This window comes from Lolium rigidum, chromosome 7, assembly GCF_022539505.1.
Source record: "Lolium rigidum isolate FL_2022 chromosome 7, APGP_CSIRO_Lrig_0.1, whole genome shotgun sequence".
NCBI lineage: Eukaryota > Viridiplantae > Streptophyta > Magnoliopsida > Poales > Poaceae > Lolium > Lolium rigidum.
In genome coordinates this window covers 98,532,796-98,676,974 of record NC_061514.1, presented here as the reverse complement: position 1 = coordinate 98,676,974, position 144,179 = coordinate 98,532,796, and the positions used below count along the sequence as shown (strand labels likewise).

Sequence of the window (144,179 nt, the reverse complement as noted above, 5' to 3'; positions counted from 1 at the left end):
AGCGATGATAGCACTTAAATTTTATCAACTTAGAGACAAATGATTACTGACTTTATTTGCAAGGCTTATAGAAGCAAGTTTTTTTTGTTGGCGGGCTATCCACAACTTTTCTAGGTGTTCTTTCTTCTTATCTGCAGATAATCGACTATACCAATTCATTTGATTTATTCCATTTGGGGCACTTGCACCTGTGTTGGTTAGAACAGACAACAGGGTACGCTGCCCCGGCGGAGATTCATTGGAATTATGTCTCATCTGTTAGAAAAGATAGAAATGTTAGATGGGCCACATTTCACCGTGATTTGGAGAGTAAATTAACCATTTATATAGAGGAGACATGCTTGTATTCATCACTTTGATTATCCTGGAACAACCAAAATTTACATGATAATCATACAAGATGTAATATGGGAAACAGTAGAGGCTCAATATGGGAAACAGCAGGGGCTTTTGAATTGGTCCATGGTAAACTTTTTGTACTGATTATATTTTTTCCTATTCCTTGCAGGTTAATTTGTTTCAGTTCATTTGAATTTCATTCTACCAATTTCATTGGGCATATGGTATTCTTTGACCGCTGGTAAGAGAAAAATGAAAGAGTACCAGAACTGTACCAGGAAATTTATTAAACTTTTTTCTTATTCTTCATCTTTGGTTGTTTCAGGATAATCCGAGGTATATAAATCAGCGACAACATAGAGCTGGATTACCACCGGAAGAATACGAATGGAGCGCGCAGTCGACGCTGAAGAGGAGATCGACAACGTTGCGGTGCCGAAGAAATTTGTTGAAGAGGAGATCGACAAGGCTGCGACGGTTCCAAATTTTGCCAACGCTGCAGTGTGAAGTGTGCGCTGCTGATTGATTGGTCCGTTGTAAATTTTGTTGTATGGCAAATTCCGTTGTAAATTTTGGTGTATGGCAAATTCCGTTGTAAATTTTGTTGTATGCCAATTTCTGATTGATTGGTTTCCCAAAATCCGGTTGTATGGCAAATTCCGTTGTGTGGGAAATTCTGATTGATTGGTTTCCCAAAATCCATGATTGTTTCCCGTTAAATGGATTACCGTGATTGATTCCGTTAAATGGATTCCCGAGATTGATTCCCGTTAAATGGATTTCCATTATTTCCAATCTGATTTCTGGGAAAGCATATTTCTGGAAGTAAATGGATTCCCATGAGGATTTCCGATCTGATTTTATCGTTTGTTTTGGTAACTTTATGCCGGATGGCTGGATAGCAAGCGGGAGATGTTTAGTAAGATTAGATGATCAAGATGTCTCCAATCTTTAACATCAAACATTTTTGATGACGTACGGACTCAAATATAATACTCCCTCTGTTCCATTCTATAATGCCTATTGTTTTTTGGCACGGAAATTAGCGCAAGAGTATTTTTTACACAGGACCCCTAGCTAAACGATTTGAGATCAACGTAAAATTTGGGAAATCCATATCTTACTAACTTACCATAACAAATTTGGGACCTGAAGGATTTGGGAGCTGAACGGGGAGGGGGTAATTGAAAAAAAGCTAAGCTACAACCTTATATTTTGAAACAAATTCCAAAAATCTATAGGCACTATAGAAAGGAACGGAGGGAGTAGTAAAAATACCGGTCATGAGCCATTTTTTTAAGCCACCACTACAAGTTTATTATAATTAGTAGGAGTATTAAATGGATTTACATCGTCCCTTAAAAGGCCAATTAAAAAATCATGAGGATCCTAATGCTAAGCATAGGCCCCTCTGCGTTGTAAGAGCATATCTAGCAAATACCACATCCGAATCACAATCGAAAATTAACCAGACGGTACGTGTTGACAAAGAGTCTCGCGCAAAAAAATTCCACCCCGATTTTTTCAGCAAACCTCCCTCCATCGCGCCTCCATATGCTGGATATACTTAGATGCGCGGCTGAAATTTGGTGTTTTCCCCCATCGCGTTGAAACTCAACCGCGCGTTGAACATTCAGCCAGGAACCCTCGTAGCTACATGCATCCCCCGTCCGGGGTCTCTGCCCGCGCTCCCGTCGTCGGTAGCCCCCATCTGCTCTCTCTGCCCGCGCTCGCCCCTCTGCCCACGTCGCCGCTACTCGAAGATAGGATTCTTCCTTGCGTTCGATTGTGTTTACATTTTAACAATGATTTGTCAAACTACATCGTGGAGAGAATCGTGGAATTTTGTGTAGAGCGCGTTCGTGGATGTGTATTTCGATTCGTCTTCGTCAGATGATTCCGATTGGGAATCCGACGACGACGAGATAAAAGACATGTTGCTGCTGGTGGCAGTGCAAAGCCTCCACGACGAAGAGAACATGAAGAGGAAGAGGCGAGGATTAACTGCCAGGCACCTCGCCACCTCTGCATCCAGCGCAACCGAGAGATGGGATCAGAGATGTTGATGTGGGACTACTCCGTCAAGGTACCTACCTAACCTAAACATCTCTTCCGTAGACGGCATCGGATGAGGCGAGAGCTACTCGTCAAGATAGTGAAGGCATGCGAGGCGAGATCTCGTTATTTCACATGCCGGAGAAATGCCGACGACATCGTAGGGTTTATCCCCTAATAGCACTAGTAGAAAAAGGGGCTTCCATCCAGGCCTTTAGTACCGGTTTCCTTACGAATCGGTACTAAAGGGTGCATTAGTACCGGTTGCACTGCCCAGGCCGCCGACAACCTTTAGTACCGGTTCGTGTCACGAACCGGTGTTAAAGGGTTGGTGTCAGCCGGAAAACCTTTAGTACCGGTTCGTGACACGAACCGGTACTAAAGGTTTTCCTGCTCCCCACGCACCTCCACACCCCCCCCCCCTGGATAGCCTTTTTTGATTTGTAAAATACAAATGAAAATGATAGAAAATTCAAAAAATAAAATGTTTTCAGATTCTTGTATGTTATGCAACCTACAATTCAGTGAAATTAAGAAATTTGATTTTTGATTTTTTTGCAAAAAAAAGTTTGAAAAATGGTAAAACCGCATTAACTTTTGCATACGATGTCGGAAAAAAGCGTATAATATATCAAACTCATCGTGGGAAAAAGTTACATCAGAATTCACCGGGGTTTACCCGGTTAGCCAATTTTTAGATTCTCAAAATTCCAAATGAAAATATGAAAGCAGGAAGATTTTAGTTTTTTCCAGAAATTTAGAATTTTATATTTTTTTAGTTTTTAAAAATTAAAATTAATAATTATAAGATTTTTTGAATCCCAGAATATTACTATTAATTTTAGCAAATTATAATATTTTCAAATTTTCAGGTTTTAGGTTTGGCAAAAAAAAATTTAAATATAATTAAAAATAAGACAAATTAAAAAAGTTAATTTTATTTATTTATTCAACTTTATTATTACATCATTACTTTTGTTTATTAAAAGAATTATTTGGAATTTAAACAATAAAGAAGTGTGACATCGACCAACATGTTAATAGGATACTACTATCAACAACATGCGCGCGAAGCACTTGGAAGTTGGACGGGAAGGAACTCGGAAGTTAAGCATGCTAGTGCTGGAATAGTGTGAGGATTGGTGACCGACCGAGAAGTTTGACCATGGATAAGTAATTTGACTAGAGATTAAGTGTAGTTAGAGACTAACGGAAATACTAGAAATTCTGGGGAAAAAAAAGAGGGAGTGAAAAATAATTAGAAAAAAATGGATAATTTTTTTAACGAAATAGCCTTTAGTACCGATTCGTGTTACGAACCGGTACCAAAGGTCTCCAGCCCCGCGGGCTCCTTCGTGCCCACGTGGAGGCACCTTTAGTACCGGTTCGTAAGGAACCAATACTAACGGGGGGGGGGGCTTTAGTACCGAATCTTTAGTACCAGTTTCAAAACCGGTACTAAAGGCCTCTAGAACCGGTACTAAAGGGGGTTTCTCTACTAGTAGATAATCTTGGCGGCAATGAGGATTATCGCCCTTGAAATTTCAGCCGATTACACAAACCTGTATCTTTGAATTGGTGAAAGTACGTCAATCAAATTTGTTCGCCTGTTTGCAAAGACAATGATCCATGTCTTCGGACAAAAGTATCTCCGAACTTCGAATGAGGAGGACACCAAAAGGTTGATGGCTATGAATAAGGCAAGAGGCTGGCTAGGGATACTTGAAAGCATCGGCTACATGCACTGAACTTGAAAGAACATGGCACGATCAGCACATTGGTCATTATCGTGAGGATCTCTGACCATTGTGCTTGACGAAGTGGCATGGGAGGATCTATGAATTTAGCATGTTTTCTTTGGCCCCAACTTATGCTTCGCGCCGGACCTGTCCACGTCTGGCGACGAGCAGCCGCGCACCTCGTCGTGACTATATAGAGTAGCCGCGATTTAGGCGAGGAGAGTGACGACCTCGTCGCATTTTGTGATGAACTAGCAACGTCGTTATAGAGGATACGTGTTTACTCAAAAGCGTGGGCCAAAAAACTGGATTTAAAAGGCCAAAAAAATTAGGGACGCGGCTGGAATAGGTACATTTCCCTTATTAGAAATCTTATCGCTAGTGTCCCAAATGGCCGCAGAATGAGAGGACCGGTGAAGATGTTATAAAGTTGTGTTCACTTCTCTCTAGACTCTGGCGAGAAGAGGCATGTCCTTTTCGAAACTCGGATGGATAAAAGGCACGAGGGTTGTTGAGGTGGATGAGGAATTCCGATTTTGTTTTTTCCTTTTCTGTCTGCGGTGGGGATACACCGTACACACCTGTTGCTATCGTGTTCTCATCCACAGTGCACATAAGTTTTTTTTTTGAACACAAAAGATTTTATTATATTAAGAACATTTTACAGATAGGAGCGTGAATGGAGTCACGCTAGATACAGAGAGAACATCCCTGCTTGGACAGTTCCTTGTGTCATCACTTAAGCAACGGACAGCCAAGGACGTAGTCTGGATTCTCAAAGCTAAACGAGCATGATGATGAGCTTTGATGTTTCTGCTCCTGTTGATATGAGAAATATTGTTGCACCGAAAAGAAGGAGAGGATCGTATTGCTGCTAGCTCTGGCCTGATCTCCCAATGTCCTTGAGTTGCAAACACCGATGATGTCGTAGCTGCTGAAACTAAGACCGCACAATCAGTATAGAAGCAAGGGTCTTGGACCTGCAGTAGATCTGCTAGCTTTGTAGCTAGAAGTAGACCATAAGTCTCCGCATGTAGTGGAGAAGATACTGGAGGTGAGAGAGCCGAAACTTGCAGCTGACGGAGATGTTGATTCTCCCGGAAGTGGATGATTACTCCTAACCCTGCTTGACTCGTTGTTGAATCTCCTTGCTTCTCCCATGCGGCGTCGCCGAAAATGACATTCCTCGCTGGAAATTCGGTGTCCCGGACCTGAGTAGCCGATGGAGGTTGTTGTGGGCTATTTGGAGACTGCTCTTTGATGTGGTGATCAGTGTGGCTAAAAATCTCTGTTTTGGTTGCCTTGATAATGGCATCAGCTGCTGCAAACACCTGCATAGGCATGTTGGTTTTCTTGCAAAACAGAGTATCGTTTCGAGCTTTCCATAGACACCATAAAAAAGTATATAGTGTAGTTGTATTTATTTGAGGATGTCCAGATGCTAGCAAAGCATGTATCATATCAGGAACTGTACGATGATGTTCGCCTAGGATTTCAGTTTTAATGAACCACGGAAAGCAGAACCAAGCTGCTCTAGAAAATGGGCATAAAAAAGCATATGCATTTCATCTTCCTGATTACCACATCTAGAGCAATTATTTTTTATGTGTTTAGAATACCTGCTTGCCCTCTTACCTGTTGGGAGTGCTTTCCTGAGAAGCCTCCAAGCAAACGTTTGAATTCTTGGTGCCATTTCTTTATCGTCCCAAACCTGGTTAAGAAGGGAGATGACCTGTTGGGGGACAATTTTTGGACGTTGCCTCGGAGGAAGTTGGAGATTGTTGTAGCAGTGCTTGTATGCGCTTTTTGGGGAGTGAAGACCTGTAGGGGTTAGTTTCCAAACAAGTATGTCTTGTCCATCTGCATCAATTATAGGCGTTTGAAGAATTGCATTGGCTGTTTCTTGGCTGAAAAGAGAAGTAATTAAATTTTCATTCCATCTCTTTTGGCCCGGAACCCAAAGATCTCTAACAATAGCAGGATAAACAAAAGGGTGTTGTTGTATTATGAGGTGATCATAAATAGTTTCCCAACCCATAAACCAAGGAGAGCTCCAAACGGAACTGCTACCATCAACAATCTGGCAAATTGAAGCTGAAATCAAAAGAGGCTTCACCTTGAGAACCGCCGACCAGAAGGCTGATTTTGGCATGTTTGACTTGGCCCTCCATATGGATGTGTCATGGTGATACTTTGCTCTAAGTATTTGAGCAACCTGATTGTGCGGCTCCTTTGCCAATCTCCAAGCTGCTGATAGGATTAAACCTTGATTGATAGCCTGCATATTTCTAACACCAAGTCCCCCAATATTTTTTGCAGTACACACATCAGCCCAGGCTCTAAGGCACAAGCTTTTAGTTGTCCGATCATCTTGAACACCTGTCCACCAGAAATTCCTAATGATGGCTGTCAGTTTAGCGAGGAACTTTTTGGAGAACAGAATGTTTGACATGTAGTAGATAGGTATAGAAGAGAAAACAGATTTTATGAGAGTTAATCGGGCTGCATGTGAGAGTCTATTGGCTTTGTATGCACTAAGCTTGGATTTGAATTTGTCGTAAACAAAATTGTAAGCTGCTGATCTATCTTTGCATGGCATAACAAGTGGGTGACCTAGATGAACAAAAGACTCATCAATGTTTGGCACCGGAAAGATTGTTTTGATATCTTGTTTGACCTGCAAGGGAACATTTTTGCTAAATAAAATTCCAGATTTGCTCCAGTTAGGAGTTTGCCCTGATTCCTGACAGAAATGGTCTATGATATTGAAAATAGCACTAGCTTCTTCCACATTTGCTTTGCCACAAACAATCAAGTCGTCGGCAAACATCAAAGAGTGAATTGGAGGGCAATTCGGTCCAAGGGAAATACCTGTGAGGATGTTGGATTGCAGAGCATCCTGTAGCGTCAAAGATAATTCATGCACTGCAAGGACAAAGAGATATGGCAACAAAGGACAACCCTGCCTTATTCCTCTACTACTTTTAAACCTCGCAAAAGATTGTCCATTAATGATAACAGAGAAATTCGGTGAAGAAATGCAAGCATGCACTAATTTTATGAAATGACCAGGAAGTCCTTTGCGAGCAAGAGCTGAGAGTATGAAACGCCACTCTATTCTATCAAAAGCCTTTGCAAGATCAATTTTTAGCATAAAGTCAAAGCTATCCCAAGAAGACAACGAGAAAGAGTGAGCAATTTCTTGGGCGACTATAATATTGTTGCTAATGCGTCCGCCTTGTATAAAAGCTTGTTGAGAAGGGTGAATGTAATCCGGCAGGTGCTCTTTCAATCTGTTAGCTAAAGATTTCGCAATAATTTTATAAATGACATTACACAAGCTTATGGGCCTAAAATCAGAAGGCATATGACAAGCAAATTTCTTTGGAATGAGGGCAATTTGAGTATCATTGAGATGAGGTGGCAAAATACCTGTAGTATAGAAGTTCCTTACCACATTGGTGACATCATCTCCTATCCAACTCCAAACCGAAAGGTAGAAGCCAACATTGAATCCATCAGGTCCTGGAGAGGCATTCTTCTTCATGGCTTTGAGAATTTCCCAGATCTCCTGCTTATCGGGTATCGAATTGGTGAAGTCATTTGCATCTTGTGGCATTGTTGTTTCTAAGTTGGGCATGTCATTGTTAGTGGAAGAGGAGCGAAAAATAGTCTTGAAATAATTAACAAACTCCCTTGCAATATCATCTGGATCAAACAGATTATTGCCATTGGTGTCTTTAATGGAAATAATACGATTTCGACGCTTACGCTTTTGGACAGCATTGTGAAAGAAGGATGTGTTTCTATCACCTTGGGTTGCCCAGTGTTTTTTTGCACGTTGCCTATAAAATTCAGTGAGCTTGCTCAAATTATCTTCATACTGGGAAACTAAACTTGCCTGAAGGTGGAGATCTTGGAGATGCACCGACTTCATCTGTATCTCATTAATATGATTTTGAATACAATGAAGTTGCTGTTGCAAAGGTTTTTTCTTCTTGCACCACCTTTTTAGACTTCCTGCAAGATTAGCAGTTCTAGCATGGAAAGGTTTGTTAACCGAAGAGACCCAAGCTTTTTTTGCAATACCTTGAAAGTCATCCTCAAACGTCCACCAGTTCTCAAATTTAAAATGAAGCTTAGGTCTACTAGATTGGGAATGGGTAGAAAGCAGAATTGGTGCATGATCACTTAGAGAGTGAATGATTGGTAAATTGAACACATTAGTATTTGGATACACGTGACACCATTCTGCATTAGCAATACAACGATCAAGCCTTTCAAAGATAGGTTTAGAATTAAAACGCATATTTGTCCAGGTATAAGCAGGTCCACTAAACCCCAAATCAAATAGACCACATTGCTTGACATAAGAGTTGAAAGCGCGCATGCGATACTTATTTACATTAATAGAAGTGGTGTCCACATCACACATGATGTTATTCAGATCACCTAGACAAAGAACTGGCTTCCCAAGGTTATCATTAACAAAATTGGAAACATGATCCCAAATCTCCCTAGTGTCCCGATGATGGGGATCTCCATAAATGCAAGCCAGGGCAAAATCTACATTAGTAGTTCTATTGCTAACTAGAGCTAATATCATATAATGGTTAGAGAGTTTGACAGAGACACACACATCATCGGACCAAAGCAACCAGAGCCCGCCCGAACGACCATTGGACGGAACCACAAAGCTATCAGCAGTATTAAAACGAGAATTAAGATGTGAAGAATTGTACCTCGATGTTCTTATTTCTGAAACAAAAGTGATCTGCGCACCCGTGGAGTTCATCAACCTTGCAAGGTACTCCATCTTAGTGGAGCTGTCGAGGTCCTTACCAACACCCCGGCAGTTCCAGCCTATGAGTTTCATAGCTGCTGCCAGTGCCGCATTTTTAGCTTCTCCGGTTGTGGCAGCCATGGTGCAAGCGTCTCCAATGGAGACAGCCATGGTGCTAGGGCCTCCAACATCAACTTCCAGACTGGCACCTGGAACTCGGCCTCCTTTAGTGGTGGCTCTATCGGGTGGCTCTCCGAGTGGTGGTGACATGAAATTCAGCTGCAGGTTCAGAGTTGGCTTTGGTATATCTGAACCTTGAATCTCCAATCAGGTATGTGCTTGACTGTACTTTTCTCCAGTATAGTTATGAGCGACAGTTGGTCTTGCCTCAGAAGAAAGAATCAATTGGTGCTAAATCTCCTTCAGAAATCAGTGGGCTGCTCTTCAAGAGATGGGGAACATAACCAATTGCTCCAAAAAAAATCTTGCGGAAGACAGAGATCTGGCAACGGCTAAGCGAGTTCGTCTCGTACAGACGTTGGGAGATAAACAGGATAAAGAACGGGATGAAATAGATCCGATCACAATAGATCGAGGTCACCGGCGTTGATGTAAAGCGGTAGAGCACCAACAAGATTGCGTAGCAAAATCTTCTTTTCTCTCTCTCTTCTTTTGGGGGATTTTGGAGGAGAACGTGGTGGAGACTACAGGGAACTGAGAAAATTGATTAGAAGAGATAGATCAAGGGGTGGAGAGATAGGAACGGAGGTGGATCAGAGAAGATATCGGATTTTGGGATGGATCAGAAGAGAAGCATCAGGAGGAAGGAAACGGCATATCGCCAGTCGCCACACGGGACCAAACTCTCTTTCCACAGTGCACCTAAGTGGAAAACTCTTCACGCCCTATGTAGCCAGCCAAGTGACGCAATCACAATTACTACGCCGATAGAGTAATAGTGAGACGCTGGCTTTCCCAGTCTTGTTGGTATCATAGGCGACCTGTATGAGATCTCAAACATGGTGTGACTGTTAATGCTGTCCAGAGTCCATCGTTCAGCGTCACCGGCCATGTTAGGATCGACATATCTATAATACTTGTCCCTAAATCGCACATATGTACCTATCTTTTAGTGTGTCTATTTACTTATTTCAGCGACAATTTTAAACCAAAGGGGACACATAAAGAAGAAAAATAGGTGGCGAGCGTTTAGAATCCGTCGTCGGTGCGCTATAGCCTCTTAACCAGAGATCCAAAACTCAGACGGCATCAGTATTTTTCCAAAACAAAAAATAAAAAATCAAGGTTGCCAAGGGCCAAGGCCCACGTGAAATTTACGCTGGCAATTCTTTTCTTCGGATGATTTCGGATTGGGCGATGATGACGCTTGTGCACTGTTTTCCTTTTAAAAAACGCCGCTTCAACGTGTTGTGGTTAATTTGGTGACGGTTTATTGGGAGGCTGCTGCGAGGATTTGATCACCGTGACGGTTTTTTGTCCCTTTTTTGCATTTTACGAGTCATTCGTGATATTTTTTTGGTGCAAATGCTATATGTAACTGGTATCTTTATGATAAACATCTTCCTTTCATTAAAAAAAAAAGTAAAACAGCCACGATTTTTCTCCGACGAGCAATGTGTTGACGTGTACAAGTAGATTGTCTAGCCTTTTCCATCAGTTCGGACTTTTGGTACAAGTGGCTAGTGCATGAAGCTTAACATGGTATCAGAGCCCCAAGTTTCGAGTTCAAATCCTGGCTTTCTCAATTTATTTTAAAAATCCCCGCAGCCTCCTGTCGTGTGGTCCCGGCCTCCCGCTGCCTCTTTGCCTCTCTACACGTGTTGACTTGTCTTCTCGTCTTCCCGTCACACGTGAGAGAGGGTGTTGACGTGTATAAGTAGATTGCCTAGCCCTTTCCATCAGTTCGGACTTTTGATTCAAGTGGCTAGTGCATGAAGCTTAACATGGTATCAGAGCCCCAGGTTTCGAGTTTAAATTTTTCTTAATTTATTCTAAAAAAATCCCCGCAGCCTCTGTCGTGTGGTCCCGGCTTCCCGCTGACTCTTTGCCTCTCTACACGTGTTGACTTGTCTTCTCGTCTTCCCATCACACGTGAGAGGGAGTATTGACGTGTACAAGTAGATTCCCTAGCCCTTTCTATCAGTTCGGGCTTTTAGTTCAAGTGGCTAGTGCATGAACCTTAACACAATGCACCAACAGTTGAGTGAAAGACTCGGCTCTCTCTTTGATTCTCTGGATACTTATAAATTTTGCAAAAAAACCTTCAAAGTAGGCTTTATCATCTCAAGTTCTCAACACGTTTGAGGTATAGGGAATAAACTACACCAGCGAGAAAGAAACGGAAAGGCATAATTTCGAGGCATGCGAGAAGATCCAATACCCTCCTGCAGAATATGCCTCGCTTTGACTAGCACGAAAATAAGTTGCTTAACAAATCACTATACCATTCGCAAAAAAAAAAAAAAAAAAAAAAAAAACATTATACGGTAGTACTGCTACACTCATTGTCTCCATGTCTCCTCTTTGATGGGACATGCCTCAATTATTCGTACGTGGGCCGCACCTGGAAGTTGTAATGATAAGCTGATGTATGTATACACGAGGTCCAGTCGTAGAGTCACAGACGTATTTAGGAGCTAGTTGAGTGGTATTATGTTTTTTTTAAATATATTTTGAGTCTGGAGTGGTATTATAGGTAGGTAGGCTGAGACCCCGCATGGTCGACCTGCTCAACGCTCTACCATTCATGCGAGATGCATCATTGTCGAAATTATAGACTGCTAGGGATCGACTTCCTCTTAGGCTGGTCATAGTGAAGAGTAACTTAGACTAGTAACATATGGCATGTACTAGTGTAGGTTACTACCTTCATAGTAGTGGGTAGTACTAACTTATATATGGTGTCATGCATTTATCATTTATTATGTTGTGGACTCATCTTGCCTTGAGGTGTGTGATGTTATGATAACATAGCTAGTAGTTACCACCCCACTCTCTTTCTTCATTTATTAGCATGCCATGTCACCAAAATGCCTTGAGATGTGTGACGTTACTAGCTATGTTAGACTAGCCACAATGAGAGTATCATAGGTAGTATCATGCATGCCATGTAGGCAAAAATCTGATGTGGCACATCAATTAATGAGGAGAGAGGTGAGAGTAGTATCATAGGTAGATACTGTATCATAGCACGTAAAACTAAAAAATTTAGTGGCAAACACATCATGTACACATATTTGCATTGAGATTCTACAAAACATTAAATATGATACAACTATGATACTAATTCATGATACTATGCATTGTAGGTGTTGTATCATAAACTAGTATCATATGCATGATACTAGTCTATGATACTTCCCATTGATACTAGTCTATGATACTTCCCACTATGACCAGTCTTGATCAGGAGCCACGATTTCGCACTGGCCTCTATGTATGGCACGTTGATTGGTGGATAAATATCGTGGTCTAAGCGGACGGCTGGTGGACGAGGAGAAGAGGCGGGAAAGTTCAATGTACCTTACGATTCTTAATTTGGAGTCTATCATCATTGTTGTAAGTTATCATCAGATTTGAGCTGTCACTGTCAGCAGGGACGGGGCTAAGAAATAGGAAAAGAGGGGTCAACGAAGTTCTACTACTCCAACGACGGAGCGCAAGGGATCTTTGATGATATATGTTATGTAATATATACCCTGTATTATGTATTACGTTGATTGGATTGTTAACGTTTGGAGGCCCATAGTCAATTATACGAGAATAAGCAATCACAGTAAGTGACACCGAGATTTAATAACGTAGTTCCGCGATCAATACCTACATCTTCGAGGCCTGATTTACCAACGATCCTCCCCAAATACTATCAAAATGTCATCGATGACAAGTCCACCGAGATGATATCATATCTACAACGCACGTTTGTCCAGCACTCCTGCCACGGACGCTGGGAAAATCAATTTTGTGTCTTCTTTTTTGCAAGGAAAATTAATTTTGTGTCAGACCTAGCTTGCGTCTAGTCTATTTTATCTACTCTCGGTGCTTTTTTATATTAGGTCGAGTTCGACTCTAACACGTACGTAACCTCTCGCTAATTAATTACAAGTTCAATTGTAGCACTATTCGTGCATATATTTGACACATATCTAAACATCGATTATTTAGGACACTGGAACGGAGAGAGTAGCACATAATCTACTCGATGAGAGGGGCCATGCATGGCCCCTGCTTGCCCACCCCTAGTGCTGCCGCTGCGTCCAGTGGTCATGCATTTTGTCATCTGAGGAGAGTATAGAATAGCGCTATATAAGCTGACACAAGTTGCAGCTAACAATCCAATCAAGAGCAGGGGTAATTAGCCATGGAAGGCGATGGAAGCAGGCCGTCTTGGATCCCAAAACGATCTTGTTTCGATACGATGCCGACTTGCCGGGGTAACTCTCGACTCCTGGGCTCGACCACGGCCATCTGAGCGAGTAAACAAACATAGGAGACAGCCACATTCTCTGTATGTTGTTCCAAATGGAGATGTAGATGAGAACAATCTAGGACTGACGTCTCCTGCGGACAGATGAGGATAAGTTCCCGCAAGCAGCCAGGGAACTGCCCGATTATGATACACGCGCGCCCACCTACACGTCTGGATCATGTACGTAGAGCTGTCGTCGCTTTCATCGGCTTTTGCGAACCCGAAGCAGCAAGGAGAAAACAAAGGAGGGTGTCAGTTATGTACTCCCTCTTATCCTAGGCTAGTTACATGCGAGGAGTGACGATGATTGCATTGCATGTCTGTATATCGGCTCAGGTTCGTCTCCTTGCTGATATGATACGGGGACGCGGACGCGGCGCGCGAACAAATCCCAACGCGATGTAGACAGACGCGGCGCTCGACGCGAATAAGTCCCTGCGCACGCGATCGGATCAGATCAGATCAGATGGGAGATGGAACAAACGGCCCTTCCGGCCCCGAGGGCTCAAAGGCCGTTTTCGAGTTGCCCCGCCGCTGGCGATGGTTCCAGATGAGCGGCGCGACAGCCGACAGGAGAGCACGGCACGGCACGGGGTCGAGTATGCAATCGTAATCATGTCAGGCGCGCTCCTAGTCCCAGTCGTGCGTATCTGGCGGAGACGGACGGACGGACTGCGGGAAACGTGGCTGATAACTGATTCGAGAGGGACGTGCGGATGCTCACCCCGACCCCATACGATCGGTCGATCATGGCATCGGCATCGGCATCGGCAGTCAACCGGCGGCGGCGTAGCGGCCAAGTGTCTTCCTCTTGGCACGCCGCGCACAGACACATGTGGCAACAGCTAGCCAGCATAGCTGCACCGGAGGGAGAGACGCGGCGAGCCCTGACTATGCGAGCCGCCTTTCGTTTTCGTTCTTGCTGTTCAGGATTATATCCTGCCGCATATCCTCCGGTCGCGCCAAAACCGGTCGCTGCTCTACCCTTCCGTTCCTTGGGTACGTAACTAATTCAGATTAAAAATATAATAATTCAAGGTGTGTCTATGTCTCAGTCATCTCAGAAAAGTGCAGCTTAAAGAAAAGTACAACTCGGTCCAGTTGCACATTTCTGGCAGAAAAATGCAATTGCATTTTTTAACAGAAAAGTGCAGCTCAATTTTTTTTTTGTAAATGACTTAGACGTAAAGAAAATACCAGTTGACTGCTATATAGCAAAACCGATAATTCAAATAGCAACCATGACCTTACCAGAAACTCTTCTTCTTTTTTCTCCCTTCATCATACAGTAGCATACCGCAGAAATTTGGATACCAAAATGCGGAGGAAAATACCTGATCTGGGCCTTTCCAGTTCTTCAACCATGGGGCCAAATGGTCTACAGCTTAGCTCAAAGATGCACATATTATGACAATTCCATTTTAAATGCACTCTAAATTTTTCCGAAAACAATTCTGGGCATACATCAACATTCTATGTCTGCAAACAAAGTTTTTCAGAAAAAAGACATTACATTACATCATGTCGGGGGGGGGGGGTGCCAACTCTTGTACACGCCACAACTATAACCGGTGGTGCAGCATATTTACGTACCAATGGCGTGAAATAGTTGCCCCGCCTCCGGTGTGTGGGGCCCTCCTGCTCACACAGTGGCAAAAGGTTAGTGTTGTGGCATTTAATTTTAACACGACTAAGTTTTTCACGTGGTGTGGGATTTTATTGAAGCGCCTCTCTCCCTCTAGACTCGCAGCCGCCTCCTATTGTCCTCTCCGTGTCCCTATCGGTGTCTTGTTGTCCATCTCGTCACCACCCCATCGTCCTCTCAGCATCCTATCGCCGCCTCGCTCTTCGTCGCTGTCGTTGGAGTTGTTGTCGACCTGCCACCGCAGCTTCACCAATTGTAAGCTCTCTTTGCGTCACTTCCTTTCCTTGTTAGTTAGTGTTAGAAATCATTGGAAATTGTTAGTGTTAGAAATCATTGGAAATTGTTAGTGTTAGAAATCATTGGAAATTGTTAGTGTTAGAAATTGTATACAATTTTGTTGGTGTAAAATTATTCGTTCATGATTGTTAGTGTTAGAAATTGTGTAATGTAGTGTATTAGTAGTAGAAAAAAAAAGTGTACTACTAGTGTTGTAAATTGTTGGTGACATATTGTAAATATGTATGTGACATATTTGTTACATGAAATGCATTGTTTTTTTTTATATTAACACGATATGGCGTTCTACCGTGTATGCCGCACTAGATGTGCATTGGGTTTGTAGACGGGTGACTCATCGAGTGTGTTTCTTTTTTATGAATTTGCAAATGATGTGGTAAATAACAACCATTTCGAAAAAAATGGTAAATGACAAACTATTGTGCATGTCCTTCCCCGCTAGATAAAATGTATGTTGTTTTTTCTTTATGTAATGTTTTTTTTTTTTTTGTGATTGGTGCTTAGATTGTTTCTTGCAATGTAAGGCCACAATTCAATGATCTTGTTGGAGGGGTTGTACCCTTCCATGCTGATGGGAACACATACAACTCAAAGCGAAGAACGATTCTTCAACTTTAACTTGACAGTTCAAGTGCCTGAGATTCTCACTTGACATTGGTGGTGATGATGATGGAGATGAGGAGAGAGAAATAGTGAGAGGGGGGATTGATGACGCATTGGAAGGTACCATGTTTGCTCAAAGATACAATCTTACCGAACCTGAGCAATACGACATCTTTAAAATTCTACCGCCACTTAATACTTTCATCGGGCTGCCATTTTGTGACCAGACTAAAAAAGCACAAATGTCAGCAGCAACCCTATGGTACATTCTTTCAAATTTTATCCTTTTCTTTCTTTGTTTTTGTTTTTGTGTCCATGCATATCTTGTGGTGGCGGTACTCTCGTTTGACATTGCTTTTTTTATTGGCATACTAGAAATTACCATTAAAGTTGGTATCCTCCCTTGGCACCCATGTTGAAGGTGTAGTTGGAGTACATGTTGGAGCAAGTATCATCACCAACATTGGTTACCAAACGGAGAAATATGGCCGCGTGATGTTCCTCACCGAGGGGTGGAGGACTTTCATCCGGGGCATAGATCTACATGAACATGCATGTGGTGTTTATCATCCACGTCATCAATGATTATTAGTTGTTTGTGTGATGGTGATCAACTAATAAGTCATCTAGATGGGTGGTAGACTATGTTAAGTCCTCTATTCAAGATGACAACGGGGATGGGGATCTCCGGGGGGCACTCCTCCATCCCCGCTCTGATCCCCGCCTATCCCCATCCCCTCCAAGCTTGGAGGGGGCAATCTCCAAATTCACGGATACCTAATCCCCATGGGGACTCCATGGAAACCTTGCGACGAAGAAGAAGCGGATGAACATGTGTCCCGCTACTGGTCGCCTCCCGCGGAGACAACCTGATATGCTCATGCTCATCACCTCCGACAAACCTTCCTTCTCATAGCATTCTCTTCTTCTTGGATGCGAAAGGGCGGCCACAACGATGTGCACGTGCACCATAGCTGCTCAAGGCGGTGGATCCTTTCTTCTCCCGGTGGACGGGATGGGATATCCTGATGGAGCTACGTCAGCGACAACCATTTGTGACCTATGCAACTTGTGTGGAGGAAAAGAGAAAGGGAGAGAGTCGAGAGATTTGGTGTGGGTGGGTAAGAGTGGAGAGCCATGGCTTCGTGGGCTTTTGGCGGTACTCGTTTGTCATTGCTTTTTATTGGAATATTAGAAATTACCATCAAAGTTGGTATCCTCCCTTGGCACGCATGTTGAAGGTGTAGTTGGAGTACATGATGGAGCAAGTGTCATCACAAATATGGTAGCCCGATGTTCCTCATCGAGGGGTGGAGGGTTTCATCTGGGGCGTAGATCTACAGGAACTTGAATGTAGTGTTTATCATCCATGTCGTCAAAGATTAGTAGTTGTTTTGTATGATGACGATCAACTAATAAGTCATCTAGATGGGGGGTAAACTATGTTAAATCCTCTATTCAAGATGGCGGCGGGGATGGGGATCTCTAGGAGGGCACTCCCCCATTCCCGCCCCGATCCCCACCAAGCCTCGTGGGGGGGGGGGGATCCCTGAAATTCACGGATACCTAATCCCCATGGGGATTCCACAGGGACCTCACGAGGAAGAAGAAGCGGACGAGCAGGTGGCCCATTGTTGGTCGCCTCCCATGGAGTGAACCTAATATGCTCATCACCTTCGAAAACCCTCCCTTCTCCTGGCGATCTCGTTTCCTTGGATGCGAAAGGGCGACCACAGCGATGTGCACGTGCACCACGGCTGCTCAAGGCTGTGGATCCCTTGCTCCTCCCGGTGGACGGGATGGGATGGCCTGATGGAGCTGCGTCGGCGGCGGCCATTTGTGACCTGTGCAACTTGTGTGGAGGAAAACAAAAAAGGGGAGAGTCGAGAGATTTGGTGAGGGTGAGCAAGAGTGGGGACTCGTGGCTTCGTGTGCTTGTGGCGGCTTACATGCAAGGGATAAGTGAAGCGGTTGGGGATAAGTTAGGATTTTGTGATACACTAACATGTAGGGACCCGGTTACCCGTGAAGTATTGGTGGGTATAATTTGATACCCATCCCCGTCCGGCCGTCCTTAAGCTACCGGGTACCTGCCCGCTATCTCCAAGGGGCGAATTCAACCCCCTCCTTGGTTCTTAGCGGGTAAATTAATACCCGTGGGTACCCGCCCCCCACGAGAAAATTGCCAACTTTATATTCTATGCATGTGAGAACTATATACGGTGAACTATGTTGAGATTTAGATGGTTGGTAAACTATATATTAAGTCATCTATGTGAACTACTCCGGAGTATATGTTAGTAAAGTTTTTGACTGTTTTTGAATTGAGTTTTTGTTCTCAATTTTAATAGTAGCAGCGTATTTTTTAGTTCATAAATCACATTAGTGGTGTAGCTTATTAACGAAACACGCCACTAGTGTTAAGTAACTTGTGGCATGTCTCTTGCACCCCACTATAGCAAATACCACTGACACGACACCCATGATTTGCCGCATGCATGCCACTATGTGTGATTTTGCCGGCCGCTCGTAGCATTCTACACTAGTGCTATCTAGAGAACTAGATATTATTGTTTTTATACATGTCACAAAAGATATTTGTTTTCGCGAAACTTTGTGTGCAAAGACGAAATGTCTATATGTACACGAGGATATATATTTTAGATTGTTTGGATTGAGATATGTTCCCGATATTCAGTAAGAAATCATGTCATATTCACTTATGAGTCTGATGGGTCTTATTACAATGACAGATGTTGGTAGTTTACTCATTTACATGCTCTAAAGTAATGTGTTTCCTCATATAGTAACCTATATACGCATTTGATGGTAAAAAAAATATATAATACCTGCCATGCATAGGACGCTTAAGCAGTGGCTAAGTGCTAGGCGAAGGCCAACCGCCTCGGTTACATCTAATGATTTTTCCAACCTTGATCACTGTTGGTCTATTTTACTCCTTTATTCTGAAATTTTGACCCAACATTCTGAACCGGGTAGAGGGATTACATGGACCATTATCCATAATTTAGAAAGGTTTAGTGAGCCAAGTAAAGTTCAGAGGGAAAAGCGGACTTTGTTCAATTCATAAAAAATGAGGTTATCTGAACTAGACCATGCTTCAGCCACCTCAAACAACCGAACAAAACAATATGCAACAGATAGGAGTACCATGCCGACTGTTTTTAACATGTCTTGTGGCGCGTACATGATGCTGTCGGGCAAAAAATATTGAGCTCTTTTGGATGATTCGATACGCCCGCACGGTGGCTAACTTTTGAATGATTCTCGCTGTCAAGCTTTGGTGTCAAAGTTTGGAAGTGGGAGGCAAGCAACGCAACGTGGAAGACACCTGGGAGGCTGGGATCGCAAAAGTGGACGCTTTAAATCGTGCACAACCTTTTCTTTGTGCTAAAGAATCTTGTCGACACATCAAGATTCTTGTTTTGACCGTGATAAAGCAAGATTCTCAATCTGGCAAAAAGTAAATGAACGGGGACGGGTTCGAAGGACCCAGAAACTGCTTCATTCATCAGCATCAGGCATACATTTTACCAAGAGGTCCAGCAAAAATAGGAAATTATAATAATGACTTGTACGTTTACAACTAGAACCTTGAAAAGAATTTAGAAAACACGATTAGGTCCTTAAGGTCCTTCTCCACCATGGTAATTTGACAAGCTCTGCAGCCACGCAAGGGATGTCGGCAGCGGGGACTAGCCACTTGGCTAGAACCTCTGCTTGGTGGCCAGCTGGAGCTGAAGATCCTCCTCATTGGTCTATAGCCAGGAGGAGGTGCGACCACTGAATTGTGGTCGAGGAGGGTCTCCGTTCGACCATAAGAAGTAGAGTCAAGACGGACTTATCCGTCATCACTGGTCCTCTGCTGGTGAACTCCAAGAGAAAGAGTATCAGAGCATCTCCAGCCGCGTCCCCCAAAGCGTCCCCCAGACGGCGCCGGATCGAGCGTTTGGGGACGTGTTTATTCGTTCAGCGTTTGGGGGACGTCACTCTCCAGCCGCGTTTCCCAAACAAAATTTCAAATATTTAAAACTTAAGCAAGTTTATTCAAACTTGATATATATTACATAGATTCGAACCAAATTCGATGAAATTTAAACTAAACCTAATCTAGTAGTACTTGCGGCGGCTAGAGACGTCATAGTACTGGTGGAAGTTATACATGTCGTCGGTGATGACCTCCTGCTTGCCGCGCTCGTCCGGCTCGTCGACTGGCTCGTCCTTCACCGCGCCGCTTGGTCCAGCCTCGCCGTCGTCGGTGAGGTCGACGAGCGGCTTCCCGGTGTTGCGGATGGACATGGCGATCGCCGCATCGAGGTCGCCCCTCTAGGCGTCCTTGTCGTTCAACGACGCCGCGAACTCCACGTGCAGCCCTAGGCAGTCCTCGGGGTCGTCCCAGCTCGCGATGAGACGTTGTTGCCGCTCGTACTCCGCCAGCAGCGCTGCCTCGCCGTCTGCCTCGTCGTCCTACTCCTCCTTCACCTCCAGCTTCGGGATGAGGAGGGCGCCGCCGTCGTGCCTTTGTTGCTGCCGCTGCCGCCGCGCCTCGGATTGACTGGCGGCGTCGCGAACTCCGGCTCCTCCTCCTTCACCTCGCACTTGGGGACGGTGTAGGGCGTGGCGCGGTGCGACGAGGACGACGCCGATCGCACCGGCCCTGATGAGGAAGAGTTGGAGGAGGACGAGTACGTCCTCCTCGGCTGCCAGCGCGCTGCGGGAGATGGTGACGGCGGCAATGTCGTCTCCAACCTTGGAACGCCATTGTGGATGCCGTCGACTGATGGGATACGTTGCATAGAAAACAAAAAAATTCCTACCGCGAGAACGCAAACCAAGCCAAGATGCAATCTAGAAGATGGGAGCAACGAGGAGATGATCGAGACTCACCCTTGAAGATTTCCAAAGCCTACAAGATGAGGCTCTTGTTGCTGCGGTAGACGATCACTTGCCGCTTGCAAAAGCGCGTAGAAGATCTTGATCACGGTGCCACGATCGGGCGGCACCTCCGTACTCGGTCACACGTTCGGTGTTGATGAAGACGACGTCCTTCTCCCCGTTCCGGCGGGCAGCGGAAGTAGTAGCTCCTCCTTGACTCCGGCAGCACGACTCGCGTGGTGGCGGTGGCGGTGGAGATCTCCGGCGGAGCTTCGCTAAGCGTGCGGGAGAGGTGGAGGAGAGAGGGCGGCTAGGGTTTGGGAGAGGGGTGGCCGGCCTCAAGGGGTGCGGCCAGCTTGGTGGCTTGTGGTGGCCGGCCCTCCCCTATGCCCCTCATTATATAGGTGGAACCCCAAGTGTTGGACTACAAGTCTTCGAATAAGACCCCAACACAAGAACCTTCCATGTAGTAGGGAAACCTACCCAAGATGGGACTCCCACCCAAGTGGGATTCCCACCCTTCCATGAAGGGGGGTGGCCGGCCCCCTTGGTGGAGTCCACCTTGGACTCCCCTCTCTAGGGTTGGCCGACCATGGGGAGGTGGAGTCCCTCCGGGACTCCTCCTTCCTTAGTGATTTCTTCCGGACTTTTCTAGAACCTTCTAGAACCTTCCATAAATGCACCGGATCATTTCCAAACTTGGAATATGACTTCCTATATATGAATCTTATTCTCCGGACCATTCTGGAACTCCTCGTGATGTCCGGGATCCCATCCGAGACTTCGAACAATACTTCGAACTCCATTCCATATTCAAGTTCTACTATTACAACATCAAACCTTAAGTGTGTCACTCTACGGTTCGTGAACTATGTGGACATGGGTGAGAACTCTCTCTGACCAATAACCAATAGCGGGATCTGGAGATCCATAATGGCTCCCACACATTCAACGATGACTTAGTGATCGAATGAACCATTCACATACGATACCAATTCCCTTTGTCACGCGATATTTTACTTGTCCAAGGTTTGATCATCGGTATCACTTTTATACCTTATTCAACCTCGTCTCCTGACAAGTACTCTTTACTCGTACCGTGGTATGTGGTCTCTTATGAACCATTCATATGCTTGCAAGCTATTAGACGACATTCCACCGAGAGGGCCCAGAGTATATCTATCCGTCATCAGGATGGACAAATCCCACTGTTGATCCATATGCCTCAACTCATACTTTCCGAATACCTAATCCCATCTTTATAACCACCCATTTACGCAGTGGCGTTTGATGTAATCAAAGTACCCTTCCGGCATAAGTGATTTACATGATCTCATGGTTGAAAGGACTAGGTAACTATGTATTGAAAGCTTATAGCAAATAGAACTTAATGACGTGATCATATGCTACGCTTAATTGGGTGTGTCCATTACATCATTCATATAATGACATAACCTTGTTATTAATAACATCCAATGTTCATGATCACGAAACCATGATCATCTATTAATCAACAAGCTAGTTATACAAGAGGCTTACTAGGGACTCCTTGTTGTTCACATAACACACATGTATCAATGTTTCGGTTAATACAATTATAGCATGGTATGTAAACATTATCATAAACACAAAGATATATTATAATAACCATTTTATTATTGCCTCTTGGGTATATCTCCAACAGTCTCCCACTTGCACTAGAGTCAATAATCTAGTTTACATATGTAAAGATATAACACCTTGGCCTTCCGGTGCTTTATCATGTTTTGCTCACGGGAGAAGTTTTAGTCAACGGATCTGACATGCTCAGAAACGTATGTATTTTGCAATTCATTTGCGTCTCAACGCATCACTCATTTTCTAAATGAGTTGGCATTATATATGTTTGGTCTTCTGGTGGAACCTTAATTCCGCGGTCTGAAATATGTCACTAATATTGTCACACACAATATAGCTTCAAAGTTCTGACTCTGTCGGAACTACACCAAGTTCTCAAAGAACCTCTTGACTTAACATCCTCTGTCATTGTCAAAACAATTGACATACTCTGACTTCTTTTGTAGAATCCTTCACAATATTTTGAACTCTTGTAAATCTAGCATAGACAACTTCTAGCTCATTGTGCTACCTTTTAAACAACACTTAGTCTAATTTGAGATTGAAATTTTATTTTCATATGTGACAAAACAAATATCGGTGCAACACCTTACAACGATTTGTTTGTCATTACTCATAAAAAACAATATATCCTTGGTTCTTCTAAAGCACTCAGGGGTATTCTTACTGTTTATCCAATGATCATCACATGAATCATTCTGGTATATGCTCCTAACCATTTATAGCACATGACATCTGATATTGTACATATCATTCGTGATATAAAATCACTCATGTGTTTTTACTCATTGAGTGTCAGATACACTCAAGTCTTGTAAAGTCTTCACATGAAAAGAACACCTTCTTTATATTGAACTACTTCAATATGTACTTTTAACTTAAACTTTTTATGTGTTTCAATCTATCTTCATAGATCTTGACACTAAATATGTTTCAGTTCATATCCTTTCATTGAAGTTAATTTTCAATGAAACCTTTTTAAATCAATTATATAATTACATTATTTATAATCAACGATATGTCATCTACATAAAGTATTACAAATATGTCTCAGTGCTCCCACTTAATTTCTTGCAAAAGCAAGCTTCTTCATCGTCTCTGATGAAATCATAACTCTTTGATCATTTCATCCGGTGAAGATTCCAACTCCGCGATACTCACTTCATCCAATTGAAGTTTGTATACCTATCTTAGTATTCCACGGACCAGCAAAACTCTTGGTTGTATCTTGTATACACCTTTAATACGCACTTCTGATAAGTAATGTATTTTGCCATCCTACTAGCATATCTCATAAAAGAAATATGTAGTGATTACTAGAATAATCCACATAGACTATAAGCATTGCTACGGAAGATCTAATCTTATTGTAGTCAACTCTTTGGACTTTGTCGTAAACAACTTTTCGACAAGTCGAGCTTCTTCAAGGATATTTCATCCAAGTCCATCAATTTTATAGATCCATTTACTTTCAAAAAGTATTCATCTATCTTGGATTTCATGGCGTATAGCCATTTTAACGGAGTTAGGGCCCATCATAACTTCTTTGTTTGTAGTTGGTTTATCATTGTTAAAAATCAATCCTTTGTCCACAAATCATTTATTTGATCACAAAGTAAACCATACCTACAAGGTTCAATGTGTACTTTGATCTCCATGGCTAAAACACTTTGTAGTCATGAGAGCCATGATTGTCGTGGCCGCTTCCGGAACCAATTCCGATGCTGCGCTACTCTGATCATTATGCTCAGGTTCATAAACCTTTATCAAGTTCTATTATCCTCCCACTCAAATACTTCGCTAGAAACAATTTCTTGGAAATAAATAAGAAACATTGACAAACACTTTTGTCTTTGTATCCATAGTGGAAAGAATTCCCAATCAATACTTTGGGATAACCAACAAAGACATTCATCCGATTTTGGTTGTAAACTCTTAGACCAAAATTTAAAGAAAGGACTATTAGGGTTTATACCCATGCCATAACTTGTATGGTATCATTTCAACGGATCATGATGATGCTTTATTTAGTGTAAAAGCGGTAGTCTCTAAAGCATAATTCACAAAAATATAATGGCGTCATAATATTTTATCTCATCATTAATCCAACAAGGTTTGGATACATCTCTCAGATACTATATCATCATTATGATACTCCAAGAAATGTGAGTTGTAGAACAATTTCATGACTCTCTTAGATGTTTGATACGTCTCCGACGTATCGATAATTTCTTATGTTCTATGCCATATTATTGATGATACCTACATGTTTTATGCACACTTTATGACATATTCGTGCATTTTCTGGAACTAACCTATTAACAAGATGCCGAAGTGCCGGTTCACGTTTTCTCGCTGTTTTTGGTTTCAGAAATCCTAGTAACGAAATATTCTCGGAATTGGACGAAACGAAGACCCGGGGCCTATTTTTCCACGGAGCTTCCGGAAGACCGAAGAGCATACGAAGTGGGGCCACGAGGTGGCGACACCACATGGCGGCGCGGCCAAGGGGGGCCCGCGCCGCCCTGTGGTGTGGGCCCCTCGTCGGGCCCCGACTCGCCCTTCCGCCTACTTAAAGCCTCCGTCGCGAAACCCACGATGCGAAAAACCACGATACGGAAAACCTTGCGAGACGCCGCCGCCGCCGATCCCATCTCGGGGGATTACGGAGATCTCCTCCGGCACCTGCCGGAGAGGGGATTCATCTCCTGGGAGGACTCTACACCGCCATGGTCGCCTCCGGAGTGATGAGTGAGTAGTTCACCCTTGGACTATGGGTCCATAGCTGTAGCTAGATGGTTGTCTTCTCCTCATTGTGCTTCATTGTTGGATCTTGTGAGCTGCCTAACATGATCAAGATCATCTATCTGTAATACTCTATGTTGTGTTTGTCGGGATCCGATGGATAGAGAATACCATGTCATGTTAATTATCAAGTTATTACATATGTGTTGTTTATGATCTTGCATGCTCTCCGTTACTAGTAGAGGCTCTGGCCAAGTTTTTACTCTTAACTCCAAGAGGGAGTATTTATGCTCGATAGTGGGTTCATGCCTGCATTGACACACGGGACGATGATGAGAAAGTTCTAAGGTTGTGTTGTGCTTGTTGCCACTAGGGATAAAACATTGGCGCTATGTCCGAGGATGTAGTTGTTGATTACATTACGCACCATACTTAATGCAATTGTCCGTTGCTTTGCAACTTAATACTTGGAGGGGTTCGGATGATAACCCGAAGGTGGACTTTTTAGGCATAGATGCGGTTGGATGGCGGTCTATGTACTTTGTCGTAATGCCCAATTAAATCTCACTATACTTATCATGTCATGTATGTGCATTGTTATGCCCTCTCTATTTGTCAATTGCCCGATTGTAATTTGTTCACCCAACATGCTTTTATCTTATGGGAGAGACACCTCTAGTGAGCTGTGGACCCCGGTCCAATCTTTTAATACTCGAAATACAAATCTGCTGCAATACTTGTTTTACTGTTTTCTCTGCAAACAATCATCTTCCACACAATACGGTTAATCCTTTGTTACAGCAAGCCGGTGAGATTGACAACCTCACTTTTTCGTTGGGGCAAAGTACTTTGGTTGTGTTGTGCAGGTTCCACGTTGGCGCCGGAATCTCCGGTGTTGCGCCGCACTACATCCCGCCGCCATCAACCTTCAACGTGCTTCTTGACTCCTACTGGTTCGATTAAACCTTGGTTTCTTACTGAGGGAAACTTGCCGCTGTGCGCATCACACCTTCCTCTTGGGGTTCCCAACGGACGTGTCAACTACACGCATCAACACGTTGCAAGGGGAGTCTCCACTTCTCAATCTCTTTACTTTGTTTTTGTCTTGCTTTATTTTATTTACTACTTTGTTTGCTGCATTATATCAAAACACACAAAAAATAGTTGCTAGCTTTACTTTATTCCTGTCTTGTTTGCCATATCAAAAACACAAAAAAATTAGTTTACTTGCATTTACTTTATCTAGTTTGCTTTATTCACTATTGCTAAAATGGCCAACCCTGAAAATACTAAGTTGTGTGACTTCACTAGCACAAATAATAATGATTTCTTATGCACACCTATTGCTCCACCTGCTACTACAGCAGAATTCTTTGAAATTAAACCTGCTTTACTTAATCTTGTCATGAGAGAGCAATTTTCAGGTGTTAGTTCGATGATGCTCGCTGCCCATCTCAATAATTTTGTTGAACTATGTGAAATGCAAAAATATAAAGATGTAGATGGTGACATTATAAAATTAAAATTGTTTCCTTTCTCATTAAGAGGAAGAGCTAAAGATTGGTTGCTATCTCTGCCTAAGAATAGTATTGATTCCTGGACTAAATGCAAGGATGCTTTTATTGGTAGATATTATCCCCCTGCTAAAATTATATCTTTGAGGAGTAGCATAATGAATTTTAAACAATTGAATAATGAACATGTTGCTCAAGCTTGGGAAAGAATGAAATCTTTGGTTAAAAATTGCCCAACCCATGGACTGACTACTTGGATGATCATCCAAACCTTCTATGCAGGACTAAATTTTTCTTCGCGGAATTTATTGGATTCAGCTGCTGGAGGTACCTTTATGTCCATCACTCTTGGTGAAGCAACAAAGCTTCTTGATAATATGATGGTTAATTACTCTGAATGGCACACGGAAAGAGCTCCACAAGGTAAGAAGGTAAATTCGTTGAAGAAACCTCTTCCTTGAGTGATAAGGTTGATGCTATTATGTCTATGCTTGCGAATGATAGGACTAATGTTGATCCTAATAATGTTCCATTAGCTTCATTGGTTGCCCAAGAAGAACATGTTGATGTAAACTTCATTAAAAATAATAATTTCAACAACAATGCTTATCGGAACAATTCTAGTAATAACTATAGGCCATATCCTTATAATAATGGTGACGGTTATGCTAATTCTTATGGGGATTCTTACAACAATAATAGGAATACACCCCCTGGACTTGAAGCTATGCTTAAAGAATTTATTAGTACACAAACTGCCTTTAACAAATCTGTTGAGGAAAAGCTCAATAAAATTGATATTCTTGTTTCTAGAGTTGATAGTCTTGCCTCTGATGTTGATCTTTTGAAATCGAAAGTTATGCCTAATAGGGATATTGAAATAAAATTGTTACTACAGCAAATGCCATCCAAGTTAGAATTAATGAGAATATAAGATTAATGGCTGAACTCACGTGCTAGGTGGGATAGAGAAGAAAATGAAAAACTAGCTAAAAAGGAAAATGTAGCTAAAGTTTGGACTATTACCACCACTAGCAAAGCTAATGATTCATATGTTGCTGCACCTCCTACTATCAATGGTAAAATAATTGGTGTTGGCAATGCTTCTACTCCTAGTGCAAAGCGCGCAAAATTACCTGAAACTGCTAAAACTGCTGAAACCGCTTGTGATAAAACTGCTGAAATTTTTTCCAACCTTGGGGATGATAATCCCATTGCTTTAGATTGTAATGATTTAGATTTTGATGATTGCCACATCTCTGAAGTTATAAAGTTCTTGCAAAAACTTGCTAAGAGTCCCAATGCTAGCGCTATAAATTTGGCTTTCACAAAACATATTACAAATGCTCTCATAAAAGCTAGAGAAGAGAAACTAAAACTTGAAACTTCTATTCCTAGAAAGCTAGAGGATGGTTGGGAGCCCATCATTAAAATGAGGGTCAAAGATTTTGATTGTAATGCTTTATGTGATCTTGGTGCAAGTATTTATGTTATGCCTAAAAAAGTCTATGATATGCTTGACTTGCCACCATTGAAAAATTGTTATCTGGATGTTAACCTCGCTGATAATGCTAAAAAGAAACCTTTGGGGAGAGTTGAAAATGTTCATATTATGGTTAACAATAACCTTGTCCCCGTTGATTTTGTTGTCTTGGATATTGAATGCAATGCATCTTGCCACATTATATTGGGAAGACCTTTTCTTCGAACCGTTGGTGCTACTATTGATATGAAGGAAGGTAATATTAAATATCAATTTCCTCTCAAGAAAGGTATGGAACACTTCCCTAGAAAAAGAATGAAGTTACCTTATGATTCTATCATTAGAACAAATTATGATGTTGATGCTTCGTCTCTCGATGTTACTTGATATACACTTTCTGCGCCTAGCTGAAAGGCGTTAAAGAAAAGCGCTTATGGGAGACAACCCATGTTTTTACTCCAGTATTTTTTATATTTGTGTCTTGGAAGTTGTTTACTACTGTAGCAACATCTCCTTATCTTAGTTTTATGTTTTGTTGTGCCAAGTAAAGTCTTTGATAGAAAAGTAAGTACTAGATTTGGATTACTGCGCAGTTCCAGATTTCTTTGCTGTCACGAATCTGGGTCTATCTCCCTGTAGGTAGCTCAGAAAATTAAGCCAATTTACGAGCATGATCCTCGGATATGTACGCAACTTTCATTCAATTTGAGCATTTTCGTTTGAGCAAGTCCGGTGGCCTAATAAAATCCATTTTTACGGATCGTTCTGTTTTGACAGATTCTGTCTTTTATTTCGCATTGCCTCTTTTGCTATGTTGGATGAATTTCTTTGATCCACTAATGTCCAGTAGCTTTATGCAATGTCCGGAAGTGTTAAGAATGATTTTGTCACCTCTGAACATGTGAATTTTTATTATGCACTAACCCTCTAATGAGTTGTTTCGAGTTTGGTGTGGAGAAAGTTTTCAAGGATCAAGAGAGGAGTATGATGCAATATGATCAAGGAGAGTGAAAGCTCTAAGCTTGGGGATGCCCGGTGGTTCACCCCTGCATATTCTAAGAAGACTCAAGCGTCTAAGCTTGGGGATGCCCAAGGCATCCCCTTCTTCATCGACAACATTATCGAGTTCCTCCCTCGAAACTATATTTTTATTCCGTCACATCTTATGTACTTTGCTTGGAGCGTCGGTTTGTTTTTGTTTTTTTGTTTTGTTTGAATAAAATGGATCCTAGCATTCACTTTATGGGAGAGAGACACGCTCCGCTGTAGCATATGGACAAATATGTCCTTAGGCTCTACTCATAGTATTCATGGCGAAGTTTCATCTTCGTTAAATTGTTATATGGTTGGAATTGGAAAATGCTACATGTAGTAACTCTAAAATGTCTTGGATAATTTGATACTTGGCAATTGTTGTGCTCATGTTTAACCTCTTGCACCATATACTTTGCACCCATTAATGAAGAAATACTTAGAGCTTGCTAATTTGGTTTGCATATTTGGTTTCTCTAGAGTCTAGATAACATCTAGTATTGAGTTTTGAACAACAAGGAAGACGGTATGGAGTCTTATAATGTTTACCATATGTCTTTTATGTGAGTTTTGTTGTACCGTTCATCCTTGTGTTTGTTTCAAATAACCTTGCTAGCCTAAACCTTGTATCGAGAGGGAATACTTCTCATGCATCCAAAATACTTGAGCCAACCACTATACCATTTGTGTCCACCATACCTACCTACTACATGGTATTTATCCGCCATTCCAAAGTAAATTGCTTGAGTGCTACCTTTAAAATTCCATCATTTACCTTTGCAATATATATCTCATGGGACAAATAGCTTAAAAACTATTGTGGTATTGAATATGTACTTATGCACTTTATCTCTTATTAAGTTGCTTGTTGTGCGATAACCATGTTTCTGGGGACGCCATACACTATTCTTTGTTGGATATCATGTGAGTTGCTATGCATGTCCGTCTTGTCTGAAGCAAGAGAGATCTACCACCTTCATGGTTGGAGCATGCATATTGTTAGAGAAGAACTTTGGGCCGCTAACTAAAGCCATGATTCGTGGTGGAAGTTTCAGTTTGGACATATATCCTCAATCTCATATGAGAATAATAATTGTTGCCACATGCTTATGCATTAAAGAGGAGTCCATTATCTGTTGTCCATGTTGTCCCGGTATGGATGTCTAAGTTGAGAATAATCAAAAGCGAGAAATCCAAAATGCGAGCTTTCTCCTTAGACCTTTGTACGAGGCGGCATGGAGGTACCCCATTGTGACACTTGGTCAAAACATGTGCATTGCAAAGATCCGGTAGTCCAAGTTAATTAGGACAAGGTGCGGGCACTATTAGTATACTATGCATGAGACTTGCAACTTGTAAGATATAATGTACATAACTCATATGCTTTATTACTACCGTTGACAAAATTGTTTCATGTTTTCAAAATAAAAGCTCTAGCACAAATATAGCAATCGATGCTTTCCTCTTTGAAGGACCATTCTCTTTACTTTTATGTTGAGTCAGTTCACCTATATCTCTCCACCTCAAGAAGCAAACACTTGTGATTAATCGTGCATTGATTCTTACATATTTGCATATTGTACTTGTTATATTACTCTATGTTGACAATTATCCATGAGATATACATGTTACAAGTTGAAAGCAACCGCTGAAACTTAATCTTCCTTTGTGTTGCTTCAATACCTTTACTTTGATTTATTGCTTTATGAGTTAACTCTTATGCAAGACTTATTAATACTTGTCTTGAAGTACTATTCATGAAAAGTCTTTGCTTTATGATTCACTTGTTTACTCATGTCATTACCATTGTTTTGATCGCTGCATTCACTACATATGTTTACAAATAGTATGATCAAGGTTATGATGGCATATCACTTCAGAAATTATCTTTGTTATCGTTTTACTGCTCGGGACGAGCAGAACTAAGCTTGGGGATGCTTGATACGTCTCCGACGTATCGATAATTTCTTATGTTCTATGCCATATTATTGATGATACCTACATGTTTTATGCACACTTTATGACATATTCGTGCATTTTACGGAACTAACCTATTAACAAGATGCCGAAGTGCCCGTTCCTGTTTTCTGCTGTTTTTGGTTTCGGAAATCCTAGTAACGAAATATTCTCGGAATTGGACGAAACGAAGACCCAGGGGCCTATTTTTCCACGGAGCTTCCAGAAGACCGAAGAGCATACGAAGTGGGGCCACGAGGTGGTGACGCCACATGGCGGCGCGGCCAAGGGGGGGCCCGCGCCGCCCTGTGGTGTGGTCCCCTCGTCAGGCCCCCGACTCTGCCCTTCCGCCTACTTAAAGCCTCCGTCGCGAAACCCCCGATGCGAAAAACCACGATACGGAAAACCTTACTGAGACGCCGCCGCCGCCGATCCCATCTCGGGGGATTCTGGAGATCTCCTCCGGCACCCTGCCGGAGAGGGGATTCATCTCCCGGAGGACTCTACACCGCCATGGTCGCCTCCGGAGTGATGAGTGAGTAGTTCACCCCTGGACTATGGGTCCATAGCAGTAGCTAGATGGTTGTCTTCTCCTCATTGTGCTTCATTGTTGGATCTTGTGAGCTGCCTAACATGATCAAGATCATCTATCCGTAATACTCTATGTTGTGTTTGTCGGGATCCGATGGATAGAGAATACCATGTCATGTTAATTATCAAGTTATTACATATGTGTTGTTTATGATCTTGCATGCTCTCCGTTACTAGTAGAGGCTCCGGCCAAGTTTTTACTCTTAACTCCAAGAGGGAGTATTTATGCTCGATAGTGGGTTCATGCCTGCATTGACACCGGGACGATGATGAGAAAGTTCTAAGGTTGTGTTGTCGTTGTTGCCACTAGGGATAAAACATTGGCGCTATGTCCGAGGATGTAGTTGTTGATTACATTACGCACCATACTTAATGCAATTGTACTGTTGCTTTGCAACTTAATACTGGAGGGGTTCGGATGATAACCTCGAAGGTGGACTTTTTAGGCATAGATGCGGTTGGATGGCGGTCTATGTACTTTGTCGTAATGCCCAATTAAATCTCACTATACTTATCATGTCATGTATGTGCATTGTTATGCCCTCTCTATTTGTCAATTGCTCGACTGTAATTTGTTCACCCAACATGCTTTTATCTTATGGGAGAGACACCTCTAGTGAACTGTGGACCCCGGTCCATTCTTTTAATACTGAAATACAAATCTGTCTGCAATACTTGTTTTACTTGTTTTCTCTCGCAAACAATCATCTTCCACACAATACGGTTAATCCTTTGTTACAGCAAGCCGGTGAGATTGACAACCTCACTCGTTTCGTTGGGGCAAAGTACTTTGGTTGTGTTGTGCAGGTTCCACGTTGGCGCCGGAATCTCCGGTGTTGCGCCGCACTACATCCCGCCGCCATCAACCTTCAACGTGCTTCTTGACTCCTACTGGTTCGATTAAACCTTGGTTTCTTACTGAGGGAAACTTGCCGCTGTGCGCATCACACCTTCCTCTTGGGGTTCCCAACGGACGTGTCAACTACACGCATCAATGTTCGCTAAAACTCGTAATTCAAATATTTCCACCATGATCTAATCATAGATATTTGACTTTTCTATTACGATGATATCCACTTCATGCTGAAATTTAATTGAATCCATTCAAATGTTTCAAACTTCTTCCTTATCGAATATATCCACGTATATATACTCAATTCATTGTTTGAAGTTTTCATGAAGTAGAAGAATCTCCCGCACACAACTATGCCAAGTGAACCATATACATCATCATGTATGTTTCCACTAAGTTAGTTGCCCGTTCAAATCTTGGCCTATGAACGGTACTTCAGTCATTCTTTTAGAAGAGATTTGCAAGCGCCAAATGATTCAAAAATCAAATGACTCCAATAATCCATTTGCATGGAGTTTCTTCATGCGTTCCTTTCCAACATGACCTAAATGGCGGTTCCACAAATAAGTGGAATTCAAATCATTTGCCTTATGGCATTTTAGTGTCAGTATTATGTGTGTGTGTTTCACCATTAAGATTTATAATAACTTATCCATCGTACATGGAGTAATGTCATAATTTGAATAACTCATTGTTTTCATTTGACCAGAGCAAAATAACAATTATTAAGTTCTTTATTATAAATTCTAAGGGCTAGATAAAATGCCAATGATGAACATAATAACACTTTATTTTTGTTCCAGACGTGCATTCCTATCATATTCCTTGTCAGTCACTTAGGCCATTGTATTCTTGTATTGCGTTGTTTTGTATGACACTTCATACCAACCAATATGGTACAAATACCCAAGAATTTCATTGTGTGACCAAACGAGGAATACATCCATAACATGTATATCATTTATATACACCTGAGCTAGACTTTCTAGTCTTTTCTTTCTTTCTGCCAAAATATCTTTTGTAGTTTCTCTTTTAGCTTTCCTCATTCTCAGAAAAACACTTCATCTTTAACAACTTCTAAGTTTGTTGGTCAAATACCAATAACCTTGAGGTTCTTAAGTTGATCATCATATGACAAGTGTTCTAGATTTCACTATTAGTAACTTTGTAATATGATGATTAATTTCACTCATAATTTTATCCATCAAATCATGATGACTTTCTGAGACCATGTCTGTACATGCTAGGCTCATAAAGTTTAACCTTAGTATTCGCATGTGCAAATCTAGCTTGCACCCGTTGTATGCACACGTAGAATCTATAACACCCGATCATCACGTGATGCTACGAAACTACGAGTCTTACCAACGGTGCATACTAAGGACGATCACTTCATGGATATGCGAATATCGTTAGTGCCCCAATGGTTGGAGGATTGGGACGCCTTGCGTCTTCAACCTTCGTACATTCTCATAAAACTTATGAGTTTATGTAGTCTCACCAAATTATATTCTATCATCTTGCAATAAGGTCTTAGATATCACATATATCTCATACCTTGATTATTTCTGAAAACTAAATTTTCAGCTCCTTACTTTTCAAATAGATTTGAACTTCAAGTTTCATGGAGACAAGATGATTTCATGTAGTAATTGAAACCATCACTCTTTGAATCAACAATGTGAGGTTTACTAAAAGTTTGCAATAGGACTTAATCATTTCTTGATTCATTAACAATACGGTACCAGTCCGTAAAGTTACTTATCAGATATTAACAATATTTCTATCTCAATTATAAGACTAGCGCATGGTAGAAAAATGGATGCCAATACTACAAAATTAATTCAAAATACTACTCAGACTATGTTTATGATAATTAGTTCATGTTTTAATCTAATTACTAATGAACTCCCACTTAATACAACATCCCTCATAGTTGTTAAGTGGTACAAGATCCATATCCACTACACCAAAACCGATCATCACGTGAGATGATGTAGCTTCAATGGTGAACATCAACATGTTGATCATATCATCCATATGACTCTTGTTCAACCTTTCGGTTTCCGTTGTCCCGAGGCCATGTCTGTACATGCTAGGCTCGTCAAGCAAACCCAAGTATTCCGCGTGTGCAACATGGCTTACACCCGTAGTATGTGAACGTTGAGTCTATCACATCCGATCATCACGAGATGCTTCGAAACGACGAACTGTGCAACGCTGCATACGAGGGGAGAACACTTTATTATCTTGATATTAATGTGAGGGATCATCTTATAATGCTACCGTCGCGTTCTAAGAAAAATAAGATGCATAAAGGATTAACATCACATGCAATTCATATGTGATATGATATGGCCCTTTAGTCTTTGCGCCTTCGATCTTCATCGCCAAAGCACGGACATGGTCTCCATCATCAACGGGCATGATCTCCATCATCGTCGGCGTAGCGTCAAGGTCCATGGCGCCGTCTTCATGGTTGTTCACCTCATGTAGCAACTATTACAACTACTTTGAAATACTACTCAACATGAAATTTAAAGACAACCATAAGGCTCCTGCCGGTTGCCACAATACAATAATGATCATCTCATACATATTCATCATCACATTATGGCCATATCACATCACCAAACCCTGCAAAAACAAGTTAGACGTCTCTAATTTGGTTTGCATATTTTACGTGGTTTAGGGTTTTCGAGTAAGATCTAATCTACCTACGAACATGAACCACAACGGTGATACTAGTGTTGTCAATAGAAGAGTAAATTGAATCTTCACTATAGTAGGAGAGACAGACACCCGCAAAGCCAGTTATGCAATACAAGTTGCATATCGAGCGTGGAGCAAATCTCATGAACGCGGTCATGTAAAGTTAGCCCGAGCCGCTTCATCCCACTATGCCACAAAGATGCAAAGTACTCAAACTAAAGACAACATAAGCATCAACGCCCACAAAACCATTGTGTTCTACTCGTGCAACCATCTATGCATAGACACGACTCTGATACCACTGATGGGATACGTTGCATAGAAAACAGAAATTTTCCTACCGCGAGAACGCAAACCAAGCCAAGATGCAATCTAGAAGATGGGAGCAACGAGGAGATGATCGAGACTCACCCTTGAAGATTTCCAAAGCCTACAAGATGAGGCTCTTGTTGCTGCGGTAGACGATCACTTGCCGCTTGCAAAAGCGCGTAGAAGATCTTGATCACGGTGCCACGATCGGGCGAGCACCTCCGTACTCGGTCACACGTTCGGTGTTGATGAAGACGACGTCCTTCTCCCGTTCCGGCGGGCAGCGGAAGTAGTAGCTCCTCCTTGACTCCGGCAGCACGGCTGCGTGGTGGCGGTGGCGGTGGAGATCTCCGGCGGAGCTTCGCTAAGCGTGCGGGAGAGGTGGAGGAGAGAGGGGCGGCTAGGGTTTGGGAGAGGGGTGGCCGGCCTCAAGGGGTGCGGCCAGCTTGGTGGCTTGTGGTGGCCGACCCCTCCCCTATGCCCCTCATTATATAGGTGGAACCCCAAGTGTTGGACTACAAGTCTTCGAATAAGACCCCAACACAAGAACCTTCCATGTAGTAGGGAAACCTACCCAAGGTGGGACTCCCACCCAAGTGGGATTCCCACCCTTCCACATCAAACCTTAAGTGTGTCACCCTACGGTTCGTGAACTATGTGGACATGGGTGAGAACTCTCTCCGACCAATAACCAATAGCGGGATCTGGAGATCCATAATGGCTCCCACACATTCAACGATGACTTAGTGATCGAATGAACCATTCACATACGATACCAATTCCCTTTGTCACGCGATATTTTACTTGTCCAAGGTTTGATCATCGGTATCACTTTTATACCTTGTTCAACCTTGTCTCCTGACAAGTACTCTTTACTCGTACCGTGGTATGTGGTCTCTTATGAACCATTCATATGCTTGCAAGCTATTAGACGACATTCCACCGAGAGGGCCCAGAGTATATCTATCCGTCATCGGGATGGACAAATCCCACTGTTGATCCATATGCCTCAACTCATACTTTCCGAATACCTAATCCCATCTTTATAACCACCCATTTACGCAGTGGCGTTTGATGTAATCAAAGTACTCTTCCGGCATAAGTGATTTACATGATCTCATGGTTGAAAGGACTAGGTAACTATGTATCGAAAGCTTATAGCAAATAGAACTTAATGACGTGATCATATGCTACGCTTAATTGGGTGTGTCCATTACATCATTCATATAATGACATAACCTTGTTATTAATAACATCCAATGTTCATGATCACGAAACCATGATCATCTATTAATCAACAAGCTAGTTATACAAGAGGCTTACTAGGGACTCCTTGTTGTTCACATAACACACATGTACCAATGTTTCGGTTAATACAATTATAGCATGGTATGTAAACATTATCATAAACTAAAAGATATATTATAATAACCATTTTATTATTGCCTCTTGGGCATATCTCCAACATCGACGACGTTCTCCAGGGTGCGCCCCGGAACGCCCCAGAAGAGGACGCGCCCCTCCCTGCTCGAGGTGTTCCACCGGCCGACGAGGCCGGCGGTGCTGTTCATCTTGATGTCGTACTGCGCCTGGAAGTAGGCGACCCACCAGGCATCGTTGTTGGTGGCCGCTCAGGTCGGATCGGCCCGGTCGTTGGCGTTGAGGCAAGACCACCGGGCTCTGATCGCGTCCCTCCAGCTATCCGTGCCCGGCGACGGTGGCGGCGGGACGCCTACGCCGTTGACGGCCATCCTCCACCCGCCACTGCTTGGAAGACGCATGTCCGGCGGGACGGGATATCTGTTGGAGATATGCCCAAGAGACAATAATAAAAGTGTTTATTGTTATATCTTAGTGTTCATGATAAATGTTTACATCCCATTCTATAATTGTATTAACCAGAAACAGTAATACATGTGTGTTGTGTAAACAACCAGAGTCCCTAGTAACCCTCTTGTTAAGCTAGCTTGTTGATTAGTAGATGATCATGGTTTCCTGATCATGAACATTGGATGTTATTAATAACAAGATCATATTATTAGGTGAATGGTGTGATGGACACACACTCACAGTAAGCATAGCATAATATCAAGTCATTAAGTTCAACTTGCTATAAGCTTTCGATACATAGTAACCTAGTCCTTCGACCATGAGATCATGTAAATCACTTACACCGGATGTATACTTTGATTACATAAATCGCCACATCGTAAATGTGCGGTTATAAAGATGGGATTAAGTATTCGGAAAGTATGAGTTCAAGCGCATGGATCAAGAGTGGGATTTGTCCATCCTGATGACGGATGGATTTGCTCTGGGCCCTCTCGGTGGAATGTCATCTAATTAGCTTGCAAGCATGTGACAAGGTCACAAGGGATGATATACCACGGTATGAGTAAAGAGTACTTATCGGTAACGAGGTTGAACTAGGTATAGAGATACCGATGATCGAACCTCGGATAAGTAAAATATCGCGCTACAAAGGGAATCGGTATCGTATGTTAATGGTTCATTCGATCACGAAGTCATCGTTCAATATGTGGAAACCATTATGGATCTCCAGGTCCCGCTATTGGTTATTGACCGGAGAGGAGTCTCGATCATGTCTGCATAGTTCACGAACCGTAGGGTGACACACTTAAGGTTCAATGTTGTATACTCCCTCCGTTCACTTTTGTAAGTCCGCGAATGAAACCACGGCCACGTTCGGTAATGCTAGCGAAATATCCTCCTTTTCCAATTTTGCCCTTGTTTGGACAGCTCGCATGTCTCTCGCGACTAACTCCGCTCGCCCGCACGCTGGCGCCGCCTCCCTCTCCCGCTTCGCCGTCGCCCTGCACTGGTGGCGCGTCTGCCGACCTCTCCCTCGCGCGCTTTGCCGCCTCCCTCTTCTTCTCACGCATTGTTGCCTCTTCCTCCTCGAGTTCAAGATGAGGGATTTTCCCTCCGGCCGCCTGATACGTCTCCAACGTATCTATAATTTCTTATGTTCCATGCTAGTTTTATGACAATACCTACATGTTTTGCTCATACTTTATATCATTTTTATGCATTTTCCGGGACTAACCTATTAACAATATGCCGAAGCGCCGGTTCTCGTTTTCTCGTTGTTTTTGGTTTCAGAAATTCTACACAGGAAATATTCTCGGAATTGGACCCCACGAAGACAGAAGTCAATATTTTGCCGAGGCGGACCCAGAGAGCCAGAGAAGGGCCATAGGGGGGCCAAGGGGCCCCCACACCATAGGGGGGCGCGGCCCACCCCTCTGCCGCGCCGACATATGGGGAGGGAGCCCCCTGGCTCCCTCGACGCCGCCCTTCCGCCTATATATTCTCCCAAAAGTAAAAACCCTAGGAGCATCGGTCTTCCTCCACGAAAAGTTACGTAGCCGCCGCCATCGCGAAGACAAGTTTCGGGGGACAGAAGTCTCTGTTCCGGCACGCCGTCGGGACGGGGAAGTGCCCCCGGAATCCATCTCCATCGACTCCATCGCCATCTTCATCGCCGTTGCTGTCTCCCATGATGAGGAGGGAGTAGTTCTCCCCCGAGGCTAAGGGCTCTACCGGTAGCTATGTGGTTCATCTCTCTTTCCCATGGTGTGATCTTTATGTGATCATGAGCATTGTAATCTAGTTGAATATGTAGCTGTTACTCTTGTCTATTATGCACTCTAGAGGTTACTTTAATATGAACTCCAGAGTCACTCTCCACGGTGTGATGGTGATAGTGTGCGCATCGTGTGTGATTCCTTTATGACGTTGTGGAGCTTGTTTACACCGGTTTGAGGTGTGCTTTTGCAGCCCTACACAATGAATGGTGTTTGTTATCCAACAAGAGAGTGTTTGAGAGTAGCATTTATTTATTCAATTATGTGATCATTGTTGAGAGTGTCCACTAGTGAAAGTATGATCCCTAGGCCTTGTTTCTAAGAATTGAAACACCGTTTCCAACAAGTTCTGCTACATGTTCGCTTGCTGCCATTTTTATTTCAGATTGCAATTACTACTTATAATCATCCATATTACTTGTATTTCACTATCTCTTCGCCGAACTAGTGCACCTATACATCCGACAAGTGTATTAGGTGTGTTGGGGACACAAGAGACTTCTTGTATCTTAATTGCGAGGTTACTTCGAGAGGGATATCTTTGACCTCTACCTCCCTGAGTTCGATAAACCTTGGGTGATTCACTTAAGGGAAACTTGCTGCTGTTCTACAAACCTCTGCTCTTGGAGGCCCAACACTGTCTACAGGAATAGAAGCGTGCGTATACATCACCGTCGGACCGGATCTGAAGCGGAGGGATCTGGAGTTCGGCGAGCTCGGCGGCGCGATGAAGTATCCGACGGTGAGGGGTAGCCCGGTAGTTCCGGTGTCTACGGGGTCGGCAGCCACGGTGGTGGCGTCTGCGAGCCCGTTGAAGCAGTCACGCCTGGGCGCCGGCGGAGGTGGCGCGGGGCACTGCCCTTCAAGGACGGTGGACGGCTGCAAGGCCGGCCTCAACATGTGCGGCGGCTACCACAATGTCTGCTAGACGCACTCCAAGACGCCTCTCGTCGTTGTTGCCAGACGGGAGATGCTAGGGGCTGAGGATCTGCTGCTATTGGGGGAGAAATTGAGCGAGGAAGGAGCACGGGGGCTGGGCGGAGTGCTGGGCGGCGAGGTGGGGGAGCATCTGGCGGAGGTGCTGGGAAGAAGCGGCGCTGCAGGGCGGCCGATTGGGGAAGAAGCAGGCGGAGCAAGCGATGTGCTGGGACTTGGGACGATCCCCATCGGCCAGGGTCCAGGGGTATAATTGACCTCAAGCGGTATCTTAGGCCTGTCGGAAATTTGCTTCCCGACCTTATAAAAGTGAATAGAGGGAGTAGTAGATATGGAATATGAGATGGAGACCAAATATTGTTCGGAGTCTCGGATGGGATCCAGGACATCACGAGGAGGTCTGAAATAGTCCGGAGAATAAGATTCATATATGGAAAGTCATTTTCAGGGTTACCGGAGAAGTTCGGGATTTTTCGGTATTGCACCGGAGGTTCTAGATGGTTCCGGAGGGTACCATAGTGGGGCCACCTATCCCAGACGACCAACATGGACCGGAGGGGGTCAGATAGGCATGGTCCAGGCACACCAGCCCCCCAAGGCCCATGCGGCTGGATCAAGTGGATAAGATCAAATCCCTTGAAAATGTGGACTTAACTTGGGGGGGGAAAGTTGCCCCCCCTTTTTTGACCGGCCCTAGGGCTTGGAGGAGGGGCCAAGGTAGCCCCCCACGCCTATATAAGAGGGAGGGGAGGGTTGGGGCGCAACAGATCATCCTCCCAAACCCTAGCCACCCCTCTCTCCCTCCTTCTTCCTGCGCAGGCTTGGCGAATCCCTGCAGGAATTTCTCCTCCACCACCACCACCACGCCATCGTGCTGCTGGGATTCCGAGGGGATCTACTACCTCCGCTGCCCGCTGGAACAGGGAGAGGAAGGACGTCATCGACACCGTACGTGTGACCGAGTATGGAAGTGCTGCCGGATTGCAGCACTAGAAGGATCGTCTACATCAACCACGAGATCTGATCTCGTTAAGGTTTTGGATCTACGAGGGTTAGTTTCTCATCTATCTCGTTGCTCCGATCTCGTATATTAGATCTTGGTTTTTCCATAGATTGGACCTTGCATTTATTCGTCTTTGCAGTAGAATTTTTTTATTTTCCATGCATCGAACCCTTCAATATCCCGTGCGGTACAGCGTCCACGCCTCCGCCACGGTGAGGCTGCCGCGGCCGAAGCCATTCGCCGCGGCGATCTTGCGGGAGGACGACGACATTGGCTAGAGGTTGGAGCGGCGAGGAGAAGATTTGGGAGCGACGAGAGATTATGATGAACAAGAACCGCTGGGGCGCTTTTAATGTACAACGGCGGCGGGCGAAGCGGCAACGAGACGTTAGTCGCAATAAACACCGGCGCGGATGGTCACGCGGCCATGCACGACGAGACGCGTCCCTGCTTCGCCTGAAAAATTTGGGACACCATTAACGTTGCTTGACCAAAGATAGGCGACGGAGTTTTAGGCTTCCGAACCGCTGACGCGTGGAGCCCGCGTCTTTTCGTCTCACATTTCGTTCTCTTTGCCCTTCTTGCATCTGTCACATCGCCTGCAGCACTTCTGGCGTGCTTAATTGTTGCTTGGCGGCGCGCCGACGACTACTGCCCAACCTTTCCCCCTATTATTCCGGGGGAGACTTGTATAGGATCTATCTATTAGGTGAGATCATAGGATCAACTCACATAAAACATGTTTTTATCATGCGAAAAAATCTGAAAATAATATACAACATACCTATGGATTGTATCTACAACTCCAAAAAAATTCAGCTCAAAATTTGATCTACACTTGAAGAAACAAAAAAGACAAATCTGACTATGAATAGTGTCATACCTGATTGAATTCTAGTTCACACTATTCACACCTAAATTTGTCTTTTTTGGTTCTCTAAGTATATGTCGAATTTGAAGCTGCAATTTTTTGGTCTTGCATATGTAACATATATGTGCGTTGTCATTTTTTTTCATAATATTTTGAACATGTTTTGTGCTTCAAAAAAATTGTTCTCATAGATCCTATCTAAAGGGTGATCCTACCTAATTCTTCCCCCTATTATTCCTGGCCGTGATGGCTCGATGGCTAGGTCTAGCGCCTGGACTGTCCGACAGCAGGAAAGCACCGTCGATTTAGATTCTGGCGAGCCTGCCTACTGCTCGGCGGCATGGAACGAGTACAGCGCACTGTGAAAATGCAACAGACAAGAAGAAGGATGGATCCTATTTGCCATCCAGTGCGGCCCTAATCATCCGTGCCGCCTGAAGGGAAAAAGAGTTGGGCCAGGCCCATCAGCACGAGTGGGGTTTTCGGATTTTCCAGTTTTCGATGTTTCTTTTGGATTCTGCTGCTTTTCTTCGTTTTTCTACTGGTTTTCGTTGGTTTTTTCGTTCAACTTTTGTCTGAACTTTTTTCGGTGTTGAACTTTTTTCAAGTTTAAACTTTTTAAATTTCATCATTTTATAAACCTGAACATTTTTTTATCTAAAATTTTTCAGGTTTGAACTTTTTAAATTTTTAAATTTTTTCCAAATTTAAAGATATTATTATTTTACTTCGTTTTTTCTGCTGCTTTCTTTGGCTTCTATTGGGTTTCTTGGTTTTTCCGTTAAACTTCTCCAATTTTGAACTACGATTTTATTTTTACATTTGAACATTTTTCCAAATTCGAACATTTTATAAGTATAAACATATTTTAATCTGAACATTTTCATATTCGAAATTTTCAAAATTTATATATTTTTTTAAATTTCAATAGAAAGTTAGAAAAAATGTGGAACATGGGCCGAGCCCATCTTGGCTCAGGGCAAAGGATCCCTAGCACACACCCAGTGTGTCCCGGCGATTTTCCCCACATAAGGTGGGGAATAGGAGCCCCTCAAGAAAAGTAAGGATGCAAAAAACAAGTTAACACAACCGAATAAACTCAAAGCCCAATCTATTGGGCTGGCCCATATTGTCGGCCTTGCATCTAAGGGCACCAACTCCTGATTTAAAGTCTTTAAAAAGTGATTTCACTTCCGCTAAATAAAACATATTAATCGATTGATGGCTGAGAGGACATGGAACAACAACACTAAGAGCATGTGCAACAGACCCCTAAATTTCTGCCCTGTATAACACGAGCAGGCCCGGGCCGACGGGAGTGCGGCCCGTGCGGCCGCACAGGGCCCCGAAATTTTGGGGGCCCAGAATTTCGAAACGGGCCTTCTACATACACTATCTAATTTTACTTCGAATGGAGATCACGGAAGTAGCTTAGTTCAGCTGGCTGCGCGCTATCCAATTGTTATCCACGAGGTTGCAAGTTCGAATCATGAACCAGCGCGCTTGCTGTTAGTATCTTTTCTTTTTCTTTTTTCTGTTCTGCATTTATAAATCATACTATACCTGCTAAAAGGTTGCACGATCAAAACCCACTAGCAGCGCCTCTTTTTACTTTTTTCCTTTTGTTTTTTCTATTCTAATTGATGCCTATGATACAAATACTTAACTATTTATTTTATTAGCAATTGAATATTAGAAAATCTGCATTTATTTATATTCTCATTGATGATTGATGCCTATGATACAAATACTACTTTTGAAAAGCCGCATTTATAAATCAAACTATACCTACTTTTGAAATAAATTTGTAGTTCAAGTCAAAGATGTCAGAAACTTTGTGCTGCGATATCTTGACTTCTCATATTCAAATTAAACAATTAACTATCATGCAAAAAATATTGCGGTTTTAATTTATAGAGAGTGACGTAAATTTGACATATGGCTATTCTATTCCTCTTCGTGGGGATAGTTTTTAATAGGCTTATCTATATACATATACTTTTTTGGGATGGTTTTACATGCATCAAAACCATTAGATATAGGTCTTTTTTAGGACCATCAGCCTGGTCGGGTTTTTAAACAATATATGCTTCCTTTTAAAACTATTTTTAAGATAGTATTATCAGGAGTTTAGAATCTACGGGCGTTGAGAGTAGTTTTTCAGCTTGAACGTCCACTTAAGACATATAATTGTTTATTAGTTATATTTTTCTAGTGAGATTGGGGCCCATTTTAAATTTTCGCACAGGCCCCAGATTTTGCCGGCCCGGCCCTGAACACGAGTAGAGGGCCCTGTATTCGATTTCGATCAGCCAAAAACCCGTCCGAGCTAGCAGACCCCGTATCCCTAAACTGTAAAAAGGCATATTCCTAGAATATGCTAAATCATTTTTTTTCCTTTTTTTCTCTTCCTCCTCTCCTTCTTCCTCCTCCAGCCACATTTTTGCATACTGAATCAAGCCAGTCCAGACACAACAAAATAAATTCACGATTGTTCTACTTTGAGGATTGTTCTAGGCAGAGATTTGTTTGCTCCCAGAGACGTGTACACGTTCAAGTCAGGCGACAGAGACGAGCTGAATCCCAAGCCAATACACGAAGCAATGGAGCATGCCAATACACGAATCGACAGAGACGAGCGGATGATGACTCGCCCGCCACAGAAAGCGGGCCGCTCCCTGGCTTCTGCGCCGCGCTCAACGACCCCTACGCCGCCATGTCCGGCTGGGGCGTCGCCTCCCGCTCCGCGCCCTGCTCCTGGCGCGGCGTCGCCTGCTCGCCCACTGGCGCCACCGGCCGCGTTGTCGAGCTGCAGCTCCCGGGCCTCCGCCTCGCGGGCCCCATCTCCCCGGCGCTCGCAGGATCTCGATCTGGCGCGATTGGGTGCGTGCAGGAGAGTCAACGAGCGAAAGCGGTTACGAGTGGGGGGTTGGCTCTGTATTCAGCCTCCCATCCTGTACTTGTAAGGGGCGAGAAGCCGCCCCGTAGCCAAAACTGTAAAAATTCGAAACGGGGGGCTGATTTACGGGGTCTGCTAGACGGCCGGGTAGAGCTCTACCACGTATATCGGCGGTTATTTTACGGAGTTGAGCCTTTTAAGGGGTCTGTTAGACATGCTCCAACAATCTTACTAACCTACTTTACTATTATTAATACAGTTTGTATGTTTTCTTTATAGCTTCTGCGTGACATTAACCGGTGTTATCAAATTTGCTTAGTGGAATTTTGCTATGCTTTACCGTTCAAACGGGCGCGGCGTTATGTTATCACAGACAAGCGCCAACGAGGCAACGACACCCATCAGTAGTGTGTAGAGCGCTGCGCATTGTCAGTGGCGACTATTACAGCGGGATTCTCTGAACGAGGCCGTGGGGCAGGTCTAGGGCCACATCAGCAGCGGTGACACGAAGACGATGCGGCCCTCGTTGCCGTAGTGCGGCCGCTCGGAGTCGAAGTGGACGGCATCGTGGACGACGATTACGAGGCCGGCGTACAGCACCGTGGCTTTCAGCGACCTGTGGAATACAGAGAAGACCAAGCCTGATTAATCATTAATTCGGGAGACGGTAAGATGATAAGTTGGAGCTATGGAATGCTGCTCTACTGCTTATAGCAATCAGGAAAAGGGAGCCGTTCGGGAGGAGGGAGCAACGATCGCCACCATCAGCATGAGGAGGACGCGGAGAAGCTCCGTGATGTGTATGTGGTCTTTGATGGTAGAGCAAAAAATTATGCAAATGCTTTCATTGAGAGTTGAACTCAAGACCTCCCGCTTACTAAACGGGTGCTCTAACCAACTGAGCTATGAAAGCTTTTGTTGATTTTTTCGTTGCGATATTTTATGAAAACCATAACTAGGACCAAATAAATGGCAACGGAAACACAGCTGCTTAATTTGTGGCTTTGTATGTGAAAAAAGTGTTCGATGCTTGAGTGAGAGATTGAAACGTTGATGTAGTTATGCAATGAATTCAGTGCCAGTGTGATTAGATGTGACGAGTTAAACAAGCGGTGTGAAAAGTGTTATACGGGCTCGATCCCAACCATATACATTTCTGGTCTAGAAAATAGGAAAAAAAAGGATCAACTAAATATCCCAATGTATGGCTAGTGTAGCTTTTCAGCCGCGTTGATGTATCTTGAGAATTGGTATTCCTTGGTAGTTGTTACAACACTCCTGATTTTCAAAGATAAATTACAACTGAGAGGTGAATTTAATCGAGAAAACGAAAAATAAGAATACTCCTTTGTGGCTATTTTGCATGGATTGTTCACCTGGTGTTTCTTACAATTAATCGTTCGATGGTTATGAGAATTATGTAGTACGTGTACAATCATCCAGGTCTTGAATTATGCCGTTCAACTATCAATGAACTTTTTTGGTTGGCGATAAATATAGTTCTGAATTATAGTTGAGAGGTGAATTAGACTCAGAGAAAGAAACAAAAAATAAGAATACTTCTGCCATGCGTTTTACATGAATAAATCCTACATGTGCATACTTACTGGTAATTTCATAAATACGACATCACTCAAGAGATCATAGCTATCTCTTCTCTATCCAACGGTGAAGAGGCTCGGAACAATAGGTGCCTAGATTTGGCCACCGTATCCTGTACTCATGGAGTACTCCTATTGCACAATCCACAGTGTACAGCCGTTGGACACGAGAATTATGTACGGGATAAAACCTCACATCACTTTGACTCAAAATTTGCAAAGACACCCCCATCAAGTACAAAACAACTCTATTGTCCTTCCTTGCCCGGCATGGGCCAGCTGCGTGGCCGCCCGGCATGAGCCGAATGCGTGGCTGCCACCCGCAAGGAGGCTGGCTGCCGGCTGTCGCCCGAAAGCCGGTTGTTGGAGGCCAACGCTTCTATCGCATCCCTTCAGCTATGGAATGTGGCAATGTGCATGATCGCTCCGCACGTCGCCAGTACGGTGGAGCTGACCATACTGATGACCCCCAGGCTACGAGGCTACAGTGGTACTACCTTCCTATAGCCTCAACACCATGTCTCGTCGCTAATGACTAGGGGACAAGACGGAGCAGCGAGCGAGCCCGCCAGAGGGGACCCAGAAGGACTAAAGGACCGAGGTAAGAGGGGTTTTCCCTCTTCCCCTTAGCTTTCCGTGTGCAACATGGACGCCAAATATTAGGCACTCCAGGAGCCCCTTTGTGGGAGATCGACTCATTTTTCCACTGAGAAACACCATAGGGAGAGAGGAATAGTAGCATCAGCGACCATCTTCTACCCTAGTTTTCCCCTCTCTCCCATCGAACAAAACTCAAGCAGCAATATTGTAGCTCGTGTATACCACCAGAGGGCCCTGAACTTGGGTACGTCGCCATATCGCTCGTGCCTGATCTCGCATCTGTATTCTACCGTAGCTGGCCAAGGCCCCACACCTCAAAAGCCACCTCATGGCATCTGATGTGACGTTACCAGGAGAATTGAGATGTTCAACAACAATTGAGACAAAACTGATCCATCTCGAACAATAACGTGCATATCTCAACCAAAATTAGCATGCTCACCGAACTAAAGTTTGCTCTAGTCAAACCACTTCAACTAGGATCCCCAAAACGGAAAAAAGAAAACCCAACTAACATCGAGCCTAAAGAAAGCGGCGGCACTGGCTAGGTCTCTCGTTGATAGTTTGGGCATGACCTTAAATTTTCAGCAAAGATTTTGACGGAGGATGATGTAGAGATGACCTCGTCGATGGAGATCCCTGTGTCGCACAACCAAATTTAGACACCTTAGATAAATGGTTTTTGCTTCGATGTCCCTCCTCTTCAAACTTTGGGTCAAGCAAGTGAGACAAGGGGAGGGCAAAAGTTTGCTCCGGTGGTGATGTGTGACAGTGAGACGAGATGGTTGGTGAAGAAGGCAGTAGGGCGTTTTTGCAAAAAAAATCAATGGAGTGACATCCTGTCCCTTGCTGGCCCATCGCGCGGCTGTAATAACTCCGGTGCCGCTGGAGTAGTACTCAACGACCTGGACGTTCTCGTCTCGTTTTGTCAGCCGTCTCCTCCCCGACCGAACCACATCCCGATGCCGCCCAAATCGAAGGCCGCGGCGGCGGCGGCCGCCGCGGAGCCGGTCTCCGTGGAGGACCTCTTCTCGGCGCTCCACCGTCACATCGAGGCCGGCCAGTTTCCCCAGGCCGTCAAGGTCGCCGACCAAGGTCAAGCACCGCACATTCTCCCTCCCCCTCACGCGCTTCCGGTGCCACGCCATGACTCTACGCGACACTGACCCCCGCGGCTAATCCTGCAGTTCTCGCGGTGGCGCCGGGCGACGAGGACGCGGTGCGATGCAAGGTGGTGGCGCACATCAAGTCCGACAACACGGACAAGGCGCTCGCGGCCATCCGCGCCGCCGACCGCCTCCCCATCGATCTCAGCTACTACAAGGTGAGCCGCACCTTGATCCTTCTACAGCCTTGGCGGTGCGCTGGATCCGTCCGTGTTCGCTTGCTGCCGTGACTGCGTGGATCAGTAGGCCGCGGTTTTTAGGATCTAGCAGTAGTCAGATCCGAGTACTTGTGGTGAACCATTTTTTTATTGTGCTTGTGGAACTTAACTTTAGAATTCTGACGCTCCAGTGAGTTCCATCGTTGCATGAAATTTTGTACTACAGTTTCCTCTTACGTTTCTTTGCCTGTCCTGATACTGAGTAGATGTAACTTTCCTTTAGATCAGACTTGTTATACGTGAAGATGGGATTTTTACTCCGTAGTTGATAAATGACATCCTGTTAAAATTTCTCAATATGAAGTCTTTTGGTGCTTTCTTTGTCTGTATGATCTACTGTGCTGATATGAAGCGTTATGTGACAAGGTTTTGTTCAGCAATGCAGGCAGCCTAGTTGATAGCTAATACAGAAACATGGCCAGAATTCACTATCATGCCAGATAGCAGCATAATGGGAGATGAACTAAGATTGAATTCCGATCTCACTTAAATATTGATCACTTGATCTTTGACATTTCTTTAGGATCTCTACTTTCCCATATAGACCGACAGTTTTCCTCTTTTTTTTAATACCTGAAGTTAAATGTTTGGCGATCTGGGTAATGACGAGACGGAAAGTTTACCTTTGAATATCAAAAATAGTTTGATGTCCAACATATTGCTAGGCACGATGCTGGCAACACTGCATATAAAGTTTTATTTTAGAGAACAGCATTGTGTAACAAAGCTTGCTACTGGGATTTGTAATGCACACTGATGAAATCCATGTGCAATCATAAACTTTCAATGCACACTGATGAAATCCATGTGCAATCATAAACTTTCAATTCACACTGAAGAGTTGTTGTGGCCTGGCAAGAAGCTGTGTCCCTGCAAGCTAAATACTTGTGATGGCATTTTTTATTATTATGCTTGTCTAACTTAAATTTAAAATTTGAGTTTCCAGCGAGTGCAAAGAGTCCATAATTGCATGAGATTTGTACATTTTCATTTTACGTTTCTTTGTCTGTTATGGTATTGAGCAGCTGTAACTGTGTTTTTTTAAGATCAGACTGTTTTTGTTTAAACATGGCCTTTTTACTCCTTAATTGACAATTAGCATCCAGATAAAAATATCAATATGTTGATCTCTTTTGATCTTTTGTATGCCTGTATGATCTACTTTTACTTATATGTAGGTGGCAAGGTTTTTCTCAGCAATGCCGTCAGCCTGGTTGATAGCTAATACTAAAACATAGCCAGGATTCACTATCATGTTGGATAGCAGTATAACGGCTGATGAACTAAGATTGGATTCCATTGTCACTTAAGTGTTGATATTTTTGACATTTCTTTAGGGTCTCTACTTTCCTATAGACTAATAGTTTTCTTTGAATTTTTTATAAATCTTGAACACTAGGACAATTATTTGCTGATAATAAAAGAATAATATGTACACATGCGCTGAATAGTATTTTTTTTTATCTATATTCAGGCATACTGCTACTACAGGCAGAACAAATTGCAAGAAGCTCTGGAGATATTGAATGGCCAAGAAGAAACAGCTGCTGTTCTCCAGTTAGAATCCCAGATCTATTACCGACTAGCAAGAATGACTGATTGCTTGAATAGCTATGAGAAGCTTCAAAAATATAAGATTGACTCAGTGGATCTAAATGTAAATACCATTGCTGCTCTGGTTGCAGCTGGAAGGGCTTCTGAAGTACATGCAGCCATGAAGGCGCAAAAGGTTGATCTTACCACTAGAGCGCTCAGAGATGCTAGGAGCTTTGAGCTTGCATATAATTCTGCTTGCACCTTGATAGAAAATAAGAAGTATTCAGAAGCTAAAGAGCAGCTGGACTTGGCGAAAAGGTTATTTTGCTGGCAAACTTATATCTCAAATGAATGCAACTCCCGGCTTAATGAACTGATAATCGAACCAATACCTTTTCTCTTGTAAGATTAGAGGCTTGGTAACCAGTAAAAGTTTGATTAGTTCATTGGTCCAGTAGTACTTCCACTCTTTCCCATAATTCTATGTATCTAATTCTGGATAAGTCACGCCATTGGCAAGTCTATTAAGCTCCTGTGGTTAGCTAGATTTCAATTTCTTATTTTGCCTGTAGAATTGGGAAGGAGGAGCTTATGGTGGAAGATTATGCAGAAGAGGAGATTGAATACGAATTAGCTCCTGTATCTGCTCAGCTTGCTTATGTACAGCAGGTACCTAAATTTGGTCGATTCTCTTGTAGCCAATCTTTATTGGGCCCTGTTACCTATTTTTGGCTACAAACGATTAAATTTTCTATCTGCATTTTCAGTTACAAGGACAGACTCAAGAAGCTATGGAAACCTATGTTAATATGACAAACAAGAAATCAGGAGATCCCTCATCACTTGCTGTGGCAACAACTAACCTTATATCATTGAAAGGTACAAAGGATGCTGCTGATAGCTTGAGGAAGCTTGACCAGCTTGTTGAGAAGTCTACAGCTCCAAACCAGTTGCAACTTATTGAGAGCCTTGAATTCAAGTTACCCCCAAGGAAAAAAGAAGCCCTGTATTCTGCTCGCGTTCTCTTACTCCTCCATGCAAATAAAATTGACCAGGTTTGCCTTGCATTATTGATCTATCTCCCATTTACCTGTTTATATAATTTGTTTTTATCTATTACTCATCTGGGATCATACTGCTGCTGAACTTTTGTTTGTTGTACTTGTGACACTTTTGTATCTTTTTTTATAGTAAGCTTATGTTGAATTTTAGCTAGCATGAGTCAAGAGTCACATCTGTTGGATGTTGGTCACTCAATGAGTAATAACCATTTGATTGAAAACTGATATAAAGTATCTGCTTGATTGGTTACATAGGCACCTAGCTCTCATTAACTGTTTGCAATAATATGGCGTACATCGTTTCAGTGTTCTTGTATTTCATATGTTCTGGGAAATTCGCTTATGCTATGGGCTTACATGAACCCAGAATACAGACCATGCACTACTATGGAGATTCATGCTGGAAGATGTATTCCGCTTCGTATAGATAATTCCGGTGTCCTTTTTTATTGCTGCATGGCCCATGTCTGTACACCTAGTTAATGAAGTTCATCTACCACAACAGAAGTCTGTTGACGTTCTGGACCAATATCCACAATATTTGCTGAAAGTTTGCTGAACTTTTCTGAAAGTTTGCTGAACTAATTTGTGTGTAATGCATTTTGTTGTACTCGTTCTTGACACTTTTTTGTAGTACTTCCAATCTATTCTGACGTATCTTACTCTATTTTAGAGAAAATAAGATCTGTGCAATACTTCACTTTTAACTGATTTTCTTTGTTGAAATCTGACTTGTTTTGTCCATGCATCCAAATTCTCCCTTCACCCAGATCTGTTCAAGTATCAGTTGATTTTGTGTTTTATTCTTACAAGGCAGCGACAAGAGTGATTTCTGGATTAGAATTCGTTCTTCCAATTATGATTAAGCAGCTGTTTTTGATGCAAAAGCGAGGTTTTAAGCTGTGTGCAAAAGCATCTTTTATTGATTCAAATACTTTATTCATCTCGTTCAAAGGTTTTCTTCTTGCAACATGTACTAATTGGGTGAAAAATGGGAAGTAAATTTGCAATTCTTCTGATTTGTTGTTGCAACATGTTTTAATTGAGTGAAAATTGAGCAGAAAATTTAGAACTAATCCACTAACGGCGGCCTGCTTAAAAAAATCAAGCTGTGTTTCTGTACAATGGAACATGAAAGTGCAGAGTCCCAGGGCCGGTGGTTCAGTATGTTGCCATGGTGCCCTCCGTCATCTGCTACGAGCATTGACACCGAATCTGAAACCCACTGCCTGCAGCTGGCTCACACGCAATGGATACCTTGCAGTTTCTACGCAATCTCCATAGGACCGTATCTGAGCAAGATATTCAGTTTGGAACAGATCCCAAGCCCATGTATGTGGACCAGATATCTGGAGCAGTTGTGCTCGGGTGTCAAAACGCCACCCCCATATGTTCTCATTTATTTGTGTGATTCCCTTAAAAGTGTCATTGATTCAGTTAACAAAATAATCAGTCAACTTTGTAGGAAATTGTGATCATTCTGATCCTTTTCATTCACCCATATTTGGCCAACATACATTCACTTGGCATTATGTTATAGTTAGTTTCATTGTCAGTTTTAAGCGTTAGTCACTACTATTTCCTAGCTTAGTCATGTTCTATTTTCTTGTTTTTTTTGCTTCACTCAAACTAACACATTGCCAATCTGTATTGTATATTTAAGGCACATGAGTTGGTCAGTGGACTGCTTGGCATGTTTCAAGACAGCATATTCCCTATTTTACTTCAAGCTGCAGTTCACGTGAGAGAAAAGAAGGTCCAGAAAGCTGAAGAAGTTCTTAGCCGTTATGCTGAGAAGCATCCTGATAATTCTAAAGAAGTCCTCCTTGCACTTGCCCAGATTGCTGCCAGTGCAAACCATTTTCAAATTGCTGCTGACTCGCTGTCTAAAATATCTGACATCCAGCACATGCCTGCAACAGTTGCTACACTAGTAGCTCTAAAAGAGCGTCTAAGTGACTCTAATGGTGCTGCTTCTGTGCTTGATTCTGCTATCCAGTGGTGGAAGAATGCCATGACAGAGGATAACAAGTTAGATGTGTTCATGCGGGAGGCTGCTTCATTTAAGCTCAATCATGGGCGTGATGAAGAGGCCTGTCAACTGTATGAGGAACTTGTGAAGAGCTATGGGAGCACGGAAGCGTTGGCTGGGTTAGTTGCAACTTCAGCTCGCACAGACCTTGAGAAAGCTGAGCTATATGAGAAGAAGCTGAAACCATTGCCTGGTCTTAAGGGAATTAACGTGGAGAGTCTGGAGAAGACATCTGGTGCAAGACATGTAGACCAAGCCGTGAAGGTGGATGTTCCTGAGGAAGTGAAGAAGCAAAAGGCTAAGAAGAGGAAGAGGAAGCCTAAATATCCAAAGAACTTTGATCCAGCGAACCCTGGGCCGCCCCCAGATCCTGAGAGGTGGCTTCCCAAGAGGGAGAGGTCGAGTTACCGTCCAAAGAGGAATAAGAGGGGGACTCAGGTCAGAGGTGCCCAAGGTTCTGTGAGTAAGCATGATGCAGCTGCCACCAATGTAGGTGGTGCCTCTTCGAAAGCAAGCCAATCCACCACCTCGGCAAAGGCTCCAGAACCACCGAAGGGCTCCAACAAGTCCCGAAATAAAAAGTCAAGGAGATAGGCGACAAATTTGTTGTTACAGTTTAACAAATACAAAAAAGACTGTCCATTTAGTATGCTGACTTGCCAATTTTTTTTTTGTATAATTTGCACTGGATTGCCCTCCGCTGTGCTTTTAGAATCATCTTTATGATGACATGAGTTGAGACTGTTGCTGGCATATCTGGTTGAAATCTGTTTGCATTGCTTTATATTTTCTTATGTGAGGTATCATTGCTGGAAGCAGCACGTCATGCTGTAGCTGCCTGATTCCGATCTGCATTGTGTTGCGGTTGAAATCATTCTTGCTAGTTTGCAAAGTTGCCTCAGTTTGTAAACCATCTTCTCCTTGAACTTGCCATTTGTATCACTGTTCTTTCCGTGGTAGACTGTCTGCGTTTATCTTGAAGCACATGTGAGCTTGCTATGATGTTTGATTCTTGCGAGTAGCTGCACTTTCTATTTGGATTTTTTTTTTTTTTTTTTGTAAATTCCACGGGTATGATGATCCCTGCAATGCCATCATCTATATTTACGCCCCTCAGCCATAGCTTCTGCTTCCTTATATTTACATAATAATGGGAATCTTTGGACTACTCTTGGTCTCAGTTTTTTAAAGAACATCTGATGTGTACGAGGGAAGCAACAGCAACCTGGCATTGCCTATGTTCTTGGTAGCCAAAGACTATGTGTTTTTCAAAAGGAAGTATTTATGTGCCCGCATCTTATAATCAATTATAATCGATGTGTCATCAGTACTAATCATAGAGTAGAATGAACCCTAAACGGCTAAACCCTAGCTTCGTCTTCAGTTAAATTCATCACTACTGACAGTCATCCATGGTAGATTATATGCAGGTTCTCATAAGGAAGAACAAGAAGCAACTCTAGTCAGTTTACAAGAGGCAAGAAATTCACATAGCTTGACAGCGATGCAGGTTTTACAGAGCATCAAATATCCGACAGAAAAATGTTTAATGTCCAGGGTACATATCGAAGTACATGGTACAAATCGTTGTAGACTCTGAAAGCAGAATAACATGGACCAAGGAGTGTTTGTATGGCCATCTTGGTTAGCCAGGTTAGGATACTAGCAGGAAGATAGCATCAAATCTGTCCAAGCTGACAGCTTTCTAGCTATTCCTTCTCCACCTCATGCTTTCGATCGTGGAGCCACGCAACTCGTCTCGCAGCCTCGAGTAGCCCAATGGTGCAATGCCCTACAACTCATCCTTGAGGTTTGAAAGGGATGCTGATGGACTTGTACATCTCCACCACCGTCCGATCCGGTCCCCCTCATAAGTTATCTGCAAACGCTCCGCAAAAACAAGCGATAAAACTGAATCAGCAGACGGAATGCAAGACCAAAAGCAAATTTCTCAGGTATCCTTTTAGCTGGTTTTTTTTTTTTTGAAGCTTTCCTTTTAGCTAGTTGTTCTTAAACATCTACAACAGTATATATGCAAGTTGGTTGGGATCTAGACATAGAATCTTTGGAGCAAGAACCGGAAGGAGGACAAATCAGAAACTTCAAGTTATGCATCTCTATCTCTCGGACGTGTTTGGTAGCTCGCATCCTCCCCAACCAAACCAGGTGGATGTCTGGTCTCCCTCCGCATTGTAGCCCGCACGGTTATCAAAGTACCTATGGGCCAGACCCGCTAGGAACGGTTGAAATTATCATTTCCGTAGAGTCACCCTCGTCTCGCGCCCCGCCGATGCAAAAGAGCATTTTTGCCCACACGAGCTTAGCCGACCATGGAGATGGCAGGAACATGCGTTGGAGGGAAAATGGGGCACCTCTCACCGAAACTCCTGTCGTATTTCTACCCTTCACTCTCACCACCCGATTCCAAACATGGGACCCCCCTTCGAACTTTGTTGTCGGGTCCGGTAAGCGGCGCACTCATCTCTGGTCGGTGACGGCGGCAAGCCTACTTCCTCTTCTTTATCAAGTTCTCCTTCGCCTCCATCAATGAGCCACACCTCCATCTTGGTACGGTAGGGCTAGATCTTGCCGTGGTAGGGCAGATATAGCTAGGTTTTTCATGTGTAGTACTTGTTCATCTGTGATCTAGGTATGGTAGGGTCGAAAAAAAGCATTGCTAGGGCTTATGTGTTTGTAGTATGGAGGTTCATGAAATGTATCACTAACATGATGTCTTGTTTATCTTCAGCTCCTTGTAGCTCTGTACATTCAGCTCTTGTGTACATAATGCACATCTTGTGTAAGGTTAGATCTGCATGTTATTACATTGATCTATCTAGGCCATTATCTACGTTGGTGACTCGCAAATCCCCTCCTTTGTGGCTGATTCATAACCCATTGCCGAGACCTAGGTAGTGGATGTGTCGGTGGACGAGGGCCATGTGTCTAGCCTTGTGGCGAAGGTTGCTATAGAGGTGGTGGCAAGGCTTGCCGCCACAAAGAAAGCGAAGGCAAAAAACCGCACTGACACTAAGAGGGCTCGGAAGGCTGAAGGGGGACGATGAAATGACTCCCCTTCATATCAAGCTTCGTCCTCGAGAATAGGTGCGGGCTGGTCAAAACCAACATCCAAACTAACAAAGGCTTCAAGAAAGTCCATCTGACAGCCGTGGCCAAAGCTAACGATGATCTGTTTGTACACCTTACAGGAGAGGGTTGGAAATCTTGGGGGCATACAATTCCTTTGCTGCTAGTAGGCCCTAGCCCCTAACCCAATACAAATTCTGAAATTCTCATATGACCCATTCACTCATGGTAAGGGGTGAGACTAAAGTTCAGTCCCACATTGCTAGTTAGTAGAGAGTTGGAGCAGTTTATAAGGTGAGCTTTTCTAGCACTACTAAGTGAGTGAGAAGAGAAGAGAATGAGTTCACACACACTCCTCCGACATAGCCCGCCCCTTCGCCTCGACGTGTTTCGTGGATTGAGCCAAGCCGAGCTCATACACATGCATGTTGTTTATATTTTGTGTACTAATTAGTAAGTCATTACTGGACGCGTTATCCCATTTTCATTTCCCAATTTTCTGAACTGTGGCATGTGTTGACTGGAACATGGGCTGCGCCCTACAATTTACCTGATCTGCACAATATAAACCTACATGAGATTACCTGCCTACAAAACCTTGCGCCGCCGCCCACATCTTCCCCATCCCATCTTCTTGCGTACACCAAGGGAAGGGATAGTAGGCCTCCGAAATCCGCCGGCGACTTCTTCCCGGACATCGATAAGGACATCGACAATCTCTTCAGCGATATGGGTGACTGCGTCGACACAAATGCTGCTGCTGTTGCGGCTCCGGATGCACTGCACGTGACCTGTCCTCTCTCTTTCAAGTTTTGATAGAGTTTTCTAGTTCTAACAAACGTAGTAAATGTAATTATTTTATCATGTTTAGATGCAATCTGTTCATCTATTCTATCATTTTACATGATTAGTTCAGTTACTGTTTCTATGATCATGTTTTATCAACTATTTATTCAGATTAAAGCATACGATAATTTGCTTATATATTCAACATACCATACACTGTGTTCACGCATTTTTTTAGAACTGAGGTGAATCAAAATAAAATGAAAGCACGCAATCATAGGAATAAAAAAACTTCTATGTTCTGTCCGTTTCCAAGTCCATCCTACTAAGTTTTTGATAGTCAAAAACTAGATTTTGAGTCGAACATGAAAGTTTATCAAAGCATTGGATTTTGAGTCGAACATGTTCAACAGAATACAAATCCTATCCTACTACATAATGTTATAGTGGTGACAGTCCATGCCTGAATTTGTAGCTACTGCTTACTATACACCTGATACAGCTCTATGCTTTTATATAGAAGCAAGGGCCTTCGAACCTGTTCTCTAAAAAATACACCTAATCCAATTTCTCTATAACCCTTATCTGCTTATGCACTTTCGAAAGGCTCGTTATCAGCGCCACTGACGCTACTAAAAAGTGTTATACATCCATACAAAAATGTTGCCAGCTACTTCGCACAGGTACGACGACCAAACCTCTCGACAAGCTCCTGCTCAATCTCCAGCCTCTTATTCAACAATAACTTGTAGTTGTTCAGGAGCTCAGCGTCCCCCTGGCAATCCCCAAATGGAACAGCCAGCTTCATGCTGAGCGATGTTGTCTCCAATCGGCCTGAGTACAGGCGTGAGATGGGCACAAAGTCACCTTGCTGCTTAAAAAGCCACCCATGGGCTGCTCTCAGAGCAGCACCCAGAGAGGCAGAGTCTGCAATACATAAGCATCACAATGCACAATCATGCAGAGTAGATGCATAGTGTTCAGCATTGTTTCTAAGATGATGCAATGTGGATAACAGGGCAAGAACACATTGGTGTAATATTCATCTACATACCTGGTCTCTGAACAGTGTAAACTGGACAGCCGAAAATGGATGCCATGATCTTGAGAATGGCCTGGTTTGACGATGCGCCACCGGTTGCTATAATCCGCTTCGGAGGCACCGGCAGGCCGCATCTCTCAGCATGGCCCTTCATTGAGAGGAACTGGCCTTCTATTACCGCACGAACCTGAATAGCTTTGTGTGAAAACTGTCCCAGGTGTTTGGCATGTTCAATCGTTTGACAACAGTGACGAGTTGTGAAGTACTCAAACCTCTGACGGAGGATCAAACTCATCTATTTGATGTCGTGCAGTCTCAGCTGAAGATCCACTGGTTAACGTGTCGACACTGTAACGGTGATACCCAACTAGGCATATAGTAATTAGCACATTGTGTGAGTTGTGACATTAAGACATGATGCAAAAGAATATGCAAGGTCGGCAAGAAGAACCTGGGAGCGGTGGCAGGATCTCTTGTTCCTTATAGTAAAATCCCAGTTTTCCTCCTGCGAAATAAGAAAAACACAGAGACACAATAATACATGGGAAAGCTACCTTTCTATGGTCAGTGCAAAGCATCTATCCTGATGGAACTAATTTCTTATTTTTATGAGAAAGAAGAACTTGTAAATATCTGGTATTATTTTAAGGCTGTCAACTTGTAAAAATCAGGAAAATTGAAGGAAAAAATAGGAAAACAAAATTTTAGAAGAAAAACACAAATATCATAGAAAAGTTACTGAACATTCTACAAATTTAAAATATACATAAAAAGGGGCAGCCCGGTGCATGAAGCTCCCGCTTTGCGCGGGGTCCTACAAATTTAAAATATACATAACGCTCGTAAATACTCTGGAATTTTTTGTTTCAATATATTTAAAAGTTTTTCCAATTTTTTCTTAGTATTAGCTGAGTTCTCCAAAAAAAGGTATTGAAGAAAAAATATTTTTTTGTGAGATTTCTCCGGCTCTCCCCTTCTCAAAATTTTTCCTGATACTTTTTCCACACCATATGCTCATCAAAACTGCTTTCACAAGGGCAATTGACCAAATCTAGATAGTTTTGAGAACCAAGGGACCAAAAATACATGGTATAGAGTCAATATATAGACAAGGGGTAAAAAATGGATTTTTGACTCTTGAAATACATTGTGTACCATTTAAGGGGTCTGTTTGCTCAAGGAAGATGTTGAACACATCCCATGATTTCTTGGCATAACGATCACGAATATCTGGCAAGAAATAACTGAATCAGCTAGATGAAATAGTATAGTAGAAGGCACTGAAAATGGTACCTTCTCGTGTTAGAGATCCATTTTTATAGCAAAGCATAACCATGTAGGTCTTTGGGTCAACTGGATTAGGAAGGATGTTTCCATCAAGGGATGGTTCAGGCATATCAGTTATCCCAAATACCTGAAGGGTCATAAAGGTGTCACAATCACCGCCAAATGTTAATAGAAACAGAAAAGCGTTACTCGACTAGTCTTCTTATCTTTGCTTTTACTAGTTTTTCCACATCACAAGAAAAAAAAGGTTTGATTCATGTAATGGGCCAAATTCAGAACCATGTCCCAATGTAGTATGTACAAGCTACACTACATGTTCGTATTATACCATTGCTATTAAAAAATAGAAGAAAATTTAGGAATGGTGATAAATGATTACTGTATCACTCGTTCCAAGGCTGATTGCCAGATCACCAGGACTGCTCAAAGTTAAGCCTGCATGACCATATATATCAGGGATGCCGAATATTATTGTAAATTTGCATTATGTACACAAGTTGTTTGTATGCTTTCTATTAGGAAATTCTATGATATGAGGAAACAGATACATCATATGTTTGAAGAGATTCATACACAGAAAGTTAGAAGAACTCTAAGTACCTGCAAGGCTATTGGGATTATCCCCTGACCACTGAACGACCAGACAGTTTCTTGAAAATTGAAATCTGAGAAAACATGAAGTATTCAAGTCTATCATTCTGACAAGTCGATCACACGCATGATTAATGTCTAAGAAGTTAATTTGGGGTACAATTCAATGGTCATATTGGTTACTTACGAAGGTAACTAGTCTGCTACAACATTAGCCTCATTTCGAACACAATAATGCTACCAATCTGATAAGATGTAGCAGTGAATAAAAAGATGGGTTGTGCATACAACTCAGTTTTCCAGATTTATACTTATTATGAGACCCCAAAAATGACAGGCAAATCTAGACCAACGAATTTGGCATAGGTTACTACCTCTGAACAAAATAAGGAGCTAAAGTTCCAGCTATTTCATGCGCTGGTACTAGCTTCCCAATCTTCACCACTAAATCTGGAGCTGTAGCCTGTAAGCTTGGAATGCATCAGAAAGCAATCGGACAAAAAATCAAGCAAAACTGAATGTCGTTGCTACTCGATCCTGCAAACTGCAGCTGCAAAGCTCTGACTATTTCAAGAAACCAAACCTCAAGGGCATCTTCGCGCAGCTGGCGCGTCTGGATGTCCATCAAGTTCATCCCCGCGCCATCGGTCTGGTCGATGCAGGCGTAGCCGCCGATGAGCAGCGACGCCATAAACGAACTGACGAGCGAGATCCTTTCGGTATTATGATAGACATCCCGCCTGGTCTGGAACATCTTCCTTATCTGCGGACCGGTGCACCTCTCGTGCGCCCTGCACCCCGTCATGGCGGCCAGCGCCAGCGCGCCTCCCAGGGCGGCCTCGACCTCCCGGCACTGCGCCGTGGTGCTGCTGTCCATCCACACGGGCGACTCCGGCGCGGCGAGCGCGGCCGCGAGCTGCGTCGCCAGGCCCTCGGCCGGGTCCAGGGAGGCGAGCGCCGCGCCGGCGCCGTGCGCCCAGTAGACGCTGCCGTGCTGCTGCGCGCTGCCGGAGACGGCGGCCACGCGGCCGTAGTCCACCTTGGGCTTCAGTTTGTGGAGGAGCAGGTCAAGGGCCTCCGCCCACATCAGCGGCGGCGACACGATGCGGCCCGGCTCCGCCGGGTCCCGGCGGACGCCGCCCTCGGTGCCGTAGTGCGGCAGCTCGGAGTCGAAGTGCACGGCGTCGTGGGCGACGATTGTGAGGCCGGCGTCCAGCACCGTGGCTTTGAGCGACCTGCGGAACAGAGCAAAGACCGTGATGATTAATCAGGAAATTCAGGCAGAAGATGATAAGTTGGAGCTATGGAATGGTGTTCTTACTGCGTGGAGCAATCAAACCCGAGGAAAAAGGAGCCTCTCGGGAGGAGGACGGAGCAGCGATCGCCGCCATCAGCCATGATGAGGAGCAGAGAGAAGCTCCGTGGTGTGTTTGTGGAATTTGGTGGCCAGTAGTGGCATAAAAAAAATTGCAAAATTGTTGCTTTCATTGAGAGTTGAACTCAAGACCTCCCGCTTACTAAACGGGTGCTCTAACCAACTGAGCTATGAAAGCTGCTTGCACTGTATTCTTTTAGAAGCTATATAAACACAATCTTATGATAAATAAAAAAATATTTATTCGTGAAGGAAGTGTTACATGTTTGAGTGAGTGAGTTCTTGAATGAATTTAGTGCCAGCCTGACTAGATATATGACAAGAGTTCAACGAAGCGTGCCAGTGGTGGGAACAGAAGTGTTACACAGGCTCGATCCCAAAGATCAACATTTCTGGTCTTGGGAAAAGAAGAGAAAATAAGATCAACATTTCAAAAGATACGGGAACATCAGAACATGTATGTGCCGAGGTGTGGCTAGTTTAGTTTTCAGGCCACGTCCATCTCTCAAGAAATGGTATTCCTTTGTTACAGCTCCTGATTTTCAGTTTTTTCATGGATGAACTGAATCTACAACAAATGTTTCAAGCAAAACAATACTGAGACGCGGAAGAAAAATTAGTAAACAAACACCAGCGGGGAGAACATGAAATGGCCCTCCGCAAGGATCCTTCCAGTATCCTTCCCCGGGCACGTGCGAGTACGCCACTCATGACTGCTTAACGGCGTGAGAACCGCGGGAATCCCCATGAGAATTCCACTGGAGCAGCATCCATACAATCGATGTCCCTGAATGCAAAGGAGTGAGTCAATCAAAAAAGTTATTTTCTTGTTTACCTAAGTTGATCAGAAAGGTTACAAACCACCAGAAGCTACAAATGTATCATTATCTATTACTACATCAGGTTGGATTACCAATTATAAGCCTAGCAGACTTTAGATGCCCCTTTTGGACAGTTGTACAATGTCTCAAACTACATATATAGAAAAACTAGCTTCTACAAGGCTGGACTTGTTGAATTATTTCATAACGCTATATTGAATGGATATTTACGACGGCGCCAGGGTTACCAACTTAAATGTAGCAAAACAAGTGCTAGTACTCGAATAAAATCACGTTATTGAAGAACTGGTTATGTGACATGGTGAAAGTGAAATTAATGGCACACTGAGATTCGAGCTCTGGGACAGTACCTGCAAAGAAGCCAACTGTGCTGAGATTTGCCACGGCCATGGTATGGTATATCAAGTACTCAGTGAGAAAGTGGCCGAGGGCGTAGATGAATGACAGGAAGGTGGCTATGTACAGAGGCCTGTTGTCGAGGTTTAGCGCACACAGAAAACACAGCGTACAGGTCAGAAGTGTCCAGACCCCGAAAGTGCGTCCATGTATCTCAGACACTGCATGTAAAAGAAAGAACAATGTTTTTCATATTAGATCCACAGAGAAAACGTTGGTTAGGATTAAGATATTATCTGAAAATGAACAACTAACTTGACAACAAATGACAGGAGATAGTAGTAACGTATTAGTACGAGGGTTGCGGTTAAAGCGACCAAAAAGTTACTATAGGAGTCCTGGCTGTTATTGGTTCACAATGCTCAAAGATGACCATGCAACTCCCTTCGGTTTAGTTTAACAGGCATGCACGTAGTTTAAGAAAAACTTTGACCAATAATTTGGTCAACAAAACAAAAAATTATATTTCATAAAAAATACCATTGAAAACTTCTTGTGATTATGAATCCAATGATATTATATCTTTTATATGGCATATATCTTATATATTGTTGACGAAATTGGTGCTCAAAGTTTTTCTTCAATTATAATGCTTCAGGTACGACTTTTCAGCAATTTCCTATGGATGTTCCTGATCTGCATCGTCATGAAGATGACTTCTCTTCAGGATACATCCACAAAGACGCAAGTCCATATGATATATTTTTTAGCGTGGGCATCTGCATGACATCAGTCAGTCCCCTTAACCTTGCTATCGTACTAGTCTCTCCAAATCACCAAGTTCCTAGTCAAACACAGATGCAGATCATACAGAGCCAGACGCCAGCATTTGGGTCACTACTAAGACCTAAGTTCTCTACTTGAATCGCCAATTCCCGAAAATGGAGCGCCAAACAGATAAAACTCCACACAACAATAACTGATCCATCACCTCAGAGAGAGACAGGGAGAGGAGGAGGAAAAGGAGGGCACGCACTGTCAGTCTGGGAGAAGACGGCGACGCGGAGCGCCCAGATGTTGAAGAAGCCGAACCAGACTGAGGCGAGGCGGAGGGAGCCGACCAGCATCAGCCACCACCCGAGCGCCGGCACGCCCTTCCTCTCCGCCATGGTCTCTCCAAATCCTCCTGCGCCGCGTGCGTGATCTCCCTTCTCCTCTCTCCGGGCGTGAAGACTGAAGAGTCAACTGGTCGGCCCATGTTAGCCTTATTTACTCGTGAAGGCGGGCCTGTTAAAGCGTAATTGCTCAGAATGAGAATGGGCCGACCCGGCCCTGGCCCAGGGCCTCAAGGCCAATTTCAGGGCTATGGTTGACCCATTCCAAGAAAACTATGTGGCCTGGCTGGCCCATTGGATATCCCAGGGCCGACCCAAATTCCGATGATATAATATAAGCACTGTACGAATGTTACAACTGCAGAAAAAAAATAATCTTTTCACTTGTGTTTCACACAGAGATGACGTCACATCAAGGCTGCTACATTCGTCAAAAAGAAAAGAACTTAAGAGCATCTCTACCAGCGTCCTCTAAATAAGCGCCGACAGGTGCGTCAATACTGTCATATAAAGGGGATGCCGACAGAGCATCCTCCAATTGGGGAACAGGTTTCCACACACCGACACACCAAAATCTTTTGTTTTCCCTTTACAATATTTTGAAACGATATTTCAAGCACATAAAATTATTCATACAATACTTTAACATAGTTTAACACAAATAAAAAGAAAATTATTCGTATAATAATTCAAATTAATGGTGACTCCTCTCCTCGCCCACAAATGCGCAGCCATTCTGAAGTTGAATATGAACACATGCATGTGACCTGAGGTTGGGTGGTTAGGAGGGTGGTTGTACCCCCAGCCCACCAGAGTTCAAACCTCAGGTTTGACATCTGTGTGTCTCATAAAGGCGGAATATTCATTCAGTGGGAGGCGACGTTCCCGTCGACGGCGAGGCGCCCGTGGTGACTTCGTCAATTTCAAGATCCAATCCGCCGGCTCGGTCTTCGGAGGTGCTCATAGGGGTAGGGTGTGCGTGTGTGCGTTCATAGGGGTGAGTGTATGCGCGTGTATATGAGCGCCTGCGTTTGTACTGTGTTTCTCAAAAAAAAAAAAAAGGAAAGCGGTAAATTGTTGGGGTACATGCTCTACTTCAGCGAGAGGCCCTGATAATCAAATGGTTGATTATCATGCACATGTTCGGCACGCTCGCTCTCAATGATCATGTTGTGCATGATCACACATGCGTTCATCACCTCCCACATTTGAGACTCGTACCAAGTGAGAGCAGGGTACCTGACGACGGTGAAACGCTGCCGAAGCACCCCAAAAGCACGCTGAACATCCTTGCGAGTTGCATGACCAGGAAGGACTAGCGAACACGGAGGAGGCTCGTCAGAATCAGCTGATGCTGCCGCCACCGGACAGCGGTAGTGCTCTCCTCCTCCATGAATAGCTGCACCAACATCTCATCGTCGATGTCCATCGCGGCAATCCAACAAACACCTTGTGGGCGAGGCGGTTGGGCGACAGTGGCGGCGACCTCTATTCCGACCGAAAGAGCGGTGGCAGGTAGAGGGAGTGGCGGCGGTGTCGATGGCCGACGGTTTATGGACAAGTAGGGTGGAAGGCAAACACAGGAGACGCGAGGATGACGGCTATGGGTGGGAGTCGGATCGAGCAGGGGTGGGAGGAGAGGAGAGGGAAACCGGCGTGTCTGGCTAAAGGGCCCGCGAGTGCTTTCCTACGTGGACGAGGGTGCCAACGCGCCCAATTCACACCCTTTTCGAAAGGGTCGGCACAAGGTTACGGACGCTTCTACTGGGCTCGAGCCGCGCTGGCACTTTTTGGGGCGCACCGGTGTAAGCCCAAAAACAACGCCAACCCTCAAATCGCTATCGGGGCCGCTGGTGGAGATATTCTAAGAATATAAAATATTCAATGTTTATAAGGGACTAATGAGCCAGCCCAAATAACATCTGCACATGATTACAAGCAACAAGTACCTCCATAGTAGAAAAATTAGAGCAAATTTACAAGCAGCTATTTGCAAACATCATTAATTTAAATGATCTAACATATCAGGACTTTCATGACTTCGTTTTCTAATCTCTCTCCCCACCTTTCTGAATGTCCTCCTCGTCTGCAATTATTTATGAAAAAAAAAAACAGAACATGGCTATCATAGCTCATTGTAATGAGTAAATATTCAAAGAGAAATTGAAACGAGAACAGGAAGAGTGATATGGTTAAAAAACACAAACAAATGTAGAAAACTCTGGCAGAACAGCAGCACAGTGTACTTCTCTCTTTATTAGATTTCTTCTCATACATCTGCTCGCCAATAACGCATACAAGTAGAACATATCACCACCGAGACCAAGTTTCAGTTAGACATGGACACTTCTGACAATTCTTTTTTCTCCGCTTTCTCCTGTCCATAATGACCAGTATCAGAAGTGGATTTCTGTACATAGTGTGCCGTATTGTACCTGGATGTTTTCAAATTGTGATAGAACAAAAGCCCTATGGCAAAACCAAAGCCACCAATTAAAAAGTCTACTGCATTCCTGTAAAGATAGATCAGTTAGAAATGATCGGGACAAAATAGTGTAATTTAAGCAAGTTGAAAACGGTAGGGGGACTAGGGTTTCGTTCATCTCTCAACAGATCCAAGTAAAATTTCGAATCTCAGCAAAATCTTGAAATTAACATGGAGAAGAGAATAAAATAAATAAATGACAGCAAGGTGAAAATGACAGAAATTATAAAGCTTCCCTCTGTCCTTTTTTGCTTATGTAACTTTTTCAAATAGTTGTGGCTACGAAAGTTTTCCTTCCTAATTTCCTAGGTGTTAACCCCATGCCATACAATAAAACACCCAACTCAAATTTGATAGAAAAGAAGGATGATGTAAGTACCAGGGGTCCGTAAAGTCTTCCTTCACAAAGTCATACTCGCTACTGTTGAAATAATTCCGCTGCAAATCAGAGTTGCAAAATATTATCGAAATTATTTCACCAAATTGTAAGAAAGAGTACACAAAAGTATACTAAAATACATTTAATTATGAATCCAACAACGCTGATTTGGTATTCCAATATTATTTTCCAAAAATTTGACTTTCTTTTCCTCTGGCTAGAAAAGAAAGATGTTTCAGTTCGCCAGGTTGTCTCTTGCCTGCTCATGGATTCAGCAGACAGTTCAAAAGGTTGGTCAAAGGTAGTCACGTTTGACTTTTCCAAAACTAGTACACCTTGCATCAAGGAACAGAGGGTAACAATTACACAGAGCCTAAAGGACTTACGAGCAACTAGTAGTCAACTAATGCAGGCTTACAGAGGTGCTAGAATTCTTCTGGTCCCAAACATGAAAGCATCAGATTTTATATTTATATATGCCGAACAATGCTCTTCCTGATCAAACAAATATCTACGCCACACTCAGTTACCCTGTAACTGGACCCAGAACAATTCGCCCAAATTGCTGGTCCACCTGATAATGGATTCATTGTTATGCAGGGCCGGCTTTTATGGTCCAGTAAGATAAAACATGTCGAATCTTTTACTCGCAAAGCGTGATGATGCCTCATATGATTCGACCTAATTTAATCCTCTAATCGACTAACCCTAACATGGTGACTCGGCCACAGTGGTGGGATAAGACATCCACGTTAATTACGGAAGGTGCATACCTTCGATGTGATCGTGGATGCAGGGTTGCGGCGGCCAACGTTCCCGAAGAAGGGAGGGGCCGGTGCCGACTGCCGGAAAGCGAGACGAATAGCAGATCGGAGCATCGCCATGGCCCGAATTGTCTCGTGCGCTCCAATTGGGGACGAAACCGACGAGGACTGGAGGAAGATTGCGGCGGCGACGCCAACTGGGGATCTACAGTCGCGACGGCCTCCGGCCCCAGAATCTCACGTCGCTGCGGCGGCGATGCCCTCCAGCGCTTTCCGTGTCGCTAAATTTAGTTGCAGAAAGGCCTAACGAGTAACAACCTATAGCCTATATGGGCTGAGTTTACGATTAAGGCCCGAATCACCGAGTCCGGGTCAAGGCACGCACACGGGGAAATCCAATTCGGCTCACAGGTCATACGAAGCATATTTTAAGATAGTATATTAAAAAATTCTAAATTAAAATTTGGCATGTATATTTTTTCATGGAAAATTCTAAGGAGAGGGGCCGCACGGTCCTCCCTCGCATGCGGCGCGAGGCGAGCCGTTCGATCAAAATCTCTTTTCTCTCCCCTTATCACCCTACCCATACCTTATCCCCTCACCGAATCCCTCTCCGCACCACCACACAATCTCCATTTCTCTTGCTTGTCGAGTTCCAGATCGCCTCGAGGCCGCGTCAGCCACCATCAGGTGGGGTCGCCATAGGGAGCATCACGGCGCCTGGGTTTTGAGGCGGCCGCGGAAGAGCAACCACACGCCATGAGAGCATCTCTAGTAGTGCCTGTAAAAGTGGGAAAACTGAAAAAGAACCGCCGGTTTAGGGGTTCGGTTCAGAAATGGGCGCAGATCAGTAACTGATAACACGTCCGGCCCGGAAAAAAAATTACAGGCTACGTCCGAAAACCCAACTTGGTATGTAGTTGTGGGGGTTCAACCGCCAAACCGAACGAGAATCCATATCTAGGGCGCGCGGAAGTTTCACCCCATTCGAGCTGCTCACCCTCTTTCCACTTCCACGCGGCGCCACTCCTCCTCCGCCGTTGCCGTCGCTCGATTCGGCCGAATCCGGCGAAGCGGAGCTCCCGCGTGTTGCCCCGCACCACGCCCGCGGATCCTCCGGCACCTCTAGGGCCCGCCCCTACCACACCGGCCGAATCGACCGCAGAGTTCATTGACGTTGATCTCTCAGATTGCATTAAATGGGATACTATAACATTTATCTAGACTGGACAACTATTGTGAAGTCCGTCAAGGATCCCAAGATAAAATAGAAGTTGAATTTTCCAATGCTCAAGAAGCAGCCTGCAAAGACATTGAGAGGGCATTTGGTGTTCTGCAAGCTAGGTTTGCTATTGTTCGAGAGCCTGCTCGGTTTTGGGATAAAAAAAACCCTTATCAACATCATGACTTGTTGTGTCATTCTTCACAATATGATCATTGAAGATGATGTTTCTATGACAATGTAGGCACTCGAGTGCAACCTCAAAGGAATCCCGATCGCGTCGGAGCTTTCCTTGAAACTCATCGACAGATTGAGAATGCCACGACTCATCAGCAGTTCGTTTATGATCTGAAAATGCACCACTGGAAGCTCCATGGCCGTCGCCACACTTGATCCTACCATTCCATTGTTGAGACATTTGATTATTTGTTTTATGATTTGGAAAATATTGTTGCAATTTGGTTCAGACATTTATTTATTTGTTTGATTGATGTAATAATTTGAATGATTATTGTGTGCTTAAAACTATTATTTACTTTATGATTGGTTATTCTATGTTTCTGTTTTATATCATGTTGCATATGAATTCTGTGATAAAACTCTGATTTTACGGTTCGAACGTTGTTGTCGTGGAACAGAGCCTGCAAATCGAACATGTAAAACAGAGCTTGCAAACCGAACCTATAAAACAGAACGCAAAGCTGTATCGCCGCATATTATGAACTCTACGGAATGCTAGTGGACTGTAGATGAAATATTTGGCAACATCGAGGACCTTTCCATTAGTGTAGTTACTAAAGCATTGGGGATATAACAGTTGACAACATCAGAGACATTTTCACAGTGAATACAAAATCTTAATAATTTCCTTGCAAATTAACATTTTATTTTCTCCTTGGATTTTCCAGCTCCTTTTGCTCTGAATATTACGTGAGGTGTTAACTTCAAATATTAAACCAAGACAAATTAGCAGCAATATTACTGAAGTATATTACCGGATGGATAAGCTTCATCAGATGCTCTTGCTGTTGGTAAGCTTACCACACCAAATAAACTACTATCCTACAATCCTTAATGCAGTAAGCACCATATACTACTGTACCAAACAACAAGATGAGTTCAACACAACATTTACTTAATGCTGCTGCCCAATCGAAATACTAGCACCAATCCCAGTGTGATAACCAGCTAATCACCTATAACAGAAGAGGGGCGGGGCAGCAGCTCGTCAGGTTAGGAAGCCGGCCACTCCGCAGTTCCGCAGCAGACTTACTCCTGCCGGCACAAGAACACTGAACAGTGAAATAGTGGAAACTGAGAAAAAAATTCCAAAGGGCCCCTTTTCGGGGGAGCCCCCGGTTCCAACTTTTATATAAGACTAAGAAATAATGCACGTACCTACATACGTGAATAATAAATTGATCTTCTAAACTTGCACAAAAGAAATCAGTAAATCTGACCACTTAACAATTCCTTGCACCATAATACAGAATACTCTTACATAGATCATATAAGAGGTCAAAGCAACCAGTCAATTGAAAAATGTTCAGTACACTTACACTTCAAAAATACTATCATGTGTTCAATAAAAGAATACTCTTGTTCATGTCATCCAAATAACGAACTTTTATGCACAAGCAGTAACCACTTCTGCTACCAATTTACATGTCCTTCTCAAGGAATGCCGTCATATATGTTCTGTGAAATAAGATGTGCACACAGATAAATAGACAAAGACTCCGTAAATGGCTGTGTTAACATTCGTTAATGACTCGTAATTGATTACACAATTAATTTCTCAAACAGCAAAAAGATAAGCTCGGCTCGGCGCGTGGTGACGCGCGTGACGAGGCGAGATGGGCGGCGGAGGAATGCGCGAGGGCTCTCTCTCTCTTCTCACTCACTTACTAGGACTAGAACAACCCACCTTATATACCACTTCAACTCTCTCCCAACTATCAATGTGGGACTAAACTTTACTCCCACCCCTCGCCATTCCCACATGGGCCAAGAGAATTTCAGAATTTATATTGGGACATGGGCTAAGGCCCAAGGCAAAATTCCAGCAATCCCCCACAAAGTCTCATTAGCACATCTAATACCATTATTCTAGAATCATTATTTTATATACCGGTGCACGGTGGATACTGTTAAGTTGAACTTCCACTAAGAACTTCATATTACACTAGTTTGCAACTTGAATAGTGGACTACGCCTTGAACTACAAGTTTTCTGCGAACTAGCTTCACACAAAGCCTAAACCGATACAGGGCTGCCGCGAGACTTCCTCGCGGTGTGGAGCTTATACGTCATACTCTAGGGCCTTTCATGAGTTTATTAGAGAGCCCCCAACTTTCATAGATTGCGACGTTTAACAATCAGACTCATATAGGTGTGCTCTTCAGAAAATGTTCTGCAGGACAACATCTTTGCTTGGATAAGCCACTTAGAACACATTAAGATAAATATCAACCTGCCATGCAGATCAGGAGAGTATTGCATCTTCACGGAGAGGATAAACTTAGTATAGGGATACTCTCCTCCCAGCTGACTAACAGCTTGTCTCCCAGCTTTAATTCACGGGATCTCCGATCAACTCATAGTGTGGGTCTCAAGCCAATCTCCCTCGATACATTCTGTATCACATTTCGTGATAGACCCTTTGTGAAAAGATCTGCCAAGTTTCTAGACGTTTGGATATAATCCAACGCAATAACTTCGGAGTTTCTCATTTTCCTGATAGATTTCAATCTCATCTTCACATGCCTTGATGACTTCATATTATCCTTAGAACTGTTTACTTTGATGGTCACAGTTTGATTATCATAGTTCATAGAAATAGCGGGTATTGGTTTCTCAACCACATGTAAGTCCATCAAGAGCTCACGAAGCCACTCTGCTTCAACAGTGGTAGTGTCTAGTATTGTGAGTTCTGCTTCCATTGTTGACCTCGTTAAGATGGTCTGCTTGCAAGACTTCTAGAAAACAGTGTCACCACCAAGTGTAAACAAATAACCACTCGTGGCTTTAGTCTCATTAGCATCAGAAATCCAATTGAAATCACTATAACCCTCAAGTACACTCGGATACCCAGTATAGTGAATACCATAGCTCGCAGTGCCTTTCAAATAGCGCAACACTCTCTCAAGAGCATGCCAATGAACATCTCCAGGTCTTGATACAAATCGAGCCAATTTGCTTACATCAAAGGAGATGTCAGACCTCGTGGCGCTGGCTAAATACATAAGTGAGCCAATTATTTGAGAATATCTCAATTGATCTCTAGCAGCTCTTTTGTTCTTTCGAATTAGCACACTAGGATCATAAGGCGTTGGAGAAGACTTGTAGTCACTATACCCGAAGCGACTCAATATCTTTTCCACATAGTGAGATTGAAGAAATGTAATCCCACCATTGTCATCCTTGAGAAGCTTGATGTTTAAGATTACATCATCTACTCCTAAGTCCTTCATCTCAAAACAACGAGATAAGAATTCTTTGACCTCCTTAATGACAATAAGGCTGGTCCCAAATATCAATATGTCATCAACATAGAGACAAAGGATAACTCCCTCGCCCCCACCATAGCGATAGTATACGCACTTGTCAGCTTCGTTTACAACAAAGCCTTCAGCAGTTAAGGTTCTTTCGAACTTTTCATGCCACTGCTTAGGTGCTTGCTAAGACCATACAAAGACTTCAACAACTTACACACCTTTCCTTCTTGACCATATACTACAAATCCATCAGGCTGCTTCATATAAATTTCCTCATCGAGCTCTCCATTTAGGAAAGCTATCTTAACATCCATTTGATGAACGAGAAGACCATGTGAGGCAGCCAAGAAAAGTAGTACTCGAATAGTGGTCAGTCGAGCTACAGTTGAGTATGTATCAAAGAAGTCTTCGCCTTCTTTCTGAGTATAACCCTTGGCCACAAGTCGTGCCTTGTACTTTTCAATAGTACCATCGGGCCTAAGCTTTTTCTTGAACACCCACTTGCATCCTACAGGTTTGCACCCATCAGGACGATCAGTAACCTCCCAAGTTCCATTAGCTAAGATGGAATCCATCTCGCTTCGTACAGCTTCCTTCCAGTAGTCAGCATCCTGAGATGCATATGCTTCTAAAATAGAAGTGGGAGTATCATCCACGAGGAACACAATGAAATCATGACCAAAGGACTTTGCAGTCCTCTATCTCTTGCTCCTATTGGGAGCTTCATTGTCGTCCTCCACGGGATTATCATAGTGTTCTATCGCAATGGTAGGTTCAGGAATTGTAGCTAACTCCTGACTTGATGGACTATGCATCTCCTGATTTGATGAGCTAGGCTTGTATTTCATGGGAAAGATGTCCTCAAAGAAAGTCGCATCATTCGACTCCATAATTGTACCAATATGCATGTTGGATACCTCAGATTTCACTATCAAAAATCTATAGCCAATGCTATGAAATGCATATCCTAGAAAAACACAATCAACGGTTTTTGGTCCAAGCTTGCGCTTCTTGGGTATTGGCACATTCACTTTCGCCAAGCAACCCCAAGTACGTAAGTAGGAGAGTTTCAGACTTTTCCTTTCCCATTCCTCAAATGGAGTGATGGTTTTGTTCTTTCTGGGAACACGGTTTAGGACATGGAACGCGGTCATTATCACCTCCCCCACCATACCTTGGATAGACCTGATGTATCTAACATGGCGTTAACCAAATCAGTTAGAGTACGGTTCTTTCTTTCGGCCACCCCATTAGACTGGGGTGAGTATGGAGGCATCCTCTCATGGATAATACCATGCTCCGCACAAAAAGAATCAAACTCATTGGAAAAATACTCTCCACCACGATCAGACCTAAGTCGTTTAATCTTTCGATCAAGTTGGTTTTCTGCTTCAGCTTTGTAGATTTTGAAGTGATTAAAAGCTTCATCTTTAGATTTCAGAAGGTACACATAACAATATCGAGTGGAGTCATCAATTAACGTCATGAAGTATCTTTTTCCACATTTTGTCAACTCGCCATTCATCTCACAAAGATCTGAATGTATGAGTTACAGCGGTGACAAATCTCTTACCTCAGCAGTCTTGAGACTTGCGAGGTTGCTTAGCTTGCACACACACTTGACACTTGGAACTCTTGACAGTAGTAAATTCGGAATTAAATTCATATTAGCTAGCCGCGTCATGCACCCAAAATTAATATGACAAAGTCGTAATGCCAAATATTGGACTCACTATCATTGCTAACATGATTAATAATTTGAGTACATAAGTCTGATAAAGATAAGCGGAACAAGCCTCCGCACTCATATCATTTTCCAACAAATTGTCCATACTTAGAAATTACAACTTTATTGGACTCAAAAACCAACTTAAACCATCTCGACATAAGAGCGATCCTCTGACGAGATTCTTATTGATGGAGGGAACGTGTTGCACATTCTTCAGCTAGATGGTCTTCCCCGAAGTAAACTTCAGATTTATCGTACCACCACCATGAACATAAGCACGTGAGTCATTTTCCATCAGCACAGAGCAAGTCCTTGTGACCTGACAAGAAGAAAACATGGAAATCAGAACATACATGTGTATTGGCACTCGTATCAATCCACCAATTAGGAGAGTTACATACTGAAAGGATATAAGGGGAAATACCGTACCCAGCGTCCTTCATCTCTGTATCGCCAGCAATAACAACATTAGCGATCTTGCCTCCGTTCCCACGCTTATCATAGCGATTAGGGCAATTAGGAGCCCAATGATCAGGCTCACCACAGACGTGGCAAGCCCCTTTCTTCTTATCAGTCTTCTTCTTGAAGTTTGTTGAGTGCAAGGCCTTGTTCTTGCCATCAAACTTGCCTTTGCCTTCAGATTTGTTCTTGTTCTTGAACTTTTGGGATTGGAAGTTTTTCTTCTGTACCACATTGGCACTAGAACCTCCCTCAAAATATCTAGCACGTGTGTCCTTTGCTCTCGCTTTTTCTTCCACATGAAGAGACCCAATGAGATCCGAAACAGAAAACTCTTGTCTCTTATGTTTCAGAGAAGTAGCAAAGTTCCTCCATGAAGGAGGAAGCTTGGCAATAATGCCACCGACCACAAATTTATCCGGTAAGGTACACTTAAACTGCTCAAATTCTTTGGCAAGTGACTGTATCTCATGAGCTTGCTCAACAACAGAGCGCTCACCAGTCATCTTGTAGTCATAGTATTGCTCCATGACATACAACTCAATGCCAGCATCCGAGACCCCAAATTTGGCCTCGAGTGCATCACACGCATCCTTACCATGCTCAAAAGTCATGTACGGGTCAACAATGTTGTCTACAAGAATACTGAAGAGAGCCGCCTTAAACATGGCATCGACTTTCTTGTAACCTTCCTCCTGAGCAGGAGAAAGATCACCCTCAGGTTTGCCAAGAAGGGCGCTATCGCAGTTCAGGTTTTGAAACCAGAGAACTTCCCTCGTGCGCCACCTCTTATAGTGCGAACCATCAAAGGGAGGCGGCCTAGTAGCAGCGGCAATGCCACTTGAATTCATTTGCCTACGATCAGGTTTTTGGATTGTTGAATATATAAGAAAATTATCATATGAATTAATCCGAACTAATAGTTGATAAATCATGACTACATAAACAGCAGATGAACTCATGCAGATGAACAGAGTATATGAACATATAGCATCTAGACAAGATAAACCTATCGCATCTACTTCAAACAGTAGTACTAGAAACTCTAGTAAGATTTGAAACGAGGATGACAGAAACATGTACTGTCCAGCAGCATCCTGGTTGTCGCCCATGTTGAGGTTGCCGAAGAGGTTGTCGATGTCCGGAAAGAAGTCATCGTCGGACGATGTCGTGTTGCCATTAGTAGCGCGTAAGCGCTCCCCAAAAACCTGATTGCCCCTCACCCGTACAGGTCTACGAGAGGCAGGGTTCCAGAGGCCTACTGTCCCACCGCTCGGTGCACGCCGAAGGATGGGATGAGAAAGACGAAGGCGGCGGCGCAATGAACTGGAAAGAGACGGTCGCATATGGTGTCTCGTACAGGCAAGCTCGGCTCGGCGAGATTCCCGCAACCCGCGGCGCGTCGTGACGTGCGTGGCGAGGCGGGCGGCGGAGGAGGAGGAGTGCGCGAGGGCTCTCTCTCTCTTCTCACTCAGTTACTAGGACTAGAACAACCCACCTTGTATACCACTCCAACTCTCTCCCAACTAGTACTGTGGGATTAAATTTTATTAGTCATATCATTGCATTCCTACATGGGTCAAGAGAATTTCAGAATTTGTATTGGGATATGGGCTAAGGCCCAAGGCAAAATTCCAGCAGCACGAAGGGCTTTGGCCGCAACACGTGGAAGGCAGGATGCACGCGGCTCTCCTCAGGCAAGAGCTAATCGACATTAAGCTTGATGAATTTCTGCATTGAGGCAGTTGCTCCCGCGGCGCAGGTGAGCCAAAATCTAAGAAATATTTACTCCCATCTCATGTGTAAGTGTTCTTGTCCCAGTTGGGCATGGCTCCTGAGTTTGGTTCCACTCCGTTCAGTCTTCTGAAGAAACAAAACCGCATAACAGAGTTGAAGGGCGAGTCGCAAGATAAATACTGGCCACACACCACTTACACACGCGACACACCTGAGCTTAAGAACCTGCCCACCAGAATGTGTTCTGAAAGTGTATTTCTCAGATTTTTAGCCTTCTCTCTGTCTAGCGCTTCACCATGAATCATTTTCACAGTTCACATACTTCCCAAGTCTGAAACCTTAAAGTTTCTGAGCCCATCTGCCCACGTGTGTCTGTGCACCCTGAAGTCCCTCCGTTTCAAACTTCCAGTCAGTGTGTAACTAGGTTGGAATTTTACGGGGCTTAAGGCCTGATCCTGGAACTTCTTTCCCTATCACTTTCAGGTGCACCTGAAAGTGATGTCATTAGATGGGTTCAAAGGACTGAACGCAGGAATACGGAAACTCCAACCTTATATTATCCAAAAGGCACTTGCAGGAAAAATCCTTGAATCCACATAGGGCGACAGTAAATGGAAAACTAATGGAAACATACGGTTCATGGTCATTTTAATGCCAGGCAGAAAAACCATCAGGCCAAAAATTTCACAAGTGTTCGAAACAAATTTCTCCACTATGCTTTTACACTGTACACAAACACAATTGACTTACAAAGGAAGGCCTCCAAGTGGCTTGAACAAATCACAATTGTATGGAGAATAATGCTCTTGTACATGATTTTCACAGCTGCACATGTCAGGGTACAAATCGCCGCCTCTAAACTACACCAAACAACAGTGTTCGCTACTCTGTACCAACTACATGGATATGGAATGGGGATCCGCGGCACAGAATAGGTTCATCCGGTGACTCAGCCTTTGCCCGAGCACGAAGAACATCCGTGGCATCAATTATAACAGAAGAAGATTGTAGGGAGTAGTCTCCAGGTACTAGGAAGTAGACAGAGAAAGGGTGCACCACCTCCTGCAATGGTGGAACCTCCAGCTGTATGTCGCTAAGAACACCTACACAAAAAGTAGAGCATGTCAAAGTAGAACAGATTGCTTAATAATGTAAGAACTTGGCACTATGAACTGCGTTCCTTAATATAGAAACAAAAACTCAAAACAGATCATGATGAAATGAAAGAAAATGACAGTATTATTAAAATAGCTGAATTACCAGCCCAGAGGACGGTTGCACTGTTTTCGTCGAAGCAGTTTTCTCCTGCGACATCTTTGCATGAGATGCTGAGGTTCATCCGGATAATTTCCTTCGTGTTGTTCCGAATTTGAACTTCCATGTGGGTCATTTCATGAGCTGATATAGGATCTTTACACCTCAGAACACTCTCACCAGTAGATGGGCCAACATTCTCATCAGCAGAATGCCCGGAATCATCACCAGTCATAGTCCCGTCTTTAGCAAGTCTAAAGCTAAATGTCAAGGGATCAGGCAACAATATGTCCAATATAGACGCTTGTAATGCTGCCTGAATAGCATCTTTGATATTCAGCTCACCTGAGCTATTTCTCCCAGAGTGCCACCTCACTTTTATTTTTGAAATCAAGTTGCTGATAGAAGCGTTCAACTCTGCCTTGGCATTCTTTTCAGCTATGGTGGCAGCTTTGGACCCCATTGGCTCATCGCTTCCGTTTTCCTTTATGAAAAAGGAAGCATCAAGAACAGGTAATTTGAAGTGCTCAAGTGGTATGAGAACCCTGGCAGAATAGTCCCGGTCAATTCTGGTTTTGTGACAAGCCGCATCGGCAGTGTTATCTTCTGGAAGTAACATTTGCTTTTCATTTGTCCCATCCAACTGGACAGAAACATCAACATCAAAAACAACATCCGTAGGGTTGAAAAGTTCTAGCTCCAGAAGGCGGAGCCCCCAACTTCCTTTATAAGGATCAATCTTCAATAAACTAATGTCATTGTGCAACATATCACTTCCGTTGCTTATATTATCTTTATCACTGGCAGATTTCAAGTGTGATTCACTAAACCTGGCTGGTATTTCCATGGATAACAGGCGTGCTCTTACAAGGCGCATGCCCTGTACAACACAGATATTCAATGGAACTACAAGGCGCCTTCCAGGTGGGAGAGAAACCTCGCCACTACCTTGGTTTGTTGACGGACCTGAAGTGAGAGGAAGTAGAAATTTAGTCCTCGAACCATGCAACAAAACTTACGAGGACACCTGCAATAGGTCACAATAAAAAATGTTCTACACGAGCCATTTATTTATGTACACAAGAGTATGTCCAAGTAATAGGTCAATAGTAAACATGATGACCATTCTAAAGATACAAGCACTACAATAATAACACATCAAATAAAAACTGCATAATGATCAAAAAGAAAGAAAAAATAGCTCTGTCCTTCGGAACAGTCTAATAGGTGTCAAACTGAGATGAGCACATTAGGAGTCCCACGAAGGAGAGATGGTCAAGAAATATCACATATTAGAGCCACCAGGTATTTTACCCTCATCACCAAGTTGCATGAAGGTTGTTCACCCATAATAAGTGACAAGGGGAAATTAGCAATGACATGGATCTACTTGTTTATATCATACCCTAGTGATTGTTGAAGATGTTCTATATGTGCTTTGCTGGTATATTTGAACTGAAGATGAATATTAAAAAATATTACTCCCTCCGTCCATAAATAGATGCCAAAGATTTATTCAAATTCGGATGTATCTATACACTAAATCGTGACTAGATACATTCAAATTTAGACAAACTTTTGGCATCTATTTATGGACAGAGGTAGTAGTATGAATGCACCAGAGTGGAGGATCATAGACCATGAGAGAAGGTAATATACTAAAATGATGAAGGAGAAATAGAAGAGTCAGAATTTAACAACATACCAGCATAGTGAATATTCAAGAAGGGGTTGATTCCTTCTCTTGCTATTCTCCTTGGATTTGCTGGAGATCTGCTGCCATCTGATTCCAAATCTGTCAAGCTAAGATGCCAGGCTCTTAGTGTCACTTTAAATGTCACTTCTCCACCTGGTTTCATAGGAAGTGCAGACTTCCATGTGCTATGGGCAATTGAAATAACAGAATCCTGGTTCTTTCCTGATAATGCAATATTTGCTTCTTCAACTGGCACAGTTCCAGCATTTGTCAGCGTTATTAAAACATCACGTATTTCGCCTTCATATAGAAGAATAGAACCATCTCCACCCACAACATTGGCAACTAATAAAGGCAGGGGAGGAACAACAGTAATGTTAGGGAAGTTAACGCTCTTAAACTTGCTAGAGCCACAGCATCTGAAAGGATCGGAAAGAACAAGGCCTTGTGCAGCTCCAAGGAGTAAACTGTCAACCTCTTTGAACAGGTGTTCTGTAATAACACCAAAACTGTGGACAATGCACCCAGGAATTGACACTTGTCCAACTTGTGTTGGAATTCCAGATAGCAGAACCAACTTAGAGGTGTTTGCTGGAAGATTAACAGTAACTGGAAAGGCATCAAAATTTCCAGAATGAACGGAGAGGTAAATGCTCTCAACAACTAAGTCAAAGCTGCAGGGGTTTGCTAACTCTATCATAACTTGGACGGGTTCTCCAACAATCCAATTTATCTCTTGTTTGCTACTCCCAGATGTTCCCCCCTTGGTGAAAGGTGTATAAATGAAAGGCCCAGAAGGACCCGCACCAATCCACCACTCCTTTTTGTGTGGATTGCGCTTTACTATTTCTCTTTGTGAAGGGTGAAATGGTAAGGAATGCAACCTGAAACAATGGGGAATGTGAAAATAAATCCTCAGAAAACAAAAAAATATGCTTATTTTATCAGAAGCTTCTTTCTGAAACAGATGAAATTTTGGAAAGTGTGGTCAAAAATTTCTATCTTTGACAACTAATATAGAGCAAACTATTTAGGTTGGCTAGCTGGATGGCCCTGTTAAACCTGTTGCGAAATATACTTCCATAGTATATGGTTTTTATTATTTTTCTAGTATATTAATACAAAACGTAAAGGCGAAAGCTGCATACTGGCGATCATGCCTGTGTCTAGAAACTGCATGTATTTACAAATGAGGGAGTAGTTCTAACATCACTCAGGCTCCTTTTGGCATTGTGCTGTATTATGATAATCATGTTTTTTTCTGAACAGATTATGCCTACTATCCCATTTGCCTAACCAACGTTTTGCTACTTATCTGGCTATATTTCCACAGCAGATTATAAATAAGTATATCAGGGCACAGTTTGCAACCGCAAACTGAGCCTCTTTCTTGTTTTCCGCAGACATGGTATTGGTAACAGAAGAAAACGTAGCATGCCTGATAAAAGGAAGATTTCCACAGCAGATTATAAAATAAGTTTATCACAGCACAGTTCAGCAACCACAAACTGAGCCTCTTGTTTTCCGAAAACATGGTACTCCCTCCATATCGGTTTATAAGCACATTACGTGCTTCGAGAAAAAACATTGAGCATTAATTTGGTCAACAGAATATGAGATATATGCCACGAAAATTATACCATTGGATTCATATTCAAAAGAAGTTTCCAACAGTATAATTTTTATGGCATATATTTCATATTTTGTTGACCAAATTAATGGTCAAAAAATTTCTCAAAGCACGTAATGGGCTTATAAACCAACATGGAGGGAGTAATAGAAGAAAATGTAACATGCCTGATAAAAGGAAGACACGGGTCCGCACAGCGTGTGCCCCATGGAAGCCTATCAGCAGAGTTTGAAAGTGAGCTTGCTAGCCCACTCTGACCAGCTGGGGTGATGAGCGGGTAAAATGATCGAAGAAGACGAGCTGCGGCACTCCATGATGTGAGGGGATCCGCGGCACGGATCGAAGACATCAATATCTCTCTCAGAACAACCATTTGAAGGGTACTCCATTGTGACTCAAACAATGATACAACACACTGAGGGTGCGCTTTTCCAGAATCAGTATTGCTGTTGCTGGCACCAGGTTCCTTGAACAAACAAGGCATTATCAATAAAACTATAAATTCAACAGTTTGGTACATGTTATTATCAATATATGTAAAATAAGAAATTAATTTATCAAGATATTAGGATACGAAATATGATAAACCCTTTAACATGGCTACGACAAGGATACCTGAACAGTCAAGGAAAGGTGGGTCGGCTTATTACATACATCAGTTTTACAACTCGCATATATATTTCCTAATCAAGGCAATATTTTTGCTAACAGGCTAATTATGAATTATATTCTCAAGAACCTACTTATCCTACCTCAACCAAACAAAAAAAGAGGGCAAAAGTGAACAAAAGGAAAACATGAAAGTCTAATATACTCTCAGATGACTTAACCAAGTGTTTGGCCATATTTCTATCAAAATGACAGGAACTTTTGGAAATTGGCAAGGTTTAAACTAAGAGTTAAGCAGCAGCACAGAAATAAAAAAAGGAAGTTATGATAGAGAAGTTCAAAATAACCTATAAATACACAAGTAAACATAATAAAGAATAATTAATTCTCAGTATGCTGAGCGAAGTAACAATCTCACCTTCACTGTGGCATGATCATGTCTGCTAGTCTTCCTGCTTTGAACATGATATGCATTTGTAGTCATGGTTAGAACCTGCATAGCACTCATAGCAGCATATGCATTGTCTTGCTGAAGGTACAACTGTGCAACTTGTCTTGAAAAAAATGCCGCCTTGCGTTTATAGCCAAGAGAACCAAAAAGCCGTGCAATTTCAATATACAGTATCAATCGATCACTGGCATCAATCAGAGCCTTAGCACCATCTGCAGCGCCCATTAATAAATCTGACACCTCCTTGGCAACTTCGCGTCTGATAAAGAAAGACATAATATTTTAATCAATAGCTTCATCCTAAGCATAGTATACCTCATTCAAAATGATCACTTGCGGTACTTATACTTAATTCCAGTCAGCTAATTACGTTTTACTAAATAAACTGACAAGTACCAACAGAGATATGAGGCTGCTCATTCCATAAGAATTAACTGCAAATAAATCACGACAAAAGTAAACTGGCGATGCAACCCATGGGTCGGGAAAACTCACCTGCACAGATATCTAGCCAACTTCAATGCAGCTTCAAGTTCAAAGCTCACAGGTGAAACTCTAGATAAGACATACAGTCAAAGTGTTAGTGAATTAAGTAAATCCACCAAGTTAAGAGCTCAATATAGCATGCAACCATTGGGCCAGTTTCTAATGTTATTGGAATGCTAGTAAAGACAAGACTCTAAAAAAACGAGCAAAATAGGAGGGAAGGATAGAACAGAGAAAACCATACTCAAGGAGAAGAAAGGGTACAACACTTTTTAAACCATCATGAATTTATCGAAACCAAACAATAATATTGGCCAACCTAACTAATACAGGAATGCACCGGAGAAAGAAATGAACAACTGTTTTATAATAGGCAAGGTTCCTTGTATCAGCAGCACATAAATATGTGGCAATTGAAGTAACTAATATCTTCTCATATTCACGCAAACAAAAGGCTTGGGAAAAAGGCTTTGATGTTGTTATTGTTGTATTCACGCAAACAAAAGGGGTTTACTTTATGTAGAATGTAACAACTAAAAGCAGGATATTCATACATAGAAATTAAAAAAGATAGCACGTCAAATTAGACACCTTTGAGCATTATCTTGTAGAGTTGCCCGTCTGTACAGCTGGATAATGGTGTAATAACGATACTTCACTTCATCTTCCAAAACGGGATCACTTTGGCCCATCTTATCAACCTGCTCACATGAACAAAATCATCACCTGATAACAATCATAGGCATGCTGCAACTTGCAACTAGTGGTCCAAGACGCCTAAACCCGACCCGTCATCTTTTAGAACTCACTCCCAAGAATACACAATCATGAGTAAAATGCAATAATCGAAATGCCAACTATCAATCTGACGCATTATTAAATAACTGAATGCTCTTTAATAACTATCGACATTAACACTCACCACTAATGCGCAGACACTGCCTTCGAGAGCTCCAGCATGCCAGAAAACATCCCCTGTCAATCTTGCGAGATCTATTGCTGTGGTGTAATGTGCATTAGCATCAGCAGGTGACCCAGCCAATAAGCAATAATCTCCTATTATCTTTTGTGCACGGCCCAGTCTTCTTTTCTTAGCCTTAATCACCTACAAAATAGAGAAGTATATTGGCTTATATAAGCAATAGAGTATGGGGTCATTTACATCATCAACATACACTGGTCAAAATACTCGGAACACCTAAAGTATGAACCTCCTCTGAGCCAAGACTGGATTGCGAGTCCAAAGGTGTCTTGAGAATAGTTCCTGTGGACTCTGCGCGTAAGACCCATTTCTCAAACTCCATCAGTAATGAAGCAGAGAGATCTTGGATCATCGTAAGCATATGAAGTTCCAGCGATTTCTGATCGGAAGGCGGGAACATAATGATGCCATCCTTCTTTTCCTCGAGCAACTACAAATGATAGCAATGCAAAATATTAATTACAGTGGAGTAAGGAGTGATAAAAAGGACAAGACTAGAAGGGCATCATCACAACACTGGTACAACCAATAAATTCTTAATGCAGCTCAAATTTAACCAGCAGCATATCAACAGTTCAACACTAGATAATCTGCTTGTGAACTAAGTAACGACATCGCTGCCATCATGTTTCATGGGTGGCTTCTGAAGTTCCAGGTGTTGTGAAATGGGTTTTGTTTAGCAAGGTGTTATTTCTTTCACACTGGATGGCTTGGGTCTTGAAATGCTAGTGGAATTAAAGCAGCTCAATCTACACAACCGAAATGATTATTATCCCTCGAGCTAGCTAGAATTGGTGTACATTAGTTGATCAGTGTGGTTCGATCACTCAGATCTCATCCAACTAACACTGGTCAGCTTAGTTCTATTCTACTAACCAAGAGCACACGAGCCATCCGGAGAGAGGTGCGATCGCGGCAGTACCTGCGCGTCTGTTGGGCAGAAAGCGAAGCATCGGGTGACGAGCGCGGACGGGTAGGTGCGTGCGGCGTCGAGGAAGTCGGCGGCGACCTTGGCGAGGTCCGGCGAGGAGGGGAGGTGGCAGATGCCGACGACGGCGAGCACCTTGCGCGAGGACTGGAAGTCCTCCCATGGGGAGGGCACGCACCCTCCGAGCACGAACTTGAGGCGGAGGCAGCCGGTGTCCCAGGGCTGGTGCGCGAAGGGGCTCTTCTGGTGCTCCGAGTAGTAGGGGCGCAGCGAGGCGAGGTCGACGCGCGCGTGCCGCGCCACCAGCGCCGCGTAGTCCCGCAGGCACTGCGGCGGGATCGCGCCGCCCACCGGCAGCACCACCACGCGGATGGCGGACCCGGACTCGATGCTCAGCCCGGGCTCCATTGTGGGGAGAGAGGGAGCTCGAGATCTGACAGAGCAGGTCGTGCCGGAGTGGTGGAGAGAGATGACATGCGATGCGAGATTTGATCCTTCGATCTAAGTCGCGCTTCTGGGCCGACTTGGGTTGATGACTCCTGCCTGGGCCAGACTCGGCTGGATAGGCTGCTGCTGGGCCATCTAAATGCTTCTAGTTGGGACATTGTGTTAATTCGGCCCTTACCGTTATAGGAGGTCGCACAGACAGGGAGACATATTTAGGAGGTCGTTCCCTTATGAGCACCTTCATAGGTGGTGGTCAATCCGATTTCATCTCCAAAATAGGTCGATCGGCCTGAGCCTTCCAGGACTAATACTGGGTAAATTAAGCTTATTCTAGCTCTTCTTCCTTAAATAGTTTCATGGCACCAAGAACAGCTTTGCCTTTTCTTGCCGGCCGTTTAATTTGCGTACATGATCTAGCTAAGCTAGGTTAATTCGTCAAATTCCTCTTGCATTTTCCTTTGAGAATTGAGATTCAGATTAGATTGCAGCGTTGGTCTGTTTGGAGACCGTACGTATACCTGCTGCGCGCGTCCTTGTCAGGAGGGAGCAATAACACGCAATCGACATGAACAGAACAGCCGGGTAAGAAGAGCTTTCGCATGCATGGCATGCAAGCTCCGCATGCAATTCTGTTGGAGACTTCCCTTTCATTCGATCCTTTGTTGGCTTACAGAAGAACGCTATTTGGTTCTTCTCGTAATCTTGGTTCGAAAATCGAAACCATAACTATAGTAGTCTATAGAAGAACAGCGGTCGACGTTGTTCCTTCTCTGCCAACTTATTTCTTCAGAATCGCACTTGCTCACATGCCCCATATCTCTTCAGGGTGCTTTGCTTTTCGTGTTGTTCCAAGCTCTGGTAGGCGTCATGGGGGAAGCGAATGCTGAACCTACGAATGTAAGCCTTCTATAATTAGCCCGCAGGATCATGTTCATTAATTTACTCTATCTCATTCTCACATGCCATTTTCACACATGATCCTCCTCTGTTCATTCCTTCACAGCGTGCCTATTAACTTTTCTTGTGCAGAGCATCACCGTAGACGTGAGAGTGTACATGCACTGCGACGCCTGCGAGAGATTAGTACGTCGCACCATCAAGAAGATGGATGGTAAAAACAAAGAGAAAATACTGAATTCCAACAAACCTGTTCATGTGAGGTCACTAACGTCTGATCACCATCCATCGGTAGGCGTCGAGACGGTGGAGGTGGACAGGGATGAGAACAAGATCACGGTAACAGGGGATTTCAAAGCCCATAAGTTGTTGAAGAAGATCAAAAAGAAGACCGGGAAGAAGGCGGAGATATTGGTCCCGGAACCTGAGGTAAATGAGGAAGAACACCAAGAGGAAGCGGAGGAGGTTCATGCTCCTTACAGCGATCCGGCGCCGGACATGGACCATGTTCTAAATAACGAGTTCCTGCGGCCGGCACGATGGGACCATCATTACTTCGATGACGAGAACACGGAAGCGTGTAGGATAATGTAGCGATAGCGATTACTACTACGAGCAGTATGTTAATTTTAGTTTGGTCCTTACTACCTATAAGTTTCTTACTTATAGTTTGTACTTCAAAATATATCACAACAGGCCTATTAGCTCAGCTGGTTAGAGCGTCGTGCTAATAACGCGAAGGTCACAGGTTCGAGACCTGTATGGGCCATTTTTTTTCGAATTAGTTTTCCTGATTCTAACTAGAATCAGTTTTTTTTTCTGATAAATAGTTTTCCTGAAGCCTACTAGAATGTTGGAATTAGTTTTCCTGATTCTAACTAGAATCAATTTTTTTCCAGAAGGTAAGCAAATAAGCGCCAACAAACAAAATATAATCCCTAGAATCAATTTTCTTTTCTGCAAATAAGCGCCAACAAACAAAATATAATCCCTAGAATCAATTTTCTTTTCTGCAAATAAGCGCCAACAAACAAAAACTATCCCTAGAGTACAAGCACTGAACATTACTAGTTTCAAAAAAAAAAAAAGCACTGAACATTACTGACCGAAAATGCCTCCAAACAAGCATGCATTGGACATCATTTTTGCGTAACCCATGAAAGAGATGCTTTCTGTATGGGCCAATCTTCTTCTTTTTTTTCCTGAAGGTAACTGGGATGTTGGTTTTTTGCAAATAAGCTCCAAAAAAATGATATTATTTCCAGATTACAGGCACTGAACATTACTGACCGAAGACGCCTCCAAACAAGCAATACATTGGGCAGCATTTTTGTGTAAACCATGAAAGAGATGCTCCCTGAAAATGAATCAAAAACAGAAAAGACTTCTTCCATAAGCCTGCTGACACACAAGTCTCAAGATTGACACTGTGGCTCAAACTTCCAAAGGTGTAAAATTCGTCCAAAACAGATAACTGTCTTGCCACCGAGACACAACACTACACTGTATGTCTTCAATAATGTTGACATAAGGTTTGGATATTGAATCAATGTACAATAGTTACAAATATAAGGAACGTACATTGTCTAGAGTAACAGTACTTCATCCGAACAACTCACAAACTCATAATACATATGCAGACAATACACGTGGTCATTGACCGGTACACTTAACGCTCCATGGTTTGGCGGCAAGAGGTCTACCAAAAATAATTTTCCGTGTGTAAGAAAACTACAACGGCCTATCATAGGGTGGCGGCTCGAGAATCCTGCCAGCCCAATTCACGAGCTCGTCGTTCCCAGATTGCAGTCAGTTTCTTCTCCTTCGAGATTGCCCCCTCAGACTTCTCCCTAGCTTCCTCACAAGTCTCTGTAGCCGCATTACACTTCTCTGCCTCTCGCTGGTACTGGGTAGCCTGCCTTTTTGCCTCCACAAGAGTGGCGTTCATGTGATGGCTGTGCTCCTCAGCTACAACCTGCTGCAGCTTCAGTTCCTCATTAAGGAGATCAACAAACTGCTTCTCCATCTCTTTGTTACGCTCAGGATCATTTGTGCCACAAGCTGCATATTCAACTTCAAATTATTTTTCGATTCAACAAGATTGCCTGATAACAGCAGTAACAGAAGTAGAACGAAACCGACGCCACCATACGAAAAGGAATTCACAAGAAAAGTTCCAGCTCACAAGCACTTGGACAGAAATGTGGCAAAAGGTTTACACTATCCTGTTCATGCAGAGCATTTGCAATTTCACCATAGAAATTATGATAGTTATGTAGGTGAAAGCTTTATGTGCAGCAGCAATATAACACTTTGTCAGCACACAGTAAGCTGCATGGCATGCAAATTGGTGCAGGGGAGGAGTCATCATCCCTTACTGGAAACAGCAGGAAGTAATCCACGTTCAGTTGTGATGTTAATGCGTTACTGGAAATTTGCAGGCTAATGTGTTACTGGAAATAGCAGGAAGTATTTCATGTTTGGTTGCAATGTTACCGTGTTACTGGGAAATATAAGGAAGTAATCCATGTATGGTTGCAAAAGGTTAAACCCCATCATAGACGTGTGGGTGGTATGTGCACAACGAAGTACTGTATTTTGGACCGAAGCTCGTGAGCATATGATGCATACCATCATAGACTGAGAACTACATCGTCATTATCCTTCTTGTGTACTTGCTCATGTATAGCTAATACCACAAGCACATCAAAATTCTATGCAAATATAATGAGAAACACATGATTTTCTCAATCACATTTGGATGCTGTAGCAATTGTAGAGTAGGCCATTCAATAGAGTATGTCCTTAGGCATATCCCAATTCCCAAATATTCCATGCTTAAGTCATTAAGGCCCAATCTTACAGAAACTGCAAAAGGATTTAGGCCAGCCTGATACGTAACATGCCACTAGTTTAAAAGAGCAATATCAACATAGTAAAACAAACTGATGATGAACTGTTAAAGGATGAAACAATTTATCTAACGCTTCATATAGAGTAAAACTACACTCTCAAAGGTAAGGGAAATGTCAAGAACGACACTAGTAGAATAGCATGCATTGTAATAACACCTGGACATCGAAATTGTGCTGGGGGAGATAAAAGTCCAGGAACAGTCTAAAGTTGCAGGTGGAATTGTTTGGTAGAGAAAATATCATGATGAGAGCTTGACCAATTATGTCAACCTTAGCAATACAACCGTTATACTCAACCAATTACAGTGATAAGACCGCATAATACTGAACCTGAGTTAAAGCGAGTGTGAAGGAGGAGGTCAAACCTGAAATTGAGAAGTTCATGAGCCCTGCAAAGGAAGGAAAATGTACAATCCTGTCAGTTGTGAAGGTAGAAGACATGAAGCAGTTGATTTGGCCTATTACTATTACTATTACTATTACTATTACTATTACTATTACAGAGTTCAGTTCACCCACTGCATTCATGAGCAGCTGCATTCATAGGCTAACACCAACCACGTTCTTATCTACAGAACTGTGAACAGCACATGCGTCGGTGGGCGCAGATCTGAGGAGAGGGGGCGGAAGTGGAGGCTCACCGGGCGTGATGGAGTGGAGGGAGAGGGGCGGCGGGCAGTCGCAGGTGCAGGGCGGGCAGGTGGGGGAGGAGGAGACGGCTGCCGCGGCGGTGGCAGCGGAGGAGGAGGAGGAGGAGGAGAAGCCCTTCTTGTAGCGCCATTAGAGCGCGGGCCCGGAGACGCCGAGCGCGGAGGCCACGGCCAGGATCACCAGGCACCACCGCCCGCACGCCGCCGCGCGGCGCCCCGCGACCGCCATCCCCTGCTCCCGCGGCGCGCGCGCTCGGGTAATGTGTCCGCGCGCCGTCCCCGTGCGTGGCGCGCGTGCTTGCGGTGATTTCTCTCTGGGCGCAGCGCCGTGCTCGTGCTTGTAGCAGTGGTGCTGGTGGTAGCGATGGTGGGTGAGGGAAGGAGCAGAAGGGGAGTGGTGGGGTGGGAAATTTGGCTAACAGAACAGTACCAACAATGGTGTAGTAAATAGCAGCTATGATTGGAAATTTGCATCTTGTAAGTACGCCCACTCAAATGAACAAAAGGGTTCCACACCACTGATAATACACAGAATGTGGTGAAGTTTAAATAACTGACAGGAGGGATACACATATGTATTTCCCTCCAGGGAGCTTTGTTGCGCCAGTGATGAAGTATGACGGCATAATTCTCTGCATACATACAAAACTGCTTAGCTATGAACCCTTAGATTATCAAACAAAATTGTATGGACATAGGTGCAATAAATCTACACATAAATCCATCCTCACATTAGCACAATATATTGCTAGCTGGTTTAAGGACAAAGAAATTTACAAAGCTAACCAGGGGTAATTGAACATCCTGGGTCACCAAGATTCAGAGATAGATTTTGCGGACATAAAAATTTGTAGCCAAGATCTGATTGACGAATCGCATAAATCCATATATATGAGAACCTACTTATCCCATGCTCCGTAAAATAACACTAAGTCTAGTAGTTGGCTAAGGAAGCAAAAAAAAAACAACATAGCAAAGTTTATTCTTTGGTACTGTACCGTTCTAAAATCTTTAAGAAACTGATCATATCATATTACTCCAATAATGTCGCAACAATTCTTCCAAATTATTTTTTCTGACCAAACTTAACTTGTACTCCCTCCATTCCAATGAATAAGGCGTCCTTTTTTTACGTGTTTTCTCGTTGACCAAAAATTTCTCAAAATATTAAAGATTGTTAGTGTAAAATTGACATCATTAGAAAGTGTTTTTAATACGAATCCAACGATACTAATTACATCTAATATAATCAAGATTTTGTTACCCAATTTTTTCGTTCAAAGTTCGCCTTGAAATGTGTGTGTGCCTTATTCATCGAAACTGAGGTGGTATATAGCATCAAATGTAATGGCAAGCTCATCCCACAATATCAGCCTATGTATTCATTAGAAACACAAATAAAAAGGCTTTAACTATGAGGTATATATGGAACGTAAATGATTTTATTGCACAGATTTTGATAAGTGTGTAAAATAGTAGATACATAGAGATACATGTGAAGCAAGATTAATATAATGTTATTTAGTATGAGCACGGCTTCATTAATAGAGCTGTCTTTTCCACGAATTACAGTGAAAATCTGTATGAGTTAAGAAGCACGTATCTGTATATCGATCAACTACACAATCTGAGCAAAGTGGAAAACCATTTCTGCGATGAAAAACAAGTGTGTACCTAAATAAATGTCATTATGACTCTCCAAATCTCTACTTGATCTGTCCTTGCATGATATTCCTATTTACCTGAATATAAACCAGTAAGCCAAAATGATAAAGCGAAGACCCATGTGAGAAACGACAAACAATAGTAGCAGCAACAGATGCAATTGTAATGAAACTATTTTTTCATTGACCTTGCGGTACTACCTATTGTTAAACAGGTTCAGCAACAGCATTATCGTCAATTGAAAACTGAAAATGATATTATCTGCTATTCTTGCAGATGTTTCTAAAAAGAAAACATTTAAATAGGATGCAGGCCTTTGTTTGTAGATGATATTGACTGCAGACTAACAGTAACAAACTTGCAGCTCTTCCATGACCATTTAGAATAAACAAAATGAAGAAATGGTATGAGAGAAATAACATATGAATTGAACTGCTTTCAACTTGATATTTAGTTTCACAATAACTCAGTTCAAAGAATGCAGACCTTTGTTTGTAGATGATTTGAACCGCAGACTAACAGTAGCAGAGTTCCAGCTCTTCGACGACCACTTAGAATCTGCATAATAATCAATAAAACAAAAAGATAAAAGTGGCATATCAGTTGAATTGCTTTGAATTTTCAAAGCTTTAGGGTATCAGGGATCCAATCAAATGTCTGCTGCTCCTACATGGACCGAACAATTGGGGTACTTCTGGTGTCTAAAGGAAACAAATTCTGAACTGAACACAGCAAGACATCTTAATGGTTACTGTCGTTTTTTCAAAAAAAAACATCTTGCCTGCAAGATATCTTAAAGAAACCATGGCATGAAGTTGTACTAAGCATATGGAATTGCTGAATAAGATCTGGACACACACCTGGACTATACCATCTCTATACACAAAAAGAATAGTCAGTTTAACACATCTTGACATCCACTAAACTTCGAAGTTAATTCACGAATCCAATGGAACCTGTATATTTCTGACCCTTTTACTTCAGCCAGAACCATTGTAACTTATCATAAATTGTTGACCTATTTAATCTACCAGGTAAAATACATCTCACGAAACAAGACAAAAGGCCTGAAAAAAACAGTAGCGATGGAGCTATTGCAATCCGGTGCATGCAACAGTGCGATTCCTCCACTTTCAGAGTTGTTGACTCTACGTCAAACTTATCATTTTTCTTCCAAGAAAAAGAGCTTAGGGTTGAATCCAAATCAAGAAGTGGACATACCTCCATGAAGATGGTGAGCTTGGGGCCCCGATTGACCACCAGCCCGTGCACCCGTAAACCAGCAATCAAATAGCAGAAATCGAAACTGAAATCGGGCCGAACTAATCATGCATGATCCACCCCTCACCTCGTACTATACCTTGTGCTTTTGTGAGTCCTCAAGCAGGATGCTGTACTTGGCTAGGCACATCTTCCCCTGCCAGTTCTGCAGAAGGATGGACCAGATCTGAGACCCTAAATCCATGGAAGAGAGAAATATTTAGCATGACTCGATTAGATGTGAAAGTTGATAGAATGGGGATTGCTGGATCGACTAAGCAAGTAGTTCACCCATGATCTCACCAGACAAATCGAACCCTCAAGATCAATCAGCCGACAAAAATGGCTGGGGATCAGGGAGAGAGTAGGAATTAAGGCCCACGAAATTGGTACTTACTGGTGTCCTCGTAAGAGCCATAGAAGCGGGAGAGGCGCTGCTTCATCGACCTTGCGGACTCGTGGTTCACCTCGCGGCCTTCCACTGCGTACGGTTCATCGCCGGAGGCTTCACTTCTTCAGGGATCTCCGCCTCCATCGACGCCGGCGTCGGAGAAGATGCGCAAAGGAAAGCGGGCGGCGGGCGACGGCCGGAAACCGTAGATGGTCTTAGCAATAGCAAGCTCGAGAAGAAGGGAATAGCAAACAGGAGGAGAAAGTGCTCGCCATCGACCAGGTCCCACTCGTTCGGGCAATGCAGTGGCCCACACGCAGGTGCATGGAGCGCTCGGGCTCTGAGAACGCAGCGATCGCAACACGATTACATATTGGGCGCGCTTCACCGCGCCGTTTATATCTGATTTGTAAGGTAGGTTGATTGAGTGGATTTTTTCCTCGCTAATAATACAATCTATAACATAATTTTCATGTATCAGTAAGATTTTGAACATGAGAAGAACGGAGGTACACAAGACAACATCAATACAGAAGAAACGATTTGTACTTAGTTTCATTTTCACGTCTAACAGATTAAAGATTAAACACAGAGCACGAACAATTGAAAATAAAAAGAAATGATTGTCATGCATACAGTTTCTTCCAATTGTGGCAAAATAGGATAAGATTTACACACAATAAGTATCTCTTCAAAATTACAGCATTTGGTCCAATCTCCAATCTCATCTACCTTGCATCAAGAATAACTACAACATAGTAAGTTAAGAAACACCCATATTCAAAATATTTAGAAGTCCATTCAGCAAGCTAAAGCCTTCTCATATATGGTGTACAACCGTGCCTCGACCATAAACACTTCACCTCATTCATCCTTTAGGACAGCACACCAGCCTCCACTGCCATCTTCAGAATATAATGAAATATCAATGTTTAGTATGAGGTTGTGGCCTGCACCAGAATTCACACACAGGTTGTTGAGTTGGGCGATGATACTCAAAATCAATGCATAACCAGATCACGTTATCGCACACTTCACAGATGTTCAGAATTTCTTGCTCGCAACACAAGTGTATTTGGACCTAGTTTACTTTAGCATGAAGACGCCCTATGTGTTACAGAACTCAAATGGAGATGCACAAGCAATAAGATGCACTCTAATATCTTCCCAAAACAATTCCCTCCAGATATACGTGGATTCCTTGTACTTGAGAAACATATGAACCTCATCCTCGTTCCGTCTGAGGCCCAAAAGAAAAAAAAACAATATTAGCATCTTAAATTAATACTACCTCTGTACCAAAAATATATGACGTTTTGGTAGGCTAGTCTAGCCTACTAAAACGTTTTATATTTTGGGACAGGGAAATACATCTTAACTGGGAAAGGTTTGCCACTACATCCAGCCAAATATGTGAGCGAGCCTTGTCAACACAATGGAGTTTGTAGTCTGACTTCACACTTAAAAACAATCTCGAGTCAAAGTGACACACCGTGAAATTTTTGAACATGGTGAAAAAAAATGTCCAGTGATATAAACCAATTTTATGGACATGACTTATGAAACCATCATTCTTACCCTCTAGCAAAACATAACCGACGAAATTTAATTGGTAAACCCCATCACATATAACAAAAATATCTACCTGGTTATGGAACAAAGCAAAACATATACACAACACCTAGTTTGATGATAATATGAGAGAGATTCGAACTATTTAATCCTTCAGTTTTCATGATGAAAAAGTGTGAATGATCTTAAAGTTTGATATGACGAACATTAGTCAGACAGAAGTATGGACAATAAATGTTCCATCAAATCTTAGACCGTAGAAGGTTCTCTCTTAGTTACAAAATTATTACAACATGCATAAGATATGACAATATACCAAGGGGGCATAACCATAAGTTTATTTCCTTAAACAAAAACATTTCTGAATATGTGTATGGCATCCTGTAATCTTCATGGTATTGCATTATAGGTGAGGGAAAAAACATTATAAGGATTGAAGCATGATGATTATGTTTTTAGGGACAACCAATAATTTGCAGTTGAACCATGGTGATTAGCAATAGCCTAATGATGATCTCAGAATGAACAAAAGCATCCATCATGCATGGGTTCTTTTAACATTATAAGGACTAAAGCAAAGAAACATCAAAAAGCTACCAAAGAAAATACTACAGTGCAGTATAGCATGCATCTATCAGTAGGTAAAGCATAGATAGCCCTTGAAATCGAAACTGAGAAAAAAAAACTGAACAAAATTTGGTAGGCCAAGCTGACCCAAAAACATCCAAGATAAATCAAGGCAATTTTTAGCTTTCAAAAAAAAATAGTCCTAAAACCACTTGTTACATTAGCAGTAGCAAAATGAAGCATTTTTTTCTTCCAAGTATTGGGCCAGGATAGCATTTTCCTGAAGCTACCAATTTTAAAATTTTAAATCCTTCAGCATATAAACATTTATTTTGTACCATTATTTAGTTGCATACTAAGGTAAGAGAGTGGATACAATTGCTGCCAAAATCTGAATGCACTAAAAGTGAAATATTGTTAAGAAAGCCTAAACTGGCATCTGTATGCAATACCTTCATTGGCTCATATGTTATGATCTTGCAAATGCAACTTCATGCGGTACTAAATCCATGACGTAAATTTGTATTTACCAATGGGAAGTAGATTAGAAAAATGGTAAAAAAACAAATAGCCCATGAAAACATGATGACCAGTATGCATCTACATATATGGCAAGAATACAACTTTTACATATCACTTTCTTGCTTTCAAAATCCCTTTCTGATAAATCGGCAAACAAAAATTCTCTAGCCAGTGGTGGGTGCATTAAGTAGTACTTTTCAGGAAACCCAAACTAATTAGCATACTTCGACACTGACAAAGAACACAAAGGAATCAGCTAGCAGAAACAACATTGGATTCGATCATGCAAGCTAGGTGTGAAATTCAGAATATACACAAAAGGCATGACAAACTTTGGGTTGTCAAGCAGTGAAATGACCACAAGACATCAGAGACATGAAGGTGTGGGAAGGTGCAGACATAAAAATTAGAAACACCGTAAGCCCATCTTAGACGTCACAGGCTTGTCGTGTACAGAAGCACAACCTAATGGCCGCTGGACTGTAACCTGACGCCAAGGTCGCCATGCTTGCCACCGACGCACCTACACTTCAATGTGTCCATCACCTCGCTGAAAAAACTCTCAAATCCTTACATAGAAAACTCTGCTAAGCTGGTACGTACAGAGTGGCGGCAAATCATTTACTATCAAAATCACATGAATGAACTGAACACATATTATAGTTTCCGTTCGTTTGATAATCCAACCCATATTAACCACAATACACCATTAATTTTTTGGATTTAGAAGCAGGTTGCTGTAGAACATAATACTGTAGTACTACCAAAAAATAATCTATCACATGTTGTATAATCCATCCATATGAGAGAAATGAAAACTACACAACAGATGTGCACAGCTAGTCAACCATGTAAGGATTACGAAGTGCTATAGATTAGCAATGCCATTTTCAAAGAAGATCTCAACCAATGAAAGATCGGATAGGGAGGTAAATTCAACCAGCTACCTTTACAGGAGGCGGACAGAGGAGAGCTGAGCCCGATGCAGAAGTTCCCAATTCCAAGATGCAGTTCGGCCGGATTAAGCCGGAAGACCTGCAGGCGACTGCCGGCACCCAGCCAAAGCCGAAATTTGCTCCTACCGCCGCTGCTGCGCTTGTAGCAGTTCCGCCAGTGTGGGCTGTGCTGCACACCGCGGTGCCTCGCCCGGTACCTGCCGGCCCACTGCTGATTCGCCGCCACGGAGCGATGCCGGATCGTCCTTGGCCGCATCGCCGCACCCGGCTTTTTCTCGTCCTCCGCCCGTGGAGTTGTTCCCGGCGAGGTCGTCGAAGGCCTGCGGCAGCGGAACGACCCATGGAGGACACCGTGGAGGAGGGCTCCCCGTGGAGAGAGCTGCGCATGTAGGACGACGACAGCCATAGCCCTCCATGGCCTGCGTCGCTACCGTCTCGCCGGAGTGCAGCGGCAGCCGCCCTCGGACACGGGATCGACGGAGCGGCGCGCGACGGACGCCTTGCCTCCGTCGTCGCGGGAGCCGCAAAAGGAACGGCAAAGGGGGGAGGGGCAGAGGGGAAGCGATCTAGGGTTCCGGTTTGGGGCGTGTTACCACTTAGATCAAGCTCGGCCGTCGATCTATATCGGACGGACTATAACATACATGGAGCGGCAGAGGCATGAGAAGCCACCGATTGCAACAGGATTAATTATTTTATCTAATAATACTTATAAATAGTTAGGAGTTTATCTTTACTATTATATTCGAGTTGGTACGTCGTCAAACATGTTTGATGTCAAAGATTGGAGACCATCTTGACCATCCAATCTTACTAAACGTCCCCCGCTTGCCATCCAGCCATCCGTCATATACTTACCAAAAAAACGACAACAGAACCACATAGTCACGGAATTATCATAGTCCACATCTAATCTAATCTTATATACATATGATACGGGTCTCACTAATTAATGATTAAGAAATCCTTGATCAAAACTTTCAATGTTTCCTGCTCAACAGCCCCGTGAACATCTCATAAAAAAGGAAATAGCCTCGAGGATGAATCAGAAAATCTCTCAGATCAATCCCGGTAATCAATCAAATCGTTGCAACAATAACCATACACGCTCTCATACCAAAAGTGGGTGATTACATGCGCAATTAAAAGGCCAATTAATCATCATTTTTAATCCAAATCGCATAAGCCTCCCACTCGATCTCCTAACCGTGCAGGTAGTCAACTCCTCAATTGTCATGCCTCGACTCTGACAGCTACCGCCGCCCTGGAGTACCATTGCTGCCACGCCGCATCAGAGATTGCCGGCTCCCCACCATCACGAATCTCGTCTTAGCCTCCGACCGCCTTCCCGTGATGCCCCGGCCGAGCTCCACAACGCACCGGCCGCCGATCTTCCCGGCCGAGTGGAGCGGATGCGAGGTGAGGAGCCCTACGTGCATTGGCACCTGGAAGATGCGAGGAGGAGACGACGGGGAGAAGAACAAGTGTGTGGTAGCAACTATGCGAAGCCATCGACGCGCCCGTCGGACGCGCTCCTAGCCCCTACCGCCGCCCCCGGGTTACCAATGACGCGCCTTGCGCCCGCATGCCGGCCTCGCCGCGTTCCTTGCCGACGGCCACCACCACGAGGCCGCCATTGACGGGTCCCTGCCCCGCCTCTGGTGCATCACGTTACCAATTCGAACAACGGCATTGCCTCGCTGTTCCAGTGCTCCTTCTATTGCGGGTGCCTCATTCCAGTTCGCTACTAGCGTCATTCGTGTATCCCATTGTCCCGCCTCCCTTTCCATGGCGGCTTCACCACCATGTTGTCAACCCCATGGTCGCACTGCCACGTTCTATAACAGCATGACGACCACATCATCCAACAAGGTAACTAGGCCTCCCATTTTCTTCCATTGTTAAGATATTTGATTTACTAATTGATGATTGTTACTATGGTAAAAAGATTGCTAATGATTCTATTCAATGTGGACGATCGTTGCAATTGATGGAAAGCTTATTTTGGTCATAAATTTTGCGGAAGAATGTTTGTTGATAGTAGCAGAATTTTTTTCTGTCGGCCACCTGGTAACATCATTCAACCTGAATCAAGAAACTGCAATTACTCAAGGTAGTACTTAATTGATGTGCCACATGTGACGATGATGCCCTGCCGGCAGTGAAGCATGAAGAACCAGAGGAACGGCGCTGCAACAAAGTCAATAGATGATTAGGAGAAGCGGAGCAGTGGCGGCAATGGAGAGAAGGAGAAGAGATAACCGAGAGCAAGATCTGGTTGGGGAAAACTTGATCGGGGCAGCGGCTCCCTAATCCTATCTGGAGCAATGGCCAATCCACACACAAAATATTTCAGGTTCGGTTATGTTAGCATTTATTTAATTTTCGGAATTATAAATTTTGTATCCGTTATTTCATAGTGGAAATTATATGTTAGTTCTTCATGTATTGGAATTGAGCTAATAGGGATTTCATATAATGTTCATGGCCGCCGCCATGCGTCTAGGTTCCACTACACGTAGCTCAACCGGAGCATCCGCCACCTCACCGCGGCAAGGGCCGGGGCAGGGGAGGAGGTGGGGAGGCCAGTGACGGGGAGGTAAGTCTTATCCCGAGCATGCAGAGGAGACGACACGTGTGTCTGCAGTAGCAGGATTGATATATTGCATACACACATGATCCTATTACTTGTGACATTTTTTAAATACCAAACCGACATCTTACAGATTCATCATAATTTCATTCAGTTCATCATTGCAGAATCATATTTTACTATAGAGACTAAATATTGGTTGAACTTAACTATTGATCAAACAATGTAGCGTGGAGTATGGCTCATACAATTACTGCATAATGAACTATTGTTGTATCTAACTTGTTGTTATCATGAGGTCTTTTCAGTACATCAAGTTCCTTGTATGTGAGTGGGAGCTCTTATTGTGAAAAAATAGTAGAGCTTTGAAACATGTCATGTTTGGTCAGGTTTTAAACATGATTCATACAGGTGAGTTTCTTGCTCTTGCATTTCATGATTTTGTATAGGATTGTTTCTCTCCAACAATTAAACTTTGGTTATAACTAGCTTGATGACCATATGGATCTACATCATCTTGGATGGTCATTGTTTTTGCATTTTTTTTGTTGGCATTTCTGTAAGATGAGTAACATAAAAGCATGACACATATAGGATGGCCTGAAAAGCAACGAGGCGAGGGTCTTCTGAGGAAGACACACCGCTTAAGATCATATCATTTGGAAGTTTGGTCTCTCCAATCTCCACGTGCTTCCGACCAAGTAATATATCCATCAACCGAGAACTACGGAGGGCGCCATTCGCATTGTGTCTCACATGATCAAAATATGTTGGTTCATGCAGGCGAGGACGTGTTCATGCATCCAGAAGGTCGACATGTGGAATGTCTATATTGGTATAAATCCCGCTCTTGGTGCGCATCTGACTTGGTAGGCATATATATGCCACTCACACCTGCTAGATCGGCTCTTAAAGGCTTGCACAAATGTACACTTCATCGTCAATGTTTACGTTGACATCCTGCTTTATATGATGCATTGCAAATGGTGCAAGGGACGTTCGACCTTCTAGAAAGTGGTGTACCCCATACTAAACTCGGATTGCTAAGATCGGGCTAGGACGTTCGACTAAAGAACATGATAGGTGAAGTACATCAGGACAATGTAATATCGCCAAATTCAGTTGAGCAGTCATGCAATTATCATAATTCTATTAACTATGATGATTCCGGTAAGAAGTGAAGAACTAAAAGATCATTTTTCATGCTTTGCCATTTTCCATAGCGGCGTTCAAGTACGTCCAAAAATATCCTAAAGGGTAACAGATAAATGCATATCTATATAACGTAGATTGGGTAAAGAAAACAACAAGGCGTTCCCAAGCCATGACCCCGGAGGTAATTCGACAAATTCTGAACTCCAGTCACTTCAAGGAGATGCTGCAGACAGTTCTCGAGGATCATCACAAGGAGCTGGTACCAGAAATCTCTGCCCAACTCGCTGAAGTTGTAAAGGTGATGAAGACCTACCCACCCCAGGTGAGCAACAGGACGGTGAGCAAAACACTGAGATGATGGATATTTAGAATGCGGGGGCATTTACCCTTAAGCTTCTTTTCTTTTCAGGCTGCTGAGGTTGTTCCAACGAATTTTTCACTTCACATAATTCAACATCACGTGCATACAAAGCAAGGGCTATTTAGCAGTGGCGGAGCTTGAGCCGAGATGCTGGGGGCAAATGGGATGCAGAGGCAGATTGGGGGGGGGGGGCGGTGGCCCCCCTGAACTGCAGATAGCTCCGTCTCTGCCATTTAGGTAGAATGAATATATGTGTAATTTTAATGCATATTGAGTAGATAGTTTTCTAAACTTACCAATTGATTTTTTGATCATAGTACCAAACTTGTTGCATTTTATAGATGCACTCGTCGAGCAGGTTGTAGCGTAAATAGTGGCGGCCGCACTAACCAGCACGCAGAGAAACCCCACGCTAGCTGTAATTGCAACATTGACCAGCTCGAGGTTCCCCTCCTTCTTGTGGTCGCGATGGGCTAGCATGAGGGTATCGGTTTGGTTCCTCTGCAACCCGAGCCGCTCGGCATTGCAGTTCTTGAGCTCGTCCGTCAGGAACTTTTCCATAGCCTCGCTCGCCGTGCGGTTATCGGTTCCGGCAGCTAGTGGGAGCACCAGCAGCACAAAACCGATGAGGACGAGAAGAACACGAAGGAAAGCCATGACTCAAAGTTGGAACAGCTGCAAGATAGGGGATTGGAGCGGCGTGAAGGTAAGCGCTCTCTCTCTGGGAGGAGGAAGAAGAGGCAAGGGTGTCGGATGATACTGATGGCCTCGTCCAATATTGGAATGGCACAGACGTAGCGTGATGATGGCGGACAGTTCCTACTATAGCCGATCAGCAATTTCAGAATTTCATTTTTTTTATCGTGAGTAATAGCTGAGAAAACCTACACGACACGGAAATAAATATCAAAATATATGTAATTGATGCAAATATTATGAAAGTTATATGTTTCATGGACAAATCAAATGTTTGAGAAAACCTACACGACACGGAAATACACTTTGAACCATGTGCATATGCTCCTCCCATTGCAATTTTTATAAAAAATATCAAAAAACACTTCGAATGAAAATTTTGCGCGTATATATCAACACTCTATCTGCACACGCTAAGTTTTACGGACAATCGGCATTTCTCTTGTTTCTTTGTAAAAAAAATATAAACAAATGTTTCATGAAGAGTCTTTTTAACACCAAATTTTATGTTTTTTCGTATGACACAAAAATTGCTGTTTTTCATGAAACAATTTTGCGAGCATATAATGTCAAGATGTACGTGCTATAGTTTTTTTTTGGGATTTTGTAAGCCAGGAGTGCAAAAACGCCTTGTCCTACATGACTGGTATTCTAAATAAACTAGTTGAATGCCCGTGCGTTGCTACGGCACCTTGCCTTGTACTTGGTATCGAACGTGTTAAATTTTCACTTCACATAATTCAATATAATGCGTATTTAAAGCAATGACCAAAAAATTATCTCATATTTATTAAGCCATCCTCCCTTGACATTCTTAAGGTGTACAACATCAGGAATGTTATCCTCAACTTCATTTTCATGGTACTTGAAGATGTGTATCAAAAACTTTATCATTAGCTCGTACCATACTCAACAAACAATCTGTGTTATAAGCATGTAGTTTTTCCATGAATATTTGCAAATGCCCGTGCGTTTTGATTTACTAATTTATACTGATCACAATATCATTTTGCGTTTACACATTTAAGCATTGGATAGGACAAAACCCGTGCGTTGCTACGGCGTCTAAAATCGAGCATGTTTCCTAAACCTTAAACTCTTGCTACGACGTCACATTAAATAAAATGAAAGACCTTTTATATATTTATAAATGAATAGGAAACATGCTCCTGCCGTTAAAAAGGGAGAGAAACATATATATTGCAATGGTTGTCGGGTGTCCGTCGTGTGGAGTTGATAATGCCACCATGATGGCGAGCTCTTACTCCATGTGGTTGTTAAAAACGTTACCGGTGGCCGCATCTTCGATGAACGACCTATCGATGAAGATGATGATGAAGTCCGCATAGTCCTTGTCGAGGCCGATAGGGTTAGCCTTGTGGTATATAGATTAATATTATTATATTTTTTCATTTGCAACATAAATGAAGTAGCTTCGCTACAATTTGTACGTACAAATCGACATAGATTAAAAAAAAATTATAGATGAGCTAGACTTTACTGAAAACTGAAAGCAAATTAAACCATGAACTAAAAACAATTTTGCATACACACAAGGATTTGTCTCATGACATCTCTCATTGGTCAGGAGAACACGAATTAATTTCCAATCAATGAGACGAACAAAAGTAAGAACCAAAAACGATGCCTGCTAATATGGGGTCAGGTAGAGCTCTATTGCTCCAAACAATCAACATCTAAAAGATCCATTGAATTGGCAACCTGAATCCACCCAAACATCTGGTGAGGTAGCAACTTTGTTTCAGCGAGCAGAGTAGCAGTAGCGATGGCGCTGTAGCGGCGACCGCAGTCTTCTTATTCTACTTCTTTTCTCGGCGTCGACTCTGTCTCCATTATGTCCCGACGCATCTTTCCCAGCCGTTGTAAGCTCTTCTTCCCTCTTCTCTCTAGCGGTGCTGGCCTGTGAGATGTTAGTGACACGATCCATCATGATTTATTAGAGATTCCATTAGATCAGATATGCCAAAAATGCTACTCCCGTCTCCTAGCTTCCAATCTGATTCGGCTTCTCTTTTTAGCAAATCTAAGTATTTTGTTTTCCAATGCTTAATTTGATCAGCATCAAATAACTCCATGGTTTGGCAGTTTCCTTGTGCATGTGTTGGATCTTCCATTTTCTGTTGGGCATTGACAGGCACGAAAGTCTTCCGTTGCAAAAACGTCTTATGAGAAAAATTTAAAGGAAACACGCCGGCCCAGCCAGACCAGGTTGGCACACCTATTAACTTGGCCCCGACCGGAGCGGACGGACACACCACCCAAACCATATCGCTAATCCTTGGCCGACTCCATCCCCAGTCCATTCTCCTTCCTCGCCCCTATCCATGGAGCCACGCCGCCTCTCTCTCTCGTTCACCCCTCGTCCTCCTCCTTTACCCTCCCACCATCATCCCCAATGCCCACAGTGGGACCCAATGGCCAGAATATTTTCCGGGATCCATCTTATCCTTTCCTTCCTCATAGCCACCATCTGTGAAATTCCTCTTTCAATCCGCTCCAGCATGCCCAGCGTGCAATTCCTCTTTCAATCCGCTCCCGCATGCAACCATCAAGCCGTTTATTAATTCGCATATATGCTTCTGTTTGCTGTTCCAAGTTGGCTCGTTGTAGCACAAAAAACTCACGGATATAAAGTGGTGAGAGTTTGTTTATACGATCGAGGTGGGACTATTTCGACTCTAAAACATCGCATCTTCTCTGTTTCTATCCGCAACCTTAAGGCTGGCTAGCTAGCTGGGCCAAAAGCCCAATGCATACGCGCGACCGATCAATCGGTCGATCCGAACCAAGCGAACAGTTTTCGCATAAGCGGTGGCACATGGTGTAATATTTCCAACCTTAAGCTAACAGTTGTGGGCAAAACGGTCCAAAAAAAGCGTTGACGAAAATTTTGGCAGAAACCTTAGCTCCTTTATTATTAGGTATAGATATATATAGAGGGTCCTAAAGTCTACAATTCCTTCCCACGGATCGCACATCAGGCTGTGGTAGCAACTGGTTGTGTTGTCTTAGACCCTACTCTTCTTTTATCTTTTATACAATCAAAATGAGCTACACATGATAACTGCATAAAAAGATACAACCAACATGCATTTGTTTTATTGATAAAAAATTGTATCCCCTCCTAGGTTATACATTTCCTTGCTGTGAAAATATGAAGTTATGGAAGTCCAAACCATGATAGATCCTAGGAAATTCAAAAGCAGACTCAACCTAAAATTAGTACGCAGAAAATATCATTCATCTACCAATTAATGATCAAACATATAGTCGGAAAGGAGATAATCAGCATTATTCCCCTTGCCGAATCTCCAGAGTAGCTGATTATACGATCAGATAGGCTATCCTGATTTGTCTCAATACGCATGACTCTTCCATATTGTTTGCACTTCTCAACCAATCGAGAAGTAACGTGAAGTGATACCAAGTGGTTGCTGAAGTAAAATCACACATGATATATTTCTATGGACTAACACAACAACGAGCAAGTGAATCAATTTTGAACCTTCTCAATTTGCTCAAGCTCCATTTCGTAATCGTCTTCAGCATATTCCAACTTCTAAAATTATGCATAGCGATCAGTGAAAGTATCACTATCATGTTTTTTTCATATCACATGGTTACAAATATAGCCAACACAAATGAAAGACATCATGGCATCACTCGCAGGCATCAAAATCGATCTCCTTACCGTGACAGGTTATTCTAAGGAAATCAGATAGACCATCTTCATAACCTGTAAACTGTGATTGATATACCCAATCATTTAGTGTCGGCTAAAGAGAAAAACACCTAAAACAAAGAAGAATTTACACATTTTTAACATCCACATATAGTACAGAGAACAACCAACACGCATGTATAAATCATTATGGGATGATCTGCCACGTTCCTGGCCATCAAAACAAGAGATTTAATCTCCTTATCTGATACATATATACTCACAGTACTTTTGCTTGGGAACTAAAGAACAAATAACAAAATCACTCAGATGGATAACGAGCGTACAAAGTATACCTAGAATAAATTATTTGACATGGATTTTCGTTTAACATGCAAGCACACCAAAATATACCTAGAAGTGGGCTTCCTTCTGATGCTGGCTCGATTTCCATAGTACCATACTCCATAGTTGAGCTCCTCACTACGAGCGCCCTTGTTCTTGATGAGCATGTCCTGAGCGCATCGGAACAGACATGATGTTGCTGATTGGTGAAGTGAACGCTCTCCTGGTGAAGGCAATCCCAATGCCATGGAACATTGCATGGGAAAGTAGAGCTGGCACCACAGAAACGGCCATGGCTATGCACGAGCTCTCAAACCTCGATCGCGCAATCCTACAAATACCTGCAGAGAACCAACGTTGGAGGTCAGGGGGGGTGAGTTCGGGACAGAGCGAGTCCGTGCGAAACAGGGAGGGGCGACGAAAGGGGAGTCTGTGTGTGATAGGGGAGGGGATGCCAGACCATGCAACGCGTGGGCTCGCCATTTTGCGGAGGGTGTGGCGGCATAGCCGACACCATGACATCGCGAGAGGCGGGAGGCAGTGGGTGGGCGCAACATGACAGGGCAAGCACATAGCAGATTAAGTGCAGGATCTTGCGCTGTAGTGTGCGTGTGGTGAACTTAAGCATGGCAGTCTTGTACTTCTCGAGCCACGCCATCTTGCCATTGGAGTTGAAGGGCTGCATGAGCATCGGGAGCTATGGAAGCGACACATAAAAACAATCCTTGCCATACTAAGTACAGGGCAAGCACATAGCAGATTAAGTGCAGGTCCCTATGCTTCCAATGACGACCCCAAAGTGCGACGATCGGCGTACTGCCATCACCAACTCGTATATAATGGTATAGATTTTATCTATTGTGAACTTTGCCATACTAAGTAAAGGTTGACAACGCCTTAATTTGCAAGGACTCAACTAACTGTACTTGTATGCCTAGAAATCAAGGACGACCCAACTACAACTTGTTGTTAACTGACATCCTACACCCTGTCACTATATTCTCAAGCTATGATTTATCCTGCTTCTCTAGCCAACTCATAAGCTTGCACTGATAAAGGTGTGCGTGTGGATATGTATTTCGGTCTCGAATGGGCATATCCTCTAAAATTACTCTGCTTGTTCATATATTGCTCATATGATTAAACATATATGCATCTTGCAAAAAGAAACAACTGAATCCAACAATTTCTGAAGATCACGAGTGTAATTTTTTTTGCATCGTTTTGATGCATTAATAATGTGCCTATGTAACATCTAAAATTAATTAGGAGTCATGGTTACTATAAAACTGGTTGGGAGGCAAGGTCAAACACTATCCGTTAGAAAAAAATTCCTGTTACTTTCCTTGGGAGGCATGGTTACTATCAAATTTGTTGGGAGGCATGGTCATTATTTCAAGAAATAAAATGAAACTGGAACTTCCAAAAGAATATGAAGCTGAGACGAAAGTTGTATTCAAGTTCCCCCTTCCTCCCAACCAATCTCTATTACTTCACTCCTTATTGAACATGAAACTGAACCAAACTGCATGAAAATTCAAACAAATATGCAATCGCAACCGAGGCAAGAGGCCTATTCAAGTTCAGTAAAGAACATGAAACTTCTAGCAACTCTCTTAATTCATTTAAATTTTACTTGAGTGATAACCTTAGTATCAATTTGTAGGTTGAGCATCTGAGTGACAATATAGATGCGAACATGTTATTGATCAAGAGTAAGATCACAGAACTCATGAAAGTACTACCGTGGAAGCCTCTGCCAAGTAGTTGTCCAGCAATGAACGGCACCACCTCCATTGGTACCTTGATCCTCAATGATATCATAAGGCAAGCCTATTATATTGATTATACTTCGTTAACCAATAATTCTTGAATCGGATGAGAGAACAATGATGTCTCACCTCGGAGGTTAGCCTGGACGAAGGTGAAGCAATTGGTGAGAAAAACAATGTATAATATTACGTCCGAAGTTTGGCAGCTCCACCAAATAGATGATATTTCTCATGTTGCAAACCTAGGAAAGAAATGAAAGAAGAATCACTTTCAGAAATATCAAGAAAATGATAGCAGGTTATCCTACGGACCAATAAAAATCGTTGAAGAGATTCTGATGCTACATCAACATTTCTTCATTGATGATGTAACAGTCCACTCACTAATGACAATGCCTGCTTTTATATCATAAAAAACTAATTATGGTGAAATTATGAGAACTCTTAAATCACACCATATTAATCTTGCCAGTGGGCACGTGAACAAAACATGATTGATATTAGCTATCAGGTTGCAGTAGCAAATACATGAAATTTAGGTAAACACTGAGGTCATGTATACATAGAAAAATACTATGAACTGAATACTAACAAAATAAATTAATCGCTGCCATCTTATTCGGAAACTCACACCTGTCGGAAAACTCTCCATCTTGCAGTTCCGGTTCATAATAACGAGGTCAGAATTCAATCTGCAACATGTAACAATCCCCAACAGCTTCCAGATTAGAGTTTCGGCACCCACCTTTCAAGACTCAAGATTTTGCAGAAGCATTCCTGAGACCTCAATTCGCAGTGACACTGAGAAGCCCCAAAAACTCAACCCAATGGCCTGCCCATGTCAACAACAAGCAATTAGTCATTAGTGTAACTAAATTTAATACGTTTTTTAGGAAAGGACTAACGGACCATACAATAATGGAGTATAAACTTAACTGCTAGCTAGTACCTTGATAAGAATATTTTCTCTTTGACTGGAAAACTTTTGTTTCTGCATACAATGTTGCCCATGTAAAAATAAAGTACCAGCACCACGGCCAGGTTCGGGAAGGCATCAACGGTGTGAGATTGTAGTACCTGCTAGGGGATGGGGACAACAACGCGTGCGCAGGCGGCAAGGTCATGGCGGCGGGACTCGGGGAGATCTGCGGCGCCAGCGGCGGCGGCGAAAATTCAGGGTGTGCGAAACCCTAGCACAGCAAGGGCCGTATGATCCCGCATGCACATCATGTGTGTGGTTCTGCACAGTCACCGGGAGGAGGGAAAGCAAAGGAGGGGAACCTGGTCATCGGAGGAGGTGGGAGGGGAGGGGATAGGGCGGCTGGCGAGGCGGCTTGCAGAGGCGGCGGCTGTGTGATTGGATCGAATGGGAGATAGGGGTCGAGGTGGAGCCGTGGAGGCGCAAGAGTTCGGGGGAAACGAGTGGCGCAGAGCGTGGGATCCGACGGTCAATTTTGTTTGAGAAAGATTGAAGGGTCTAGATGTTCCCAATCTCCTCACCAAACGCGTTGTATGACGTACGACCAACTGGAATATAATAGTAAAGAATCGTAAAACACTTATTCGGTCAACACTGAATTGGCCAAAAAGGCCTTCGTCTTCCCTTCCCTTCACCCACGCACATTCCCATTTCCTCTTCTTTTCTGCTCAAGATCTGCGGCCGCTCCAGCTTCGACTGCGGTGCCCGTCCTCAATCTTGGCTTGGTGGTCTTCCATGTCCCCTTCCTCCATAGCCTCCTTTATCGACCACTCCGACGAATCCTCCGACAACTCACTGCAGACCTCGACGTCACCATGCCGTGCGCTCCGACGGCCGCCTCCAGTCGATCCTGCTGCCATATCCACGAGGCAGAGCAGCTGCGCTCCTCTCCCGGCTCCAGCCACCAACACCGGCCCTGCAGTGCGTTGTCGTCCTCTTCACTGCGGCCATCTGTTTGTCTGATTCGTTGTGCCAGGCGGGGAAGGAGCAGGTTTTGGAAGGGGAAAGTGAAAGTTCAGAGATGGTAAACCTAGAGGGGGGTGAATAGGTTTCTAAGAAAATTAATTTTTCTTTGCAATATTAGGCTTTGCGGAATATAAAGGTGAGCCTAACGCAAACTAAGTGAGGCACCCTATATGATGATACAAGTAACTCAAGCACGAAGGCTCTCACAGGCAGTTATATCACAAGTAAGGAGTTTGGTTTAGAGATAACCGATAGCAAGCGGAGACGAGGGTTTATTCCCGTGTTCCCTTCCTTTGCAAGAAGGTACGTCACGTTTGGAGGGGTGGAGGTCCCATGAAGGATTCCCCAACGCCACGAAGGCTGACCCTATTCTCCGGAGCCTATCCCACGAAGGAATAGCTCACTCACTTGTGGTAGACTTTGAGGCAGCCTCCAAACCTTCACAATCTTGTCAGGAGCAAATCCACAACTCGGATGCTTCCGGACCTCTCTTGCCCACCTAGGGTTTCCAAGGAACCCTAGAGAGCAAGTATCTTGATGAATACAAGGGGGAACAAGATTCTGCTTGGTGGAATGGTAGATCTAGGCCTCCTCTATCATTTTCCCGGAGGGATTTGAGTTTGGGAGGAGGAGGAGGTAGATCTGAAGGATTTGGAGCTCAACAATGGAGTATGAGAGAGAGAGAGAAATGTCTTGAGCTTTTGCACTGTGTTCCTTATCCCTTCAAGCTGGAAGACGTGGATTATATAGGCGTCCCGGAAAAGTAGCCGTTTTCCACTTTAGACTCGAGCCACCCGGTAGCTGACCCGGTAGTACTGGGCCAGGTACCGGACTGCCCGGTAGCAGCACCCGGTAGACCGGGCTGGCTACCGGGTTGCCTTTGCTTCTGCTTCTTCGACCAGTCCGGTAGCAGCACCCGGTGTACCGGGCTGGCTACCGACATTTCCGGTAGCAGCACCCGGTGTACCGGGCTAGCTACCGGAACCTCATGGCATCGGCTTCTCTTCTCAGTCCGGTAGCAGCACTCGGTGTATCGGGCTAACTACCGACTTTTCATGGAGCTTCAGAATGACTTCGTCTTCTCGGCATTTCTTCCTTTCAGCATTTTTGGTGTGCAGATTATGTGTATGTGTGGCTTTGGCAAGCACTTCTTCAAAGACAAACGGTCAACACACCATCACTAGTTGAGAGCAACAATTGGGGGGTCTCTCTTCACCTTGTATCCTTCTGTCCAACTACATAACCTTTCTTGCCGCCTTGCATTCCCATATGTGGACCAAAACCTGTGTACATACTTATAGATACTATTAGTCCACACAATTGCACCGGTGTCATTGTTAACCAAAATAATGGTTAAGGGTAAAATACCCTTACAGAAAGCATGCGGCTGGTCTGGGATACTGTGAGTCAAGAATTTTGCTCCTTCAATTCTTATAGTGTTTGTCTATATAGCTTGATTTACGAACTTTGGTACTGTACAACTTGAATTGTATGATGCTTTTGTAGTTAAAATTGCATCGGTACAATTTAATCTCCACGCATGTTATCCATACGATTGAACAAAACACTTTTGTTTGTTGTCCAGGACACTCTAATGGACATGTTTTCAACTAAGGTTAAAGGTCTGAAACTAAATTCAACCGCTGAATTTCTGAAGTCTGACACAACTTAGACAGTCTTGAACAACGCTTGATTACTCTTCTGGTACCAAGAACATGGTTTTGATTTTGGAGTAGAACACCTACTTAATGACAACAAGGTATGTTTTATATCTGCTATTTTTCCTGTTTTGACTTATCATATTTCTTCTTTAGATACATAATTTTCTGAGACATTTTTAACATAAGTAAATTAACACTAAGAACAAAAATGTTGCGGGATAAGGAGTTGTGGCATGACAACAAAAATATTATAGTATTTAGCAACACTTTAAAACGCTCATATATCAAATACTTTTACAACCATTATAACTTTAAATCTGCTCGAATCTGGTCCAGCGAGTTCAAGTGCTAAGAACTTCCTTGTAGACTTGTTCAATGTGGTCGTTACTAAGGACTCGGTTTTTTTTATTTTCTTTGAATTATTTGTATTGTCCTTTCCATTGTCCTTGATGGCGAGGATCTTGATGTATGTACTACCGATTCTAGTGATTGCAGTGGTGATGTATGTTGCTGTTGTAGCTAAGTAGGTTTAAGAGATGTACTTCTTGTTGATGTATGGTTGGGAATGAAATGAAAAATGAAAAATTTGGGCAGAATTTTGTTTGTTTTTTATATGTTGGCAGCATTTACATTTGAAAAGACACATGAATTATATCACAGTCATAAGAACAGAGATACAAGCATAATATCACATAGTCGTAATATCACATAGTCATTACAGCAATATCTTAAACAGAACAGAGAAGTTGCAACTGACATAGGCAAAAGACAGAAGTGGCTGGTTTAACAAGTGCAATTTAACTGTTGCACTTCATGGTTTGTCTGAAACCAGCAGCCAAAAGGAACCACAATGGGTTACAACTACATCATATATGCCATCTAGACATTTGGTAACATGTTTTCTTTCTTTTTCTTGGGCAGTGGCTTCTTTCTCTTCAATCCAAGTGTTGCAGGTCGATGAGGTGGCAGATCATCTATGCATCTTGCAATGAACTGGCTCTCGGGGAGAGGACCTGGCACTGGAGTCTGGGTTTGTTGTGTTGCTAGTGCCTGCATATAGCAATTGCAATGTTAAGTAGCTTGTCAACTTTGTCAAGATACAGATGCATATAGAGAAAGGGACTCAACTTTGTCGAGATACCGATGCATATAGAGAAAGCGACTCAACTTTGTACGGATGCATATAGAGAAAGCGACCCAACTTTTGTCGAGATACTCAACTTTATCTAGATACAGATAAATATAAAGAAAGCGACTCAACTTTATCGAGATACGGATAGGATCTAACCTGCTCTTGTAGAATACTGATCACACTTGTAGATTCTGAAATATCATAGCTCATCACAGATTGTACAATAGAAGCTCCAGCACTTGTTTTATGAACTGATAGTGTGCTGTTCTAGAAGAAAATTACACTAATGTGAGCAATTAAATAGGGGTACATGTAGACATAGGTAGAATGACAGGAATTTACCTTGGCATAATTGTCTCTTTTCACAGCCATTTTCTGAGGTGGCTGAGCTTGCATCTGGAGCTCTTCATCATCTAGAACAACCTGTGTTGGTTGTGGCTGAGGTTCTACATGTACCGGTACAATATCCTCTTCAGCTGCTGGTGCATGTTCCTCTTGAGCTGCTGGTGCATGTTCCTCTTGAGCTGATGTGTGTTCCTCTTGAGCTGCTGCATATTTGCCACGTCTAGGACACTTCCTTTTGTTGTGTTCAATAGAATTGCATATACTGCAATGGCCAACTATGCCATGTCTTCTCATCCTTGTGCCATCTTCCTCCTCAAGAGCACTTCTCCTTCTCTTCTTGCTAGGCCTACCAACTTGCTTGTCAAATTTGGGTGGTCGCATAGCAGGCCCATTCATCTTTGGCCACACCTTAGGATCACTGCATGGCATGATGACCTGGCCATATGCAGCTTTGAAAGCATCAATGTTATATCATGTGTGCACAACTGATTTAGGCTTGATCCTTTCATGTCTGAACACTGCACAAGCATGCCTGCAAGGTATACCCGACAGCTGCCAGGCCCTACATGTGCACTCAAGTTTTTGAAATGTTGACCTCATACTCTCCACGCAAACCTTCTACGTTGAATAATTGTTCTACAACAGGTGATGCTTGATACGTTGCAAACGTATCTATAATTTTTGATACTCCATGCTTGTTTTACACCAATTTCTACATGTTTTGCTTACACTTCGTTGCACTTTTATACATTTTCGGCACTAGCCTATTGACAAGATGCCACAGTGTCAGTTCCATATTTTATGATGTTTTATATTTCAGAAAAGTTGTACAGGAAATATTCTTGGAATTGGACAAAACAAAAGCCGAAGATCTTATTTTTCCGTAACGAAGACAAAGTCCAGAGGAGGGACGAAGAGCCGCCACAGGGCGGCCAGACCAGGCCTAGGCGCGACCCAGGCCCTGGCCACGCCTAGGGGTGGTATGGGGCCCCCTGGCCTCCACCGACCTTGCCCTTCCGCCTATAAGAAGCCTCCCGACGCGTGAACCCTAAATATATCAGTCTCCGTCCATGAATAATTTTGTAGCTCTACCGCTGAAGATAAGATCCAGGGGACAAAAATCTCTGTTCCGGCACCCTGCTGACATTTTTATTTCAGATTGCAATTACCACTCATAATCATCCATATTACTTGTATTTCACTATCTCTTCGCCGAACTAGTGCACCTATACACCTGACAAGTGTATTGGGTATGTTGGGGACACAAAAGACTTCTTGTATCGTAATTGCAGGGTTGCTTGAGAGGGATATCTTTGACCTCTACCTCCCTGAGTTTGATAAACCTTAGGTGATCCACTTAAGGGAAACTTGCTGCTGTTCTACAAACCTGTTATCACCAGAATTTAACCAAGTCTGGAGATGGGCCGTGATTAAATGGGCTTAGAAGATATACATGGAAAATATTCCCGAACCGGCCTTGTACAAGAAGTTTGGGCAAGATTGCCCGTGTATCTGTAAATTATAGTAGGATACGTGTCGGTTAGAATTAAGAGATAGAGTTTAGCTCGTACACGGTTGGGTTTATTCCCAAGTTAGAGAGTCTACGGACTATAAATATGTATCTAGGGTTATTGAGAAAGGAGTACGATCACGTTCACAACAAATCAATCTAGGCGCATCGCCACCCCTTGTTTCGAGGGTTTCTCCCGGGTAAGCAACATGCTGCCTAGATCGCATCTTGCGATCTAGGCGGTATCGGTTTATTCGTTGTTGGTGTTGCTCGTCTTCGAAGCCTTTTTGATGGCGAGCAACACCCTTATCTTAGGTGTTTTGGGGTTGATGACAATGCTTTCACGATGTACTTGTTTAGCTACACTACCCCTCGATATCTAGCTGCCCTTACACCTATTTTAGGTGTAAGGGCAGCATCTTGCTTGATCGTTATTTAGTAGATCTAATCCGTTATAGTTGCTCCTTGTTCTTCAAGGATTGGTTTGATATCCGTATGGTTAGGCCTTATAAACGGGTTGAAGGATCCGGTAGTGCGTAAGGTGTGGTTTACTAGGCTCTAGAGGGATTGTTCCGGGGATCAACTTCATGTTGGTTTTTAGGCCTCTTTAGGGTTGGTTTTCCATCATCTTACGTATCTGCTAGGCTCAATTACGCATAGGATGTTCCGATTATACGGTGAAAACCTTAGACTATCGTAGATTAGTTTAGCTTGATATTGATAAAGAATGATCCCCATGTCCTTATAAATCTAACATGAACCATGGGGCAATCGGCTCTTTGAGCCGATCCACGAAACAACTTAAGAGCCGATCGGGGCTCGTATTTAATGTTTACGTGTTTGCCATGCGGGAAACTAGTCGAAGCAATCCATCACCTTCCCGACCAGGTATAGGTCGGGTGGCACGCCCTCGTAAGCACCGGGACGTGTGCCGGAAGGCATTGCGGGCCGTCGTCCGAGGGACCGGGGTCAGCCGCAATCACGGGAGCCTCCCGGCTCTCTTGTGTTGCCCGTCGCTGCCCGCCGGTGGGTTTCGACCGCAACACATTCGGCACGCCCGGTGGGACGTTCTGCAGCAACAACGGCATCGACATCTGCGGCAACCATGTCAAAAGCTGCGGAGGAGGTGGTTGGCGAACCAGTCACGTACGCAGATCTGCCCGAAGAGCAGAAGAAGAAGTATGATGAGATGAAAGCCATCTTGGAAGCCGATCTCATCGGCTCTTTTGTGAGGACCCGTTCACATGGCGTAAGGTGGAAGGGGTTCTCCCTTGAAGGTGTTCTCGACGGAGTGGACCTGTCTACCCCTTCGGAGGAACGTACCAGAGCTCTGCGCCAGGAAATCAATTACATGGCGGCTCATTCTCTACACCGCTATTCTGAGAGCCTGGTGAATACTCTCGAGCGCGTCGCGGTCCGTGTGGTGCAGGAAATCATGAAGCATCAGTACTCCCCGTCGGGACCTACCCTAGGGACTCACCAGGGAGAGATACCGCTCCAAATCAAACTGCCGCTACCATTCGCGCTTGCAGCACCGAGCCGCCGGGTTCACCGGCGTACGTCGTCTACAAGGTTGGAGGCGATCCTAGCGATTGCCAGTTCCTATATGAGCCGCCTAAGGAGATCCCACATGGGTACGTGTGCACATACGTGTCGGACTGCAATGCCTTGGCGCGCACAAGCCAGATCGCACCAACAATGATTTCTGGAGTAGATGCTGACAAACAAGCATGGCTGGCTAAATATGCTACTGGAACGAGTCATGAAGGCTCGGTCCCTACAGCTAATACCATGGAACAGATCAGCACCATCTTGAGAGACCAGTTCGGCATCTGCTCGAAGAGGAAGACAATCGGCTATTCCAAGCCGTACCACGACGAGTATGATCCGATCCCGCTGCCACCCAAGTATCGGCTCCCCGAATTCTCAAAATTCAATGGAGCAGAAGGAGCTAGCTCAATAGAGCACGTAAGCCGATATTTGGCACAGGCTGGGCTTGATTTCGGTATCGGACCCTTTGCGTGTGAGGTTTTTCGCACAATCTCTTACGGGATCAGCCTTTGGTTGGTACACCTCGTTGCCACCAAACTCGGTCCGCACATGGAAGCAGACTAGAGGAGCGAGTTTCACGTGCAATATCACTCGAAGCTACCGAGGCCGGCATTGCCGATCTAACACGGGTGCGGCGAGAGCGGGGAGAAACGGTGTACTGAATACATCCAACGTTTCGGGAGCTGTCGAGGAACCGATGTTATTCGGTTCGTTTATCCGAGAAGGAAGCAATCGATGCGGCGATCCTGGGCCTCGCAACGCCGATCAAGGATCTTACTTCCCAAGCAGAGTACAGTCCATTGTCGCACATGGTGCAGAAACTCACGTCGTATGAGCAGCGGCACCCTGAATTGTACCAAGACAAATTTAAGCGCCCGGTAGGCCTGGTTGAGATGGAAGAAACTGAAGATCCTGCACCAGACCTAGAGGTGGCTGTAGCTGAATGGGCTCGGGGGCAAACCCCGTGTCCTGTAAATGGGTAAAACCACAAGGGCCTGCAAAAGGGTTTGACTTCGATTTGAGCAAAGCTGAGCAGATTTTCGATCTATTGCTCAAGGAAAAACAACTGAAGTTACCCGACGGCCATAAAATCCCTACAACACAAGAATTGAACGGGAGGCCGTACGGCAAATGGCATCGCTCGTTCACCCATACCACCAATGAGCGCAAGGTGTTTCGTCAGCAGATCCAAATGGCGATAGAACAAGGCCGATTGCTCTTCGGACAGTTTGCCATGAAAGTGGACACACATCCGTTCCCTGGCGTCAACATGGTGGAACCTAACCACTCCGCGAGGCGTCGACTGGATTTCTCGTTCGATGTTAACATGGCAGGGCCTGAGCGCCACCATGGCAAGGATAAAGAGGAAAGCAGTCACTCCCGCAACAAGGAAAAGGAGGGGGCCGATCCACGCGACCGGCCCCGATATGATGATAAGCGGTACCTCACCAAGGAGCAAGTGAGAAGCGTGCGATACCAAAAGCCACTTTCCACGCATCTCCTCAACAAGTATGAGTATCAGTATGACCGACGTCGGCAGTACGACAGAAACGACGAGAGATACAATCGGTCCGATGAAGATAAAGGAAGGTACCGTCGGCACGACAGAGGCGACGAAGGGCGTGAGCACCGCGCTAAGGAGAGGTCAAGGGAGCAGGAAGACATGGACAGACACTAGGACTGTCCCTTCTTCAAACATTGTTGGGACTCAGGGATGAGCCGATTGCCTACAATCGACAACTGCCCGGAGTGTAGACGCCGGAAGAAGGATGCAGGGGAAGTTTCAGTTTTTAAGTGTCTAGGGCCTCTCCCGCCACAGAACAAGCGTGCTGAGTCCTCTCAAGATGAAGACTTTGAGGAGTCAGAAGATGAAGAAGAGGATAGGTACCACCGGCCAAGGTGGTGCCCCGATGGACTCAGCCACTCCCAAAAGCGTAGGGTTCAGCGGCTACGCAGCTTGGAGCAAGCCGAAGCGCGATACTTGCACACGTTGAGGAAAGCGCGGCCCGATCCGGCCGTGAAAATTCAGCGGACTTTGGACGAAGAGACTCGTCCACCAAAGAAAGTTTGGCGTCCCAAGCGAGAAAAAGCCGATGTGGGTACATCGGGCTGGCACAAACATGGTGTTCTTCCTTCCATCAGAGTTTCGTGCCCCGAGAGCGAAGAAGTGCCGATAGCACGGTTTGTTGCGGTCCACAGCCCGTCATCTTTGAAAAACCACGGGAGAAGGGCTACAAACACATGAAGGCCCCTGTACCTAAAAGGTTATATCAATGGGCAGCCCGTCGGCAGGATGTTGGTTGACACGGGAGCAGCGGTCAATATAATGCCATATTCCATGCTACGGCGTTTAGGACGCTCCAGTGCCGATCTGATCAAGACCAACGTCACATTAAACGACTTCAACGGCCAAGCATCAAGGACGCAAGGTGTCCTGAACGTGGATCTAACCATAGGCCGAAAGACGATCCCAACGACATTCTTCATCGTCGATAGCAAGAGCACCTACGCTGCCCTGCTAGGAAGGGATTGGATTCACGCCAACTGCTGCATTCCATCTACAATGCACCAATGCACGATACGGTGGGATGGAGACGACGTAGAAGTCGTGCATGCGAGATGACTCGATCGATGTCTCGATAGCCGGCATGAACATTTGGGACTCGGAAGACCAAGAGCCGCTCTGCGGAATCAGTTTGGACGGCTGTGATCGCATCGAGGTGACAAAAAACGGGGTGAGGCTGGTCTTATCCACCGGCCTGATAGAGTAACAAGAGCAACACCCATCGACATACGTGGCAAGGCCGATCCCTGCGATCGGCCCCAAAAAATAAAAAGCAAGATTCTCACCTCAAACATGTCACGTAGTCATGGTAGGAAGACTCCCTCCTGTAAGGGAGTGCACGCAAGTTGTAGACCTTCATTGAGCAACTCAATCAACATGGAGGCCGATTCCAGCTATCGGCCAAAATTATCCTCGCCATACGTTCTGCCTGTGTTCAACGTCGATCTAACAGGCGACGGAAAGCTAGGGTATGGGTTTACGTCAGCTAATGAGCTAGAAGAGATCGACATTGGTCCTGGGGATAAGCCACGGCCAACATTTATCAGCAAAAAGTTAGATCCGCATCTGAGGGGCCTGATGATAGCTTTGTTGAAAGAATACCCGGATTGTTTTGCACTGGGATTATACAGAGATGCCCGGGCTAGACAGGAGCATCATTGAGCATCGGCTACCTCTCAAGAAAGGATTTCGGCCGTTCCAGCAACGAGCACGGCAGATGAAGGCCGAAATTCTGGAAGAAGTCAAGAAGGAGATTGAGAAGATGTTGAGCGCCGGGTTCATCGAGGCCATGCGGGTATGCTTGAGTGGATATCTAGTATCGTACCTGTGGAGAAGAAGGACGGCCGATGGCGCATCGCCATAGATTTTCGTGATCTCAACAGAGCCACTCCGAAGGATGAGTACCCTATGCCGGTGGCTGAGACGTTGATCAATGCAGCGGCTGGTCATAAGGTTTTAAGCTTCATGGATGGCAATGCCGGTTACAACCAGATTTTCATGGCTCCGGAAGATATACACAAGACTGCCTTCAGAGTACCGGGCTCGGTGGGCTTGTTCGAGTATGTGGTCATGACATTTGGGCTGAAGAATGCCGGTGCAACGTACCAACGAGCCATGAATTACATCTTTCATGATCTGATCGGCAAGTTGGTAGAGATCTACATTGATGACGTGGTGGTCAAGTCTGTCTCAGTGGAAGGACACCTGGAAGATTTGCGACGCATCTTGGACCGAACTAGAAAGTTCGGACTTAGAATGAATCCAAAGAAGTGTGCTTTTGGTGTGACGGCCGGTCAATTCACTGGGCTTCCTAGTTCATGAACGTGGAATTGAGATCGGCCTGAAAAGTCAAGAGGCGGTGCGAACAATGAAGCCACCTACCACCAAGAAGGAACTCCAAAGTCTCATCGGCAAAATCAATTTCGTCGGAAAGGTTCATCTCTAATCTGTCGGGACGAATTGAGCCGTTCATGGGATTGGTAAAAATCAAACCCGATGAGGAGTTTCATCGGGGGCGAACAACGACGAGCGTTTGATGAGATTAAAGAGTATCTAACGAAGCCGCCCGTGTTGGTTCCGCCCCGACAAGACGAGGCCATTCTATATTTACACAGTCGGTAGCCGATACTTCTATCGCCTCAGTGGTAGTGCAAATCTATGATGGCATGGAAAGAGTTGCTTTCTACCTTAGCAGAAGGATGTTGGATGCAGAGACGAGGTACCCGGAGATCGAGAAGTTATGCCTCTGCCTATTTTTTTACCTACACCAAGCTTCGTCACATCTTTCTGACGGCAGAAATCGTCATCATTTGCAAATCAGACGTCATCAAGCACATGCTGTCGGCTCCTGTTTTGAAGGGCCGACTCGGTAAATGGATGTTTGCGTTATCGGAATTGGATCTCCGATATCAACCTGCGAAAGCAGTCAAAGGACAGGCCTTGGCTGATCTAATCGCTGAACGAATCAACACTAATATAGCAGCACTGTCTATACGTGCATGGGCCATGTTCTTCGATGGGTCGGTTTGCGATGATGGTTGCGGCATCGGTATCCTACTCGTGTCGCCCCGAGGGGCAACCTACACCTTTTCCATCGGGCTATCTACCCCTTGCACCAATAATGTTGCTGAGTATGAAGCGATACGTAAGGGGATGGAGTTGCTAATCGAAGCCGGGGCGAAGCAGTGGAACTCTTTGGAGACTCAAAGTTGGTGATCTCCCAGCTCACGGACGAGTACAAGTGTGAGAGCGAGTCGCTCTTCCCGTTATGGATGCATTGCCGCGAGCTGATGACACAGTTCAGGTACATAAACTTCAGCTGGGTCCCGAGGTCGCAGAATATGGAGGCGAACGATCTCGCACAAATGGCGTCAGGCTATAAGGAGATAGTGGAAGGAGCCGATGTCCAGATACATTTTATGGAGCCAGATGATTGGAGAGCCGATATATTCAATTACTTGAAAGATCCGGCTCGGGGGGCACCTAAACGGATAAGGTACAAGGCTATGAAGTATGTCCTTATCGGAGATGACATGTTCTACAGGACCTTGGAAGGGTTACTTCTCAAATGTTTGGGAACAGCCGAGGCAAATCAGCTCTTACACGAGGTACATGAAGGCGCATGTGGAACTCATCAATCGGCTCATAAGATGAAGTGGTTGATCAGGCGATCAGGGTTTTATTGGCCCACCATGCTTGAGGACTGTTTCAATTACTACAAAGGGTGTCAAGCATGTCAGAAGTTCGGGAGCATTCAGATGGTACCCGCATCAGCAATGAACCCTATCATCAATCCTTGGCCGTTTCGAGGATGGGGCATGGACATGATCGGCAAAATCCATCCAGCATCGAGCAAAGGCCACGAGTGGATCTTGGCCATTACAGATTATTTCACTAAATGGGTGGAGGCCGTCCCTATGAAGTCTGTGGCATCGAAGGACGTCATCAGTTTCGTGAAAGAGCATGTCATCCATAGATTTGGGATTCCCCAGACCATCACGACCGATGGAGGTTCGGTTTTCGTTTCTCGCGAGTTCAGAGATTTCTGCGAGAGCATGGGAATTAAGTTGATCCGATCATCCCCATACTATGCTCAAGCAAATGGGCAGGTTGAAGCGTCCAACAAAATCCTTATCAAGTTGATTCAGAGAAAAATCGACGAGTACCCTAGGCGTTGGCACGAGGCTTTGTCGGAGGCTTTATGGGCTTATCGCATGTCATGTCATGGAGCGGTAAAAACCTCTCCGTACCATCTGTTCTATGGACAAGAAGCCGTGTTACCCTGGGAGATCACAGCTGGGTCGAGACGTGTCACGTTTCAGAATGACTTAACAACTGAAGAGTATGCAGCCCTGATGAGTGATAGCGTTGAGGATCTGACGGAACTTAGACTTTGGTCACTTGAGAAAATTAAGGAGAACAAGGCCAAGGTGGCTCGTGCATATAATAAGAAGGTGAAGCCAAAGGAGTTCCATGTTGGTGATCTAGTATGGGAAGCTGTATTGCCGTTGGGGACTAAGGACAAGGCGTATGGTAAATGGTCTCCAAATTGGCATGGGCCGTACAGGGTTGACCAAGTCCTAAAGGGCAATGCATACATGCTCGAGCAGTTGGATGGTGTGAAGTTCCCAGTGGCCGTCAATGGCCAGCATCTCAAGAAGTATTTCACAAGTATGTGGGATGATGGGCAGTGAAATACGGGGGCCGATTTTAAATCGGCCAGTAAAAAAATTATTTACATTAACTTGAGCAGTGGAATATGGGGGCCGATGTATGCAATCGGCCGATAAAAGGAGTATATCAAGAGCCGATGCACGGTCATCGACTTAAGAATAAAACAGCCGATGCGCAGCCATCGACTATAGAGGAACAACTGTTATTTCAGGTCACCATTCAATTTTACATTCGGTTATGGGACTGGCCTTGCTGGCGTTTTGGGCAAAGACCGATGTATTGCCATCGGCTTCTCGAGCAATGAGTTATTTTGATAATCGGAAGAATTAAGCATGGAATCATTCTTCATTGATTCGAAAAGGGGATTTTTTACAAGGAAGAGCCGATTACTCAGGAACGGAGGAACAAAAGGAGGACAGGTTGCTACTACTAGTCCTATGCTAAGTGGTCCCTACTCTAAGGACCGTCGCTGTCCTCGTCGTCGCCGTTTTAGCCGCCGCTGGTGCTGCTGCTGGCGAGCTCCTCGTCGCTACTGCCGTAGCCCTCAATGGGGGCTTCTTCCTCCTCATCATCATCGTCTTCGTCGTCATCCGACCAGGCCCAACCGCGGAAGCGCTTCGCCGGCGGCTCGTCGGAGGAGGTGTCGTCCTCCTCTTCCTCCTCGTTGGAGGAGGCGTCGTCCTCTTCATCCTCCTCTTCGTCCTCTTCGTCGCAGGCGAAGCTACCCCAGGAGAGGAGATCGTCCTCACTCTCCGCCACCAGTTCCCTGTCGATGAGGAACCGGAGGTCGTCCTCCCCATCGGTCAGGGGAAAGTCGCCATCTGACCCGACGAGGGCCTCGGGTGGGCCATCGGGCACGAAGTCGAAGTCCCATTCCGGCTCATCCCATTGGTTGTGCTGCGGCATCGGCTCGCTTGAGGAAGAAGATTGGAAGGAGAGAGCCGATGCGGCGAGAGGAGGAGGATGAGTCCATGGTGGAGGAGGGTTTTTCGGTGGCTAGTACTGAGGAAGGCGATGAAGAAGCGAGTTGCTCGACGCGGTTAAATAAAAGGGGATGTAGTGGAGATTTAATGCTGTGGCGGTTTTCGAGGACATGGTGCCGAATCTGTCAAGTCGTGCAGAGAAGCTGAGAAGGCAAGGCATCATGATGAAAGATTCTCGCGACGGCTCGCTCTCGCCACGACGTGACCCTACGAAGCGAGAAAAACGGAGTGGTTTTGAAATTATCATTGCCAAAACCAGGGGGCATGTGTTATCACCAGAATTTAACCAAGTCCGGAGATGGGCCGTGATTAAATGGGCTTAGAAGATATACATGGAAAATATTCCCGAACCGGCCTTGTACAAGAAGTTTGGGCAAGATTGCCCGTGTATCACGTAAATTATAGTAGGATACGTGTCGGTTAGAATTAAGAGATAGAGTTTAGCTCGTACACGGTTGGGTTTATTCCCAAGTTAGAGAGTCTACGGACTATAAATATGTATCTAGGGTTATTGAGAAAGGAGGACGATCACGTTCACAACAAATCAATCTAGGCGCATCGCCACCCCTTGTTTCGAGGGTTTCTCCCGGGTAAGCAACATGCTTGCCTAGATCGCATCTTGCGATCTAGGCGATATCGGTTTATTCGTTGTTGGTGTTGCTCGTGCTTGAAGCCTTTTTGATGGCGAGCAACACCCTTATCTTAGGTGTTTTGGGGTTGATGACAATGCTTTCACGATGTACTTGTTTAGCTACGCTACCCCTCGATATCTAGCTGCCCTTACACCTATTTTAGGTGTAAGGGCGACATCTTGCTTGATCGTTATTTAGTAGATCTAATCCGTTATAGTTGCTCCTTGTTCTTCAAGGATTGGTTTGATATCCGTATGGTTAGGCCTTATAAACGGGTTGAAGGATCTGGTAGTGCGTAAGGTGTGGTTTACTAGGCTCTAGAGGGATTGTTCCGGGGATCAACTTCATGTTGGTTTTTAGGCCTCTTTAGGGTTGGTTTTCCATCATCTTACGTATCTGCTAGGCTCAATTACGCATAGGATGTTCCGATTATACGGTGAAAACCTTAGACTATCGTAGATTAGTTTAGCTTGATATTGATAAAGCATGATCCCCATGTCCTTATAAATCTAACATGAACCATGGGGCAATCGGCTCTTTGAGCCGATCCACGAAACAACTTAAGAGCCGATCGGGGCTCGTATTTAATGTTTACGTGTTTGCCATGCGAGAAACTAGTCGAAGCAATCCATCACCTTCCCGACCAGGTATAGGTCAGGTGGCACGCCCTCGTAAGCACCAGGACGTGTGCCAGAAGGCATTGCGGGCCGTCGCCCGAGGGACCAGGGTCAGCCGCAATCCTGGGAGCCTCCCGGCTCTACTGTGTTGCCCGTCGCTGCCCGCCGGTGGGTTTCTGACCGCAACAAAACCTCTGCACTTGGAGGCCCAACACTGTCTACAAGAATTGAAGCGTGCATAGACATCAAGCTCTTTTCTGGCGCTGTTGCCGGGGAGGTAAAGGTATGTGACGCCCCGGAATCGGTACCATGAGGATTCCAGCGATCCCGCCGAAATCCGCACGATATCGATTCTGAGACGCCCTCCGACACGACGTGCGCGACGAATCACACACATGATGCCAGAGGAATTAACACGAGCGGTAACATTACAACAAGATTACAATAGAGCCCACAAGATACATATATTACAACAACGACTCCAACGAGTCATGATACAAATATACAATACAAAGATCTAAATCATGCAGAAGATCGAAAGCGTCCGAGTACGGACAAGATACAAATTGGACTAAGAGTCCTGAAGATAACCAGTGGCGTCCATAACCCTGCCCAGGCCAAGCCGGAAGGGTAACCTTGCTAACGTCGTCATCTTCTACCTGTCGAAGTCGGGCCATCGGTTGCCGACAAAAGGGAGGAAACAGAAGAGAAAGAGAAAAGGCGAGAGTAAGTACCAAGGAACGAACTCCGGCACGTACTTAGCGAGACTAGAAATTGCTATGCTCGCCGGGCGAATATATCACCTGGGGCTATATGGTAGGTTTAGCGGCAGCAAAACTATAACCAATAGAGACACGCTACAACATCCGTCTAATCAGAGAAGATAAGAGAGCACATAAGGTAACAGATAAATACTACACAAACATAACCAGCCGATTACACATATCCCCTTCAACAAAGCGAAGAGGCAATGTAAAAGGCACTCAATGGTGGACAAGTTTTATTAGGTATCGGTTGTAGTAATGCTATATTACTACGCAAGTTATTATTAGATTATTAGCAACAAGATAACGGTGTAAGTTGTTCTATGATCAAGCTATACAATTCCAAGTCGTCCATAACCGCGGACACGGCTTATCGATAAGATGTACACCCTGCAGGGGTTGCCCAAATGTAACCATACGCATGCTCGAACCCACTTACTACAGGTGGAGTCTCACATCAAGACCGTTCCCAATGCAAGAGAAAGTTTAATGGGAGCCACCCAACTAAGCTACTCGTGACGAAGTTCGGCCGTACTCCGATGCGGACCCAGAGGTTTGCGACATAGTCCAGGCGGGCACTAACGACCAGGCACAGGATAAGTCTATCCGCAATATGAGTACAATACATAATATAAACACCCGAAGGCAACAGGAAGTAAATCGTGCATCGTGCATATGGGCAAATAAAACCAAGGTTGTGGCTCCCAATAAACAGACTTGAGGAAAGGTAGTGGGTGATGGGGGTCCCACTCCCCCACGTACGGGTAGAGCGCTCAATCTCGGAACAGATAACAAGAACTCGGGTCCTAGGGGACATTAGCGAGTCAAAGTTCCGATGCTTTCGCAAAGGGGCTCACAGATGCCTCTGCTTACAATTTTAGTTGTTAACAATAAAGTAAAGCATGAGTATCTCCAACAAGTGATATAGCATGTGATAACCTCCCAACAACCCAACATATCCCGATAACAGATCGAGATAAGCAACAGAGCCTAAACACGCCTACGACTCGCAAGGCTCAAACATCAAGCAACGACTATGGGTAAGGAATGATACATATAGGATTATAATGGTAAACAAGTGGAATAGGACACGTGACTCGATAAAGAATTGCAACATAAGGATAGCAGTGCGAGGGGGAGCAAAATGTAAAATAGGTGAAGAGAGAGGGCTCGCCTGTGAAAAGCTGCTGAAGAACTTGTCGGAGAACTCGTCGTATCTCACATCAACACTTCGTGATCCTATCCGGGAAGAAGCAAAGCGCTACAACAAACAACGGATGCACCACTTACTACTACGAAAGAAGAATCAACATGATCATGGTATGATATGCATGGCATGGCACGATGATGCAACTTATCCAAATTAATTGGAATCGGAGTTCGAACAAATAATTAAGGTTGGAGTTGCATTTTCTACCGACAAATTTAAGGGTGGATTAGCATGGCAAACATGGCAGGGGTGAGCTACAACAAAGTTAAATGGAACCGGGACAACATATATATAATATCCCACATATTCCATATGTTCCATATTAGGTGATAATGCAAATTAGCACGAAATTATATGATGCATGATGCAACAGCAAGCATGGATGGCATAATCATGTTCCTCTCATTTTTCTAATCAATTTTCATATATAACACTTTTTAATTGGAGTTACCAATTAAAAGTTATTTAGGAAATAGTTTTTCAGCATTTTAAATTATAGAAAACAGATTTTATTAACTGGGATAGGACCTGGAAATAATTTCCATAAAGGGGGAAGGACCCCGGGTTCATTTTCAAAAGATGCAGGGGGTGCTTGATAAACAGCGGCGCCAGGGACGCCGGGTCAAGGAGAAAAAGATGGCAGGGGCCTGGATGCGCGCGAGGGTGCGTCAGGTTCGTCTCGTCGGCGCGGACCGTATGGAGGCGGCGCCGTCGGCGGGGAGTCACCGGAAGGGCACCGGCGGCGGACATCTGTGAGCGGTGGCGATGGGTCAACGTGGGGGGAACAATACAGAGATGGAGGAGGAGCGGAAAGGGGTCAGAGAGATGCGCTACCTCACGAGGAACGCGTGGAGACGGTCGGAGAGGACGGGGGAGGACAGACGACATCGCCATCGTCGATGAACTGTGGTGGCCGGAGAGGGGAACGATGATGGTGGCGACGCGCGTGGGGCTCCACGGATCAAATTGAGGCCACCAGGAGGACTAAGACGCCGAGGCGCATCCGGAGCTGGTCTCGGAACGGACGGGGGTGGTCGGAGGAGGCCGGACGTCGATGAGGTGGTGTGGTGGTTCTCAGTGATGTAGAAGAACGAGACAGAGAGGAAGAAAGGAGAGGGGAAAGTGGTGGAGAAGCGAGGAGGGAAGAGGGGAGATGCTAGGGTTTGACGCAGAGAGGATAAGGAGAGGGGGCAAGTGGTGGAGAGGGGAGGACCACAGCGTGGTATAGGCACAACGAGCACGTCCTCCTCGTGAAGATGTCGCTGTCGAGGACGGTCAAAGAAAAAGAAGAGACGAACCTGTCTCTGAGCGAAGGGGTAAGCAGGCCGGGCTGGGCCAAGGAAAAGAGGAGATGGGTCAACGGTGCTGGCCTGGGGAGGAAAGAGCGGGCTAGAGAGGAAGAAGGCTGCCGGCTGGGCCTTCCCAGGCTTGGCCGGTTGGGAGGTCTACTCCCTTTTTATTTTTATTTTAAAACTGTTTTGTTTTTTTTTTTTTCAAAACCATTTCTAAATAGATTTTAGTTGTGAAATTAAACAGAGAAAGGGTGGATATAATTTGAAATAAAAGAGGAGAGGAGTTTGAACAACAAAATAGGGTTTAATAAAAATAATTTTGAGATTCAAAAATATGCATGATGACATGATGATGCACAAAAAATAAACAAATAATTCTATTAGGGGTGCTACCCTGGGCCGTTACAAGGTAAAAGGTACTCACATCCTCTGGCTACTAAGTCCTTTAGTTGCTGGTGAGTGCTCAATGTTATTTCCTTTAGATTCTGCAATTATATCTTTTTGTTTCTTGTTTTTATTTTCACTAGTTAGGCTTAATGGAAAACAACAACAAAATAGATAGCTTTATAGTATTTATCCTGAGTTAGGATATGAGGTGTTTGAAGAGAAAATTAAAAAAACTAGATGAATTCTTTGAACACCATTATTGATAATGTTACTTGCATGATAGTTTTTATGAAAATGATCTTTTTAGTTCCCCAACTTTTGAGGAGGAAATTTGATATGATGATACTATGCCTCCAATATATGATGATTAAAATGATGATTATGTTATTTTTAGTCCACCTACTATTCAGGAGAAAATTAATTATGATTACAATATGCCTCCTATATTTGATGATTATGGTGATGAGAATAATAATTATAGGTACTTTGTTGAATTCGCTCCTACTACAATTAATAAGAATGGCTTTTATTATGTAGGGAGTAATAATTATTTTATGCATGTGGCTCATGATAGGAATGTTTTATGTGGTAGTTATATTGTTGAGTTTATTAATGATGCTACTCAAAGTTATTATGAGAGAGTAAAATATGGTTGTACAAGGTTTCATGGTACTAAAACACCTCTCTCTATGCTGAAAGTTTTGAAGTTACTCTTGTTTTATCTTCCTATGCTTGTCACTTTGTTCTTTGTGGATTTATTTGTGTACAAGATTCCTATGCATAGGAAGTGTGTTAGACTTAAATGTGTTTCATATTTGCTTCTTGATGCTCTCTTTTACTTCAATCCATATTTCTTATGTGAGCATCTTCTCAAATTACTGCGCCTAGCTGAATGGCGTTAAAGAAAAGCACTCTTGGGAGATAACCCATGTTTATTTTTGTAATTATTATTTTGTTGAGTCTTGGAAGTTATTACCTCTGTAATAACGTCTTCTTATCATTTTATTTCGTTTTTGTGCCAAGAATGGCCCCTAATAGGAAGAAAGTAAGATTTGGGGAAGTTGCTGTCCTGAAACAGATTCTGTGATGTCACCATCAAAATTGGTATTCACAAACAGAACGTAATTTTGAGCTGCCAATTTTTGAGCATATGCCCCATGTTATTATCTAACTTTCGTTAGTTTTGAACTTTTCGATTTGAGTAACAGAAGATTTTCGAAAAAATCAATCTTTACTTGTTGTTCTGTTTTGACAGATTTCTGCCACTATTTGCATTTGCCTCTTAATCTCTTTCTTTTTGAGTTCTTTTGAGAGAAAGAGCTTTTTGAAAAAATTGCTATAGTAACTAATGTTTTATTGGATTTTTCACATATGTTATAACTGGACCAAGTGGATTTGTTATTTTTATTACACTAATGTTGCTAATAAGAATTGTGTGATATTTTGTATGAAGGAAGTTTTCAAGTGTAGGGAGAGAAGAATGATGTAATGAGATAAAGTATGGATAAAAGATCAAGCTTGGGGATGCCCATGTCACCCCAAGAAATATCCAAGAGGTACAAGCGTCAAAGCTTGGGGATGCCCAAGGCATCCCCTCTTCATCAACAAAGCATCAGGTCATCTTTCTATACGCTATATTTTTATTGCTTCATATGCTATGTGTTGTTCTTGGAGCATCTTTATTTTTGTTTTTAGTTTTATTTTGTTTTCTTTAGCACATGGTTGGATCCTATGATTCTTGTGTGGGAGAGATACACGCTCCGTTTTTATTGCATAGAATACTCTAGTTTTCGCTCTTATTGTTCTGCGAGTGTTCTAGTTTGCTAGTACTGCGTTTAGCTCTAGTTTTTCCACTCATATTTTGTTCAGAGCTTGTTAGTTTTCTTTATTAAAGTATGATTAGCTCTCTGGTCTTTATTGATTATTGTCTATGAGAGTTGTTTCAAATAAGTTGATTGGTGTTGGAGACGAGTAAAATGTTTCATGTTTATAGTGATGCAAAAGAAAGCTTGTTTAGACTGTGGCATCGACTTTAGCATGTCATGTTTGATGTTATTCTTATCATATGATTGGTAGTTATTGTTGTAGCATGACTTTTCTCAAATAGCTGAGAGTGCATAATGTGTCATTGAAAGAATCATGTGTTGTTTCCATCATAAAAAGCATAATATTGTGGTATTCGCCTTTGATACTTTGTTGTGTTGACTTGGCACATGCTTATATCGTGTTATGACTACAAATCAGTCAACTAAAGCCTCTATGATCATTTAGTTTTTGACTTGTAATATCACTTTATGCTTTGATTGATAATGTTTTGTCGCTATGTGTCGTTGTCTATTCGACGGTACCTCAGAGGAGGGATCCTCACGAGGGGGAGAAGAAGTAGGAGCCATAGGGCGGAGAGTCCTCGGGACGGTGGTACGTGATTTACCCAGCTTCGGAACACCTGCTCGAAGACAGGGCCTAATGTTGCGTGTCTGGAATTATCTGGGCGCTTTCGCGTTGTTACAATGAGTTGTGGTTGTGTAATATCCCAGTATTTGGGGTTACAAAAAATAGAGGAAACAGATGTGTGCACTGCATTCATGCATAGAAAATCCGGGAAATTTTCGCGCTTTAAAGTAAAACAGCCACAGTAACTGAAGTTTCACTTGACCTTGGTGGAATTGAAGTAGCTCATCAAGTCAAGCGCTATAAACCTCAATGTGACCTTTGTTAAAACATTGTTTTGGGTAGAAATAATTTGATCTAAGGGGTTAGATCAAATGGAATTTAAACTAACACAACAACACTTTAATCAAAGATTAATTGCTTGATCTTATAAAAGATCATAACATGGTAATACTTGCTATATCATATGAACATCTATTCAATTGCAAATCAAGGAACAATAAAATGGAGAAACTATTCTTACCTTATCTTTTCCAGGTCATAAATTAATCCTTGATCCTACCATGAACCTCATGGTATTAATTTTTACTTCATTCTTGGAAACAAGACCAGGAGATCAATTCTAGAAATATATATTCTTCTCTATTCCATACTATTATACATCAAACCTAGAGAGGTGAGAGTTCTATATTATTTATTAGAGAAACAATAACAAATCTTGAGCTAAACCTTGGATATGCATCCATGTATTCAAATAATCATCTTTAAGAGAAGCCCTAAGATATTATTCAAGACAATCCCAAATGAGAGAAACCATGGATATCAATATTAGCTTTACCTATTTAAGAATCCAGGACAACCTTTGAACTAAGTATTAGGAGATAAACCACTTCATCTTGGAGTGGTGAGATAACCAAGCTAGCCAAGTGGAGTCATAGCCTAGATACCTAAGGAAATATTCGGAATACACCATAAACCCTAGAATAACTATTCCTATGAGGGAGAGAGCTCAAGCTAAGGTGTTACACTCAAGAAAGTTGAGCCAACACTTGATTGTGAGGGAGAGAACTACCCATATATCTAGATGATTAAATCCTCATTCATTGAGATGAATTCTAAGTGAATATCTCAGGCATTCTCCTGGGATAAAAACTATTGAGGCAACCATAGTAGTCCCATCCAAGAAAGTAACATAGAAGTACTATGCCCTAGTTGACAAAGGCAAGACTTGATTTTAGAAGTGAGAAACCTATGCCATGAGAGATACCTTAGGAAGCCAAATCCTTGATCATTATAAATTGAGTAATGATCATAAACCCTAAGAACTTGTAGTATAAGCCATTAAGAACAAGTTGATCATGTCTAATCCATGGCCATACCTTGGAGATAAATAATTATCAGTTAAACCTTAGTGGGTTAAGCAGATATTATCCAGCACACAAAATCATAGGGGAACTACTAGCAAACCTAAACCATTTCCAATATGTTAATTGGAGAAACAAATGAATCTTAACAAATCTTTGTATAGTTCAGTCCCTATATCAATCCAAATGATCTTGGATTGAATCATCCTATGTGGTGAGGAAGAGCAACCCTAGCCATAGTAATGTGGTGTTAAATCCTATATAGAACCTATCCCAATATCTCAAACTAACTTGTGAATTACTTGATGATCACAAGTAGAACCCTAAACCATACCTCAATTCTAGTTTGTGAAGCACTAGGGTGATCACAATTAAAACCTAGTTCAAATTTCAGTTCCCAAACCATATGCCATTAGGTGAATCTAATTAGAACCTTAGAATTGCTCACTAATTAATACGTATGCATAATTATTAAACCTAAGATGAACTTAGTGCTAAATCCTATAAGTGAAACCCAAAAGTGGTGATCAACCAATTATCTTTATAATCAAGGCCCCATCATGAGGAGAGTAATAGCTACTCTAGATATTTCAATGTGTTATTAAATATTATACTAGTGCTAACCTTGAAATTGGGTTATATTAAACCTTACAAGATCTTAATGAATAAGTGATCCCATAAGATCATATGCATTTGATCAGATTCTCAAAGAAGAGGGCAAGTCCTTAGAGATATTCAGGTACATGAAATCATGACACTAGATCACCCCTTTGAAGTATAAAATTTAGGGCACATGAAATCACACCCTTGAAATTCCATTTCAAAATAGGAAACTAAGCATCAAGATCACAATTCATTAATCAATTCTTGCTAGATAAAGTAAAATAAACATATCACCTATTATTAAAAAAAAATAAGTATTATAAAAATATTTGGAATTCTAAAAGAAAGAGAATAGAAATGATAATTATCAACATACCTATTTGAAATATTGTGTATGTTGAACCTATCATTATATAAAAATAAGAAATCAAAATAGTATGTCTCAAGTAGAATTATTACTTATTAGGTTATGGCCAAATTAAAATATTTACAAATGTCTGCCAACAAAATTGAATTCAAAACAGAATTCAAACTAGAAATTGAAAACAGAAAATAAAAGTAGAAAAAGGAAAAGAGGAGAAAAACCTTACCTGGACTCACCTGGCCGTGGCAGCCCAAGCCGCAGCCCAAGACCAACCCAGCACCCGCAGCCCAGCACAGCCCAACGTACCCCTTCGTCTAAAACAACGGAGAGGGGGTCGTCCTCATCCTCTCCGTGTGCATGGTGGACAGCACGACGGCGTGCGCCCCTTTCCCTTCTCGCTGGCGACCTCCCAGAGCTCGACTTCGTGACGAGGCGCGCCCCAGCATGAAACCTAGCTCACCTTCTTCCTCCTATGTCTGATTTTTCCCCAAAACCGAAACCCTAGCCTGTACAGTCTCCGACTATCGCCGCCGGTAGGACCTCCCCGAGCCTCGCCGAGGACGCCATCGTCATCGCCATCCTCTCCTTGCTCTTCTTGCACAAGGAATTGAGCCGAGGTGCCCCAGAGCGTCTCCGTCGGGCTCGTCTCTCCGACGGCCGGCGACACTAAATCCGGCGATGCAAGCCTCCATCGGCCTCGCCGACACGCCCTACGTGCTCACGGTGAGTCGACGATCATCACGAGCATCCCAGCATCCTCTCTAGTTCCCCGTACCGCGCCCGCAATGTAGCTCCGTGTGCGCTGCCGCTCGGCCTCGCCGGCGAGCACGCTCCAGTGACCAAACCGGAGCGGCGCCGCCACCAAATTGCTCACCGAGTCGCCCCGAGTCGAACCCGCCTGGTTCCCCGTCCGCGCGAGCCCCGAATCGCCGCCGTCGTCGTCAACTGGCCGCCGGCCAGGAGCACCCCTGGCCACGTTGATAATTTTGACCGCAGTCAAAGCCACCGTGGCAGGTGACATGGCCAGGACCCCACTGTGGGTGTACTCTGGCCGGGTAACTCTAGTTTTTATCTTTAAATTCAATTCCAGAAAATTACTGCAACTTTGCCAAATTATAGACAATTCATATTAACTCAGAAAAATATAAATAAGCTATCAAAATTCTTATAAAAATAAACACTATCCAATAAAAATATAATATGAATTTTTAATTTTTAATAAAAAATTATTTGTTTAATACTCATTATTTAAGCCTTTTCTTTTATTCTCAATTGAATTAAAATTCAATAAGTAGAAAAACTTTCCAAATTAAATAAAAACAAGTAAATAAATAAAGAGAGCATTAAAACTAATTTTATTTATTTGTTATTTTGTTAAATCCTTATTAGAAGGATTTAAACCCTAAATAATAATTATCTTAATTATTAATCCTTTAAAAATAAGAAAATGTCAAATCCAATATTGTTTTTATTTAATAGTTTATAATTACTTCAACCTTTTGATGAAGTTATTAACTTAAGAACTAAATGGTAATTAGGAAACTCGAGTTCCATTATACATGAAATAGTAGTTCCATAATTTCGTGTGAATTCTAAAACCCTAATACCATTAGGAACCTAGCTCCATTACTTCATATGAACCCTAAATGGTTTACAAACCTAAACCCCAAGTTAACATGTGAGCATATTACTACTAAATAGTAGACATAGAACCATAATAGCAATTAAATATTTGCCATGACCACATAAAATGTAGAAACCCTATCACTACTAAATTAGCATCTCATATGTTCATCTTAAAAACCAGATGATCAAATAAGACCAACCTTAATTCCTATTACCAAGATCACCATCTTTAACTAACCATATTAAGCATCACACCTTGGTGATGAATCCTCATAGCAACTATGCCCAATGTTTTATCTTACATACCATACTCCACTAAACCCTACTAGTGTTGGATAATTATGAACCATCCTATTTAGGAGCCAATTATTCCTTACTTAATAGAACCAACAGTAAAACCTAGACCACCTCAACCCTAATTGCTATACTTCTTACTATTTAAGAAGTATGTTCTTCAAAAGTTATTCTTTTGAAGTAAATAGGGAGTAGCCATCAACCCTACTTATAAGGATCCATAAACCCTAGCTAACTATCACCAACAAGGTATACCAACCTCGATAGCACCTATATATAATAAATTGCTTATGATATGCTTCACTAAAACCATATGATCTCTAGCTATTGATGAATCCAACTCTGTTGTGATCCATCTAAGACTTACTCTAACAACTAGTTGCAATCATAGGAAACCATAGAACCCCACAAACCCAATTGTCATACTTGTTCTTTATTAAAGAATATGTTCTTCAAAAGTTATTCTTTTGAAGTATATAACAATTGAAACCATTGATCTTTGAATCAATAATGTGAGGTTTACCAAAAGTTTGCAATAGGACTTAATCATTTCTTGATTCTTCAACAATACGATACCAGTCCGTAAAGTTTTTTGTCAGACTTAACAGTATTTCTATCTCAATTACAAGACTAGCGCATGGTAGATAACGGATGCCAATTCTACAAATTTAATTCAAAATACTATTCAGACTATGTTCATGATAATTGGTTCATGTTTTAATCTAATTACTAATGAACTCCCACTTAATACAACATCCGTCATAGTTGTTTAGTGGTACACGATCCATATCTACTACACCAAAACCGATCATCACGTGAGATGATGTAGCTTCAATGGTGAACATCAAAATGTTGATCATATCATCCATATGACTCGTGTTCAACCTTTCGGTTTCCTGTGTTTCGAGGTCATGTCTGTACATGCTAGGCTCGTCAAGCAAATCCAAGTATTTCCGCGTGTGCAACATGGCTTACACCCGTTGTATGTGAACGTAGAATCTATCACATCCGATCATCATGAGATGCTTCAAAACGACGAACTGTAGCAACGGTGCATACGAGGGGAGAACACTTTATTATCTTGATATTAATGTGAGGGATCATCTTATAATGCTACCGTCGCGATCTAAGCAAGATAAGATGCATAAAGGATTAACATCACATGCAATTCATATGTGATATGATATGGCCCTTTAGTCTTTGCGCCTTTGATCTTCATCTCCAAAGCACGGACATGATCTCCATCATCAACGGGCATGATCTCCATCATCGTCGGCGTAGCGTCAAGGTCCATGGCGCCGTCTTCATAATTGTTCACCACATGTAGGAACTATTACAACTACTTTGAAATAATACTACTACATGAAATATAAAGACAACCATAAGGCTCCTGCCGGTTGCCACAATACAATAATGATCATCTCATACATATTCATCATCACATCATGGATATATCACATCACCAAACCCTGCAAAAACAAGTTAGACGCCTCTAATTTGGTTTGCATATTTTACGTGGCTTAGGGTTTTCGAGTAAGATCCAATCTACCTACGAACATGAACCACAACGGTGATACTAGTGTTGTCAATAGAAAGAGTAGATTGAATCTTCACTATGGTGGGAGAGACAGACACCCGCAAAGCCACTTATGCAATACACGTTGCATGTCAAGCGTGGAGCAAATCTCATGAACGCGGTCATGTAAAGTTAGCCTGAGCCGCTTCATCCCACCATCCCGCAAGATGCAAAGTACACGAACTAAAGAAAACAAAAGCATCAACGCCCACAAAACCATTGTGTTCTACTCGTGCAACCAATCTATGCATAGACACGGCTCTGATACCACTGATGGGATTCGTAGCATAGAAAACAAAAAAATTCCTACCGCAAGAACGAATAACAAGCCAAGGTCCAATCTAAAAGATGGTAGCAACGAGAAGATCATGAGACTAACCCTCGAAGATTTACAAAGCCTACGAGATTAGATCTCGTTGTTGTTGTAGTCGATCACTTGCCGCTTTCGAAAGCGCGTAGAAGATCTTGACGGTGCCACAGTCGGGCAGCACCTCTGTACTCGGTCAGACGTTCGGTGTTGATGATGACGTCCTTCTCCCTGTTCCAGCAGGCAGCAGAAGTAGTAGATCCTCCTCGGAATCCCGCCAGCATGACGGCGTGGTGACGGTGGTGGTTGAGATCTCCGGCAGGGCTTCGCCTAAGCGCTACGGGAGGTGTATAAGGAGGGGAGAGGCTAGGGTTTGGGAGAGGGAGCTTGGGCTGCGACTTGTGGTGCCTTTGGGGTGCCCCTTGGCCTCCTTTTATAGGTGGAAAAGGTCCTTGGGTCGTCCAAGACCTTCCCCCAAAGTTTGGGAGAGTTCCGGTAGGTTTCCGGTTCCAAAAACCTACTCCTATTCGGACTCTTTTGCCAATTCCGAAATTGCATTAAGGAAAGACTCCTTTTCCCTTAAGGCAACGTGGTTGCACCTATTTTGGAGCCCTCCGGACTTCCTTAGAAAGCCCGGGTCGTCCCGGACATTTCCGGAACCTTCCATAATATTCCGGACTATTCCGGTCCTTCCAAAACCTTCTAGAAGCTCCGGTCAAAACACCGGACTTTTTCCGAACCCCGGAAAATGACTTCCCATATATGAATCTTATTCTCCGGACCATTCCGAGCCTCCTCGTGATGTCCTGGATCCCATCTGAGACTCCGAACAAAATTCGAACTCCATTCCATATTCCATATCTACTTAAAACGACATCAAACCTTAAGTGTGTCACCCTACGGTTCGTGAACTATGTAGACATGATCGAGACTCCTCTCCGACCAATAACCAATAGCGGGATCTGGAGATCCATAATGTCTCCCACATATTCAACGATAACTTAGTGATCGATTGAACCATTTACATACGATACCTATTCCCTTTGTCTCGCGATATTTTACTTGTCCGAGGTTTGATCATCGGTATCTCCATACCTTGTTGAACCTCGTCTCCGACAAGTACTCTTTACTCGTACCGTGGCATATCATCTCTTGTGAACTATTCACATGCTTGCAAGCTAATCAGACGACATTCCACCGAGAGGGCCCAGAGTATATCTATCCGTCATCGGGATGGACAAATCCCACTCTTGATCCATATGCCTCAACTCATACTTTCCGAATACTTAATCCCACCTTTATAACCACCCATTTATGCAGTGGCGTTTGATGTAATCAAAGTACCCTTCCGGTATAAGTGATTTACATGATCTCATGGTCGAAGGACTAGGTAACTATGTATCGAAAGCTTATAGCAAACTGAACTTAATGACGTGATCTTATGCTACGCTTATTTGGGTGTGTGTCCATTATATCATTCATCTAATGACATAACCTTGTTATTAATAACATCCAATGTTCATGATCACGAAACCATGATCATCTATTAATCAACAAGCTAGTTATACAAGAGGCTTACTAGGGACTCCTTGTTGTTTACATAACACACATGTATCAATGTTTCGGTTAATACAATTATAGCATGGTATGCAAACATTTATCATAAACACAAAGATATATTATAATAAACATTTTATTATTGCCTCTTGGGCATATCTCCAACATGTCGGAGACGAGGTTGAACGAGGTATAGAGATACCGATGATCAAACCTCGGACAAGTAAAATATCGCGTGACAAAGGGAATTGGTATCGTATGTAAATGGTTCAATCGATCACTAAGTCATCGTTGAATATGTGGGAGCCAATATGGATCTCTAGATCCCGCTATTGGTTATTGGTCGGAGAGAAGTCTCAACCATGTCTGCATAGTTCGTGAACCGTAGGGTGACACACTTAAGGTTTGATGTCGTTTGAGTAGATATGAAATATGGAATGGAGTTCGAAGTTTTGTTCGGAGTCTCGGATGGGATCCAGGACATCACGAGGAGGTACGGAATGGTCCGGAGAATAAGATTCATATATAGGAAGTCACTTTCCAAGTTTGGAAATGATCCGGTGCATTTATGGAAGGTTCTAGAAAAGTCCGGAAGAAATCACCATGGAAAGTGGAGTCCCGGAGGGACTCCACCTTGCATGGCCGGACAACCCTGAGGGGGAGGAGTCCCAGGTGGACTCCACCAAGGTGGCCGGCCACACCCCCCCAAGGAAGGGTGGGAGTCCCACCTTGAGTAGGAGTCCCACCTTGGGTAGGTTTCGTCCCTTTGGTAGGTTTTGGTTTCGGGTCTTATTCGAAGACTTAGATACCAACTCTTGGGGATTTCCACCTATATAATGAGGAGCAAGGGGAGGGGGCCGGCCACACCAAGCCCTAGTTGGCTGGCGCCCAACACCCCCCTCTCCCCAAACCCTAGCCTCTCCTCCTCCACACAATACTCCCGCAGCGCATAGGCGAAGCCCTGCCGGAGTTCTCCACCACCACCGCCACCACGCCGTCGTGCTGCCGGGATTCCGAGGAGGATCTACTACTTCCGCTGCCCGCTGGAACGGGGAGGAGGACGTCGTCTTCATCAACACTCGAACGTGTGACCGAGTACGGAGGTGTCTGCCCGATTGTGGCACCGTCAAGATCTTCTACGCGCTTTTGAAAGCAGCAAGTGATCATCTTCCGCAACAACGAGATCTAATCTCGTAGGCTTTGGAAATCTTCAAGGGTTAGTCTCGTGATCCCCTCGTTGCTACCATCTTCTAGATTGCATCTTGGCTTGGTTTTCGTTCTTGCGGTAGGAAATTTTTTGTTTTCTATGCTATGAATCCCATCAATACGGTGTGGTCTCTGTAATCTGTACGGTATGATATTCAATATATATGTCATACCCATCGACCCATAGAGGTATCGACGTTCCCATATTGTTTTGATATGGTATCAGAGCTTTCTTCTTCCTAGATCGCATCAACTCGCGATGAACTTTGGATCTTCTTCTTCCTCGCCCATGGCGGCACTCGAGGGATCCCTTGGAGAATCAGTTTCAGAGAAGTTGACCGTTGAAAATTTTATGATCTGGAAGACTGATACGTCCCAAACGTATCTATAATTTCTTATGTTCCATGCTACTTTTATGATGATACTCACATGTTTTATACACATTATATGTCATTATTATGCGTTTTCCGGCACTAACCTATTGACGAGATGCCGAAGAGCCAGTTGATGTTTTCTGCTGTTTTTGGTTTCAGAAATCCTAGTAAGGAAATATTCTCGGAATTGGACGAAATCAACGCCCAGGGTCCTATTTTTGCACGAAGCTTCCAGAAGTCCGAAGAGGAGACGAAGTGGGGCCACGAGGTGGTGACACACCAGGGCGGCGCGGCCTGGACCCTGGCCGCGCCGGCCTGTTGTGTGGGCCCCTCGTGACGCCCCTTGACCTGCCCTTCCGCCTACTTAAAGCCTTCGTCGCGAAACCCCCAGTACCGAGAGCCACGATACGGAAAACCTTCCAGAGACGCCGCCGCCGCCAATCCCATCTCGGGGATTCAGGAGATCGCCTCCGGCACCTCGCCGGAGAGGGGAATCATCTCCCGGAGGTCTCTTCATCGCCATGATCGCCTCCGGATCGATGTGTGAGTAGTCCACCCCTGGACTATGGGTCCATAGCAGTAGCTAGATGGTTGTCTTCTCCTCATTGTGCTATCATGTTAGATCTTGTGAGCTGCCTATCATGATCAAGATCATCTATTTGTAATGCTACATGTTGTGTTTGTTGAGATCCGATGAATATTGAATACTATGTCAAGTTGATTATCAATCTATCATATATGTTATTTATGTTCTTGCATGCTCTCCGTTGCTAGTAGAGGCTCTGGCCAAGTTGATACTTGTGACTCCAAGAGGGGGTATTTATGCTCGATAGTGGGTTCATGCCTCCATTAAACTGCAGGACAGGTGACAGAAAGTTCTAAGGTTGTGGATGTCTTGTTGCCACTAGGGATAAAACATCGATGCTTTGTCTAAGGATATTTGTGTTGATTACATTATGCACCATACTTAATGCAATTGTCTGTTGTTTGCAACTTAATACTGGAAGGGGTTCGGATGATAACTTCGAAGGTGGACTTTTTAGGCATAGATGCATGCTTGGATAGCGGTCTATGTACTTTGTCGTAATGCCCTGATTAAATCTCATAGTACTCATCATGATATATGTATGTGCATTGTTATGCCTTCTTTATTTGTCAATTGCCCAACCGTAATTTGTTCACCCAACATCCGCTTATCTTATGGGAGAGAAACCACTAGTGAACTCGTGGACCCCGGTCCTATTCTTTACATCTGAAATACAATCTATCGCAATTGTTCTTTACTTGTTCTTCGCAAACAATCATCATCTTCCACACAATACGTTTAATCCTTTGTTTACGGCAAGCCGGTGAGATTGACAACCTCACCGTTACGTTGGGGCAAAGTTCTGTGATTGTGTTGTGCGGGTTCCACGTTGGCGCCGGAATCCCCGGTGTTGCGCCGCACTACACTCCGCCGCCATCAACCTTCAACGTGCTTCTTGACTCCTACTCGGTTCGATAAACCTTGGTTTCTTATCGAGGGAAACTTGCTCGCCGTACGCATCACACCTTCCACTTGGGGTTCCCAACGGGCGTGTGCTTTACGCGTCATCAAGCTAAATTTCTGGCGCCGTTGCCGGGGATCTGAAGAAAAGTTACACCATAAGATTTCTAACTCCCACGTCAACTACACCCCAGCAAGCAAATTTCTGGCGCCGTTGCCAGGGAGATCAAGACACGCTGCAAGGGGAGTCTTCCACATCCAATCTCTTTACTTTGTTTTTGTCTTGCTTTATTTTATTTACTGCTTTGTTTGCTCTCTATATCAAAAACACAAAAAAATAGTTGCTAGTTTTACTTTATTTACTGTCTTGTTCTCCGTATTGAAAACACAAAAAAATTAGTTACTTGCATTTACTTTATTTAGTTTGCTTTATTTACTTCTGCTAAAATGGGTACTGTTGAGAATCCTAAGTTGTGTGACTTCACTAGCACAAATAATAATGATTTCCTATGCACACCTATTGCTCCACCTGCTACTACAGCAGAATTCTTTGAAATTAAACCTCGCTTTCTTGAATCTTGTTATGAGAGAGCAATTTTCTGGTGTTAGTTCTGATGATGCTACTGCCCATCTTAATAATTTTGTTGAACTTTGTGAAATGCAAAAGTACAAGGATGTAGATGGTGACATTATAAAATTAAAATTGTTTCCTTTCTCCTTAAGAGGAAGAGCTAAAGATTGGTTGCTATCTCTCGCCTAGAAATAGTATTGATTCATGGACTAAATGTAAGGATGCTTTTATTGGTAGATATTATCCTCCCGCTAAAATTATATCTTTGAGAAGTAGCATAATGAATTTTAAGCAATTAGATAATGAACATGTTGCTCAAGCATGGGAGAGAATGAAATCTTTGGTAAAGAATTGCCCAACCCATGGACTGATCGCTTGGATGATCATCCAAACCTTTTATGCAGGATTGAATTTTTCTTCGCGGAACCTATTGGATTCAGCTGCTGGAGGTACCTTTATGTCCATCACTTTGGGGGCGGCAACAAAGCTTCTTGATGATATGATGATAAATTACTCTGAATGGCACACGGAAAGAGCTCCACAAGGTAAGAAGGTAAATTCTGTTGAAGAAACCTCCTCCTTGAGTGATAAGATTGATGCTATTATGTCTATGCTTGTGAATGGTAGATCTAATGTTGATCCTAATAATGTTCCTTTAGCTTCATTGGTTGCCCAAGAAGAACATGTTGATGTGAATTTCATTAAAAATAATAATTTCAACAACAATGCTTATAGGAATAATTCCGGTAACAACTATAGGCCATATCCTGCTCGCTAATGGTAATAGTTATGGTAATTCTTATGGGAATTCTTACAACAATAATAGGAGTGTACCCCTGGTCTTGAAGCCATGCTTAAAGAATTTATTAGTACACAAACTGCTTTTAACAAATCTGTTGAGGAAAAGTCTGGATAAAATTGATATTCTTCCTTCTAAGGTTGATAGACTTGCCTCCGATGTTGATCTTTTAAAATTGAAAGTTATGCCTAATAAGGATATTGATAATAAAATTGTTACTACAGCAAATGCCATCCAAGTTCGAATTAATGAGAATATTAGATTGATGGTTGAATTGCATGCTAGGTGGGAAAGAGAAGAAAACGAAAAACTAGCTAAAGAGAATAATGTAGCTAAAGTTTGGACTATTACCACCACTAGTAATGTTAATGATTCACATGTTGCTACACCTCCTATTATCAATGGTAAAATAATTGGTGTTGGCAATGTTACTACTCCTAGTGCAAAGCGTGCAAAATTGCCTGAAACTGCTAAAACTGCTGAAATTGATAAAACTGCTGAAATTTTTCAAAATGTTGGGGACAATGATCCCATTGCTGTAGATCATAATGGTTTAGACTTTGATGATTGTCACATCTCTGAATTTATAAAGTTCTTACAAAAACTTGCTAAAACTCCTAATGCTAGTGCTATAAATTTGGCCTTTACAAAACATATTACAAATGCTCTCATAAAAGCTAGAGAGGAGAAACCAAAACTTGAAACTTATATTCCTAGAAAGTTAGAAGATGGTTGGGAGCCCATAATTAAGATGAGGGTCAATGATTTTGATTGTAATGCTTTATGTGATCTTGGTGCAAGTATTTCTGTTATGCCTAAGAAAATCTATGATATGCTTGACTTGCCACCATTGAAAAATTGTTATTTGGATGTTAATCTCGCTGATAATGCTATAAAGAAACCTTTGGGGAGGATTGATAATGTTCGTATTATGGTTAACAATAACCTTGTCCCCGTTGATTTTTTTGTCTTGGATATTGAATGCAATGCATCTTGTCCCATTATATTGGGAAGACCTTTTCTTCGAACTCGTTGGTGCTACCATTGATATGAAGGAAGGTAATATTAAATATCAATTTACTCTCAAGAAAGGTATGGAACACTTCCCTAGAAAGAGAATGAAGTTACCTTATGATTCTATTATTAGAACAAATTATGATGTTGATGCTTCGTCTCTTGATAATACTTGATACACACTTTCTGCGCCTAGCTGAAAGGCGTTAAAGAAAAGCGCTTATGGGAGACAACCCATTATTTTTATTTTATATTTGAGTCTTGGAAGTTGTTACTACTGTAGCAACCTCTCCTTATCTTTATTTTATTGTATTGTTGTGCCAAGTAAAGTCTTTGATAGTAAAGCCAATACTAGATTTGGATTACTGCGCAGAAACAGATTTCTTGCTGTCACGAATTTGAGCAGTAGTCTTTGTAGAAAATTTAAAAAAATCTGCCAATTTACGTGCGTGATCCTCAGATATGTACGCAACTTTCATTCAATTTGGGCATTTTCATCTGAGCAAGTCTGGTGCCTCTTAAAAATTCGTCTTTATGGACTGTTCTGTTTTGACAGATTCTGCCTTTTATTTCGCATTGCCTGTTTTGCTATGTTTGCTGGATTTCTTTGTTCCATTAACTTTCAGTAGCTTTGTGCAATGTCCAGAAGTGTTAAGAATGATTATGTCACCTCTGAATATATGAATTATGCACTGACCCTCTAATGAGTTTGTTTTGAGTTTGGTGTGGAGGAAGTTTTCAAGGGTCAAGAGAGGAGGATGATACAATATGATCAAGAAGAGTGAAAAGTTAAAGCTTGGGGATGACCCCGTGGTTCATCCCTGCATATTTTAAGAAGACTCAAGCGTCTAAGCTTGGGGATGCCCAAGGCATCCCTTCTTTATCGACAACTTATCAGGTTCCTCTAGTGAAACTATATTTTTATTCCGTCACATCTTATGTGCTTTACTTGGAGCGTCTGTTTGTTTTTGTTTTTTTGTTTTTTTTTTGAATAAAATCGGATCCTAGCATTCTTTGTTTGGGAGAGAGACACACTCCGCTGTTTCGTATGAACAAATATGTTCTTAGCTTTATCTTTAATGTTCATTGCGAAAGTTGGACTATTTCATTCATTGTTATATGGTTGGAAACGGAAAATGCCGCATGTGGTAAATGGTTTAATGTCTTGAATAATGTGATACTTGGCAATTGTTGTGCTCATATAGATAATGTTTAAGCTCTTGCATCATGTACCTTGTACTCATTAATGAATAACTACATAGAGCTTGTTAAAATTTGGTTTGCATGATTGATCTCTAGAGTCTAGATATTTTCTGGTTAAGGTGTTTGAACAACAAGGAGACAATGTAAAGTCTTATAATAGTTACAATATGTTCATATGTGAGCTTTGCTACACCTTTTATACTTGAGTTTGCTTCAAACAACCTTGCTAGCCCAGCCTTGTATTGAGAGGAATTCTTCTCGTGCATCCAAATCCTTGAGCCAATAACTATGCCATTTGTGTCCACCATACCTACCTACCACATGGTATTTCTCCGCCATTCCAAAGTAAATTACTTGAGTGCTACCTTTAAAATTTCTATTCTTTGTCTTTGCAATATATAGCTCATGGGAAAAATAGCCTTAAAAACTATTGTGGTGAAGAATATGTACTTATGTGTCTTATTTCTTAATAAGTTGCTTGTTGAGCGGTAACCATGTTTCTGGGGACGCCATCAACTTTTACCTTTGTTGAATATCATGTGAGTTGCTATGCATGTTCGTCTTGTCTGAAGTAAGAGCGATTTTCATGATCAAATGGTTTGAGTATGCATACTTATAGAGAAGAACATTGGGCCGCTAACTAAAGCCATGATTCATGGTGGAAGTTTCAGTTTGGACAACTAATCCTCAATCTCTTATGAGAATATTAACTGTTGTTGAATGCTTATGCATTAAAGAGGAGTCAATTATCTGTTGTCTATGTTGTCCCGGTA

The 144,179-nt window shown here is 43.3% G+C and overlaps 7 protein-coding genes, 2 long non-coding RNA genes, 3 other non-coding genes and 1 pseudogene across 17 annotated transcripts; 2 read left to right on the top strand and 11 right to left on the bottom strand.

Annotated features, from left to right (window-relative positions):
- Positions 1-5,745: 5,745 nt before the first annotated feature.
- Positions 5,746-7,072, bottom strand: LOC124678577. Its single transcript, XM_047214449.1, has 2 exons — positions 6,250-7,072; positions 5,746-6,040 (listed from the first exon to the last, which is right to left on the bottom strand). The coding sequence occupies exons 1-2, from the start codon at positions 6,961-6,963 to the stop codon at positions 5,999-6,001; spliced, it is 756 nt and encodes a 251-aa protein (XP_047070405.1). The 5' UTR covers positions 6,964-7,072; the 3' UTR covers positions 5,746-5,998.
- Positions 7,073-45,814: 38,742 nt separating this feature from the next.
- Positions 45,815-45,888, bottom strand: TRNAT-AGU. The gene has a single exon. It is a non-coding gene; the product is annotated as a tRNA-Thr (tRNA).
- A 2,250-nt stretch (positions 45,889-48,138) lies between these two features.
- On the top strand, positions 48,139-53,942 carry LOC124674769 (signal recognition particle subunit SRP72-like). The gene is made up of 6 exons (XM_047210826.1): positions 48,139-48,271; positions 48,364-48,500; positions 50,035-50,414; positions 50,669-50,765; positions 50,864-51,151; positions 52,821-53,942. The coding sequence occupies exons 1-6, from the start codon at positions 48,139-48,141 to the stop codon at positions 53,781-53,783; spliced, it is 1,998 nt and encodes a 665-aa protein (XP_047066782.1). The 3' UTR covers positions 53,784-53,942.
- A 3,472-nt stretch (positions 53,943-57,414) lies between these two features.
- Positions 57,415-61,451, bottom strand: LOC124676748 (xylulose kinase 2-like). The gene is made up of 11 exons (XM_047212780.1): positions 61,304-61,451; positions 60,566-61,217; positions 60,357-60,445; positions 59,992-60,056; positions 59,771-59,826; positions 59,398-59,518; positions 59,260-59,334; positions 58,556-58,609; positions 58,377-58,471; positions 58,117-58,291; positions 57,415-57,989 (listed from the first exon to the last, which is right to left on the bottom strand). Exons 1-11 carry the CDS (start codon positions 61,378-61,380, stop codon positions 57,733-57,735), a joined length of 1,716 nt encoding a protein of 571 aa, XP_047068736.1. The 5' UTR covers positions 61,381-61,451; the 3' UTR covers positions 57,415-57,732.
- A 10-nt stretch (positions 61,452-61,461) lies between these two features.
- On the bottom strand, positions 61,462-61,535 carry TRNAT-AGU. The gene has a single exon. It is a non-coding gene; the product is annotated as a tRNA-Thr (tRNA).
- A 165-nt stretch (positions 61,536-61,700) lies between these two features.
- On the bottom strand, positions 61,701-63,776 carry LOC124677190 (ergosterol biosynthetic protein 28-like). Its single transcript, XM_047213189.1, has 3 exons — positions 63,572-63,776; positions 62,550-62,756; positions 61,701-62,144 (listed from the first exon to the last, which is right to left on the bottom strand). Exons 1-3 carry the CDS (start codon positions 63,702-63,704, stop codon positions 62,065-62,067), a joined length of 420 nt encoding a protein of 139 aa, XP_047069145.1. The 5' UTR covers positions 63,705-63,776; the 3' UTR covers positions 61,701-62,064.
- A 2,180-nt stretch (positions 63,777-65,956) lies between these two features.
- Positions 65,957-67,528, bottom strand: LOC124678376. The gene is made up of 3 exons (XM_047214281.1): positions 67,288-67,528; positions 66,515-66,573; positions 65,957-66,163 (listed from the first exon to the last, which is right to left on the bottom strand). The coding sequence occupies exons 1-3, from the start codon at positions 67,396-67,398 to the stop codon at positions 65,980-65,982; spliced, it is 354 nt and encodes a 117-aa protein (XP_047070237.1). The 5' UTR covers positions 67,399-67,528; the 3' UTR covers positions 65,957-65,979.
- Positions 67,529-76,553: 9,025 nt separating this feature from the next.
- Positions 76,554-84,366, bottom strand: LOC124672485 (trafficking protein particle complex II-specific subunit 120 homolog). Its single transcript, XM_047208705.1, has 10 exons — positions 83,953-84,366; positions 83,260-83,460; positions 82,971-83,153; positions 82,640-82,749; positions 82,058-82,117; positions 81,530-81,821; positions 80,670-80,968; positions 78,882-79,756; positions 77,183-78,142; positions 76,554-77,025 (listed from the first exon to the last, which is right to left on the bottom strand). Exons 1-10 carry the CDS (start codon positions 84,364-84,366, stop codon positions 76,805-76,807), a joined length of 3,615 nt encoding a protein of 1,204 aa, XP_047064661.1. The 3' UTR covers positions 76,554-76,804.
- A 1,631-nt stretch (positions 84,367-85,997) lies between these two features.
- On the top strand, positions 85,998-86,071 carry TRNAI-AAU. Its single transcript has one exon. It is a non-coding gene; the product is annotated as a tRNA-Ile (tRNA).
- Positions 86,072-86,814: 743 nt separating this feature from the next.
- LOC124676298 lies at positions 86,815-89,096 on the bottom strand (annotated as a pseudogene).
- Positions 89,097-89,186: 90 nt separating this feature from the next.
- LOC124676299 lies at positions 89,187-91,719 on the bottom strand. 2 transcript variants are annotated; one of them, XR_006993570.1, is made up of 4 exons: positions 91,019-91,719; positions 90,542-90,609; positions 89,298-89,499; positions 89,201-89,219 (listed from the first exon to the last, which is right to left on the bottom strand). It is a non-coding gene; the product is annotated as an uncharacterized LOC124676299 (long non-coding RNA). The 2 variants fall into 2 exon arrangements; XR_006993569.1 differs by having other exon boundaries at positions 89,187-89,499.
- Positions 91,720-92,806: 1,087 nt separating this feature from the next.
- On the bottom strand, positions 92,807-96,261 carry LOC124678374. 4 transcript variants are annotated; one of them, XM_047214277.1, is made up of 3 exons: positions 95,792-96,261; positions 93,347-93,423; positions 92,807-93,133 (listed from the first exon to the last, which is right to left on the bottom strand). In XM_047214277.1, exons 1-3 carry the CDS (start codon positions 96,204-96,206, stop codon positions 93,116-93,118), a joined length of 510 nt encoding a protein of 169 aa, XP_047070233.1. In that variant the 5' UTR covers positions 96,207-96,261; the 3' UTR covers positions 92,807-93,115. The 4 variants fall into 4 exon arrangements, with proteins under 4 accessions (XP_047070233.1, XP_047070232.1, XP_047070235.1 ...); XM_047214276.1 differs by having other exon boundaries at positions 92,807-93,423; XM_047214279.1 differs by lacking the exon at positions 93,347-93,423.
- A 9,150-nt stretch (positions 96,262-105,411) lies between these two features.
- On the bottom strand, positions 105,412-107,534 carry LOC124669454. Of its 2 annotated transcripts, none has more exons than XR_006992191.1 (5): positions 107,482-107,534; positions 107,354-107,395; positions 107,150-107,236; positions 106,534-106,646; positions 105,412-106,465 (listed from the first exon to the last, which is right to left on the bottom strand). It is a non-coding gene; the product is annotated as an uncharacterized LOC124669454 (long non-coding RNA). The 2 variants fall into 2 exon arrangements; XR_006992192.1 differs by having other exon boundaries at positions 105,412-106,435.
- Between the last annotated feature and the right edge of the window lie 36,645 nt (positions 107,535-144,179).

Bases quoted from the DNA above. Each gene is read 5' to 3' on its own strand.
- LOC124678577 (XM_047214449.1), bottom strand. From the start codon at position 6,963: ATGTTTGCCGACGACTTGATTGTTTGTGGCAAAGCAAATGTGGAAGAA. The intron at 6,041-6,249 runs GTGAAGCCTCTT...TTCTCTTTTCAG, and splicing joins TCTGGTCGGCGGTTCTCAAG to CCAAGAAACAGCCAATGCAA.
- LOC124674769 (XM_047210826.1), top strand. From the start codon at position 48,139: ATGCCGCCCAAATCGAAGGCCGCGGCGGCGGCGGCCGCCGCGGAGCCG. The intron at 48,272-48,363 runs GTCAAGCACCGC...CTAATCCTGCAG, and splicing joins CGTCAAGGTCGCCGACCAAG to TTCTCGCGGTGGCGCCGGGC. The intron at 51,152-52,820 runs GTTTGCCTTGCA...TGTATATTTAAG, and splicing joins ATGCAAATAAAATTGACCAG to GCACATGAGTTGGTCAGTGG.
- LOC124676748 (XM_047212780.1), bottom strand. From the start codon at position 61,380: ATGGCTGATGGCGGCGATCGCTGCTCCGTCCTCCTCCCGAGAGGCTCC. The intron at 60,446-60,565 runs GTTTGGTTTCTT...CCAAGCTTACAG, and splicing joins TGCGCGAAGATGCCCTTGAG to GCTACAGCTCCAGATTTAGT. The intron at 58,292-58,376 runs GTTTGAGTACTT...AAAGCTATTCAG, and splicing joins AGTTTGATCCTCCGTCAGAG to GTTCGTGCGGTAATAGAAGG.
- LOC124677190 (XM_047213189.1), bottom strand. From the start codon at position 63,704: ATGGCGGAGAGGAAGGGCGTGCCGGCGCTCGGGTGGTGGCTGATGCTG. The intron at 62,757-63,571 runs GTGCGTGCCCTC...TTTTACATGCAG, and splicing joins CGTCTTCTCCCAGACTGACA to TGTCTGAGATACATGGACGC. The intron at 62,145-62,549 runs GTACTGTCCCAG...CTTTGCATTCAG, and splicing joins CACAGTTGGCTTCTTTGCAG to GGACATCGATTGTATGGATG.
- LOC124678376 (XM_047214281.1), bottom strand. From the start codon at position 67,398: ATGGCGATGCTCCGATCTGCTATTCGTCTCGCTTTCCGGCAGTCGGCA. The intron at 66,574-67,287 runs GTATGCACCTTC...TCTGATTTGCAG, and splicing joins CATCCACGATCACATCGAAG to CGGAATTATTTCAACAGTAG. The intron at 66,164-66,514 runs GTACTTACATCA...CTATCTTTACAG, and splicing joins GAAGACTTTACGGACCCCTG to GAATGCAGTAGACTTTTTAA.
- LOC124672485 (XM_047208705.1), bottom strand. From the start codon at position 84,366: ATGGAGCCCGGGCTGAGCATCGAGTCCGGGTCCGCCATCCGCGTGGTG. The intron at 82,118-82,639 runs GTGTCTAATTTG...TGTCTTATCTAG, and splicing joins CTACAAGATAATGCTCAAAG to AGTTTCACCTGTGAGCTTTG. The intron at 80,969-81,529 runs GTGAGATTGTTA...TGTTTGTTCAAG, and splicing joins ATGATCATGCCACAGTGAAG to GAACCTGGTGCCAGCAACAG.
- LOC124678374 (XM_047214276.1), bottom strand. From the start codon at position 96,206: ATGGCTGTCGTCGTCCTACATGCGCAGCTCTCTCCACGGGGAGCCCTC. The intron at 93,424-95,791 runs GTAGCTGGTTGA...TTTGGGCCTCAG, and splicing joins TCTGTCCGCCTCCTGTAAAG to ACGGAACGAGGATGAGGTTC.